This window comes from Peromyscus californicus, unplaced genomic scaffold (assembly GCF_007827085.1).
Source record: "Peromyscus californicus insignis strain IS unplaced genomic scaffold, ASM782708v3 Scaffold_10__1_contigs__length_136768540, whole genome shotgun sequence".
NCBI lineage: Eukaryota > Metazoa > Chordata > Mammalia > Rodentia > Cricetidae > Peromyscus > Peromyscus californicus.
Window position 1 is genome coordinate 83620284 of NW_026294391.1, and position 144179 is coordinate 83764462.

Consider the following 144179-nt stretch of genomic DNA (forward strand, 5'->3'; position numbering starts at 1 on the left):
AGGGGACCAACAGCAAGTCCTGTCAGGGATGGGAAGACTTCAGACATGTTGGTGAGAGTGTAAATCAGTACTGCCAAATGGATTTCAGTGTGGTTCCTCAAAAACCTAGAAACAAAACTACCGTTAGGATCCAGCCAGACCATAGCACCAGGTATATGCCCAAAAAAACCCAAATCAGCGTAACACAGAGATGGCTGTCCATCCACGTTTGTTGTTGTGCTATTCGAAATAGCCAAAATGTGGAGCCAGCCTAGATGGCCATCAGCAGAGGGACAGGCAAAGAGACAGCGGTATATAATACACAATGGAGTTTTATTAAGCTGTAAAGAAGAATGAAATAATGTCATTTGCAAGAAAATGGATGGAATGGGAGATTATCATATTAAGCCAAAGAAGCGAGACTCAGAAAGGCAAATAAAATGTTTTCTCTCATCTATAAAATGTAGATTTTTTTAAATGCATGAAAGCAGAAGGGAGACTATTTCAAGGGATAGGGGAACCTGAGGGAGAAAGATACACATAATCCAAGTGATCCTATTAAAACTAATCTGATGATGACACCCCCCCTGCCCATCACAACTCTCAACAGCTTCCCATTTCACTCACAATAATGGTAAAGAACTACAATGATCTCTCACTACACGATATGGCCTGTTAACTTTCACCTCATTGCCTCCTATTATTAACTTGCACCTTACTACCTAGTAAACACTCACCTGAGTCTGTACGTTACTTTCTACAGAAAGCCAGCCATATCCCAAATGCTCTTAGCTGGCCCTTGTGGGTACCAGGCACACACACACACACACACACACACACACACACACACACACACACACACCTGCTCTTAGCTGTCCCTTGTGGGTACCAGGCACACATACACACACATACACACACACACACACACACACACACACACACACACACACACACACACACACACACCTGCTCTTAGCTGTCCCTTGTGGGTACCAGGCACACATACACACACATACACACACACATACACATACACACACACACACACACACACACACACACACACACACACACAATTGCTCTTAGCTGGCCTTTGTTGGTACCAGGCATACAAACATACACACACACACACACACACACACACACACACACACACACACACAATTGCTCTTAGCTGGCCTTTGTGGGTACCAGGCATACAAACACAAACACACACACACACACACACACACACACACACACACACACACACACACACGTAGACAAAGCACTCATACACACACAAAAAGGAAAAATAAATATTAAAAAAACAAAGCAGACAAAAAGCTGAGCTGGAGGTGGTGACACACGCCTGTAGTCTTGGCACGTAAAGGGCAGAATTGGGGAGATAGAAAGCTCCAGATTAGCCTAGGCTACATACAAGATCTAGTCTCAAAACTCAAAAAAGGGGAACCTGAAGAGATACAAGGTTTATCACCCCACACAGTCCAGGAGAGGCTCATGCTTGAAGGTACAAAGTACCACAAAAAGGATGCAGGCAGTACTGTAATTTCTGTCTAGCCCACTGCTCCCTTACAGTGTACTCACTAAACTATTCTTCCTAAAGATCAAGAACCTGAGAAGACAGTAACATGATAAAGAACTCGGCTAAAATCAGTGTTTGACTAAAAATCGGAACACAAAACTGGGAAATAAGTGGGAAAGGGATACATACCACTAATCCCACCACTTGGGAGACTGAGGCAGGAGAAATATAAGTTTGATGCCAGTTTGGCATACAGGCCAGCCTGAGCTACATGGCAAGACTGTGCATCAAAGCTGGGAAGCAAAGAGATAGCTTCACAGTTAAGAGCACCAGCTGCTCTTGGAGAGGACCCATGTCCAATTCCCATATCCACACGGTGTCTCACAATCAGAACTCCGGTCCCAGGGGATCCAATGCCCTCTTCCGGCCTCCACAGGCACTAAGCACATGCGGTGTACAGCTATAATTGCAGGCAAACACCCATACACATAAAAGAATTATTTTTAAAAAGGGAAACAAATTCACCCCTTCATCCCACCAAGAAATTGCTTTATCTGGTGACCCTTCTTTATCAGGTGACTGGAGGCTCACAGGAAAAATCTGAGCCACAAAAGCACTGACCCTCTTATACCAAGCACAAAATGAAGGGATAAGATCCAGCAAGAGTCTATGTAAACCTGTATTACTAACAATAGGACCCTTTCTTTGCACACAAGCAACTGGGTGGGAGATTTGAAGATGATTCTTTGGAGAAAGTAACAGCCCCACATTATTGCTCTTGACTGACAGAAACATGAGAGACAGCCCTACAGTCACTAGAAGTGAACCCAAGAAACAGCATACCTACTCAAGCCCACTCCCAATTGGTTTTTTTGTTTGTTTTTGGTTTTTTTGGTTTTTTAGAGACAGGGTTTCGATGTGTAGCTTTGCACCTTTCCTGGAACTCACTTTGGAGACCAGGCTGGCCTCAAACTCACAGAGGTCCGCCTGCCTCTGCCTCCCAAGTCCTGGGATTAAAGGCGTGCGCCACCACTGCCCAGCCTGGTTTTTTAAATATAAATAACCAGGCAAGCTGAGTAAAGCCTCCATGATAAAATACAAAATTAAAGAGGAAGAAATCCCAAAGGGGGCAAATGATAGACAAATGGATAGACGAACAGATGGATGGGTGGATGGATGGATTGATGCTACATTACTAAAAACAATAGGGTGTTAAAGGAACAGAGAAAATAATAATAATAATAATAATAATAATAATAATAATAATAATAATAATAATAATAATAGAAGAAGAAGAAAATCAGCAAACATTTTGGCATTTAGGTCAAGAATTTTTCACAAAAAGGCAAAAAAGTTGGAGAATATGAGGTAAGAAAGTGTTAGAGGTTATAAGAGCAGCCAATGAACTCTAAGACTCAAAGAACGGGAGGGAGAAAAAGAGAACAGCCAGGCATGGTAGTGCACACCTTTGATCCCAGCTCTCAGAAAAGCAGAGGCAGGAGGATCTCTGAGTTCAAGGCCAGCCTGATCTACAAAGTGAGTTCCAGGACAGCCAGGGCTACACAGAGAATCCTGTCTCCAAAACCAACAAAAAGAAGAAGAAGAAGAGAACACAGAAAACAGAGCAGATTGAGAAGACTCAAAGCAAAAGAAAATTCCCTACAATGAAGTATTGGTTCCCAGATGGACAAGGCCTAAGAAGTGTTCAGTACAATGAAGTAAAGAAAGGGCCACATGGTCGTTAAATTTGACGATAAAGACAGATTTCCCTACACTAGGCATGCTAGCTTATGCCTGTAATCCCAGCACTTGATAGGTAAAAGCAGCAGGATGGCCAAGGTTACTGAGCGAGACTTTGTCCCTCCCCACCCCAACCCTCAAAGAAAGGAGAAAAGGAAAGATAGGTTCCCTAAAAGTGTCCAAGAAATCAGGTAAGGAAGGAGGCATCACCTACAAAGGATCAGGATCCGTTAAGACCCACACAACACTGCTGACAGGATGACCGTGAAACACAGTCTGCAAACTTCACAAGGTCAAGTGATTTCAAACCCAGGACTTTCAATCTACAGACATTTTCGGTCTTTTCAGGGTAGAAAACAAGTGTTCCATACAGACCTGTAAAAATCTAACAATTATATCCTAGATATCTTTCCACAAGAAGCTACTGGAGATTGTACTCTAGACAAATGAAGGTGCAAACCAAGAAAGCAAGAGAGGATGTAAGAAAGAGGAAAGACAAGACTACTGGGTAGTGCCACACAAATGTAATCGCAGCACTCGAGAGGCCAAGGCAGGGCTGCGCCAAATTCAAAGCCAGCCTGGTCTCCATGTCTCAAAATATGACAGCAGCAGAGACTAGACAGCAGTAAAAATTCCCAGGATGAGGGGACAGGGGAGATGACTCAATCAGTAAAGCGCTTGCCATGCAATCATGAGGACCAGAGTTTGGGGCCCTAGCACCCACAGAAAGCGGGGTGCAGCAGCAGACACCTGTAATACCAGCCCTGGCTTGGGTAATGAGAGGGCACAGACAGGATTTCTGAGGCTGATTGGCCAGCTACCATAGCCAAGTAAATGAGCTCTAGGTTCTGTGAAAGAATCTGTCTCAACAAGTAAAGCAGGGTGTGATTAAGGAAGACACCCAACATATACCTCTGGCCTCAGCATGCACAGTGGCATGTATGCACTCACAGGCACATGTGCTTCTGTGCAGCAATTTCCTGAGATAAAACTCTCCATCTTGGAGAGAAGCTCATTAAAACATGGGGTGTTAAAGGGGAGATAAAACAGCAGGATATTTTAAGAGGAGGTAAAACACTTCGTCCTTTACAGAAGATCCTAAGCTCAGAAAATAAACAACTCAATGACTTCAGGAAGTCCCCAAAACTGATCAGATTCACTAGACAGTTCTTCCCAAAGCCATGTGTAAGCTGTGTAAGTAAGAACTGCTGAGAGACACTCTCAGACAAGCAGGGATACCTAGAAGACTCTCAGACCAGCTAGCTGGGCTACCTATAAGAGACATATCAGCCAAGCTGCCTAGAAGAGACACTCTCCAACCTGTCGAACTGCCTGCAGATTGTACAGTGCACTCTAGGTTTCCAGCTTTGAAGGGCTGTCACCCATGCTGGGGTGGGCTTTTCAGGATGCAGCTGTCTTTGAGTCATTTCTGTTCCTGTAAGTAGATCCTCCCCCATACTCCTGGAAGTAACCACAATAAAACTCACTGGTTTGCCAAGCTCAACTGTGGTGATATCCCCACTTGGGTTTATCATTGGCTCCCTACCTAGAGTAAGCAGACATTTGACTACGTCTCCCCAAGGAAGAGTGTCACACAAAATGTGTACATATCCCCCCCAACACACACACACACACACACACACACACACACACACACACACACACAGGAAGAGTGTCACACAAAATGTGTACATATCCCCCCCCAACACACACACACACACACACACACACACACACACACACACACACACACACACACATACATACACACACACGTTAAGAGAAAGAAGTCCCAGGATGATAGCTATGAAGAAAGGCCTAATGGGGCCAGGAAGACAGATTCCAGAGAAAAGGTCTTTGGGGAAGAACAAACAGAAGCTACTGAGCAGATGGAAAACACTAATGGATGCTTGACAGAGCTTTTAAAGCATCTAGGGAAAATTAGCAAAAGGTTCATAGAAAACTAAGCAAGTATGGAAAGGAGGCAATTGACCATGCCAATAAGAACAAAAACTTAAAAGGTATCTATACTACATAGTGCCATGCAGCTAGAAGAAACTATAAAAGAGAGGACACGGAGTTTGAAAAGAGATGTGAAGACGGGGTCCAGGAGGAATTAAGGAGAGTAAAGGGGTAAATATCATTAAAATACATGGTATAAATACATGAAATTCTCGCCAGGCGGTGGTGGTGCAAGCCTTCAATCCCAGCACTCGGGAGGCAGAGGCAGGTGGATCTCTGTGAGTTTTAGGCCAGCCTGGTCTACAGAGCGAGATCCAGGACAGGCACCAAAACTACACAGAGAAACCTGTCTCAAAAAACCAAAATAAGTGTGTGTGTGTGTGTGTGTGTGTGTGTGTGTGTGTGTGTGTGTGTGTGTGTGTTTGTGTATGTACGTATGTGTGTGTGTGTATGAAATTCTCAAATATATAAATAATATTCTCACTGGAAGTACAAGCCAGCTGTGCCATAGGCCTGTAATCTCAGTACTTAGGACATAGAAACAGGAAGTTCAGAAGAGTTCAAGGTCATCCTCAGTTACACAGTAAGTTCAAGGCTGGGGATATGAGACAGTCTCAATATATATATAATGTTTAAAAACCCAAGTGTAAAACACTGTATAGAGTTAGCCATTTGTTAACTACAAAGGGAGAGATTTAAAATATCTAACATTTTTTTCAACACAAAAAAAGAAAAAAATAGTTGCTGTAAAAGGAGGGAAAAGTCTGGAAGAAGGGTCAGAGATCAGTATTTGGCCTCTCTCGATATTTGTTTGAGACAAGGTCTCTCTAATGTAGTCCTGGCTGTCCTGGAAGCTGCTAATAAGAGCAGGCTGGCCTCAGACTCACAGAGATGGCCCTGCCTCTGCCTCCCGAGTGCTAGGATTAAAGGTGTGCGCCACACCCAGCAAAATTTGACCTCTCTGAATGCAACTTTATTTTCTAGATTTGTCTCTAGAATCATGTAGCTATTTTAAAAAATTATAAAATGAAATTAAATCAAAGAAACAATAAAAACAAATCTACTAAGATAAAGATATAGCTCAGTTGGGACTATGCTTGCCTAGCATGTGCAAGACTCTGGGTTCAATCCCCTGTACCATATAAACCAGGTGTGGTGGCACATGCCTGTAACCACAGTAGGAATTTTCCAGTAGAAACAACAGGATAAGCAGTTCAAGGTCACCCTGGCATGGAGGCACACACCTTTAACCTCAGCATTCTGGAGACAGAGGCACGAAGATCCCTGTGAGTTCCAGGCCAGCCAACAGGGCTATATGTGGAAATACTGTCTTAGAAAAAAAGTTCAAGGTCATACATAGTAAGCTCAAGACCAATGTGGGACATGGATATGGAGAGGGGGGGAGGGAGGGAGGGGGAGAGAGAGAGAGAGAGAGAGAGAGAGAGAGAGAGAGAGAGAGAGAGAGAGAGAGAGAGAGAACCCATTATATAAATAAATAACTTTTTTAAAAAATTGAAATCTTGGTCTGGTAGGGGCATTTGCACAAACATAAAGACCTGAATTTGGGTCCCAGCACCCATGTTAAACAAACAGAAAAAGCTGGGCATAGTGGCATATACCTGTAATCCCAGCAATGGGGGATGGCAGGGAAAACCAGGAGGGTCTCTGGGCTTGCTGGCATCCAGTCTTGCCAAAAACTCAGAAGGTCCAGCTTCAGTAAGAAGCCTGTCTCAAGAGAATAGGGTACATACTGATAGGGGAGAACACGCAACGCCCTCCTGTGGTCTCTACAAGCACGGACATAAGTGCACACACCTCACACCCATGGGTCCATACACACTATAGACACACAAAATTAAAATAAAAGGTTGTTTTTAATCTGAAAAAGTCAAGCTTATTGGCTCCCACCTATAACCCCAGCTCTCAGAAGCTGAGGCAGGAAATTAAGTGCAGGTCTGAGGGCAGCATGAGCTGCATGGGAGTTCCAGGACAGCCTGGCCTTCAGAGTAAGACAAAAAAAAGGCAAAAATGTCAAAAGTGAAAATAAAAATGTGGAGCCATGGGCCGGCAAAATGTCTCAGAGGGTGAAGTTGCTTGCCACATAAGCCTGATGACCTAAGTTTAATCCCCAGAACCCACATGGTGAACGGAGAAAAGCAAATTTTCCAAGTCATCCTCTCTCTCCACTCATGCTATGGCACACAGCCATGCACCCCCATACACAAAAGAAATAAAACTTTTGAAAACTAAGTGTCTGGACTGAACATCTAAACCATTCTCTATTTTGGCCCCAAACAATAGAGTATAACAACTATTTACATAACTGTTGGTTTACTATTTACACAGCATTTACACTGTATTAAGAATTACAAGTAGCCGGGCGGTGGTGGCACATGCCTTTAATTCCAGCACTCGGGAGGCAGAGCCAGGCGGATCTCTGTGAGTTCGAGGCCAGCCTGGACTACCAAGTGAGTTCCAGGAAAGGCGCAAAGCTACACAGGGAAACCCTGTCTCGAAAAAAAAAAAAAAAGAATTACAAGTAGAGGTTGGGGATTTAGCTCAGTGGTAGAGCACTTGTCTAGCAAGCACAAGGCCCTGGGTTCGGTCCTCAGCTCCGGAAAAAAAAAAAGAATTACAAGTAATCCAGAGATCATCTAAATATATGAGAAGACACCATTTCCCATATAAGGGACTGGAGCATCCACAGATGTTGGTATTATGGGGAGCCTGAACCTAGACCCCAAGGACACCAAGAATAAATTTTGTTAAAATCCTGACTTGAGAAAAACAACTATAAGAAAAATCAAAACACAGGCCAGGGATGGTGGCTCACGCCTTTTACCTCAGCACTTAGAAGGCAGAGGCAGGGGGATCTCTGTGAGTTCGAGGCCAGCCTGGTCTACAGAGTGAGTTCTAGGACAGCCAAGGCTTCACATAGAGAAACCCTGTCTCAAAACAAAATCAAAACACTAGGTAAATTAATATCAAACCTAAATACCAGGTATTTTATATTATGGGTAAATGTCTATATTTAGGTGGGGTGGTGGTATAAAATTAAATTTTTAAAAGAAATTATCTTCTCCTAGAACTCATATCAAAATGTTTACATTTTATGTGATATGCCTACAATGTGCTTCAAAATAATCTAAAGAAGATAGATGGAAAGTAGATGAGAATACAGATTAAAACAATAAGTATTAGTTCACCAAACATATGCCACACTCACAAACACTGTACATGAATCAAGGCTGGGTGCTATATGAAGTTAGATAAAACAGAGCCGCTACCTCCACAGGCTAATGTGGGAAGCACCCAGACAGTGAAATATGGTGTACCAGGTGCTGTACAAGAGATGCACTGTAGAGATACCCACGTACAGAGGACAGGGATCCTTAATCAGAGTGAGGAGCTGGATATGGTTTTCTATCGAACTGATGCTTGAAGTGAATCTTGGCAAATAAATATTTATTGCAGTGGCGGTGGCAGGGATGGGCTGCACACTGAAAACGTTCTAGAAAGAGAGGGCAGGCAGGCATGAGATAGCGTGGCAGTGCCACCCGGGTTCAGGACAAATGGGAAGAAGAAAGCAGGGAGGCAGAGGGCAGAAGATAAGGCTGGGAACCTTGTCATGAAGATCCTAAAGTGAAAGGGTCAAGAATTGAAACTTTCATTCCAAAAGACACTGGGCAGGGCTGGCAAGAGGGCTCAGTGGATAAAGGCACTTGCTGCCAACCCTGGCCGCCTGAGCTTGATCCCTGGGACCCGCATGGTGGAAGGAGAGAATTAGCTCTAGTAAGTCGTCCTGTGATCTCCACATGTGTGCCATGGCCTGTGTGTGCATGCATGCACAAACACATACATACACACAATGAACACAAATACAGCATAATTTTGGAGAAAAAAAAACGAGTTAAAAATGAGTGGGCAACCACTGTAGAACTTTCAGCAGGAGAATGGCACTGTGTTATCTTCACTTTACAGGCCGCTGGGACTCTGAGTGGAGAAGGCACGGAGAGAAAGGCTGGAGCCAGGGAGACAAGTGCAGACATTAATGTAGTAGAACTCAAGTGCTGACAGTGCAGAACTGGTGGAGTCAAGGTATTTCTAGACTAGTAAAACCAGCAAGGACTTGGAGATGGCTTAGATGTCGAGGAGGAAGCGGGGACTGAGACATGAGCTAAGATGACACAAGTTTCTAGTCCACTGGAATGCCTGTAAGTAAACTGTGGCGGGAACATTCGGGAAAATAAGAGGGTAAGCTTAGTTTAGGACCGCTGTTAGCAACAGGAGGAAACTGTGTTCACCAGGGGCCGCGTAGGAGCAATTTCAGTTATTACCACCTAATGGTACCTAGTAGACGAGACACTACAGCCACTGCTAATCAATGGACCTAATAGCCCCTCACAAGAGAGACTAATATAACCCACACAGCAACAGCACAGAACTTGAGAAGACCAGATTAGGACAACACTGATTTGAAGATCTCCAGCTGATTGCTTTCTAAGGATGCTCAGCAGCCTCTGGGAACTTCCTCAAGCTTAAGAGGGCAACAGAATGTAAATACAAGGTAACAGCTATCCTTTTATTAAGTAGCTATTCAAGGCACCAGTTAAGGTTGGGTGCTATCTCCCAAGAATATATTCAGGAAGCAGAAGGCCTAGGAGAGAATCCTCAGAGACACCAACAACCATAGTAGGAAAGGAGAAGTTGTGAACAAGATAGGCGGAATGTTGGGGCTGGAGAGATGGCTCAAGGATTAAGAGAGCCTGTTGTTCTTGTTATTCTTCCAGAGGACCCAAGTTCGGTTCCTAGTCCCCACATCAGGTAGCTCACAGCTGCCTATGACTCTAGCTCCAGGGGAACCTTTGCAAGTACCTGCACATAGATGGCGCGCGCGCGCGCGCACACACACACACACACACACACACACACACACTAAATATTTAGAAAAGAGACAGGAGGAAAGCCATCAGAGAAGGTATCAAAAACCAACTGAAGAAGGTAGTGTTTCAGGAGGGAAACAGGAATAAGACAGATACAGTGCTAAAGGAAGAGAAAATAAGTAAGCTAGGGGCAGAAAGCTTCTATGGGCTTTGACAAAACCGAGGTCACTGGTGGCTTGGACAAGATCAACTTCAGTCGAGTGTCTGAGACATAAGTAAGAACTATTAGGATTTCTTTTTTTTTTTTGGGGGGGGGGTTCGAGACAGGGTTTCTCTGTGTAGCTTGGAGCCTATCCTGGAACTCACTTTGTAGCCCAGGCTGGCCTCGAACTCACAGAAATCCACCTGCTTCTGCCTCTCGAGTGCTGGGATTAAAGGCCACCACCACCCAGCCTATTAGGATTTCTTAAAGGTGGGAAATACTAATCAAACTATGAAGAAAAAAGAGCTGTGAGGCGGGGGTGGGCAAAGAAACAGGAGAAGGGTGTGTAAGGAAGGACAGGGAACCTAAGAAGCAGGGATCGAGTCCAAACAAAAAGGAGCCTAAGCTTTGATGGGGCAAAGGGAAACAATGACTTCTCCCACTTAGAAGAATGGTCGGACTTCAGTGACATTTGCAGATGGACAAACAGCCAAAGGAATTTGCTTCTGAGAGCTTTTTACGTTAATCTTCCAAAACCAAAGAGAAAGGTGAATCAGTTTAAAAAAAAAAAAAAGCAAAGAAAGGTAAGAGTTTCAAATAATCACTAACAAGAGGCCAGTGACATGGCTCACTGGAAGAGTGTTTGCCACCAACATTGACCACCTGAGTTTGATGCCTGAGACTCTTGTCCTCTGACCTCCCCAAGTGTACTGCAGTACATATGTACACGTACACACACACACATACACACACACACACACACACACACACACCATGCACATAAATAAACGTAATAAAATAGAAAAATCCCTCACAAAAAATAGGACAAGAAGGTGATTCAGAAGGAAAATGAGTCTACAAAAACAGCTGTGTCCTAGATGGGGCGTTAACATGTGCCCCACGACAAAGCAGCACCCCAATGTCAGAAGCAAGAATCATGAAAACGGTAGGTGCTGGTAAGAATGCAGAGGAGGAAGCGAGTCATTGGGGAGTCTAGTTCAATCCTCAGCGAGGCCTCAGCCTTTTGTTGTTCCTATCCATGAGCACAGGCATCATTTAAACCAGCCACCACTGTAGCCACGCTCCAGGTACACTACCTGAAACACAGTAGGCACCCAGTAGTGGACTCATAAAACAGATGGATTCAACAATGTCTCAGGGGTCAATCCCATGAGAAATTTGTTTTTTGTTTTTGTTTTTGGGTTTTTGGGATTTTTTGCTTTTTTTTGTTTGTTTTGTTTTTTTGTGGTGCCAGGATTCAAAGCCAGGTCTTCATCCATGATAAACAAGCAGTCTACCACTGAGTCACAGCTCAGTCTCACGATACCTGCCTTATTGCCATGCCTACAACTCTCATGGTATTTCTTTGTTCTGCTGAAAGCATTAACCTTTTAAATATTTTGAACACCTGACTCAACACAGTGGTCTCAGCAGTACCTCTTTCCTGCTAATTCCCTGCTACTAACGTCCTTGTACCCCTTGACATTTCCAATAACAACAGCAGTTCTGCCTCCCACTCTCTACTTTCCCCAGAACAAAACCCGGACAATATTCTGCCCACATTAAAAGGTAGGCTTTCAGCACAGAGCCCCTTGTTCCCTCCAGCAACAATCACAGCAGGCACCAATACTCAAATGTCAGGGACAGAGCAGCCAGAGACTACAGTGCCCCAGGTTATCTTCCACTCACCCTTGTTCATTTTTACCTGAGCTACTTGACTGTGTTTTTCCGGGATGTTTTTCAGTTGGCTACACGGTACACAGACGATATTCCCATCTACGTGAAGAAAAATGATTTATTTATATGGTTTTCATCCTAACCCAGCAGCTGGAAGTCCCTCCTTTGGAGGCATATGTTGATACAAAGAAGCAAAAGGCCTAATTCAAGTACTTAGCTTTTTTTTTTTACAGAGAAAACCTAATTGTTCCCTGGTTTAGCCATTCATCAGCTAGTTCTTAACCCTTCCTCTCATACCATGAGTGTGCTATGTGACGATATCTGCTTTCTGTTCAGGTTTTAAGAGGGAAATAAAATGTAATGGGTTTTGTTTTTCTACTAGTGAATAATCAAACACTGACGTCATAAAGTCATTTAATTCAGCACATGAAGGGAAAAGCCAAATGCATTGCTTGCCCTAATGAACTATAGTTCAAGGCTATTAAACAGTGTGACTAATATCAAATGATGGTGTTTCGAGTCAAGTTATTGAAAATCGGCAAATAAAAAGCTCAGGAATGGAATCTGGGAATGGATGCAGGAACTGAGTTTCAGAAAATGCCATTGTGATTTCTGTCACGTGTACCCCACTTTCCCTTCCAATTCTTTTAAGATGGGTTGAGCACAGAAAGCTCTAGTCTTTAGGTCTATGAGGATGGGGATTGACAGTGACTCCCAACCAAGGAGGGCACTGCTCCCAATATGGACAGGAGCAGAAACAAGGATTCCAATGTCGATGATGAGGTGGCAGCAGTGATAACGGGAACATCCGCTCTAAGCCCTCACTGGGTTATCTGGCAAATTGCATTTAGAGGAAGAATAGGCAAGGGCAGTGATCTCTCTTACTGTTGTAATCATCACAAATTAGCCCAGATCAACCTTGCCATCAGGAGCTGTATCCAAGTCAGCGTTCTTTAAAGTCTTTGTGTGTTCCACTCCTGCTGACACTGTTATCTGCGTCCTCCTCACCCTTCGCCATCACTGGTTTGTGTGTTAGTCTGTTTTGTTTGGTTTTCAACTGACCTCTCCAAGTTCCTAGGTAGTACCCCACAGTCTTTGGGTTGCCATCTGGGCCCCGGTTCACAGAGAAGGTGGACTTATTTCGGTAGCCATTGATGATGGGCTGGAGAGGACAGAAGCAAAGGAAGAAGAACAAGAGATCACACAAAATCAAAGAGATAACAAGAAAGAGAATGCAGCCATGTTCTCTGAATGGGGACCAATGACGCTGATGTGGAAGGCATGGTACATGTCAAAGTCTGTGGCTGAAATGATCCAAACACTCTTGACAGCAAATTTCTGATCTGTGCTGTCGATCTGCTTTTGAATAAAGTTTCCTTGCTACTCTGAAAAAGAAAAAGAAATTCCAAGCAGGAGCTAGCAAACCTGACCTGTCACGAGCTGGAATAGTTTAAGCTTTGCAGGACATATGGCACCTGTCATAACTACTCGATGGTGACACTGTAGCCCTGAAAGCAGCCACAGACACAAACAGGAGGGTTGGGCTATAACACAAAAAGACAGATTTGGGCCGGGCGGTGGTGGCGCACGCCTTTAATCCCAGCACTCGGGAGGCAGAGCCAGGCGGATCTCTGTGAGTTCGAGGCCAGCCTGGTCTCCAAAGCGAGTTCCAGGAAAGGCGCAAAGCTACACAGAGAAACCCTGTCTCGAAAAACCAAAAAAAAAAAAAAAAGACAGATTTGGTCTAAGGGACATGGTATGCCAACTTCTGCCATAAATGAAATTCTGCTATTTTGGAAGCACTGTTAGGCAGGTTTTTAAAGTCTGGAGTCTGCCTAAGGAGGCAGTATGGCAGTGGCTGATAAAGTGAGCTCTGTATCAGACAGTCCAGAATATGTAAACATTAGCTCTGACACTTTCTAGATGTGTGCACTAGGTAAATTGCCCAGTCCCTGTATTCTCTGATAGCTTCATTTACAAAATGACAGCGCCTATCCCTCAGGGCCATTGTAAACAGAAGAATGAGAAAATGATGCAGGATAATCACCCGGCCCCAGCAAGTACCCAGTGAACACTGTTGATATCATTAGCCATTCCAGGACCACAGTGGGTAAGAACTAGGGAGGTGGGGACTTACAGAGGGTATAATAGGATGGAGGTGACAGCGCAGCCCCTCAGAATGGGGCGCGGCCACTCTTTCACTGACTCCATGGAGCACTCGTAGGGACGACTCTAGTCTCTGTATAATTTTCTTCTGAGCTTCAAATTTCACCTGCAACAGAAGGAATATAAGCAATGCAGCAAAGAATTTTGTATTTTCACTGCAAAGGATAGAAAAGAAGACAAAAGAGGCTCTCTCCAAGATTCATGGGTTGTGCACTTAGCAGATAAGAGAAGAAGGAAATCCAGCACAGGCAAAGACTTAATAAGATGCTCAGGAAAGGTCAAGAGGGAGTTCTGTGTGAGCTCATCTTTTCATCTGACCTTTAAGATTAAACACTTAAAGTATATGTCAGTGCTGCCCAGTAGAACGTCCTGTAATGGAAATGTTCTCTCTGTGCTATATTCACACACAATAGCCACTAGTCATGTGTGCCTAGAGCACTTGAAATGGGCCTCATGAAACGACAGAAGGACTCACTGGAGAAAGAAGGTTAGGCACACAACGTCCTAAAATGCATCAAGTAATGTGTGGGGCGTTTACCCAACCACCCCCACAGTTCCCCAGAGTTTTCTTGAGTGCGAGCAGCAGGAAATATTAGCTAGAAGGATTTATTGCGGAGAATATCGCGGAGATAAACAGAAAATAAAGGATAGCCTCAAGAGGGCCTGGAACCTATTCCAACGGGCCCTGACTGTCTCTGCCCCAGGGTTTTTATAGAGACGCCTAGGGGTGGAGCAAAAGACCTCCTCCCCCAGCACAGCCAAGTGCAGACCATCCCAGACACCTGCACTTAGGCCTGTGGTCTAATCATCCTCTATGCGGACCTGCTGGGTAAAGCCACGAGGAACCCGAGAACGGGCTCCCACAGTAATGCACGCAGGAAAGCAGCTTTCAGAGAACCAAGCAGAGGGAAGGATATGATTCTAATACAGTGTTCTAATGGCAGCCCTTCACAGAGTATCCCTGTTCAACCTTGTCCTCAAGTTCTGCACCAAACGCTTGGAATTCAATTTTCTTGAAGGTCGCTGTATGTTTTGTTCCTGCTGGGCCTGTTCGCCATACCTGACCTTGCAGCCCTTATGTTCTTATTTCTACTGGTCGAAGCCATCACCTGACTTCTCCAGATTCCCAGGGAGTACCCATGGTGTTTGGATTGTTTGTCGTCTGGGCCTGGGCTCCTTTCTAGTTTCTTCCCTGTCACTCTTTGTTTTTAGTTCTTTCAGATTTTTTAAATTTACTTGTTTTTATTTTATTGTGTCTGGGTTTTTTGCCTACATGTATGTCTATGCACTATGTGCGTGTGTGGTGTCCATGGAGTTCAGAAGGTGTCAGATTCCCTGGAACTGCAGTTATATACAGTTGTGTGCTGCCATGTGAGAGCTAGGGATTAAACCTGGGGGCCTCTGTGCTCTTAAGCACTGAGTCATCTCTCCAGCCACCTGCTCTTTCTTTTCTCAAGATAGACTCTCACCATGTAGCCCTGGCTGGCCTGGAACCCATTATGTAGACTAGGCTTACCTCCAGCTCAAGAGCCACTTATCTCTGCCTGCCAAGTGCTGGGATTAAAGGTGTGTACCACCATGCTAAGCTTTTTAATGTCATTCTTATAGCTGAGTGTATGTAAGAGTGTATGTGTGTGTGTGTGTGCGTGCACACACGCACTCTTATACTTTCCAACACAGGATGTGACAAGAACAGCACCACTTTATGCATGTCAAATGACTAAAACAAAATAAGAATATGGGGCTGGAGAATTGTCTCATCAGTTAGGAGCACTAATGGTTCCTGCAGATGACCCAGGTTCGATTCCCAGAACCTACATGGTGGCTAACAACTGTCCGTAACTCCAGTCCCAGGGGATCTGACCTCTGAAGGCACCAAGCATGAACATGGTGCATGTGCACATACATGTAAGGCAAAATACTCATACATATAAAATAATACATGAATCTAAAAATTTTGTGAAAAGAAAGAAAGAAGACTATGACAATAAGCCTATAATTTTCCCTCTAAGACCTAAGATTTGTTTGTAGAAGCAGGTGCCAAAAGGGTCACCACTTTGGGAATAGTATGAGGAACTGAAAGTACACTGGGCAGAGTATTTGATCACCAATATGGAACAGGTATGGTCCATAACATCCTCAGAGAACTGAGGGAACCAGTGGATGGCTGACACATACACATATACATTTTATCTATTCTTACACAGCCCAGTTCAACTGGGTGCAATTTCCTTCTTTCATCTAGCACTTCTAGTGAACAAAATTGCTCCTGGCAAACAAGAAATCTGCATTATGCTCAAATTGTTCTCTAATACATCAATCCATTGGAACAAATTTGTTTTCAAAGCAAGCATTATGGCAAAATTGACTACACTTAAATTTAAATAGACATATGTGGCTGCTGGCTCCTGTGTTGGGAAATTTGACTCTATTATTACCCATACACACAAGGATGACAAAAAAAAACAACATCAGCAATTGAATATACGGGCCTAGAGTTTAGAAGCTATAACTAGCCTAACGTTCAATCGTCAGAGTCATTAGCAAACCAAATTTAAAGACCTGCAGGGTGGGCTGGGAACATGGTTTCCTTGACACAGTGATTGTGTGGCATTCGTGAAACCCTGGGTTTAAGCCCAGGAACTGTATACAGTAAGTGTGATGGTGTACTCCTGTAATCCAGGAGGCAGGAGGATCTAAAGGCTACAGGTCATCCTTAGTTACATAGTGAGATGATAGTGAGATGGAGACATGCCTGAACTACAGGACACTTTGCTTCAAAAAAAAAAAAAACCAAAACAAAACAAAAAGACCTGTGGGGCAACTGGACTGAACTCTCCAATCAGGTTTTCCATAAGTCTAGTTCTATTCTGCTGCAGGAGTACGGGGAGAAGACTCAAGCTAGACACCTACCTTGAGCTGCTCTTCATAGCTAAGCCTCCAGAGTGGAGTCACAACATCAGCCAGCCTTGAATAAAATAATTCAGACACATCGTTAATGATCGAAATATGTACTGAGCATCTATTATGCATAAGTACTTCCTGCCACCAATCTCTCTGATGTTTTACTTAAATTCAGAAGCTACAACTGACTCTCATTCCCCTAAGGAGATGGGAGTCTGGGAGAAGAGCCCATTTTGGTGATGCCTACTACTTAACAAAGCAGAACAGATGGGCAAATTCAATATAAGAAAAATCCAGATTTATCAGGCGGTAATTAGTCATATTACAAAAAGCTTTACTTCTAGGAGCCTCTAAAAGGTTAACCTCCTTAATGCTTTTAAAATACAATTTGATTTCAAAAATACATTTGTTGCATAAAATGAGGTCTATTTCTGCTTGTTTGGCTGTAACAGGACTATTCATGCCCAATCCATGTAGTAATTTTTCTTCTCTCTCCTTACTCCCCTCCCCCATCTCTGAAACAGGGTCTTACTATGTAGCCCTGGCTGGTCTATAACTATATGTAAACCAGGCTGGCCTTGAACTCACCCACTGCTTCTGCCTCCCAAGCACTGAGATAAAAGGCATGAACCACCGGGCGGTGGTGGCGCACGCCTTTAATCCCAGCACTCAGGAGGCAGAGGCAGGTGGATCTCTGTGAGTTCGAGGCCAGCCTAGGCTACCAAGTGAGTCCCAGGAAAGGCGCAAAGCTACACAGAGAAACCCTGTCTTGAAAAACCAAAAAAAAAAAAAAAAAAAAAAAAAGGCATGAACCACCATGCCCTGAATAGCATTTTGATTTTTATTTGCTTAGTTTTTAAATTGTTTTAATTTATTTTCATTTTTACTTTGGTTTTGGAGACAGGCTTTCATGTATCCCAGGCTAGCCTCAAACTTGCTATGTAGCTGAGGGTGACTCTGGCTCTTCCTGCCTCCACCTCCTGATGGCTGCACTTGCAAGTGTGTCCCACCATGCTCAACTCCATGGACCTTCTTTCGAAGCAAGTTCCTAATTTAAGATCTCCTTTCTGACAAAGATGCACTCTATGACAAGAACACTGCCTACAATCCCAAAGTAGTTCTATTACTATCCTTCACAAGGCCTCAAGATTGCCCTGATCACACTACTTCAAGTACCCTCACGAACTGTCATAATGCTGTATCAGTCAATATATTAGCAATACAGAATTTCAGTGGCCCCGTAGATTCTGACTTGCTGAAAACAAATGGCATCAGCTTCAGTCTTACCTCTCCTGCCAGGAGTCCTCCAGTGATCTAAAGTGCCTTTGTTTCTTCTGATACTTTTGTCGGCTTGGATGCTTCCTGACTGTCACACTGGTGAAATCTCCCTTATGTGCTCTGCCCCAAAAGGACTGTGACAAATCTGGTGGGTTTGTGGTATACCAAGGAAGAAGTCCTGATTTGGAGAAGAAACCCACCCTGGAAAGGACTAATCTTGGGTTGTGCATCAGGACTCCTCTCTTGATACCTGCCAATCAAAGACACACACTGAAATTCACCCACTGGAAGGTGGATGCAGAGGCACAATTCCTAAGGCCCTTTGTTCATTTACAAATACTTATGGAACCCCAACACCAAGCACAGTACTAACACAGTATATGCAGTGAAATATACCTCGTGAACACAACTTAGGGCATGCAAGACAGAGTTTTAAGCCAGACACGATGCTATAGGCCTATAATCCCATCAATTCAGGAGGCGAAGGCAGGAAGATCATAAGTCCAAGGCCCATCCAGACTACGCAGTGAGTTCACGGTTAGCCTGGCTAACTTAATGAGATCCTGTCTCAAAATTTAAAAAATAATAATAAGGAGCTGGGGATGTAGCTCAGTTGGCACAGTGCTAGCCTAGCATGCACAAAGCCCTGGGTTTAATTCTCAGCATTCAGAAAGTAGAAGCAGGAATAACAGAAGTTCAAGATCATCGTTAGCTGTAAATTACATTTGAGACCAGCCTAGGCTACATGAGACTGTCTCAAAAAGGGGGGGGAGGGTTTAAAAAAAAGGTTGGGGGTGGTGGTGTACACCTTGAACTCTAGCACTTGGGAGACAGCGACAGGCAGATCTCTGTGAGTTTGCAGCCAGCCTGGTCTACAGAGCAATTTTCAGGTCATCTGGGTCTATATAATGAGGTCTTGTCTCAAAATAAGGTTAGGGCCATACCTCAGTGGTAGAATGCCTTCCTAGAATGTGCGAGGTCCTTAGTTCAATCTTTAGTACCACAAATATAAATAACTAAAAAAATATATAAATACATAACCAACCAACCAGCTCCCAAAATAAAGAGATGAAGAAAATAAAGATTACGTCCCCTGGGATACATTTCTACAGCCAATCCCTTCCCTATCCTACCTTCCCACCCAACAGCCAATCAAGCAAGCAATATTTAGCAAGCGCTTACTATATACAAGGCAACATGGCCAGCAGAACTGAAAGGGTTACAAGGCTACAATCTAATTGAGAAGATCAAATGAAGACCCAGGAGAAATGTTAGTGAGTCATATGCTAAACTTGGTTCCTGAGGCATGCCCAAGGAAGGCTTCTTAGGTCAGACAGGTCTTTGACAAAGAAGTAAAGGTCTCTCTGAGCAGTTCTTTAAGCACACATCATTGGATACAATAAGAACTTTGAATCCAGAGAAGAACCAAAGGACAGTGACGTCACACAGAAGAGAGCAAGAAGAGACGCTGCTGAGGAAGAGGGACCAGGAAGGCCAGGTGGCGGCACACCTGTAACCAGAGCGCTCAGGAGGCAGGGGCAAGCCAGCTTGGGCTGGAGAGTGAGTGAGTTCTAGATAGCCAGGGCTGCTTGATCAGATCCTGACAAAGAAGGAAAGGAATGGATAAAAGAAAGGAAGAGGAGGGGGGGAGCGGGGAAAAGAAGGAGAGACAGAAAGATAAAACAGGAAAAGAATAAAAAGGAAGGAGAAGCAGCACCCACGGAGCTATAGACGCCAAAGGAAGGGTCTGTGATGCAGGAACTGACAGAGCCAGGCTGTCTGAGGCACCAAAGGGAAGAAGGCAATGAGGAGAGCCAGACAGCAGGGACAAGTGAAAGCTTTGGGAAGGAGTACAGAATGACAGAATGGGCTTGGGCTGTCTGCGGGCTCGAACACTTACTAGCTAGATGGCTTCTAGCAGGTTAGTCATGCCTCTGACATTCCTTTTCTTTTATCTGTAAAACAGAAAATCATAATGATACCTACCTCATATAGTAGCTACAAGAGCTAAGTAAAGATAATTAATACAAATAAAATGTACTGCTGAGGTTGTAGATCAGTGACACAGCACTTGCCGAGCTGGTACAAGGCCCTAAATCCAATCTTCCACACTACATAAAAACAAGTGCTCCACTAAAGATTAAAGAGAGATGACGTCTGTAAGGCTCTAAGCACCGTGCCCAGTAGCTGGCGAAAGCTTTTCGGTGTCATCGCTGTCACAATGCATTTAAGGATCTCATGGAACTGAAATCGGGGAGGCGATGCAGATGGAGAGCACCAGAAAGGCATCATCCGAACAACTCCAGGGACAACTCTGAGACAATGTCTAGAGCTAAGAAACGGGACTCTGAGAACACAGTGGAAGGGCCTGTATCTGTCAGTACCTGTGTCAGAGTGCTCTGAGAGGGCACCCGTCTTCCTCCATTACAGGACTTCCCTTCTGTCTGTTTACTAACTGCTCAGTAGTTTTTCCCATCAACTTGACACAGCTAGGGTCATCTAAGAAGAGGCATCTCAATTGAGAAAATGCCTCCATCGGACTCGCCCGCAGGCAACCCTGTGGGGCATTTGCTTGATGAATGATTGATGAGGGAGGGCCCAGTCCACTGGGGGTGGTGCCACCCCTGGGTGGGTGGTACTGGGTTGTAAAAGAAAGCAGGCTGACAAGCCATGGGCAGGCCCCTGCTTCAGTTCCTGCCTCCAGGTTCCTTCCTTGAGTTCCTGCCCTGAATCCCCTCAGCGATGGACAACAAGCTATAAGCTGAAATAAACGTTTTCTGCCCAAGCTGCTCTTGGTCATGATGTTTACCACAGCAACACAAAACAAACAAGGTATCTAGCTGTTGCTCCATAAGCATCTTTCCTTTTTCTGTCTTTTCTAACAGCACTGCACACTGAGCCTAGTCTCCATGCTAGGCACGACCCTGCCACTAAGCTGTATCACCAGCCTGCAATGGCGGCTCATGAAACTAAAAAGCTTCTGTACCACAAAAGCAAAAAGGAGAGGCAGCCTACAGAATGTCGTGAGAAAATCTTTGCTAGCTACACATATGCCAGAGGATTAATGCCAACAACACACAAAAACTAAAAAAAAAAAAATAATAATAAAAGGAAAAATAAAAAAGAAAACAAATGTAGATTAAAACTACTTTGTGGCCAAGCAGTGGTGGCACATGCCTTTAATCCCAACACTGAGGAGGCAGAGGCAGGTGGATCTCTGTGAGTTCTGGGCCAGCCTGGCCTACAGAGCGAGATCCAGAACAGGCACCAAAACCACACAAATAAACACTGTCTCAAAAAACCAAAACAAAAAAAAAAAAAGAAAGAAAGAAAGAAAACCAATGTTAACAAGGATATGGGGAAATGGGAACCTTTATTCAGTTGATGGGAGTGTAAACTGATGAAGTTATGGAAATCAGTGGGCAGGTTTATCAAAACACTAAAAACAGAACTACCGTTAAGATTCAGCTATTCCACTTCTGGGCATATACCAAAGAAAGGACTCTGCAACCTACCATAAAGATACCTGCGTATCCATGTTGATTGCTGCTCTAGTCCACACAGCTGGGAAATGGAGTCAACCTACATACCCATCAACATGAAAATGTGTTACATATACACAAGGGACTTTTATTAGCCATAAACAATGAAATGTGCAAGAAAATGGGTGGGACTGGAATATATTTAAGAAGTTTGAGAGCCAAGAGTCCTGGTGTACACCTTTAAGCCCAGCATTCAGGAGGCAGAGGCAGGTAGATGGACCTCTGTAAATTCAAGGCCAGCCTGGTATATGTAGTGAGTTCCAGGACGGCCAGGGCTATGTATGTAGACAGACCTTGTCAAAAGGAAGGAAGGAAGGAAGGAAGGAAGGAAGGAAGGAAGGAAGGAAGGAAAGAAAAGAAAGAAGGAAGGGAGGGAGAGAGAGAAAAGAAAGGCGGTTACAGTGACTCAGAAAGACAAGCATCTCATGTTCTCTCACATGCAGGCTCCAGCTTCTAATATTTAATATATGTGTATTTATGTGGGTGTACAGAGGCCAGGAAAGCAGAAAGGGGCCCACAAGAGAAGGACAAGAGCCTTTCAAGAGAGAAGTGGGGAGGCTGACAAAATACACATGCTATGAAAGCAGAAGGGAGAATACTGATGGTGGAAGGGAAATAAAGAAAGAGAGCAACCAAAACTAAGGATGTATGAAAATCCCACGAGGGAACCGCTAGTTTGCACGCGAATTTTAATTTTAAAGTTTTGAGTAGGGGCGGGAGAGACGGCCCAGTGGTTAAAAGCACTTGTTGCTCTTGCAGAGAGCCCGAGTTTGGTTCCCAACACCCACATGCTGGCTTACAACCGTCTGTTACTCCAGTTCCAGAGGCTCCAACACCCGATTCTAGCCTCCACAGGCACCATGAACACATGTGATGCATAGACATACATGCAAGGAAACACTCATATACATAAAAACAAACAAACAAATAAATAGCCTAAATGTTAATAAGCTCTGAACTCATCCTAATCCAGGATCCACTTCTCCCTAACTATGTGGCTTTGGACAGGTTAACTAAGCACAATGACTGTGAGGTCACCACCCATAAAAACAGGACTATTCAAACCTACCTTTCAGGGCTGTAGTAAGAATTAAATGAGCATGGCGGTGGTGGTGCACTCCTTTACTCCCAGCACTCGGGAGATAGAGGCAGATGGATCTCTGAGTTTGAGGCCCGTCTGGTCTACAGAGCTAGTTCCAGGACAGCCTGGGCTACACAGAGAGACTCTGTCTCAAAAAACAAAAACAAAAACAAAAAGACCTTCGATAAGCTTATATATATGAGGTGCTCAGGACTGTGCATCACACAGCATTTGTAGTAAAGAGTCTTTTACTGTATTTAGTAATTTCCGTAGCTAAATATACTTTTCAGGGCAAGCCAGTAATACCAATCAAGGTAAGTTCTATTTTCTTTGTTTTCTAATGTCACAGAAGGCAATGGATCACAGAAAAAATTCTTTCTTGTATCTTTTTTGTTTTAAATATAAATACTGATAATGTGTGTGAGAGAGAGGAAAAACTTCTCTGTTCCAGAGAGAGAGAGAGAGAGAGAGAGAGAGAGAGAGAGAGATAACTTCTCTGTTCTTGCCTCAGGATTAACCACTGACTGGAAAATCCAAGAGTTTATAGCAACCACCTACAGTTATGTTTACTTTCCTGGGCTTCAATGGATAACCTACTTCCAGTGCTCAAAGTTCAAGTCAGAGACATCTGAAAACGTCTAAGCCTCACGAGCAAAAGATCTTTTGGAGCAAAATATTCACTGGTAGGAACTCTGATTACCTGCCCTTCCATTGGCTGGACCCCAGCAGGGTTATTGACTAAAGCAGAGGAGAAAATTAATTTACTAATGAGTTCCACAGAAAACCACATGCAGCCACGTCCATCCATCCAACCAGACCTCTCTGAATAAGTCTGTCCCACAATAGTCTATAAGGTGTGTGTGTGTGTGTGTGTGTGTGTGTGTGTGTGTGTGTGTGTGTGTGTGATGGTTCATTTTAATTGTCAAGGCTACACCTGGGGGGAGAGTATGCAGGGATAGTTATCTAAGGAGGGACAGTCTAGAACAAGGTGGCCTGTGGACACCGTGAGAGGAGTTTGTCTTGATTATGTTAACTGTTGTGGAAAGACCCAGCTTACTGTGGGCACTGTCTCTGAGTTTCAGTCCTGGACGGCAGGACACTGTAGAAAGCAAGCTGAGTAGGAAGCATATATGCATTCATTCTCTCCGCGCCATTCATTGACTGTGGATGTGACCAGCTGCTTCAAGTTCTTGACTTTTTCCTAAAAAACTGCTGGAAGCTGCGATTGTAAGCCTAACAAATAATAAACCCTTTCTCCCTTAAAGCTGCTTTTGTCAGGGTATTTTACCACAGCAATGGGAAATGTAACTTAAGTGGGTTAGAGGACAGACGCTAGGGCACGCCAACACAAACCCGCAAACCGCAGGCAGGTTGCAGGGCTGAGCTAGGGGAGGGATGGGGGGAAGGGGGCTGTGATGGTAGACACTAGGCTGGCTGTGACCTTGCACAGCCACCCTGGGTGGCATCCCCGGCTCCGCCTGCCTCCTTCCTGTCCCAAACCCGACACTTGGGGGCAGGGAACAGTTTTCCCAAAATTGGGTTTTCCAGGATACTTACCCACCATTCCTTCCTTCGGAGCCACTAAAGCCTCCCACGGACGTACAGTGGCAAACCAAAAGGCCAGCAGACAGCGCCGCGGGCCGGAGGTCACGGGGGCGAGTCACTTCCTGGGGCGCGGCTCTCTAGCCCGCCCGCCCCGGCTCCTCCCAGCGCTGCGGGGCTCCTCCTCCGGCTCCACGCCGCCCAATCTCGCTGACTCTACAGGAGCCTTTTCTCGGAAGTGCTCCTGTCTCAGCAGCCTGCTGGACTTTTTTTTTTCCAAGTTCCTCTCTGCGACCCTGCCCACTGCTGCTCTTTTCTCCCCATCAGATAGACATCTGCATAAGCCAAGGAAGAAAATCCTGAAGAAATTCACATTGCCTTGTTAATGGTATTGCCCATCCCAGCGATGCTACACTTGAACCCTTTCAACCCGAAGAATTTTTCTGTTCTTAATTTTTTTTTTAATTATACGTGCTTATTTAGTTCACGGGTGCCATCACCCATGCGTGGAGGTTAGAGGACAACTTGCTAAAGTCATTTCTCTCTTTCTACTCTGTAGATCTCTGGGATCGAACTTAGTCCATCAGATTTGGCAGCAACCCTTTTACCAGCTCAGCCATCTCACTTACCCTGCAAAGAGGAGCTTGTTACCAAACCTGACAACTTAGTTCCATCCCCCCAGACCCACCTAGTGGATGAAAAAAATGGACTGCAGCAAGCTGTCCTCTGACCTCCACACGCACCCACACACGTGAACTCTCGACTCTACATACAGAATTGATTGATTGATTAATTAATCAACTAATTAAGATGTGATAATTCTTTGAGGCAGGGTCGCGCTATGCACCCCTTGCTGACCTATAATTCACTATGTAAACTTTCCAAGTTCTGGGATTACACACCCAGCATAAAACATTTTCAAAAGAATTTCAAGCATCCATGTATACGGGAGTTAGAAGATTTGGACAAAGGGGGCAAGATTGTTTCATCAAGTCCTTTCTCATTGTAAAAGAACTATAGTGAGCCAGAGAATTTTTCAGACAATCATTCCCCCTCTATTTTATGTGGCAATAGAAAAAAAATTGTCTTGTTTGAGTTTTGGTGGTTGAAAGAAAAAATAAAATAGAGGACGTGACAGCTCCTAGGTATGGTGAAGGAGAAGGTTTATTGTAGATAAAAGGGAAATCATAGACAGAGGCAGAGACATCTGGGAGAGTCCAGTGTGAACATGACCCTGAGCTGGACCATGTAAGGAGAAGGGAGAGGGGAGAGCCAGACTAAGGGGCCAGAAGGGTAAAAGGGAGACAAAAAGACCAGGTAACCAGAATGGTTGGCTGGATTATATAGGGAAGAGCAGCTGGGGGAAGGGCCTAAGGAGTTTAGGGTAGGGGGTGGGGTATGCCGACCCTGTAACCATAGGGACTGAGGGATGCTAGGCCAGGCCTACTTTGATATGTTAAATGGGCACCTCAGCTGTTTGTCGCAGGTTTGAGACCTACCCCTGGTTTTGTTTGCTTGTTCTTTGTTGTGGCTAGGGTTTTGTTTAGTTTTGTTTGGGTCTCCTGCAGCATAGGCTGGACTTGAATTCTTGATCCTCCTGCCCCGGCCTCCCAAGTGTTGAGATTACAAACCTTCCCTCTGTGCACTTGGCTAATTTTTATGCTTATGCAATTGACCTTAAATAGGAAGCACATTTCCGTTGGTCTTTTGCTTCATTCAAAGCATAGCATGCTTATTGTGTGCAAAGGCAATGCTAGTATTAATCCTAGGGAGTGAATGAAACAAGGCCCAGTACCTCAAATAATAAGTACTGAGTCAAGCCAAGATTCAGACCACACTGCCAACCTAGGGTGGTGGCTCAGGCCTGTAATACTGGAGGTTGAGGCAGGAGGATAAGACTATCCTAGCCTCTAGAGTAAATCCCATGTCAGCCTAAACTACAGAGTACAACTTTGTCTCAAAAACAAACAGTAACAACAACAACAAAAAAAAAAAAACAGGGCTAGGAGCGAATCTCAGAGTGCTTTCTAGCATGTACAAGGCCCTGGGTTTCATCTCCAGCACCATATAAACCGGATGTGATAGCTCACACTTGTAATTCTAACACTCAGGAGTGGACACAAGAGGATCAGGAGTTCAAGGTTATAGTGAGTTCAAGGCCTGCCTGGACTACATGAGACCCTGTCTCAAGAAAACATTATATGCCAGGCGGTGGTGGCGCATGCCTTTAATCCCAGGACTCGGGAGGCAGAGGCAGGCAGATCTCTGTGAGTTCAAGACCAGCCTGGTCTACAGATTGAGACCCAGGACAGGCACCAAAACTACAGAGAAACCCTGTCTTGAAACACCCCCCCCCCCAAAAAAAAGAAAACATTATACTTCGGGTCAGTGAGAAGGAACATTGAATAAAGACACTTGCATCTGAACATGATGGCTTAAATTCAATCCCAAAGCCCACATGGGGAAGGAGAGCACTAACTCCCAAAAGTTGCCTTCTGACATGTACACAAGCAGTGTAGCAGGAATCCCCAACACACAAAGAGTAAATGAAAATAAGAAACAAATGTTAAGCTATACTTAACATAGTAAACACACATTAAAGATTATTTGGAAAAACAAAAGGGCCATGCAGATACTTGAAATCCATGTGCACTTTATAGCAAATTATTCATTCAGCTGTTGCATGCCTGGTCTGAATCAGAATTGCATCTACCTGGTGTGGTTGCGGTGAGGGTTAAACCAGTTAATGCTGGGAAAGAGAACATGCTTCAAACACAACAATTACACAATAAATCTAGTAAAGCTAGTATCATTCCAAAAAATTAGGGAGCTGGAGAGATGGCTCAACAGTTAAGGGCAGGGCCTGTTCTTGAAGACGACTTGGGTTCAGGTGCCAGCACCCACATAATGGCTCACAATGGTCTGTAAGTCCAGTTACAGGAGATCCAACATCCTTTTCTGAACTTTGAGGGCCCTGGGCACACATATTGTGCACATATAAACATGCAGGCAAAACATTTATACTGATTTTTTTTTGGTTTTTCGAGACAGGGTTTCTCTGTGTAGCTTTGCGCCTTTCCTGGAACTTGCTTTGGAGACCAGGCTGGCCCTGAACTCACAGAGATCCACCTGGCTCTGCCTCTCAAGTGCTGGGATTAAAGGCGTGTGCCACCACTGCCCTGATTTTTTTTTAGTTCAATAAATTCATATGAAATTTCATCTGGTATATGTTGGGATTCCATTTTTTAAAACTCTTTTTTTCCCCTTTAGTGTGTAGATGTATGTTGTGTGGGTAAATGCGGGTATATGTTTTTGTATGTGTATGGGCTCACATGTGTGTGTATGTATATGTGTGGAGGCTATGTTACTCTCACTCTGGAAGGGTTTCTTGCCAATTCAGCTACCATAGCTAGCCAGTTTGCCTTGGGGGATCTCCTGTGTTTGTCTCCCAAGTGCTATTTTTTTTACCTGCGCTCTGAGTATCCAATCTTCAGTCTTCATGCTTGCACGGCAAACCTATTATCAACTGATTCCTCTCCCCTGATCACTGGGATCTTATCGTAAGATGTGCATCCTGTGAGATACTTGTTACAGACCCAGGGATTCCTGACACCTCCCTGCCTTGAGATTTCAGCTGGGCAAGTGTGAGGATGGGGATCAGAAATCCACATTTGTTTCAATCACTCCAGCTAATCATGGTGCATAATAGCCCTGATAATACTTTCAGAAATTATTATGGTATGTAGTATAGTCTGCTTAGTGACTGTGGCAGTCCCCCTCAGCTTCTGGGTCACTACATGATACAATCCATTCTATTGATAACTGCCGGAGTTCTCCTGTGGAAACATCTCAGGAAAATTCTTTGTTAGCTTCCAACAGTTACAGGGATCACCTTAAGCCAGCGTTCCAGACCTTCCACTATATTTTGGGATCAATCTAATCAGCTAGAAGGTCATGACTGTGTCATGCACTTTTCCCATCTAGCCAGGCCTGCATGCTGATGAGCCTTGAATGGTTCATGCCTGTCGTCATGCTGAAGCCTTCAACATTCCCAGAGGCTGTATAGCCTAGACACTCAACCCAGTTCTCACATCCTTTTCTTTCCTGGCTTCTAAAATGATGGCTGCCTTCGTAGAACTACCAATACTCTGACTGTTGTGTATTTATACCCAGTGAGTCTTGTCTTTCCCCCCAATTCAATCTTTGAGGGTATGGTATGTGTATCTTATCCCTCAGAGTCTCTATCATAGTTCTAGGCATTAGAAAGTGCCGTTGTATAGAACTAAGCCAGTCCTGTCAAATCATTTTAATACATGTTCTTTTAAAAATGATTTTTAATTTATGTGTATAAATATGTGTCTTTGTGAATTTATGGGCACCATGTGCATACAGTTGCCTGGGGAGGCCAGAAGGCACCAGATCCTCTGGAACTGGAGTTGTAGGCAGTTGTAAGCTTCCAGATGTGTGTACCGGGATCTGAACCTGGGTCCTCTGCAAGAGCAGTAAGCACTCTTAACCACTGAGCCCTCTCTCCAATCCCCAATACATGTATTTCTAAGAAGGAATTCTGTAGCATCTCACGTATCTTTTCTTGCATCAAACTGAGAAGGTTTGAAAAATTTCTAGATATTTCATTTTGTTGTGATTTTGTTTGCTGATAACAAGGTTAAGCAGAATGTTATCTTGGTTCCAGTGATTATCTAATTCAACAATACTACGTATCACCTATGACATGCCCACTTACAGATTTTCTGCTTGAAGAGTCTAACCTTTACTATAATGTGGGCTATTTCTTATTCCTCCTACAGATGTAATGGTTTCTCTTTTTCTAGAAGAGCATGTTTTATTGGATTAAATAAATATAAGGGGGTTAATGGCTAAGTAATTTCATTTTGGCTTCCTTAATCTCCTTTCTCTCTCTACCCTTCAGGGTTCTGCCTCCCTGAAGGACAGAAGTGCTTTAAATGATTTCGCTTGGATGTGTGGAGTAGGTGGGGACACCAAAGGAAATGCCTTTTCTCTTGCAGTAGGCAAGGGGGTGAGATTCAGTTCATCAAATATTTATCGAGTTCTTCTGGCTCACCTAGCTCTGTTCATAGCACAATGGAAGGCACCAAGATGGAAAGTGATGACTGGGTGGGAGGGCGGGAGAAGGGGAAAGTTTAGGAGGTGAAGTAAGGAGCAGGCTGGCATTCCACATGGGAGGTACTAGAGAGGAGAAAAGGGGAAAAAAGCAAAGGTGAACTCTCTGGCCTTTCTTTTAATTAAACTTTTTCATTTATTTTACATACCGACCACAGTTGCCCCTCCCTCCTCTTCTCCTTCCCTCCCGTTTGCCCCGCCCACCTCCCCATCCACTCCTCCTCTGCTGAGAAGGGGCAGACTTCCCGTGGGAGTCCACAAAACGTGGCATATCAAGTTGAGGCAGGAACGAGCTCCTCCCTCTTCGTCAAGCTTGGGCGAGGTAATTCAGCTTGGGGATTGGGTTCTCAAAAGTCTCTGGCCTGTTTTTATGTGATAAGGGCCCAATAACCACAGCAGCCATGGCTTGAGCTTGGATTTTGAGCAATTTAGAGCAATTAGGATAGCCACAATTTCAGTCAAAAGTAGCTATAATGAATGAGTTTTTGTGTGTGCACACACAATATTATTATTTTTATCATCACGATGAATATCAAACCCAAAAAATCTTCCTCTGAGTTAAATCCTTAGTCCCTAGACTCAATCAATCTTTCTTTCTTTTGTCTTTTTTTTCTCTCTCTCTCTCCCTCCCTCCTCCTCTTTCTTTCTTTCTTTCTTTTTTTGTTTTTGTTTTCTTGACAAAGTCTCACTATGTAGCTCTGACTCCTGGAACTCACTATGTAGACCAGGCTGGCCTCAAACTCACAGAGATCCACCTCCTTCTGCCTCCCGAGTGCTGGGACTAAAGGAGTATGCCACCTTGTCTGGCTATTTTTGGGGGGGGGTGGAGTAGATTTATTTGATGTTGTATAAATGAACACCATGTTCATTTATTGGAAGGTTGTGAGCCACCATATAGGTGTTGACAATTGAACCCAGGTCTTCTGCAAGAGCAATAAGTATTTTTCCCCCTGAGAGAGGGTTTCCCTGTGTTGCTCTGGCTGTCCTGGAGCTAGCTCTGTAGACCAGGCTGGTCTCTAACTCACAGAGATCTGCCTGCCTCTGCCTCCCAAGTGCTGGGACTAAAAGCGTCCGAGCAATAACTGTTCTTAATCAATGAACCATCTCTCCAGCTCCTGTTTGTATTCTTAAAAAATTAGGCCAGGTGGTGGTGGTGGTGGCGGCGGCGGCGGCGGCGGCGGCGGCGGCGGCGGCGGCGCACGCCTTTAATCCCAGCACTCAGGAGGCAGAGCCAGGCCTCAATACTTGGAGGCAGAGAGACAGGACAATTGAAAGTTCAAGGACGTTCTTGGCTATATAGAGAGTTTGAGGCCAGTCTGGGCTACAGGAGACGATTTGTAATTTTATAGGTACCTACCTGTCCCCAGGCACTGGCAAGCGGCTCGGCGGGTGAAGGCATTTGCAGTCAAGACTGACAACCTGAGTTCAAGGCCTAGGACCCACGTAATCAAAGAAGAGGACTCCTCCAAGTTGTCTTCTGCCCCTCAACAGGTGCTGTGGCACCCACAAACACACGAACAGACACAAGTAAATGCAATAAAAATAAATAAATTCAGGGGCTGTTGAGGTGGCGCGGTGATTTTCGAGTTATAGCTGCTCTTACAGAGAACCTGAATTCAATCCCCAGCACCCACATGGCGACTTACAGCCATTCATGACTCCAGTCTTAAGGGTTCTAATGCCCTCCTATGACCTCCTCGGGCACTGCATACACTTGGTACACACACATACATGCAGGCAAAACACTCATACACATAAAATAAAATAGAAATCTAAGAAGAACACACTGTAACAGGACCTAGAGAGATAGCCCCATGGTTAAGAGCACTTGCTGCAAATGACCTGAATTTAGTTCTTAGCACTCAGACTGGGAAGTTCACAACCATCTCTACTCTAGCTTCCAGGGATCTGATGCCCTCTTCTGGCCTCTGTTGGCATCTACACTCACTTGGCACTTACACAGATCATACACATACATATAAATTTACAAACTAATAAATGTTTTTACAATGTACTGGAACAAAGACTAGAAGGAAGTGCATGAAATGTTCACAGTCCTCTGGATAGTGGGCTGGGGGGGTTGTGGTGGTCTGAATAAAAATGGCTTCCATAGCCAGGTGGCAGTGGCTCATGCTTTTAATCCCAGCACTCAGGAGGCAGAGGCAGGAGGATCTCTGAGAGTTCAAAGCCAGCCTGGTCTACAAAGTGAGTTCCAGGAAAGGCCCCAAAGCTACACAAAGAAACCCTGTGTCGAAAAACCAAAAAAAAAAATGGCTTCCATAGACTCATATAATTAAATGCTTAGTCATCAGGGAGTGGCGTTGTTTAAGAAGGATTGGGAGGTGTGGCTTTGTTAGACAAAATGTGTCACGGGGCTGGAGAGGTGGCTTAGTGGATAAGAGAAAGTGTGTCACTGGGGGTGGGCTTTGAGGTTTCAAAAGCCCATGTCAGGCCAGTCTCTCTCTCTCTCTCTCTCTTCCTAAAGATCAGGATGTAACTCTTAGCTACTGCTCCAGTGCATCAGGATGTAACTCTTAGCTACTACTGCTCCAGTGTATGTCTGCATGCTGCCATGCTCCCCACCATGATGATAGTGGACTAAAACACTGAAACTGTAAGCCAGCCCCCAATTAAATGCTTTCTCTTTTAGTAATTGCCTTGGTCATGGTGTCTCTTCGCAGCAATAGAACAGTGACTAAGAAAGGGATTATGTTAGTTACTTTTCTGTTGCTATGATAAGACATCATGAGTAAGGCAATTTATAAAAGAAAGCCTTTATTTGAGCTTATGGTTCTAGAGGGTTAGGGCCCATAAGCATGGCAGCAGGCGGCAGACACAGAGCTGGAACTGAGAGCTCACATCTCGAACCACAAGCAGGAAGCAGAGAGAGCAAACTGGGAATGGCACATGACTTTTGAAACCTTAGAACTTGCCCCAGGGACATAGTTGTACCATCAAACCATACTTCCTAAACCTCCCCAAACAGTGCCACCAACTGGGACCAAGGATTCAAATGCTGAGACTGGGGAGGATAGCTCATTAAAGCCTTCCTCCTATGAATTGCTTTGGTCATGGTGTTTGATCATCGCCATAGAAAAGGAATTAACACGGATATCATTCATTTGTTCACGGAATTTCATTTCCACACACCTCAGTTTGTCTAGAGTGAAGAAAACTGTAATTGTTGAATCTTGCTGAAGTTTCTGGAGTCCAGGCTCTGAAATGGAGAACAAGGTTTGATCACTAAATATAGAAGAGACTTTGGAGAGCTAACTTGTTAAGCAAATTTATAAGACTTGCTTGCAATCCAAATTCCAGTGAGGAATATCACTCCTAGTAACAGAAATAGTCTTACCTGCTAACTAGGGTCATCCCTCCGGGCATTAGTGTAACAGGAGAACCAAGCTGGTCATCAGAAAGTCACCTGTCATTTGAACAGATAGCGCTTAATGGTTTTGAGGGAGCTCTGTCCCTCGTGCTCTTGTTACTCCAAAAGTTCCTCATAAACACTGACTCTCCAATGTTCTTTTCCACCACCTCTAACTAGTTACTAGAATCTTCTGTCATTACAGTATTACCTGCCTCCTATCCTCATTATGCGTCACTGTTTCCAAGGTAACAGCTCATCTTACATGAATTACATTGTAGGCTCCCAGGTGAGATATTGGAAAGCATCTTAATCTCATCTTCAGTCTATCTACAAATTATATTTACCAGAAGTTGCTTCTGGGTAAAGTCACAGATGGCTAGTTTTATCCACTGTAAGCCGCCTTTTAAATTTTTTTTCAGTTGAGGAGTCTATTATTTCCTGATTTTTGTGTCTAATCTTTTTCTGAAGTGTACTTCCTGGGTTTAGAGATACACATTACATTGGAGGCCCTTCAGATTTCTGATAAATGTCAAGGGGTTTTGATGAGCGCACTTGGGAGAATGGCACTACCCCTTAGCAAAATAAAGAATTAAGAAAGGGACTCTTCCAAGAGAAAGAAACTATAATGGAATATGGATAGAGGGTCTAGTGGACATGTACATAATGAGTTAACATAATACAAAAGCTCTTGCATTTTGTGTAGGAGGAATTACCCTGGAAACTGTCGCCAAACTAACTAGCTCCTTCATACTTCTAGTTTCTAGGGTAACACTGATATTTACTATATTACATTTACATGGCTGGTATTAATGTTCATTTTCTCACTGCCTAGGGTCTCAACCCTTGCTTTTTTATAGTGCTCAAATTTGCAATTCAATGTTCCCAGCATTCCAGCACTGACAGCTCATCTTTAACAGCTAGATGAAGAGAATAACATGGGAACATCGATCCCACGTCCTGCTCCACACCGGAACACTATCAGTATGAGTACATCGGCTTTACGCCTAGAACTTAGCACCCAAAGCACAAATCTTCCAGCTACCCAGAGGCTGTAATTTCTGTTCTCTCCAAATCGCCATCTTCAGCAAACCCGTAATAAAGACACTAGCTTCTCTTCTCTGTCCTGATGATAATGTGCTCCTCGATTTTTTTCAAGTGTCATTGTTAGGCTGCAAGGAATGAGAAGATTAGATTGCTTTAGTGCCTTGCTGCTTGTATGTCCCACAATTCTGTGAAGACACTGGTAGATGAAAAATATTTGATCCCATCCCTCCAGCTGAGTTGTTAAAGTGTGCTACATAGCCCCTAAACTTTTAGAGGGGCTGGGGCATAGTAGCTAAGGTCTCCCATAGCCCAATTTCTCATGTAGTTAAAAATGACCATAACCTCCTGATCTTTCCATTTGCATCTTCCCAGTACCAAGGTTATGGGTCTATGCAGCCACACATGGCTGCTTCCTAGTTTTATTTTATTTTATTTTATTTTATTTTATTTTATTTTATTTTATTTTATTTTATTTTATTTTTGAGATGATGTGGTAGTTTGAATGTAATTGGCCCTCATAATCTCATAGGGAGTGGCACTATTAGAGGTGTGGCTTTGTTGGAGTTGGTATGGCCTTGTTGGAGGAAGTGTGTAACTGTGGGTATGGGTTTTGAGGTCTCATATATGCTCAAGCCACGCCTAGTGTCTCAGACCACTTCATGTTGCCTTCAGATCAACATGTAAGGACTCTCTGCTCCTTCTCCAGGGCCATGTCTGCATGCAAAACGCCAAGTCCTGCCGTGATGATAATGGACTAAACCTCTGAAACTGTAATCCAGACCCGATTAAATGTTTTCCTTTATAAGAGTTGCCGTGGTCATGGTGTCTCTTTACAGCAGTAGAAACCCTAACTAAGATAGATGAGGTCTTTGTATGCAGCCATTTTTGACCTGACATTCACAATGTAGACCAGGCCAACCTTTCAATCACAGATATCTGCCTGTCTCTGCGTCCTGGGTGCTGACTTTATGTCCCACCACACCCAGCTTTTAAGATTGTTTGTTTGCTTTCTAATATATAATTTGGACATTTTCCATACTGAAAGAACCCAATCTTGTTGGAAATGCAAATGATCATCCAGAACAGCCCCTGTTGTAATAAAAGATACCCAGTATTGATTAGACACTTGATTTGTGCCACACAGTATCCCAAATGCTCCATGAGGAGCTGCCTAATTTACACAGGAGAATACTGATAGCTGGACCTTATATACAAAATAACTGAGACATACAGAGGAATAAATAACATATCCAAGATCACACAGTAAGTGGTAGATCTAGACTTTAAAGTTGACTGTCAGGTAGCCATTTCCCACTTTAATTTTTGAACATTTAACCAATGATCCTCAAACTTTGGTTTGCATCAGCATTCCCTGGAAGGGCCTTTAAAATTCAGATCACTGGTGCCTGTCTGTGAGGCAGGATGATCACCAAGAGTTTGCAGTTTACTGTCATTGTAGGTCTTATATCAAAAAATGTATGTATAACCAGGATTAGATATATAAATATAACAGAAAAGTGCTTGCCTTGCATTTGACACCCAGAACTCACATTTTTCTAAAAAGCCAGGCATAATGATAGGCTTGATGGCACACATCTTTAATCCTAACAGTCAGGAGGCAGAGGCAGACGGATCTCTGTGAGTTCAAGACCAACCTGATCTACCTAGAAAGTTCCAGGCCAACTGCGGAGTGAGACCCTGTCACAGTAAAAAAAAAAAAAATACATGCATGTGCGCATGCATGCATCAATGCAAACATAAACACGAACATACACACACACACACACACACACACACACACACACACACACACGCGCGCGCGCGCACAAACAACAAACGAGAACTACTACTCAAATGGTCAGGTCCCATCTCCACAATTTGTGATTGAGCAAGCCAAAGAATTTATGTTTCAAGTAAGTTTCCAAGTGATGTTGAGGTAGCTGGACTTGAGGATCACATTTGTGAGGCCTCTGTTTTGTACTCCATCATCTCCCATGAAGGATAAACGGACCTGTCGTGGTAGGATGATAAGACACTTATGTGAAGGAGTGAGCTTGCACTCTCTCCTGTGCTCCATGCTCAGTGCTCAGGGGTCCTGGAGAACTGGTCTGCCTCTCTCCAAAACAACTAGAAATTGACTAGCTAGTCTACTCTACAGGGAAATACAGTGCATAGGCTGTGCTCATAGAACACATTTCAGGGAAGAGCTGGCCATATACTCAGTTTCTGACCTAGTCCTTCCTGCTTTTTGAACTGACTCAAAAAGCTAACACTCAAGAGCAGTATTTGCCAAGCATAGCTACCCGTCAGTTCAGGATTTAATACAACAACTGACACATTCGGCCAGATCCTGTGGAGGGTCTCGATTAGCACCACCTCAGGAAGCTGAGGAGAGAACCATTACTGTGCAAGCGCTCCGTGGAGCTGTTGTTCACACCTACCTTGTAAAGAACATATATTGCCTACAGTAGACAGGCAGAAGCAGAAGTTAAATATTTCACTGAGACCCAGCTGAAGTCCCTGCGTTTTCAGGCAACAATACATTAGCGGAGCTGCACATGAAGATAATTAGTAAGTTCTTGAAAACTGCCAATACTCAATGCCAACTTTATCTCTATGGATGCCATATATTATATATTGCTCTTCTTACTTGATAAAAAAAAAAAAGGCAAACACATCTAGAGGGCAAGATCTGTCTGTCTGTGAGTTATGCTGTTGCTGTCAGACAATGGTTGGAAGTGCAGGAAGAATTGGGGTGGCAGAAGTACCTAGGAAGAAAAAAGACAAATTAACTTGTCAGCTCTTTCCTCTCTTGATAGCAATGGAGTCTTCCATAACAATGACTACTTCCAAATAGCAATAAGCATGGTCTTATTCCTTGTGTCTCTTAGTGCTCCACTTCATGGTTTCTTTGACAAGTGGCTAGTGTTATTCCATTGGTTGCTGCAGGCCAGGCAAATGTTTAAAAATGGGTTTTTAACAAAGAGAGTAAGATATGAGAAAAGAAATGAGGTGTAGCTATTGGAAGAGAGACAAAAATTACCATTATTTGCAGTTGATTTGGTTGTCTATCCAGACAATACCCAGGGGGAGTCAATTGAAAGATGAATAGATTGAGGGAGAGAAGAGAGGTTCAGAAGAGAGTTCAGCTATATGGCTGAAAACAGTCAACAGATTTCCTGTAAGCCAGCCACAGCCAGTTAGAGGATAAAATGGGTGGAATGTTTTCATGATGATGGCATGAGGATAAAGTCCCTAGTAGTATGATCTCTAGTCTCAGCTAGATATGGTGTTGTAAACTTTTAGGTACAGCGAGTTGGGAGGATGAGATAGGAGTATCATTTGAGCCTACACATTCCTGGCTATCCTGGGCAACACAGTGAGAGCTCGTCTTCATGAATGAATGAGCTCAGTGTCATACTTCACATCTACATGTGGCAACGAGCAACTTGCAGGAGTAGGGACTTGCTTCAGTTCGTTTTCAGTCCTGTCCAGCTGGCTCCATTGTTATGAGTCTGATGAGAGGCTAGACATTATGATGGGAGCATATAGTGGAACACGTAGCCCATCCAACCCCAAGGTAGAAAGGAAGCTCGGACAAACTGGAAAGAGCCACAGCAAAATCTAGACCCCCCCCCCTTACCAAGGTTATTTCTTTGGTGACCCATTTCTCTAATTGGGCCCTACTTCTCAAAGCTTCCATCAGCCCCCAAAATAAGGCCACAAGTTACAAACCAAGCTTTTAACACATAAGCTTGTGTGTGGGGGTGCTTTTCATATTTTAAAAAACCTAACAGCACTACATAAAGAAAACAAGGGAGCTCGGCATAAAGCTCAGTTGGTAGAATGCTGACCTAGCATGGACAAAACCCTATATTTGACCAGCAGCACTACATAAACCAGGTGTGGTGGCACACACCTGTAACCCCAACACTCGGGGTGGAAGGTGGGAGGATCAGAAGTTCAAAGTCATCCTCAGCTACACATGGCAAGTTTGAAGCCAGCCTGGGCTACAGGAGACCCTGTCTAGAAAAAAAGAAAGGATGGAAGGGAGGGAGGGAGGGAGGGAGAAAGGAAGGAAGGAAGGAAGGAAGGAAGAAAGAAAGAAAGAAAGAAAGAAAGAAAGAAAGAAAGAAAGAAAGAAGAGAAAGAAAGAAGGGAGGGAAGGAGGGGAGGAGGGAGGGAGGGACAACAGTATTTTGTGTGTGTTAATTAAATAATTTACAGATTCTTCACATAAATAGGGAAAATCCTAAAATTCATATAGGAGCAATTTCTCAGTTGAGGTTCCCTTTTCCCCAGATAATCCTAGCTTGTGTCATTTGGGAAAAAAAAATCTAACCAGTACAAAATGATTGTTATTTTGCATACTAATTGTTATGGAGACACACATCAGTTCTCACTCCCACAGAAGTGGAGCGATGGCTTCATCCTTGGAATTAGAGGAGGGTCCAGTTACTAACCTAGTGAATGCCATGTGAACTTCTTGGGGACTCCATCTTTATTTGCTTTCCATCTTTTTGTGTTCTCCTGAGTCTTTTTCTGCTATAGCTAACTAGAATCCCACCAACTCTAGATGTGATTAATGCCCATCTTGAGACAAAATGCCAAAACTACTCCCTAAGCAAAAGAAAACATTGTACCTAATATAGAACTGTATGACTGATCTTGAGTGACTAACCCAACGTAATGATTAATCAGATCCTGGAAAGGCCAAGATGGTACGGGCTAATGGTGTGGTTTGAACCAGAATGTCTCAACTGGCTCGCATGTGTGAATACTTGTCCCCAGTTGGTGGAACTGTTTAAGAAAAATTAGGAAGTGTGGCCTTCTTAGAGGAGGTGTAAAAAGACTTGTACCTCCCAGGGTACCCCCCTCTTCCTTCTGCCTGCTCAACATATCAGCTCTCAGTTCCTGCTGCCAGGCCTTTGCTTGGTCATCAAAGGCTCTCACCCTCTGAAACTGAAAGTCCAACTAAACACTTTCTTTTATAAATTGCCTTATTAATGGTGTTTTATCACAACAACAGAAAAGTAACTGAGACCCACAGCAACCCCCCAGTTCTCGCCTTTGTTTCTATTTCCTATACAACACTAACACTGTTATAGGCACTTTGAAGCTGTAATCCTAGCATTTGGAGGCAAGAGGTTAACAACTGAAATGCCAGCCTTGGCTACATGGCAAGACTGTCTCAAAAACAAAACCAAACACACAAACAAAACCATGGAAGACAGATTTTAGATCGTCAGCCTTCTATTATTACCAGTGTAATCATAATGATGATAGAACTCCTTGCCGACCTTTGCCACTTACTGCTCAGTTCTTTGATTGGCTTTCTGGGAGTTGCTAGAGGCTGGATCCATTGACATTCCCTGACGTTAGAACTTTTGCCTTAACTCAGGAATATAGTGACAAAAAATGCTAACAAGATAATAAAACCTGGGTATAAAACATACTAAAGTAGTCAAATTCTGAAAAAGCAATAATTTACATATGCCTTTTTCATAAAGAGGCATTAAGGAAAAGGTCAACTCAAATACTAACCCATAGAAACATTAATAATATGTCTTCATAGTGGACTAATGAGTTATTTTCTTTTATATCCGTTAGCATTTTACACATTTTTATGAGTATGTATTATTCCTGTTATCATGTCATTTGAAATGGAAACCCATTATATACAATATATTATATATAATCAGTTATTTAACTTTAACTATGAAACATAGTCTTCCCTGGCTGCTCATTTTACTGACATGTTCAATGTAGGATGTTTGAAAAACAAATTACAAAGATTAACATTTCATACTTTGGTGCACTCCTTCCAGTCATTTATTATGTGTATGAAAATAAACAGATTCTACTGTCTGCTATGTGACAACAAGCTCATTGTTAGCAGAATCTCACTTTCCATGTACTCCTACAATGCCTAAGTCAACAAGGCTTGAAGCAGTCGGGGATGAGTCCATGACTCTTCTCTCCCAGATATATCCAGGGTATGGAACAAAAAAGGATTCATTTCAAGGCCAGCCTGATCTACAAAGAGAGTTGCAGGACAGCCAGAGCTGCTATACAGAGTAATCCTGTCTTGGAAAAAAAAAAAAAAAGGACTCATGTTGGTACCTTGTGCTTGTGATGAGGATTTAGGTTGAGGAGGGGTCCTAAGTGGCCCAGAACCATATCTGCAGGAACATCCCCAGGCCTAGCTACCAAACTCAACATGAGTACTGGCGTCTTCAAAATCCTTTCATAGTCAGCTTCCAAATCAGTGGTGACAATGAGCACCTTACTCATTTTTCTGAGCACAGAACTGCCAAGATAAAAGGAATGCACAGCCCCAAAATGTCAGTGGCAGGGTGAGAACCTGTCCCACATGGACAGCCTGGAGAACACAATGCCCTTGGAGCTCTGACTCCACTCAAGTAACCTCTGGTGTTCAGGGTATTGTGATGGAGTTGGCTTGTGGCAATATCCAGCATTCAGGACCCAGCACAGCACCATGTTGGCTTCAGGAAGATGTGGGAGTGTAGAGAATGCTTATCACTGCCACGTCACACATTTAAAGCTGATGGAGGCCTCCCAGGCCACGACTGTCCAATCCAAGGAAGCTGAACTGAAGGAAGGCCTCTGCTTCTTTGGCCTAGTAATAGGAAGATAAGAGCTGGCTTATGATGGAGAGAATCCTTCAAATTATTTCAGATGATATTCCTTGTTTTTCAGTCACCAAAGGAAGTCACCAAGGGCCTTATCATGAAAGGCAGGGGGCCCAGTTTTCCTCAATGGAATTGATTGTGATGACATATTTATATATAAATGATGGAGATCAGGATGGGGCACAAGGTCCATACTATTTCAGAGAGGCCTTAGACTCAGGGTACCTGTTGTGATAGTTAAACTTCTTTACAAACTTGATGGGATTTAGAATCACCATGGAAACACACCTCTGGGTGTGTCTATAGGGGTGTTTCCAATGTTTCTTTTTTTTCCTGTGGGGTGTGTGTGTGTGTGTGTGTGTGTGTGTGTGTGTGTGTGTGTGTGTGCTGTATATGTGCCTGAGTAGGTACATATGGAGGCTAGAGGATGATGTCAGAATATCTTTCTCAACTGCTTTTCCACCTTATATGTTGAAATAGGGTCTCCATTGAATCTGGAACTCACCATTTTGTCTATGCAGACAGACAGACAGAAAGCCCTCAGGATCTACCTGTCTCCAGTTATCCAGGTTTCTCTTATCCCATCCTCCTCCTGCGCTCTTCACACCATGATGGGCTTATAAGTGTGTGCTGCCACACTTGGCTTTTGTCTGGGCGCCTGGAACTGAACGCAGGCCTTCGTGCATGTAGAGCCATCACTTCATCCACCGCACTCTGTATCTCCCCAGCCCCCAGAAAGGCTTAACTGACGATAGACGACACAACTGAAATATGTGACTGGAGGCTCAGAAAGGGGGGAAATGGAGCGATCAAACTGAGCATCATCACTTTCTGCTTCCTGACTTTAGATGTAACGTGAGCAGCTACTTCGTAGTCCTGCTCAGTACCTTCCCTACCATGATGGACTGTGCCCTGAAACTGTGAGCAAAACTGACTCTTAAGCTGCTTTCCTCGGATATTGGATAACGTTGGCAGGAAGGCAAGCTCCTTGAGGGGAATTTGTACTGATTCTGTAGTATTTACTCCCCCCCCTTTCTTTCTTCTTCCTCCTCCTCCTTCTCCAAATACTTTTTGTTTGTTTATTTTTGAGGCAGAGTCTTATACTATAGCCCAGACAGATCTGAAATTTACTCTGTAGCTTAGGATGGCTTTGAAATCATAGCAATCCTCTTACCTCAGGTTTCTGAGTGAGTGTTGAGGTTAGAGACAGGAGCCACTCAGCCCAGCTTGGACTGGCTAGGTGGGAGGAATATTAAGAATTGGTGACTAAGACAGAGAGAGGCCTCTGAGTCATAGTGAGGATATAGACTTGTGGAGGCTAATCTTGGATGTCAACTTGACACACCTGGGAAGAGGGAACCTCATGAAAAGTATTGCCTCAGTCAGAATGTCCTGTGGGTACGTATGTAGAGCATTTTCTTGATTGCCAATTGATAGAAGAGGACCCAGCCCACTGTGGGCAATGCCATCCCTGAGCAGGTGGTCCTGGGTTGTACAAAGAAGGTTGCCGAGCCAGTAAGGGGACCCAGCTAAGTGAGCAGCATTCCTCCAGGGTCTCTGCTTCAGTTCCTGGATCAAGGCTCCTGCCTTAGCTCCTGCCCTGACTTCCCTCAATGATAGGTCAGAAAGTATAAGCTGAAATAAACCCTGTCCTCCCAAGTTGTTGTTTCATCACAGTGTTTAGCATAGCACCAGAAAGGAAACAACAAGATTCAAGATTTTCACCTCCCTGCTTGAGCAGTGCCACTGGCGTCCGGCTTACCTCTCTGGGGTGAGCTCCAATCAGACCTGGGGTGATCACCACCCAGCATGCCCAATTACCCTCTGCCCTAGCAAAGAGACACACCACCCTCTGACCACTGACCATTCTTGTGCAATCTAGAAGACTTTTCAGATCCTCAAGGGACACCTCCCCATTCGTTCTCTGTGTGAGTTCTACACAGGCTATGTACTCTACATGTCTGAGACCTCTGGACACACTTTAGGGTAGCAGAAAAAACAAATCTTTTTTTTTTTTACCAATTTATTTTTATTTTATATGCATTGATGTTTTGCCTGCATATATGTCTGTGTCAGGGTGTTGGATCCCCTGGCACTGGAGCTACAGACAGTTGTGAGCTGCCATGTGGGTGCTGGGGACTAAACCCAGGTCCTCTGGAAGAGTAACCAGTGCTCTTAACCGCTGAGCTATCTCTTCAGCTCTGAGAAACAAATCTTATCAGAGGCTCTGATGCTCTCTTTACTCCCTCCTGGAGTAAACAAAGACTTCATATGTTTAACAAAACCAAATGAGCCTGGCCTCTAGATATGACTGTCTAGTCATTTGAATCCCACCCATAAATGGGAGTTCATACCTAGCTCACAGTGTTGCTGCATATAAATATTAAGCGAATTAATACAAGAGCAGTTTCTTGACCCTACTAGACAGTCGATAAACATTGGTTTTCGTAGTAGAACATCAAAGGAGGAGAAAAGTCTTATCTAGGTGGGCATATATCAGGAGAGGCTTTATGGAGGAGGCGACATTGATGCAAAGGTTATTCAAAGAATAACCTTTGAAGAGTAAAGGCAATAACCTAATGACTAGTAGGGAGAAGGAAGATGAGTGATCAAAAGCCTGAATGGTAGAGATGCTCTGGTAGGATGGGGCAGTGAGTGAGATAGCACCTGGCAGTGGGGCCCACTGAAAGATAAATCTTTGAGAGATAGGATCAAAATGTAAAAAAAAGGGAGGGTATCATGGAGCATGCACTCTACAAACTGAGCTAGGTCTCCAGCCCCATGGGAAAGTTTTTAAATGCTAACTATAACATGGTTTTTAAGCAAGTAGAAGATAATGCCTTCTTCGGTTGCTGTCAATCCTGAGAACTTAATGGTTTTACAATTTTTCTCTTTTCTTTTTTGGGAGGATGATTTTTCAGAGGGGCTCTTGGTAAGAGTTCAGGGTGGCCTTGAACTATCTATGTAGCCCAGGTTGGTCCAGAACTCACCATCCTCCTGCTCCAAGCCACTAAAATACTGGGATTCCAGGCTTGAGCCACCAGGTGGGGCTTGCAGTTTCGTCCTTGAGTGTTAGCACTTTCAGACACCAATGACTTCATGAAGCCCGATGGTTTGATTGAAGGAAATGATGAGGTTTGAAATGGGGAGTGAATAACAGAAGGGTAGGTATGAGGGGATTAAAAATGCACTTGGTAAAATAGTACAAAGGACATCTCTCTAAACTCCTCATTCCTGGTGCTGAACTCGAAGCATAAACTGCCTCCTTTGCACTTAGGAATTGGAAGTTGCCGTCTCAGTTAAGGGTTTCTTTGAACTTCTTCACGGTCCTTTACGCCAGGGAGGTGCAATCGGAGGGCATTAGGACCCAGCGATTGTTGTAGTGAGAGTGGTTGAATCTCGATCTCTCAATTTTTCTCTCCAGCTCCCTCCTCTCCCTTTGTCATTCTCTCTGCTTGCTGCCTCCGCAGCGTGCCTCTAGCTCTCCCTGTGCTAACTGCCTGCGCCTTGACAGCCCCGGCTGCGCAAAGCAGAAGGATTAGTTGGGACTTGCCTTGGCGACCCCATGGCATCCCCACGAACCGTAACTATCGTGGCCCTCTCAGTGGCCCTGGGACTCTTCTTTGTTTTCATGGGGACCATCAAGTTGACCCCCAGACTCAGCAAGGATGCCTACAGTGAGATGGTAAGTGATGTATAGGAGCAATGAGGAGCGCACCCCTATGGGATTGTGACTACCTCTCCTCCTTTCTTTCTCCGCTCCGGTGCCTTTCTCTTAACCTCTCCTTCAGCCCCGGACCCTCCCTTCTCCCTAACAACTTTACAGCTCGGAAGGAACAGCTGGACAAGAGCGATTTCAGTGTGGGCTGTGCTGGGAGCAACTGTTTTGGTGCCACTGCATGCCAGTTGGGGGAGGGGCTGCCCAGCGAGGACCCCCAATTTTAAGTCAAGCAGGGGGCTGAGACCTGCTTAGCACCTGTCATCAACGAGCCCGTCCCTCTTCCCAGCACACACCCAAAGTCCCAGCCACAGCCAGTCTGCAAGTCTGAGTCTTTCCCTCTAAGCAAAGAGTTTAGCTGGCCAGAGTTTATATATTTTAGGGAGGAACAAAGGGGAAAGAGAAGAAAAGCTGGGGGTGGGGTGAGGAGACGGGTTCCTAAAGCTAGCACACATCCCGTGTGCAGAGCTGACAGTATTCTTTTAGGCGCCTGGGCACGATCTGGATGTCGGAGACAAAGCAGTCTTGCCCCAAATAAAGGTCACTGAGCTGCTTCTGCTTCTGCCCCTTCCCTGGAGGGGAGAGCTGGATGTTTTGTTTTATTTTATTTGGTGTGAAGGCTAATCTACAAAATTGATCAAGTCTGTCCGGACTCTCCTGCAGAACCGTCTGTAATCCCCACCATGCCTCCTCCGGTGGCTGCCCTGAGCCAGGCCCTCCGCAGGTTTCCTCTCTGCAGAGTTGCAATGCCCGAAGGTGACTGGCCAAAATAGCTCTGCAAACTGGGGGCTGGGCCGCCTTTCCCAGTTAGGTGTGAGGAGGACTTATGTAGTGGAGTACTAGGAGACAGCAAGAGATGTTTCCAGCACTTTCCGTCTCTCACCTCCACCCCTGTCACTTTGCCTATTCGATTCCCCGCCCCGGTTGGAGGGAACCTGCTTCTAGAAGCCCTGGCCAGAGTGCCAGTAATGGGAGCACATTACCCGGCTCTCAAGGTCAAGATGGAAATGAGCTTAGGGAAGAAGAGAAGAAAGAGAGAAAAGAGGCAAGAGGGTCTCCCCTTTAGGGCTAAGGTGGGAAGGAATAGCCTCATACACTGAGAGGGATTAATTGCTCTCCTAGAGCCCACTGCAGAGCTTTCCAAGGCCCCTCAACATGAGCTGCAAATGGATGAAGTCTGGCAGACTGTAAATGTTCAGAAAATACTTGCACACAGCTCTGGCTTGAGCTTTTTGTTTCTTCCTTACCACGGGATTACTCTTGGGTGGGGGAAGGTGGCTTAGGTCTAGCCCCGGTGGCAAATCCTAATATGCTTCTCCTCATCTCCCCTCCTCCCAGTATGTTAGACCAGATGGAATTGAAAGCAGGTCAAAATAAGTAGCCAAGGCTGCCTGCATTGGGGAAGGGGGTAGGGTGAGGTGGCAGAAGCCACCAAAGGGCTTGAAGAGGTTGGAAGACAGGGAAGCAGTGGAGGGGAATGCTTTTATGCTTTTGTCTTGGCTGCACTAGTTTAGGGTTTGATTTTAAATGCACGAATGTGCTCTTGCTTTACTTTTCATATGTATGTTTATTTATACATTTGTGTGTGTGCACCAGAGGTATTTTAAGCTTTCCCTTTCTTTAGGGACATAGCTTTCTTCACCATGCTTCCTGTACTCTGAACCTTGCCCAGCTGCCTTAGAGGACCCCCAAGCTGCACCCTAAGAACAGTGTTAAGCTCTGCAGGCAATTCAGCTAAGATGGAGTCACCACCGGGAAGCTTCCTACCAGCTTGGCAGGAGCTCATGAGGAGTACTAGCCACAAATGGGTTTAGAGTGAGCTTCTTCCTAGGGAGTGGAGCTGTCTATTGCAGCCTAATGAAAGCCAGAGAAAACAGCCTGAAGATCTCCTGGCATATACAGAAAAAGATTTAAATTGGTATACTCTGACAGAGCAGTAGGAAACAATTGTGTGTGTGTGTGTGTGTGTGTGTGTGTGTGTGTGTGTGTGTGTGTGTGTGTGTGTGCACTCACTTCTGTGTTTCTGTTCTATGGGGCTTTTGGAGGGGTGGAAATCTATCTCACTGGAAGGTAGATGTCGCAGTGGTCTGAAGCAGATAGAGGATTTTCAGACTGCTCTTTCCCAGGGTCTCCTCCTGCACTGAATGTCAGGCTGTGTGAGTGCTGATGGCTTTCTGACATAGGGCCCACTGCAGAGTGCTCAGGCTTGTCCCAGCATTAATCTTGAGCCCATATGAAAGGGAGGCAGTATTCAGTTCTTGAACAGAATGTGCTCAGTATACATTTGTGGACAGCACTCAGCATGCTAAGGCAAAAAACTTGAAAGTTCCAGGTTAGCCTGGGCTACATAGCAAGACACTGTCTCCAAAAGCATATATATATTTGGAGAATATATATATTATATATTCTCCAAATAATACATATTCTCAAAAAAGAATATATTATATATACATATATATTTGTGGGATGGATGGGTGAATGAATGATTCAAATGAGTCATTGCAGCATTGCCTTATCACTATCCTTCAGTCTTTTCTGGTTTATTCTTGATTATGCAGTTCGGGAACCACTGCTTGTTTCTGAGAGGGGGTCACTAGTCCTTCAGAACACAAAGCTTGGGAAAGATGGAATGATTATTTCCCATTTCGAAGTGACTTCCCTGCACTAGCGGGGTTCATCATATATTGACTGCAGTGGTATTTCTCATAAGATTTCAAGGCGGTGATGGATGGTGCTGGTGTAGTTATTTTTATTTATTTAGAGCATCTCTGTGTAGTAGATTCATTTTCTTAGAGCTTTCTGTTTTACTAATGGATAATTGAAGCACACTGAGTTTAATGATTCATCCAAGATCATAGGGAACGCTGTTGTTAGAGAAGAGATTGGAAACCATGTGTGTAAGGGATCATTGAATTTTTTTGGTTGATAAAACCTACAACTGACTCTTAAAAATACCCAACATTCTTCTTCCTTTTTTTGTATGAGTTCAATTCCCCAATCTATATTTTGGGAGGTTGTTTTATTTCTGAACCAATTTTTCAAAATTTAGACTTATACATTTCTCTTTTGTCTATTCTTATCTCTATTTTAAAGCCTTTATATGCTAGACATGTGGAGCACACTTTTAATCCCAGCATTTGAGAAGCAGAGGCAGGTGAATCTCTATAAATTTGAGGCCAGCCTGGGCTACATAGAGAGACCCTGTCTCAATAAGAAAATAATAAAAGCTATTATGTTATCTTAGATATTATTCCCTCTATGAAGAATAACTGAAGAAAGAGCTTAAAAAAAAAAGACTATGAACTCTTCTCTTGGCTCGACTGGAGAATACAGGGTTTGGATTCATTCAAGCCAGAGTTAGAATTCTGGCACTCTTGGTTTCCTTATTTGTAACATGGGAGTAAGAATTCCTACCTCAAAAGGTTGTAAACCTTAGCTGAGACAATATGTTTGTAATGTCTGGGACAGTGCTTGCTACAGTAGGTGTTCAAGGAAACCTTTGAGTAGGTGATGCTGATAATTGACTCTATTTTATGCAGTGGTTTTCTAACTAATTTGAATGGTCATTTAAAGGGCTAGAATCGAGTGCATAAAAGAACAAAATGTACTTTCCTGTGCTCTTGTGAACAGACCTTTATGCAATCAGATAATATTGAAGAATTCATGTGCTGCAGTGTAATGCACAGTGAGTCTCCTACAGAATTAGCACATGCATCTCTGAATTGGTATGTGTTGTCTCATACCTCCCCCAGATTAAGGAAGTGTTATTATACAGTTTTCTATATCCCAAGTGAATCCTGCACGATCGGAGACGCCCTTGACTGAATGCCTCATTAGTTCACTTGAATTGGGAGACAGTGCTTACAGATGCTGCTAAGCAGTTTCCTGTGCAGGGACTGGGGGTATATGAATGGCTAACTTGCATGCAATTTGTACTCAGCTTTTTTTAGTGGTGGTTCTAGCCTGTGAGCACAGGAGACCACATATGTATTAGTAAGAAAACACCAAAATTCTGTCACAAAGAGGCTAAAGGATTTGGACCCTGGGGACCATGGGGTAAGTCTCTGATTCTTTGCATCCCCTCACAGAAATGATTTGTTGATTCTGTTAATTTGGTTATCTGTAGTTAGTTAAATGTTCCCCTGTTTGTGTAACCCTAATAAGACATTCCCAATATGTTTGTGCAGTTTATTTAATGTCCATAGGCAATCTTTTATGCTTCCAATCAGTGCCATTAATTGCTTTCCAACTAGGTAATAGGGTAGTAATTCACCGATGCTTAGACTTCTTGGAAGTGTTGCAGTATATCTATTCCCTTAGAGAGAAAATAGACCCTGAAATGTGACATGGCTTACTTAGTTCACACAGCTAGTCACACAAGCTGAACTATACACATTACATCAAAGCTATGTCAGGAATCTTGTAGACTCTCAGTTTGGCCAACATCTGACTTTGTTTCAGAGTGGTTTTGACTTAACAGTAGAGGACAGATTCGCCTGCTCTAAGAAGTAATGTAGATAGGATTCCCTTTGCTTAATGGGACCAGGTTTGTTAGAGTCCTCTTTAGGTAAGTATAAATGACAAAGGAAAGTGGAAAGCACTGAAAAGGTCCTTATCATTCATATGAATAGTTGGCAATTTAGCGTGATGAGCTTTTTATTACATTCAAATAATGCTCTATGATTCACAGGTGGCTTTTTTTTCCTACAAAAATTCATGAAAATCATACGTGAGTCAGCAAATTTTGCAGCACTTGTGTAGGTTTTATGTGGTCTAAGATAGTAACTAGGCTGAGACTTTTAGGCAAAATATATTTTTGTAAGCACACTCTTTCACTCTCATATAATTCTCCGCGTAAATTTTATTGGAGTATAACATACAGATGACACATAATTGCACAGTTCCAGAAAATTTCAGAATATCCCCACATAAGTATGTACCCACTAGAAGTAGATGACTGGTGCTCCATCACATCCTATGCCCTTTTCAGTCACTGCCCTTCCAAGGGTGACTTCACTCTCCTGAGTTCTAACAGTGTGTGTGTGTGTGTGTGTGTGTGTGTGTGTGTGTGTGTGCGTGCACGCTCCTCTCACTTGAAGCTATGGTACTGTAAATCTTTGATTTCATTTCCAAAACAATCATCTAATTTATAAAAGGGGAAACCGAGGCAATAAGATACCTGTAATTTTATCCAAGCAACAAAACAAATACAGGTCCGAGGAAACTGCTGCATGATTGCCTTTGAAGAGATTTGAAACATTTGACTCAACACTTTTGTTTCCCACTGCTTGGCCTCTTCAGGAAACTATGGTTTCAGGGTCTGCTTCATTTGAATGGAAAAATAAAAGCAGATATAAAAAAATGAATTGTGGTGGTGGCGCACGCCTTTAATCCCAGCACTCGGGAGGCAGAGCCAGGCGGATCTCTGTGAGTTCGAGGCCAGCCTGGACTACCAAGTGAGTTCCAGGAAAGGCGCAAAGCTACACAGAGAAACCCTGTCTCGAAAAACCAAAAAAAAAAAAAAATGAATTGTGGGCTGGAGAGGTGGCTCAGAGGTTAAGAGCACTGCTTGCTCTTACAAAGGTCCTGAGTTCAATTCCCAGCAAGCACATGGTGGCTCACAACCATCTGTAATGAGTTCTGCCCTCTTCTGGCCTGCAGGGATGCATGCAGGCAGAACACTGTACACATAGTAAATAAATAAATCTTTTTTTTTTTTAAAGTGAATTGTGACAGCTTTTTGGGAAAGTGAGTCAGTCAGCTCTCTTTATTTTTACCATCAATACCACTAATGCCTTTAGGGATCTCATTACTACAGATTCATGACACGGGACACTTCTGTTGTTAGGAGTGAGGTGGCCTGCCCCAAACATTAAGAAAGGGGCTGGCAGTGGTAGGAGTCTTTTGATGTCTCTCTTCTACTCTGCAGCAGAAAGAACTAGGCTCCCTATAACGTCACTATCATCACATTTCTAACGAACTGTACAGTCTCCATTTGGAGTCATGGACAATAGGTCCTGTGTGTGTCTGCTCAGCATAGAACTAAAGATGTGATGAAATGCCTTACCACATTCAGTTTTCTCCCGTGAAAGAAGAGGAAAGAAAGAAGCAACAAGGGTTCAATGGTGGAACATTTATCTAGCTTCGCGTGTGAGGCCCTGGGTTTGATGCCAATGCTGAAAATAAGGTTTCTTCTGGGGGGTGGTTACAGGGACAGGAGGATGACTGCTTCAAGATTCCACAACACCATTGATAAGAATCTATTCTTGAATGTTAAGTGATTCATGCTGGAGGAGTGACATTTGGAGAAGCTACTCAGAGCATGTCTGGAAGTTCTGGAACCTGAAGGGACTGTAGGATCTCTAAGAAACTTATCTTCTCCTCTCTGTGCATCCTCCAGAAGCTCACACTTGAGGATTTAGGAATTCCTCCTTGAAAACCCTAGTGTTAATTAAGAGCGGTCCTTTTGAAAATGAACGTGGTGGGCTTTGTGACTCACTCTAGTAATCTTAGCACTTGGGAGGTACCAGCATGAGGAACAGAAATTCAAAGGCATCCTCCGCTACTTATTGAGGCTAGCCTAGGTTACAGGAGACTCTGGAGAGAGAGAGAGAGAGAGAGAGAGAGAGAGAGAGAGAGAGAGAGAGAGAGAGAGAGAGAGAGAGAGAGAGAGAGAAGGATCAGGAGTACAAGACCACCCTTAGCTACATATTGAGGCCACCCTGGGCTACATGAAACTGTCTTGAAAAGAAATGGAGAGAAAATGGTCCTCATAAACGTTAAAGAAGCCCTTGGATCTATCACCAGGATAAAGAGGTGGAGGTGGGGTGGAGGCAAGTGTTGCGCATGCAGGTTAACCATGGAGGAAAGGGGCAGACTTCTCAGCAACATCTTTAACTCTGAGCTGAGGTCTGCTCCATGTGGCTCTGGCTTCCTTGGACCTAGAATTTACTGTACCTGGCAAATCTCTCTTTCAATTTCACTCCAAAAATTCCTTGCTCTAACCTAAGGTGAGAAGAGGGAGGAAGAACTATGGCTAACATTTTTTCACATGCTCAGGAGCAGGGTAGGGACAAGAGTAGAGTGATACCCAAATCCTTGGATGTTCAAGTCTCACTTAAAATGATCTAGTATTTACATTACTTATGTACATATTCCCATCTATAGATTACTTACAATACCTAGCAAAAGTATGCTATAGTAAGGAATAGTGAAAAACGTCTAATAGAGATGTAAGTTTAACTTTTCTTCAGTCTACAGTTGTACAAATTGAGGCCTGACCTTACTAGTCCTTCATTTGGTGCCTTTGAAAATTCTGTGTGTGTGTGTGTGTGTGTGTGTGTGTGTGTGTGTGTGTGTGTGTGTTGTACGTATTTGGGATTGAACTACTACCAAGCTACTGATCTCATGACTGTAGGTGCCTATGGAGGTCAGAGGCCTTGAATCTTCAACAGGTTGTTGTGAGCCACCCCACATGGATGCTGGGGATTGAACTTGGGTCTTCTGGAAGAGCAGTACATGCCCTTAACTGCTAAGCCTTTTCTCCATCCCCCAGAAGTCTCCTTTTTTAATGCACAAATTTACATGGTTCCTTTTTCTAATTTTTATTTTTTTATTAAGAAATTTTTAATTCATTTTACATACCAATCACAGATCTCCCTCTCCTCCTTCCTCCTGGGCAGAAGTCTCCTCTTACAGTATGGAGGGTTTTTGGTTTTGGTTGCCGAGAAAGGGTTTCTCTGCGTAGTTTTGGTGCTTGTCCTGGATCTTGCTCTGTAGACCAGGCTGGCCTTGAACTCACAGAGATCTGCATGGCTCTGCTTCCCCAGTGCTGGGATTAAAGGCGGGTGCCACCACCGCCTGGCTACAGTATGGAGTTTTATTGAGCAATAAAGGAGAATGGAATTATTTGCTAGAAAATGGATGCAAGTGGAGATCATAGTAAGTAAAATCAGATACATAAATACAAATTCACCTATTTTCTCTCTTATTTGTGGGTTCTAGAATTCTTTTTCCTTTCTCTGTTTTTGTTTGTTTGATTTTGTTTTTTGTTTTGTTTTTTTTTAGACAGGATCTCATGTATCCCAGTCTGGCTTCCAACTCAGTTTGTAGCTGAGGATGACCTTGACCTTGAGATCCTCCTGCCTCTTCCTCCCAAGCTAGGATTAACATTAACAGGTATGTGCCAACATGCCCAGTTCATTCAGCCTCCTGCATACGAGGCTAGCACTCTACCAACTGAGCTGCAGCTTCAGTCTTGGAATTGTTTTTATATTTTTTATTTGTTTGGGGTTTTTGAGTGTGTGTGTGTGTGTGTGTGTGTGTGTGTGTGTGTGTGTGTGTGTGTGTTATATTGCTAGTTTAAGCATCTCACTCAATTTCCTTGTTTGCAAGTATACCTGTTGAAATACATCCTCATGGTTTCTAAAAAGACATCCCTTAAAATCAGATTATGTTGCTTTCACTGTCTTATAGGACAAAGTCCAGAGCTTCATAGCACAATTAAGTTTTCCACCATGCAGTCTATATGTTTTTCCTCTATTTCATTATTTCCCCTCCCTTCCCTGCTCCAGTCCACACCAAAGTAAGGTAGTGTTCACAACACTTTTATCTGTTCTATACTTTAGGGCCTTTTTTAACCCATTCATTTTCCTCCATTTGCCAAGCCCTTACTGTTCTTGTAAACACCAGCTTTTCTTTTAGGATTTCACTCCCACTATCACCAGCGGAGGAGATTTGGTGTGTCTCCACTATAACCATTACATTATTTTATGAGACACTCAACACTTTAACACACTTTCACATTTCAGTGTCTATTCTTTCCCTTTTAAACTTCAAGCTTCAAGAAGGTAAGGCCTCACAGAATCAACTAAGCAGGGCTCACAGGGGCTCATGGAGACTGGAGTAACAGTCAGGGAGCCTGTATAGGTTTGAGCTAGGTCCTCTGCATATTACCTTATGGTCGTGTAGCTTGGTGTTCTTGTGGGACTCCTAACAATGGGAGTCGGGGGAATCTCTCTGACTCTTTTGCCTGCTCTTGGGACCCTTTTCCTCCTACTGGGTTGCCTAGTCCAGTCTTGACATGAGGGTATGTGCCTAGTCTTTTTTTTTTATGTTTTCTTTCTTTCTTTTAATTTTATTTAATTTTATTTTACAATACAATTCAGTTCTACGTATCAGCCATGGATTCCTTTGTTTCCCCCCCCCCCCCCCCCCCCCCCCGCCCACCTCCCCTTCCCCCCAGCCTATCTCCTATTCCCACCTCATCCAGGGCAAAGCCTCCCCGGAGGACTGAGATCAACCTGGTAGACTCAGTCCAGGTAGGTCCAGTCCCCTCCTCCCAGGCTGAGCCAAGCGACCCTGTATAAGCCTCAGGTTTCAAACAGCCAACTCATGCAATAAGCACAGGACCCGGCTCCACTGCCTGGATGCCTCCCAAACAGATCAAGGAGAATAGGAAGAAGCAAAGTGCTAGAGAGGCCCACAGAAATCCACAAAGATATCCCCACAATAGACTGCTGGCAATGGCTGAGAGACAGCCCGAACTGACCTACTCTGGTGATGGGATGGCCAAACACCCTAATTGTCATGCTAGAAACCCCATCCAATGACTAAGGGAACTGGATGCAGAGATCCACGGCTAGGACCCCGGGTGGAGCTCCAGGAGTCCAATTAGCGAGAAAGAGGAGGGTTTATATGAGCAAGAATTGTTGAGATCAAGGTTGGATAAAGCACAGGGACAAATAGACAAACGAATGGAAACACATGAACCAATGGCTGAGGGGCCCCCAACTGGATCAGGCCCTCTGAATGGGTGAGATAGTCGATTGGCTTGATCTGTGCCTAGTCTTATTGTAACTTGATATGCCATGTTTGGTTGATATCCCTAGGAGGGCTGCCCTTTTCTGAAGGGAAAGGAGAAGGAGTGGATCTGGGAGAGAGGGGAGGCCAGGCATGGGGAGGGACTGGGAGGAGAGGAGGGAGGCAAAACTGTGGTTGGGATGCAAAATATGAGAAGAATTAATTAATTAATTAAAACAAAGATAAGGCTTTCTTTGTGAAAGATTCATATTTGCATTCAGAATACTTAGGACAGTGCCTAGCATATGGAAAGAATAAATATTGAGTCAGTGAATGGAACCAGGATTTGTTTGTTCTTTGAGACAGGGGTCTCATGTGTATCAGTCTGACCTCTAACTATGTAGCTGAGGATGACTTTCAACTTCTCATTCTCTTGCCTTTACCACTGGAGTGCTGGTCCTACAGGCAAGTGCCAACATGCCTGATCCATGTAGTCTGGGGATTGAACCCAGGACCTCATGTCTGCTAAGCAACGACTCTGTCAACTGTAGCCCCATTGTATTTTTAATTTGATCAACATTTTTGGTAGAGTCTAAAATGTAGACTTTAACTCTGCTTTTCAAAAAAAAATTTTAAAAACATTTTAAAAATGTATGGTAATACATTCCAATGAAGGAAGTCCAAATTTGTGAGGCTTTCCCATGCATTGTCTTGCATTTGGGTTTGGACAAAGCAAGTACTAGAAAGTGTGGACCAGTTTTATGGGTTTGATGAATTTCTTCTAGTTTCTTAGTGATTTACAGACAGCAACTTTAAAAAGGAGTCGGAGACCAGATTTGCTGCATTATTCCTCTTGATGTCTGTCTGAGTCCATTCAGATTGTCATAACAAAATGTCACAAATTGGCAATTTGTGAACAACAGGCGTTTATTTTTTTTACAGTTCAGGAAGCTAAATCCAACGTCGAGGTGCTAGCAGGTTTGGGTCAGCTGAGGGCCTTTTTTGTGGTTTGATGGATCCATCTACTTTTTTTTATGTGTATGAGTGTTTTTCTTCTGTATGTGTGTCTGTGCACCACATCTGTGCAGTGCTACAGAAGACACAGGTCCCCATGGAACTGGAGTTAGAAAAGGTTATGGGCCACCATGTAGGTGCTGGGAATCCAACCCTGGTCCCCTGCAAGAGTACCCAGTGCTCTTTAGTTGTTGTGGTTGTTTGGAGCCACGGTCTCTAAACTATGCAGTTCTGGTTGTCCTGGAACTCAATATATGGACCAGGCTGGCTTTGAACTCAGAGATCAGCCTGCCATTGCCCCCATCAAGTGCTGAGACTAAAGGTATGTGCCACCATGCCTAACACAGCCAGTGCTCTTAACTGCTGAGCCATCTCTCCAGCCCCACACTTTTTACATTTTTAATCACAGAGATTCCAAACAGATTGTCTCCTCTTTTCTTACCCTACTCACAAGGTTTTATTTAAAGGACAGGGTGAAAAATGGAATACTTTCGGTTGGTGTGAAAAGGTGATGGTAGGGGGAAAAAGACCCTTGCTGGTGTTTTCTTCATTCTGATGTTAAAATTGTGATTAATGCATTGGTTTCCTTATGATATCCCCACTCTAGAAACGTGCTTACAAGAGCTATGTCCGAGCCCTTCCTCTGCTGAAGAAAATGGGCATCAATTCCATTCTCCTTCGAAAAAGCATTGGCGCTCTTGAAGTGGCCTGTGGCATCGTCATGACCCTGGTACCTGGGCGTCCCAAAGATGTGGCCAACTTCTTCCTGCTCCTGCTGGTGTTGGCTGTGCTTTTCTTCCACCAGCTGGTCGGTGATCCTCTCAAACGTTATGCGCATGCTCTGGTGTTTGGTATCCTGCTTACCTGCCGCCTGTTGATTGCCCGCAAGCCTGAAGACCGGTCTTCTGAGAAGAAGGCCTTGCCTGAGAGTGCAGAGGAGCAACCCTCCTTATATGAGAAGGCCCCCCAGGGCAAAGTGAAGGTGTCATAAGAAATTGAAAGTGCAAAATTAGGACCTTCTAGGCAGTTGCCTCTTTGACACCCAAGAAGATATCAGTGTGTGTTTTTCATTTGATTTATTTATCTTGGGGGAAAAGAGAAAAATACAAACTGCAAGTTAGTTGGCTTGTGTACATCTATACCCTAAAATGACCTCCCCACATTGACATTCGTGCACCACCTTTAATCACTCTGGAGCAATGCTCACATCTTGCTGCATGTTCATGTATATGGCTACTATTGAGGTGTATTTGTGAGGTGGACTCCAGCAAGCATGTGACTGTGAGATTATGTGTGGGGGAATGTATTTAACTGCCATGTGTGTGAGTATACACACATGTGTAGGGGAGGCTCTGATCTTGAACTAATCCTGCACAGGTATCCTTCCCTTTATAAATTGATGCCAGCAAAGGTAGAATAAAGGAACCCTCCTGTCAAGAGAATCCTATTCTGGTAGAAAACAAAGAACCTAGTTCCATGTGGGATGGAAATCCCTCTCTGCATTAAGCTGTAAACAGCTCACCATTTTATGAGAAGAGTTTCTTCAATGTAATCAGCCTCTAGTTCAACTTTCAAGTTTGAAACACTCAACATCAAGTTCAATTCAAACAAGGGACATATGCAGCCAATAGTAGGGTTCTTCAAGCGATGCAGTAGGAGGTTTCTCCTGGCCTTTGTCTGAGCCCAACCTACTGAGCTCTGGCTAGCAGTTGGAAATTTAATTAGCAAGCTTTGACTAGCCACAGTCAAAACTGGTTTTAAGACCAACGCTGCCTCACTTTCACGATTCTCAGTAGCCCACCAGGATCTGACAGCTTCCCCACAGTTTCCACTGAGGGACCAGCCACTGGCCCTGTTAAAAGTTCGAATCTCCAGCCCTAGCGGTTTTCTGAAACCTGACACTGAATAGAGAAGCTGTATCCAGTGTTTATCCATCAGATGAGTCCTCTACTCCTATTGATTTGTCACTGAACTTTGCTAATGTTAACAAAGTCCAAACTACACCCAGAAATGTCTGTTGTACACCTCTTCAGCATTCCAGTGGGTCGAGTTTGACTAGGGGAAGGACGTTTGACATGGGTTAGGTGGATTGAGCAGTATGGAAGTTAGCTTTCGTAGTTACATACTGCTGTTTCTCTTTGTTAAATGTGCTTTGATGGTTTTAATATTGTGCCAGGGATGGGAAGGGGGGTGGGGGTTGTGTGGGGGAGAGTACTTACCGTATTTTCTTCAGTGTCATTGTTCTTGGTAATTGATAACTGTCTTCTTTTGCTCGTTCTTTCAAAATAAAGGTTTTTGAAATTTGGAGGACATAGTGTGGATTATGGACTGAAAATCTGGAAAGAGAAGTTCCTATATCAAGGGACTCAGATTCTTCCGTCTGTGTGAATTTCTTGAGTTTGTTGGTGGTGGTATTTGTTTGTTTTAAGGCAAGGTCTCACTGTGTAGCCTGAACTGGCCTCAAAGTAGAGATTCTTTCTTTAGTTCACAAATACTGGGCAGCCAGGCCTGTGTCACTCACTATACCCAGCCCAGGAACCTGCTCTCTCTCTCCCCATCTCTGAAACAAGGTCTTACTACGTAGCCCTGGCTGGCCTGGAACTCAGAAAGATCCATCTGCTTCTTCCTTCAGAGTGCTGGATTAAAGGTATGTGCCACCACACCTAGCTCCAGGCTCTTAACAAACAAACAAACAAACAAACAAACAAACAAACAAAGGTCTAGATGAGGAAGAAGAGAAGGGTATAATAGTCTCAGTATAAAAATGAGGCTGCTAACTTGCTCATCCTTTTAAGTTCCTTCATGCTTTTTTGATGTTACCATGTAAGAGCGAAAGCCTTAGAGTCTTAGGATAAAGCCTTAGCGTGGTGATATTTTATTTGTGCTAAGACCATTTAGAAATACACCTTAGCATCCCAATATCGTATCCAGGGTTAGGAAGGTCTTTATTGAGTGAGTCAAAGGAAAAGATGAAAAATTATTTCAGAAAAAACCACGGGTGGTGGTCACTCGGGAGGCAGAGCCAGGCGGATCTCTGTGAGTTCGAGGCCAGCCTGGTCTACAAAGTGAGTTCCAGGAAAGGCGCAAAGCTACACAGAGAAACCCTGTCTCGAAAAACCAAAAAAAAAAAAAAAAAAAAAAAGAAAAGAAAAGAAAAAAACCAAAGGTTCATTAAATAAATATGAAGCAGTGTCTTTTATTACACTGTGTCCACAAAGTGACAAGTTGCACTGCCACAAATTTGTCATGTTAAGTAAGTTATTTCATCACTTAGGGTACCATTTCATCCAGGAAAAGAGGGCAAAGTCTTCAATCCTGTCCAGTTTACAATTCTTTGAGTGTATTAAATCATTAAAAGGATGACAAATGGCTCAATACAAATTTCAATTTTACTAAAGAGCAGTTATCAGAAAAAATGGACAGTCTCAATTTTTATGCATGTGTAAATGAGTTTGTCAAACTACTCTGAAAACCATGTTAGATGTGGTAGTCGTTTCTACTGTAGTCTATCTCAAATACTTCAACTTAATCCTCAATTATTTATGCTTGCCTAAGATGGCAAATTTTTCCTGTATAATTTTGCATAAAGTTCGTAATAATCTTATGGCCTCAAGTCGCTGACAGGCATTACATTTATACATTTCTTCTTTTATTCCTAGTTTTTTCCCTTTCCTTTTTTTCTTTTTTCTTTTCTTTCTTTCTTTTTCTTTCTCTCTCTCTCTCTCTCTTTTTTTTTTTTTTGGTTTTTCAAGATAGGGTTTCTCTGTGTAGCTTTGCACCTTTCCTGGATCTCGCTCTGTAGCCCAGGCTGGCCTCGAACTCAGAGATCCGCCTGGCTCTGCCTCCCCAGTGCTGGGATTAAAGGCATACGCCACCACCGCCCAGTTTCCTTTTTCTTTTAACATAATTTTTTTATTTATTCTTTGGGAAATTTATATCATGCACTGTGATCCCGCTCATTTCCCAGTCCCTCCATATATGCCCCTCATCCCTGTAGCGTCCCCCAACGAAAATGTAAAAAATATTAATTAAAAACAAAACAAACAAACAAACAAAAACCCACTTTGCTCCTCCATCTTTCGCACCTTTCCAACACCTCTTCATTTCATCTTAGTGGCATTGGGAGCTGCAGTGTATCACGCAGTATATACCCTTTTGTCCAATCAGCATTACTGGCAAATGTTCAATGCAATGAATTTTTGGTCTGGTTCAAGGCCTCTGGCTTCTGGTACGCCATCAATACAGGACCCTCACTGAAACTCCATCATGGCAATCCTGCAGACATGGTTCCACAGAGCCCAGTCCCTCATGAACTCCGGCTGGTCATAGATGGGTTCGATGTCTATCTTAAATACTTCAACTTAATCCTTGATTATTTATGCTTTCCTGAGATAGCAAATTTTTCCTGTATAATTTTGCATAAAGTTTGTAACAATCTTATGGCCTCAAATTGCTGAGGCATTCCATTTACACATTTCCTCTTTTATTCCTAATTTTTTCTCTCTCTTTTCTTTTTTTCTTTTTTTTTTTTTTTCGTTTTTCGAGACAGGGTTTCTCTGTGTAGCTTTGCGCCTTTCCTGGGACTCGCTTGGTAGCCCAGGCTGGCCTCGAACTCACAGAGATCCACCTGGCTCTGCCTCCCAAGTGCTGGGATTAAAGGCGTGCACCACCACCGCCCGGCCTCTTTCTTTTTTTTGTTTGTTTGTTTTTAGTTTTTCGAGACAGGGTTTCTCTGTGTAGTTTTGAGGCCTGTCCTGAATCTCGCTCTGTAGACAAGGCTGGCCTCGAACTCACAGAGATCCTCATGGCTCTGCCCCCTGAGTGCTGGGATTAAAGGCTTGGGCCGCTGCCACCACCAACCGACCGACCGTTCCTAGTAAATTTAAGTTACTTGTATCCATCGTCTGTCAAAAGCAGGCAGATCGTGTGGTTTCCTCTTACCGTTCATTCTCTCCCCCCCAACCCCCGCCCTCCCGCAAACTCCACTGGAAAGCGACAGACCCTTTAAGTCACAGCATGGGGAAAAGCCGCCTTTATTGTCAAGTTTTCAGTTTCACTTTTTTCTGCAGATTCAAAGCCCTGGCATTTGGGAGCAATGTGGGAGCCAAATGAATGCCACACTTGACTGCTTTAAACTCAACACCAAGCCACTTAGCACTGTTTCACTCAGAATGACTGATGCAAACCTTCTCAGAACACGGAGAACGCAGCCAATCATTCAACTGACTTCAAAAGCAACTGCCGGCTGGGGCGCGCCCCAGGCCTCCGTGGGCGGGGCCAGCCGCCCTGCGTCATCGAGCCGCGTCATTTTCCGCTCGCGCGCGCGCGCGCGCCACCTCCCGCCTTAGAGCCGCACTCAAGCCAATTAGTTTTCGGTTGAACTCGCTCCTCCGCAGTCGCGAACTCCTCCGAAGCGCATGCGCGGGGCGGGGCCGGCGCCTTTGAATCTCAGAGGCGGCTTTTGGGCTCTGGAGGCCGAGTGGTCGCAGAGGTTCTCAAGGTGCGGGGTTGCGCGGCTGGACTTGGGGTGGAGGCACAGAGATCTTCTGGAATACCGCAGCCCGAGAGGGTGAGACTTACCATAAAATGGGTAGCTGGGATCAGATTTTCCTTTGTGGTCCCAGGAATCGGCCTAGTCGGTTGAGTTGTTTGCCAATTTTGCTGTTAGGTGCGGCGCGGGGGTGGGGGTGGGGGGGCGGGCGGGCTGTGACTTGAACCACAAGAGGCGCTGCAACAGTTTTCCCAATGGGGTCATAATGTAGGACGCTCTCTGGATCTCCCCTCCCTTAGACTTGAACTTACAGGCTCTCTTGCTCTGGTCTCATCTTTTCTAGGGGAAAGAGATTGAATGTCATTCTATCTGTTCCCATAGATTTTCCCACTTGAAGATAAAAACTTAGAAGCCAGTCTTGGTTCCTTAGTAGTCATTCTTGGTTTCCCTCATACCTGTGTCTAATTCTTGGTTGCTGTTGGTTTTTCTTTTTAACAGTCTACCCAAGTATATATGCTGCTGAATCGAGCATCTCATAGGACACATGAGTCTTTTTTACACAACTTAGGCCTTCTGCAGGCCAGTCATCAGCTTTCTTTGGCAAAGCCTGGTAAGTGTTTTCTCAACACTCATGAACTCTAGTTTCTACCTACAGAAAAAAAATGGTCTTATGTTTTCTTTCTCCTGTAGTTTCCCTTGATACTGAAAAGTCAGAGTCTTTACTCTTTGTCTACAAGACCCAGTATGATCTCCTTTGTTACCATCCTGACTTCTCTCACTTTACCTTTTTCTTTCCACACTGTTCACACTGGTGTTGATGTGTTTTCTTTAATACACAAAGTTCTTTCTTCTTGGGTGCTTTCCTTTTTTCTTCTCATAAAATACTCTTCCACCACACCTTCAAATGGTACATTCCTTTTTGGCACTTAGATCTTACCTTAAAGGTCACTTTAGAGGGATGTCTTAATTACTTTTCTTTCTTGGTGAAGAGACACCATGACCAAGGCAACTTATAAAAGAAAGCATGTAATTTGAGACTTACTATTCCAGAGGGTAGTAGAATCCATGACCATCATTGTGGCAGGCAGACATGGCACTGGAGCAGTAGCTGAGTAGCTGAGAGCTTATATCCTATCCACAGGCACAAAGCAGACAGCTACGTGGTAATGGTGTGGAGTTTTGAAACCTCAAAGTCCACCCCCAGTGATATATCTTCCTCCAAGGCCACACCTCCTAATCCTTCCCAAACAGTTCCATCAACTGGGGATCAAGTATTCAAATATATGGGCCTATGGGGGGCATTCTCATTCATGAGGCTTTCTCTGAATACCTACTCAAAATTAGATTCTTACTCCACCCCGTTTCTGTCACTTCACTGCACTAGTGACTTACTGATTCATTGGCTTATAACCCTCGTCCCCCAGTGTAGGGTTCATGAATTCTGGTACCATGGTGTTTTATTTTTACAGCCCTAGTAACTAGACTTATGTCTGGCATAAAGATGATACACAGTAATTAGTTATTGAATGTGTGAATTAATAGATGAATAATGTTACTACCCTGGGCACTAGTTAGCATTTTTAACTGTGCAGTTTTAACATAGTACCAACAAAAAAGAGAGTGTAAAGATTGAAAGCAAAATCAAGGAGGGGTAGATAAAATAGGAATAGAAAAAGATATCAATTATGAGATGGGATGGTTTTGTACTTACAAAATGTAGCCATTTTAAAAGGGCCAGTTTAGCTGATATATATTACATTGGCAAGTTATTAATCTATTTCTGTTCAGGTCAAGGGCTTTCTAAAAAAGCCTATGAGCTCTATCTCCTAGGTTCTTTGTCATTGAATACTAGTTGCATGTGGGAATTCAGGCAAATATGGTCATTGTCTCTGGCTGATTAATAGTAACTTGGTACTTGTTTCTGTCTAGAACATGTATACAGTGATGGCAACTCAAAGGAATACTAGAAGCTCCCAGCTACGAAACAGAATTTCTCAAGGTAGTAATAGTTTTCAGACCAATCTCTTAGCCTGGAAGGTAAAAGACAAATCAGGCACTTCCAAGAGTGTCTTGAAAGAAAGCAATTCCGTGGAAGATTCTGAACACACTGATGATCAAGCTGAAGATGATCTGCAAATTGCAGTAGGATTCTTTCAGAAAGGTAAAGGCAGATTGGTTTCCTTATGAAAGTGCAGGGTTTTGTTTTTTTTTTTTTTTGTTTAGTTTTTTTATTGAGACTGGTACGCTATGTATCCCAGCCAGGCTGGCCTTGAACTTACTATGTATGTAGCTGAGAGTAACCTTGAACTCCCAGTCTGACTGTCTCTAACTCTTTGGTTTTTTGAGACAGGGTTTCCTCTGTGTAGCTTTGCACCTTTCCTGGAACTCGCTCTGTAGACCAGGCTGGCCTTGAACTCACAGAGATCCGCCTGCCTCTGCCTCCCGAGTGCTGGGATTAAAGGCATGTGCCACCACTGCCCAGCTGTCCCTAACTCTTGATTGCTGAGATTACGGGTATGCATTACTATGCCTGGTTTATGTGGAGCTGGCGATAGAACCCAGCACTCTCAAATCTGAGCTACAACTTCAGCCCAAGCCCCGAAAGTCCTATTTCTCTCTAAAAATATTTTAGTCTTAATTGCTGGATGTAGTGGCAGACACACCTGTAATCCCAACACTGGGGGTAAGGCTGAGGTAAGACGAACTTAAATTTAAGGCTAGATTGGGCTATATAGTGGGAACCTGTCCAAAAATAATTCTTTTCTTTTTTCTTAAGACTTTTTTTGAGATAGGGTCTCACTGTATTATGCTGGCTGTCCTGGAACTCACTTTGTAGACCAGGCTGGCCTTAGACTCACAGAGATCCACCGGCCTCTTCTAAGTGCTGGGATTAAAGGTGTGCACCACCATGTCCAGCCTTAAGATGTTTTTAAAGGGAAGATGTTTTGGTTTATTCAAATTTTTATCTAATAGTCATTTATCATTTATTGAGAATTTACCATATGACTATATATATATATATATATATATATATATATATATATATATATATATATTATATAATATACTGTAGACAAAACATCTTCCCGGCATAGTGATTGGCAGACACTGTGATTGCCTCAGAATCTTTTAAAATATACTAATACTTCTCATCTAATCTTAGACATCGAATTTTGTTGGTATGGGATGTAACCTGGCACTGTGACTTTAATGGCTTCTAGGTAGGCTGAGGAGATGGCCCAGTTGAAGAAGTACTTGCTTTGCAAGTAAAAGGACCTGAGTTCAAATTACCAGTATGCATGTAAAAATCATGGCATGGTGTATGTGCTTGTAATGCCAGCACTGGGATGGCAGAGATAGGAGACTCCTTGTAGCTTACTGGTCAGATAGTCTAGCCAAGTTGGTGAGCTCCAAGTTCAGTGAGCAGCTTTGTCTCAAAAAAAAAGTGGTGAGTGATAGAGGAAGATCCCTAGCATCAACCTCTGTCCTCCAAACACATACTTATACATGGCTCAGGAATAGGTGCACACATACACTCATGTATATACACAAAGGTTTCTAGGTAATTCATTGCACTTTAGAGTTTGGGAATTGTCCTAATATTGAAAGAGGTTTTAATTTAAGTTCAATGTTTTATATATGTGTACATATACTTGTCAGGGCATGATGGAAGTTTTCTTCACTGAAGATTCTATTGTTGCTAAGTATTGAGTAATAAAGGCTCTGAAGGTGTTTTGTTTGTTTTATTTTTTTGTTTTATAAAAGGGAGACATTTATTGCATAAATCTATTCCTTTCATAAGTCCCTGGGTTGTAATTGTTGAGGATGAGCACTGAAAGAATTTCTATGGTCTTATTGTTTAATATTGTTTCTTTTTCCAGGTCCCAAGAAAGCTTCACTGAATAAAGATAAGGTCTTGGAAAAACACTTGAAAACTGTGGAAAATGTGGCTTGGAAAAATGGCTTAGCTCCAGAAGCAATTGATATTTTATTAAATGTGGCACTCAGTGGCAAGTTTGGTATGTTGACCTGATACGTTTGTCATCAGTTTCCTAGTAGTTTTGCCTTTTAGGCAGTTTTTTTTTGTTTTTTATTTGTTTTGTCTTTTTCTTTCCAAAGGAAATGTACTGTGTCTTTTTTTATTGAAAATAATCTTTATACAGTATATTCTGACCATGATTTCCCCTCCTTCATCTTTCATCCCCACCTCCCCACCCATCCCACTCCACGCCTTCTTTCTCACTCTCTTTAGAAAACAAACAGACAAATAAACAAGCCAGAATAGAACAAAACATACAGGCAGAGAAACCCAAAGGAAAAACATAAGAAACACATACACACGCAGAGACACAGTAAGATAGTTGAAGTTGACTTGGAATTTGCTAAGTAGACTAGGCTGGTCTTGAATTGGCTTTGATCCTCCTGGGAATACAGATATGTACCACCACACTCAGACTTTTTTTTTTAAAGATTTATTTATTTATTTTGTTTTATGTGTAGGAGTGTTTTTGCTTGCATGTATGTATCTGACAAGTTCCTATTTATACTGTCTTCATTCCAGTATCTCTGATCCTGGCAGTCAAGAAGCTTTTCTCTTTTACGTTTCCTGTCCTAAGTTCATTGGTTAGGGTTAGAGGTAGGAGAGAGGCTGAGAAATACCACCTGATCAGTGTTCTTTTTGCTTGTACCTTTTTCTCATCCTTGTTTAGACATTCAGGATAGCTTATCTTCATTTTAATGTGTATGGGCTAACAAGCTGACTCCTCAGACCTGCCTGCAAGCCTGAGGACTTGAGTTCAGTCCCTGGAACCCACACAGTAGAAGGAGAGAGCCAGTTCCCACTCTCCCACCAGTTATCCTCTGACCTCCACACTTAGAGATCTACCTGCCTCTGCCTCCCAAGTTCTGGGAATAGTGGCATGAGTCACCATGCCCAGCCCTTTAAGAAAAAATTTTTTTTAAATATTTCTTTATTTTATGTGCATTGGTATATGTCTGTGTGAGGGTGCCAGACTCCCTGGAACTGGAGCCACAGACAGTTGTGAGCTGTCATGTGGGTGCTGGGAATTGAACCCGGGTCCTCTGGAAGAGCAACCAGTGCTCTTACCCTCTGCCATCTCCCCAGTCCGAAAAAAATTTTTTTTGAGGCAGAGTTTCTCTGTGTATCTTTAGCTGTCTGGAAACCAGCTCTATACACCAGACTGGCCTTGAACTCACAGAAATCACCTGCCTCTGCCTCCTCTAAGTGCTGGGATTAATGGCATGTGCCACCAGACCCAGTCCCTTAACTTCCTTTTTATAATAGATGTACTTGGGTCAAATAATTTGATTTAGGAGCTGGGGAGATGGCTCAGTTGGCAAAGTACTTGCCATGCAAGAATGAGAACCTGAGTTTGAATTTCCATTACTCACTTAAAAGCCAAGGGCAAGGGCCTAGACAGATGGCTCAGTGGTTAAGAGCACTAGCTGCATTCCAGAGGACCTGGGTTCAATTCCTAGTACCTACATGGCACCTCACAGCCTTCTGTAACTCTAGTGCTAGGGATCTAGCACGTTCTTCTGCCTCAGATACACATGTTTTATGCAAACAAAATACCCATGCATAGATAGAAAGAAAGAAAGAAAGCAGCAAGCCAGGGACAGAGGCATGTACCTGTAATCCCAGCACTGAGGAGATGGAGACCACAGGATCCATAGGATTAATCTAGCTGAATCTGTGAGCTTCCGGTTCATTGACAGACTGTGTCTCAAAAAGTAAGTGGTGCTGGAGTGATGATGGCTCAGTGGTTAAGAGCCCTGGCCGCTCTTCCAAAGGACCTGGGTTTAATTCCCAGTACCCACATGACAGTTCGCAACTGTCTGTAACTCCAGTTCTAGGGGATCTGGCATCCTCACACAGACATACATGCAGGCAAAACACCAATGCACATAAAATAAATAAAAGTAAGGTAGATGGGGCTAGAGAGATGGGTCAGTGGTTAAGGCTACTCTTCCAGAGGACCCAGGTTTGATTCCTAGCACTCAGTGGCAGCTCACAACTGTTTCTAACTCCAGTTCCAGGGTATCCAGTGCCCTATTCTGACCTCAGTAGAACCTGCATGCACGTGGTACACAGGCATATATGCAGGGAAAATACCCATACATATAAAATAATAACAAAAATAATTTTTAAAAAGTAAGGTGGAGAACAATTCAGGAAGACACTTAACATCCAACTTTGGCCTCTACACAGATACATATTTCATGTACACATATCTACACTCACATGGACATGTACACACACAAAATAATTTGCTTTTTAGTTTGTTTTAGAGAGTTATGACCATAGTAAAGGAACAATTGAGACACTGAAATTCAGTTTAATTTAGAGTTGGTCTGCTTTCCAGGGAATGCTATAAACACACGGATATTAAAGTGCATGATTCCAGAAACTCTCATATCAGAAGATTCTGTGGTTAAGGCGGTATCCTGGCTCTGTGTTGGCAAGTGTTCTAGTAATACCAAGGTAATCTTTTTTTAGATACTTTGATGATAAGTCCTTCAGAACCCACTTAAGGGCTAGCAAAGAAGAGCCACTTCTGGAGTAATGGCAGTGGCCTTTTGTTGCATAACCTGTGGTTTCAGAACAATATAGCTTGATAAAAGGACCCTGTTCAAACAGAAACTTTTACTAAGAAATAAAAATCTATTATCTTACTTGGTGCTAGAAGCTTTTAAAGTAGCACTGAGGAGAGATTAAAGCTCTTCTGCAACAATTAGTTATGTTCTCTAAAGGCAGTATTTTCTCTGTCAACAGGTACTTTTTTATCGTTGGTTGGTTGCGATGTTTGACTTTATTGATCATAAGAAGCAAATTAATTTGCTCTATGGCTTCTTTTTTGCTTCATTGCAAGATGATGCTCTGGTAAGTAAACACTGAACAGCATTGAGCTTTAGTCAAATACTATTTTTCTGTTTATTGCTATGCCCCCTAACGTATGTTCCATACTTATTTTAAGATGTACCAAGAACACAGAAAGTAGAAAGAATTACACAGCAGAGATCTTTGCTGCGCTTTCTCACAGATTAACCAATCTGTGGTATTTGCTATATATCTTCTTTTAACGAAATAATGGTACAGATAGAGTTTTGTTGATGGAGCTCGGTGATTGCCATTTTCCCTTTTAAACCATGTCAGCAGAGTCCTTTGGGTGACTTACTCTGAATTTTCTTGACATTGCAAAAACTACATCAGAACCCACAAGAAGGAGAACATAACATTTCACAAGTTGCAAATGGACTGATTTTTGATTAAATAGCATAATTATTCCTATTAAAAATATCAGTAATGCCAAGAAGTCAATCTACTAGCCATCTAGAGGATTTTCAAGGACAGTTTATAGACCATGTAAGGCACATACCTAACTGAATTCCTCTTGGCTTTAGGAATGGAATTCATGCATTGATTTTTTTTTTTTTTTTTTTTTTTTTTTTTTTTTTTTTTTTTTTTGGTTTTTCGAGACAGAGTTTCTCTGTGTAGCTTTGCGCCTTTCCTGGAACTCGCTTTGGAGACCAGGCTGGCCTCGAACTCACAGAGATCCGCCTGGCTCTGCCTCCCGAGTGCTGGGATTAAAGGCGTGCGCCACCACCGCCCGGCTTCATGCATTGATTTTATTTATTAAAGTTCATGCTGCATCCTGTTTTTTGCCTTGTACTAGGTAGGAATGAATTTATTTTCATTAAATATTTACTTATTTTATGTGTATGAATGTTTTGCTCACATGTATGTCTGTGTTCTGCCTGTAGGCTTGGTGCCCATAGTGTTCAGAAGAGTGTGTTGGATCCCCTGGAACTAGGGTTAATACACAGTTGTGAGCTGCCTTGTGGGTACTGGGAATTGAACCTGTGCCCTCTGCAAGAGCAACAAGTGGTCTTAACCACTGAGCCATCTCTCCAACCCCTAGGCTAAAAATTTAGCTTTCTGTAGTTCAATAATGTAAAAATGTAGCAAGGGAATTAAATCACATGAAGGTAACAACTCAAGAATTGAATTATGAGGATAGAGAGATGGCTCAGTGGCTAAGAGCAGTGGCTGCTCTTTCAGGGGGCGTGGATTCAATTAGACAGCGGATCAAAACCAGTTTCAAGGGCTCATATGCCCTCTTCTGGCCTCTGCAGGGCACTGCACACATGTGCTACATAGACAAACAATGTAGACAGAACATCCTACACATTTTAAAAAAAGAGTTCAGTTATGAAAGACAGCAAAATAATAACAAACATTGTAACTACTCTGCTGTATTTTAGACTGAAACCCTGCAAATCAGAGTGATTAGTAAAATCATTATAAAAGATGTAAGCATTGAGCTGGGCCTTGGGAGGAGGAATTGGATTTGGGATTTTGTTTTGTTTTGGTTTGTTTTTGAGACAGTCTCACTATGAAGCTCTGGCTGGCTTGGAACTTGCTATGTAGATCAGGCTGGTTTTGAGTTTAGAGATCTTCCTGCTTCTACCTGCCTAGTACTGGTGTGCCACCATGCTCTTTGGTTCAGGGATTTGACAGGAGGAAATAATATTTGTTATGAGGCAAAGGTTTGAGATATGTAAATTGTTTTTTTAGGAGACTTTACATACAGACCAGCCTGACTTAATTGAAGTTGGTATTTAGGTGAAAGTAGTTGGTAAGACTGAGAAACATGGGTTGAGAATAGATTGTAGAGGTTATTTATTTGATTAGAAGTTGAAGTTAAAGTTATTTGTTTATTTTGAGACAGGGTCTTACTATGTAGCTTTGGCGGGCCTGGAGCTCTATGTGGAACAGGTTATCCTAGAACTTACAGAGATCTACCTGCTTCTGTGTTGGGAACAGTAGGATTAAGGTGTGCTCCACTACAACCAGCCTGAACTTTATTTATTCAGTAAGATAATCACTGAAACGTTTTAAACACAGTATGTTGAAAGCAGCTCTATAGGGATTGTATCTAGTAGTGCCAAATAGTATGATTTAGGAGAAAGACTAGAGGCAGGATGAACCCCAGTGACACACCTCTTCCAACAAGACCACACCTTCTAATCTTTCCTAAACAGTCCCAACAACTGGGACCAAGCATTCAAATATATGAGCCATGGGGGTCATTCCCATTCAAACTGCCACTCTTCTCTAGCTTTCACATACACAGAAATCAGGTATTATTCTTATCTTGTGTTTTATTTAGAGTTTCTGTTGCTGCAACGAAATATCATGACCAAAAAGCAACTTGTAGAGCAAAGGGTTTATTCCATATTATGGCTCATCATTGGAGGAAGTCAGGATAGGAACTCAAACAGGGCAAGAATCTGGAGGCAGGAGCTGATGAAGAGACCATGGAGGAATCCTCCATATTAGCTTGCTCAGCCTGCTTTCTTTTTTTTTTTTTTTTTTTTTTTTTTTTTTTTTTTTTTTTTTTTTTTTTTTTTTTTTGGTTTTTCGAGACAGGGTTTCTCTGTGTAGCTTTGCGACTTTCCTGGATCTCGCTCTGTAGACCCGGCTGGCCTCGAACTCACAAAGATCCGCCTTCCTCTGCCTCTCAAGTGCTGGTATTAAAGGTGTGCGCCACCACCGCCTGGCGAGGTTAAAATCTTTTGGGGGAAACTCTTTTAAAAGGTCTTTTTCTGGATCTGGTTCTTGAAAATTGATTTTTCTACATGTATTATGAAGTTAAAATCTCATGATACCACAGTATTCTTTTGGCTCCTTGCTTGTGTTATTGAATTGGTCCAATTGTAATTTATTTTCTTTTTCTTCTGGTGTTTTACCCTGAACTTTGTTAGTTTGTTCCTTTTTTTCAGTGCTGGGGTCAAACTCAGAGCCTTACACCCCTTCCATGCTAGGTAAGTGCTCTACTGAGTCATACACCTTACCTCTTCTGGCTGCTTAAAAAAAACCACAGTTTTATTGATATATAATTTAAATACCATGCAGTTCACTTATTTATACAATTCAAGCATGGTATGATGGCATATGCCTGTATTCTCAGTCCTTAGGTGGTTAAGACAGGGGGGTTGTGAATTTGAGGCCAGCATGGTGGTTTGCATGAGAATGGCCCTCATAGGTTCATATATTTAAATACTTGGCTCCCAGTTGGTGGAGTTGTTTGGGAAGGATTAGGAGATATGTCACTGGGGTGGGCTTTGAGACTTCAAAGGCCCATGCCATTCCTAATTAGCTCGCTCTCTCTCTCTCTCTCTCTCTCTCTCTCTCTCTCTCTCTCTCTCTCTCTCTCTCTCTGCCTCATGGTTCTGTCTCTGTCTCTGTGCCATGCCTCTTGCCTTGCTCCCTGCCATCATGGTCATGGCTAACCCTTTGGAACCGTGAGCCATAAATAAACACTTCCTTCTCTAAGTTGCCTTGGTCATGGTGTCTTATCACAACAACAGAAATTAAGACAGCTAACAAAATCATGATTTAAAAATACTCAGAACTTGCAAGATAATGCATATAACTCGTTTTTTGTGTAGTCATAGATAAATGCATTCATCAGCATAGTCAATTTTAGAACATGTTCATTACTTAATTTTCTGTAAAAATTAAAGAAACCATATAATATGTGATCTTTATAACTGGCTTGTTTTAATTTTATTAAGATTTATTTTGTCATATGTATTTATGTGTATGTCTGTGTGAATGAATACTATGTATGTGTGGAAGCCCTCAAAGGGTGTTGGCTCTCCTGGGGCTGCAGTTATAGAAAGTGTGAGTTGCTTGGTATGGATGCTGAGACTTGAACTTGGGTCCTCTGGAAGAGCAAGAAGTGCCTTGAACCACTGAACCATTTCTCCAGCCCCCCCCCCCCCCCCAACAGGGTTTCTTTGTGTAACAGCCCTGGCTATCCTGGAACTCACTCTGTAGACCAGGCTGGCCTTGAACTCACAGAGATCCGCCTGCCTCTGCCTCCCAAGTGCTGAGATTAAAGGCGTGCGCCACCCCCGCCTAACTTCTTCAGCCTCCTTTTTAAATGAAGTGCTTTCTCTTATTACTTTAAAAGCTACATTCTTGTTTAGTGTGTGTATACATGTGGAAATTGGAGGACAACTTGGGGGAGTTGATTCACTACTTCCATCGTGTGGCTCCTGGGGACTGCACTCTTCTTGTCAGGCTTGGCAACAGGTAACTTTACCTGCTGAGCTGTTTTGCTTGACCATGACTGGCTTTTTTTTTTTTTTTGGTTTTTTTCGAGACAGGGTTTCTCTGTGTAGCTTTGCGCCTTTCCTGGAATTCGCTTTGGAGACCAGGCTGGCCTCGAACTCACAGAGATCCGCCTGGCTCTGCCTCCCGAGTGCTGGGATTAAAGGCGTGCGCCACCACCGCCCGGCTATGACTGGCTTTTTAAAATGAGTGCAATGTTTCTATGGTTTTTTAAAACAGATTATTTAATTATTTTATGTGTATGAGTGTTTTGTCTGCACTTATGTATATGCATCATATGTGTGCCTAGTGCCCTTGGAGGTCAGAAGAGGGCCTTAGGTCTCCTGTGCTGGAGTTACAGACAGTTGTGAGCCGCCATGTGGGTGGTAGAAATCAAACCCAGGTCCTCTGCAAGAGCAACAAGCAGTCTTAACTACTGAGGCAACTCCCCAGCCCCTCTAAGTTTTTTTTTCTTTTTTAAAGATTTATTTATTTATTTATTATGCATACAGTGTTCTGCCTGCATGTATTCTTACAGGTCAGAAGAGGGCACCAGATCTCATTACAGATGGTTGTGAGCCATCATGTGGTTGCTGGGAATTGAACTCAGGACCTTTGGAAGAACAGCCACTGCTCTTAACCTCTGAGTCATCTCTCCAGCCCCTAAAGTTTTTTTTTTTCTAAGTAAATACATTTGTGTAAATATCACCCAGCTCAACAAACAGGGGAAAGGCGCTAAGGTTTTTTCTTTTTTAGAAAATTATACTGGGTTTATTATGCATATGTGTGAGTGTGGGTGTGTACCTAACCTGGTGAGCAGCTGAATGTCAGGGAACAACTTTCAGGACTTGGTTTTCTCCTTCCACTGTGGTTCCAGAGATGAAACTCAGGCCATCAGGCTGGAGCAACAAATGCTTTTCACCCACTGAGCCCTCTCACCAGCCCCATTTTCTGTTTTTTTGTTTGTTTGTTTGAGACAGAGTATCCTGTATAGTACAGGATAACCTTGAATTTGCTATCTTTCTGCCTTCTCAGTACTGGGATTATAGGTGTGAGTCACCATCGCTAGCAGCAGGATTTAGCATTTAAAAGTAATATTTTTAAAAAGTCGTTTTCATGGAATTTGATAGGATTCTGACTCTATAGTGACTCAGATGTGGCAGTTAAATATTTGCCTTCAATGCAACTCTAATGTTTGAGCTGCATATGGAGTTTTCCTTTCTAGATGTGATTAAAGGAGAATGTCAGATTCCCCATAATACTGGCTGAAGCCTCAGGCCAGCAATTGTGTGGTGCACATTTTGTATTCAACATGATGAATAGTGTTGCTAATGGTTCATATCCTAGGGGTGTGAGGTAATGAATTTGTACCGAAATCTAAATTCTTTCATCTTAAAATTATACTTAGAGTCCATCTGAATCCATTTCTAAGTGCAGAAAAAGCAGTATAGAATTTGCTATACTTCAGACTATAGCGTAATGACAACTAATATGCCAGTTTGTTTAAAGAGTACCATTGTGTTGCTTTTTAAAGAAATTCATGTATTTATTATTTGTGTGCATGTGTGTGTATATGCATGCATATGGGTGAGTATGATTTATGTGTGTGAGTGTGGATGTGCACTTAGCACAGTGAACATATGAAGATTGGGGGTCTGGGAATTGGTCCGTACCTTCTACTGTTAGGTCCAGGGATCAAACTCAGGCCATCAGGTTTGCACAGCATGAACTTTTATCTGCTAGGCCTTTTTGCCAGCTCTGTTGCTTCTCTATTTCCATTAAATAGTTGACTTCTTTTCTTTTTTGAGACAGGATCTCATTATGTAGCTCTGGCTGTCCTGGATCTCACTCTGTAGACCAGGCTGGCCTTGAACTCACAGAGATCTGCCTGCCTCTGCCTCCCAAGTGCTGAAATTAAAGTTGTAAACCACCATGCCTGGCTATAATTGGCTTTTTCATTTTTGATCATTGAGAGCAAGTTTGGAAAAACTTTTCTTAAAGGCCCATAAGTAACTATTTTACATGTGAGGGCCATACTATCTCAGTCACAACTGGTGTAGTTTCAAAGTAACTGTAGACAATACATAAGTGAATGGGAGTGGCCTGCATGCATCATCCATCCATCCATCCATCCATCCATCCATCCATCCATCCATCCATCCGTCTGTCTGAGACAAGGTCTCATGTATCTCAGACTGGCCTCCTACTCGCTATGTAGCTGAAGAAGATCTTAAACTTCTGATCCTCCTGTTTCTACCACCAGAGTGCTGGGATTACAGATCTAGACCACCAAATCTGTATTTAAAACCAGGGCTTTGTGCATGCTAGGCAAACCCTTTACCAAGTGAACTACATCTTCAGCAAATGGACACTAAAAATGAAGATTGATCTCAATAATTTAATAAAAATGTATTGAGTGGGTTCATTGCCAGACTGTAGACCAAGTTGTTACTTAAATTATGGTATATTTGGCAGGAGTTTGAACTCAGAGACAGAGCATTTACTCAACATGTGTAGAGTCCTGTGCATAAAAAATTATATCTACCCAATGGAAAATGAGATATCACTGAAAATGATATTTTGAATAATAAGCAGTAGAATAAAATGCTTTAAAGTGGGGAAATGTGTATTTGTGTGCACCTGGTTGTGTATATGTGCACTGTGTGCATACAGGAGTCCAAGGAAGTCAGAGTAGGCATTGGATGCCCTGGAACTGAAGGGACAGATGATTGGGAGCCACTCTGTTGTGTGCTGGGAATCCAACTGCTGTCCTTTGGAAGAACAAATGCTCTTAGCCTCTGAGCCATCACTCCAGCCCTGAGGATAAAAGTTTTAATTTTGTATCTTAGTAAATATGAACTCTAGTACTAAAAGGAACATATAATTAAAAAAATTTTTTTTGAAAATTTTCATTGTATCTGTGTATTGTACATGGTGCTGTGTCACATAAATATATATTACATATATATTTATTACATATATTTTACATATATTACACATGTATATTTATTAATATATCATATTAATTATATATAGATATTATATATTACAAATATATATTACATATTGAACATGTTCCCCCATACTTTCCTACCTTGCCTTTTATTCACCCTCCCTCTCATTAATCAATTTGCTTTGGTTCCTCTAGACATTTTTGCTTCTGCTTTCAAGTCATATATATGTATATGATTTTATGTATCTATGTAAAAATCTATGAACCACACATGAGAGAAAACATAGTATCATCTTTCCAAGACTGACTTAATTCTCTCAAATATCTCCTGTCCATCTATTTTCCTGCAAGTAACATGATGCTATTTTCCTTTATGACTGAAAAATTCCATTGTGTATAAATACCACATATTCTTTTTCCAAGGAAAATTTTGTCAAGATTTTGTTCAAAATTGTCCATGTTGTTTTTATATTTTAAAACAAAACTATTGGGCTGGAGGGATGACTCAGCAGTTAAGAGCATTTGTTGCTCTTGTGGAGGACCTAGATTTAGTTCCCAACACCCACAAGATGGCTCACAGCTATCTATAACTCCAGTTCCAGAGGATCCAGTGCCCTCTTCTGGTCTCCATGGACACCAGGTGGGCATGTGGTGCATATACATACATGCATGCAAGCAGTCATACATATTAAACATAGATCTTCAAAAATTAAATAAAGGGCCAACAAAAATTTTTACTCATCTTGTTGCCATTTGAAGCTATTTTCCAAAACATCACTGTCACATACAGGTTTAAGCATGCCTAGTCTGAAAATCTGAAATTGAAAGCATTCAACAATTCAAAATCTGGTCTCACAAGTGTGCACATGCAGGGATGCGGGTACTTGTACACATATGTGAGCATATACCTCACAAAAACAAAAAGTGGAAAATTCCTTGCTTTATGAAACAAGCCATAGTCAGAACACAGACACATTAAAATCATTGTTAAATTTACCTCCAAGCTGTCTGTATCGGGTATATGTAAATCACCAGTGAATTTTGTGTCATGTGTCATCCTATAGCTTTTTCATTAAGTGCATGGAAATAGCTCGGGTCGAATAGTCACTTCTGGTGGCAAGTATTTTTGATAAGGAATACTCAGCCTATCGTGTAATAAGAGAATGCTTTGTAAAACTATTGTTCAGTAAAGCCCTAGTCGTCTTAGGTAGCATATGATTGCCAGTTGAGGAAGATACGGTGTTATTTTGTTCAGATAACATTGAGTGTATTTTGGTTAATAACACTGTCATTTTTCTTATTTATTTTTTATGTTTTAACAGTGCCCGCATGTTTGCCATTTGTTGTATTTACTGACTAAAAAAGAGAATGGTAAGTATTTCGTTCCGGTCATGTTACGTATACTCTATAGACTCAGCAGTGCTTTGGTCCTTTATAAACTTAAATAACTATTAGCACTATTTATATGACCACTCTCACTTTCTAAACATTGTTTTTTTAGTACTTTTATCTAAGAGCATCTGCATAGTGGCTTAAGTAAAGAGGTATTTATATTTTTAATGTGTTATAAGAAATTATAAGAATTACATGGTCACTAAGTATAACTGACTTCTTTTGCTGAAGCAAATGCTTAGAACCTCTTTTTTTCTATTTTCTAGTCAAACCATTTCGCGTGAGAAAATTGCTTGATCTTCAGGCCAAAATGGTGAGTGTAGAAAATACCTTAGCGTATCCAGTTGCACTTTGAGCTAGGTATTGAGCTAGGCTTTGGAGATACAAAGCTAAGTGAGTCTTAGCTTAAAGGAACTTACTTTCTGAGAACTCAGTCACCAAAACAGAAAATCAAAGCTGCTGAAGGTATAGATTAGTGGTAGAGTACTTGCCTAGTATGCATGAGGCCTTGGATCAATCTCCGGTACAATATGTTCATTTTTTTTTTCCGAGACAGGATTTCTTCGTGTAGTTTTGGTACCTGTCCTGGCTCTCGTGCTGTAGACCAGGCTGGCCTCGAACTCTCAGAGATCCACCTGGCTCTGCCTGCTGAGTGCTGGGATTAAAGGCATGCACCACTGCCGCCTGGCCCAATATATTCATTTTTAACCAAAAGATAAGTTGTCAGCCATACAATAAGTCCTAAAGGTGTCTGCAATAATATGTGTTGTTTAAAAAAAAATGGTGTATGTACAATTTACTGTGTGTGCGTGTGCACGTGTGCATGTGAGTGTGTGTGTGTTGCTACAGACTGAACCCATGACTTTACACATGCTAGGCAAGAACTTTACCACTGAGACAATCCCCAGACTCCAAAGTTAGGATTTATGTGTATGCACTTGTTTACAAGGGTGCACATGTACATACGAGTATACAGGGAGGCCAGAGAGCAATCTTGAATGTCATTCCTCAGGAGCTATCCACCACATTATCTATCTATCTATCTATCTGTCTGTCTGTCTGTCTGTCTACCTACCTACCTACTGTGTGTGTATGAATCTTCTCTCTCTCTCTCTCTCTCTCTCTCTCTCTCTCTCTCTCTCTCTCTCTCTCTCTCTCTCTCACACACACACACACACACACACACACACACACACACACACACTGTGTGTGTTTTATAGATGTGTGAGTGAGCATGTGCCATGATGTGCTTATGGGGATCAGGACAACTTGCCAAAGTTGGTTTTCTCCTTCCACCATTCAGATCTAAAGGAGTGAACTCATGTCATTAAGACTGGCTCTAGTTGTCTTTACCTGTTGAGCCATTTTATCAGTCCCTATGCACCTTTTGTTTTGAGACAGGGCATCTCACTAGTCTGAACTTGCCAAGTACACTAGGCAAGTGAATGGCAAGTGAACCCCGGGATCCAGCTGTCTCTGCCTAACATATACACCCACAAACATGTAACACCACACATGACTTTTTAAAACTTGGGTTCTGGGGATGAAACTCAGGTCTCCATGCTGGCCAGGCATGTTCTTTGTTGACAGCTGTTTTCTCAGTTCTGAGTTGGTATTTTTGAAGACTTACTGTGGTTGTGTCCAGCTGCTTGACTGTTGTATACCACTAGAGAGGGCAGCTGTGAAGATGGAACAATCAACGACAGCAAGTATATGAAAACGGGTTAAGTGCATACCGCAAGCTTCATTGGCCTTCTTAATGACTTTTGCAGGATTTATGATGACCAAGTGTTCCTGTTAAATTAGCATTTCCTCTTTTCTGTTTTCTTGACTTCACTCTTGGTCTTAACTCCTTGATATTTAATTCGAAGATGAGTATACTTTATTCATTTACTTTTTTTTGGGACTATGTAGCCCTGGCTGTCTTCGAACTTGCTATGTAGACCATGCTGGCTTCCAACTCACAGAGATCTGCCTTCCCTGCTTCCCCTTCCCGAGTGCTGGGATTAAAGGCGTGTGCCACCACACCCTGGCTGCTATTTTTATTTTTTAAAGATTTATTTGTTTTATATTTATGGGTATTTTGCCTGCATGTGTGTATGTGCATCACATGTGTACATTGCCCGAATGGTCCATAAGAGGGTGTCAGAACTCATAGAAGTGGAGTTATAAATACTGTGATCTGCCATGTGGGTGCTGAGAATGGAGCCTGGGTCCTTTGCAAGAGTATCTGGTGATCTGAAGAGCTAAGCTATCTCTCTAGCCCTAAAGAGTAATAAACACTGAAGCTTGAGTACATTGCCATTCTGAATAAACCCATGCTGTACTAGCAAGTATGAGTTGTAGGACTAAAATACAGGCAGAAGAATCGAGAAAATACATGGAAGAAGTAAATAAGGTTACAGTCATAAAATAGAAGATTATTCATTGGAGAAGTTTGTTTTAAGATTGTTGATATGAATTATCTGGTTGCTCGTTTTCTACTTTCTTTCCTTTTTCTTTTTCTTTTCTTTTTTTTGAGTTAGGGTTTCTATTGCTGTGACTAAAAATACCTTGGGGAGGAAAGAGTTTATTTCATCTTGCTCAGCCTATTTTCTTATGTACCCTAAGACCACCTGCCCAGGGGTGGCCCCACTCACAATGGGTTGGGCCCTCGAATATCAGTCATCAATTGACAGTTCTATAGGACAATCCTATGGAGGTATTTTCTCAGAAAAGATTCTTTGTTCCCAAATGACCCTCCCTTGTGTCACACTGACATAAAAGCTAGCCAGCACAGACAGTTTCTTACTATTTAGCCCTATCTGGCCTGGTACTGTCTATGTAGACCAGGCTAGTCCTAAACTCATATAGAGTTCCATTTGTTTCTACTTGTGCTTCCTGGTTGTTGGGATTGAAGGTGTGTGCCACCACATCCAGATGGTTACTCATTTCTATACTTTCTATAGCTTTTTATTGTTCTGACAAACTGTAAAATTAGAGTCTAAAGGTTTAGACTTAGTTTTTTTTTTTTACCACCTTTTGTTTAGTATTAGCTCTTAGTTTGTATTTGATCGCTGATTTGAAAAATGGAAAATTCTTACTTTATTTCAGGGAATGCAGCATCATCTCCAGGCTTTGTTATCGCTATATAAGTTCTTTGCACCTACTTTGATTTCTGTATCTTTGCCTGCAAGGAGGAAGGTAAGGGATTACTGAGAGAGAACTCCTACTGAGATTGAATACATTTTGTTTCCTTTGTTTTGTTTGAGAGAGAGAGTTGTGGTATGGTGGCTGGGGCTAGCCTCCAAGTCATCTCCTTCCTTGGCTTCCCAAATGCTGGGACTACAGGTGTTCACCACAACCCCTAGCAAAGTGTATTATTTTTCATAAAGTTAATTTACAGATTTGGGCTAAAATCTTTCTCAGTTCTCTTGGGAGAAGGTGTATTAGAGATTGGCCCTTTGTGTTGATCCCTTTGATGCATTATAATAGATTCCTGATTAGGAGAGAAAAAAACATTAAATGGATTTATACGAGTGTAAATATTTCATAATTAATATGCAATCAGTTAATAGTTTGGGACTCTTATTATGTTGCTCTGACTCATAAGTACCTAATCTTCTGTACTTTACACCTAAATTTGTAGATCTATTTTAATAATTCAAAGAATCTGTGGACTTCAGCTCTGCTTGCTGTGAAGCTAAGAAACCAAGGAGCTTTTCCAGAACCTCCAAAGCTAACATTAGGTCCAACTAAAGGCTCTTCTCTAAAAAGAGTAAGTAATGTAAAGCAAAAAGACTTGTGGCTTTAAAAATAGTAACCATTCACATGGTGGTGATTATAGGTATTTAAATAGACTTTGATAATCTAGTATTCTATGCAAACCACATTCAGACTCCCATTAAGTGAAACATCTTAACTTTATTTATTTATTTATTTGTGAGATTGTATTTTTCTAAAATGTAGCCTCAGATGGCCCAAAACTTGATATGTTGACTAGGCTTGGCCTCTGTCTCTGAGTGCCATTAAAAGAGTGTACCACCACATCTGACTTGCTTTTATTTTTTTTTAGATTGTCTTTTTAATGCACTGATAGATTATTGTATTATCTTTCTCCTTTAGAAGTGGAGTTCTCACTCAGTTATTCCAGCACTAAATTCTGCTAACAAAGAATGTGGGCAAAAGAAGATGAGTCTTTCTGATTATCTCAGCAGCGATAGATCACTTCCACTAGAAGAGCTTCGGAGTTTCCCTCAACTTTTACAGAACATTCATTGCTTAGAGGTTTGTGACTGGAGCAGGTACTGACTAGAATTTTCTGTTTGATCTGGATAGCCTCTTTTTTTCAGTACTTGAGATTGAGGCTTACACATGCTAGCGAAATACTCTCCACTGAGTCTTAGCTCAGGCCCCATAGCCTCTGTTTTTGTTGTATGTTTCCTATGCAATGTTTTACTTATTGCTGTGACCTACATTTCATGTACTTACTCTTGATTGATTGTTCCATCTTTACAGCTGCCTTCTCAGATGAGCTCAGTGCTAAACAACTCTCTGCTACTTCACTATATTAACTGTGTCAAAGATGAGTCGATCTTACTGAGGCTCTATTACTGGTTGAATCAAACATTACAAGAAGGTAAGAATTGATGGTGTAAAGCACTGGATAAATGAGAGTGGAAGAAGATAGTTTGTAAATAGATTTCTTATTCTAGATTAGAAATTTTGGACCAGAGGAGACTTCATATACTATAATCACCTGGTAATCATTTATCTTGAACGTGAATAGTTATGGTGCTGTCATTTTAAGACAATCAAAAAGGAGTGGTGTTAGGTGAACACTGCTAAATGGTTATCAAAAGTTTTCAGATAGTAGTCTTAATCTCAGAGTTCTTTGTATTCCTGGGATCATGCAAGAATCATCAATATTAAGCCAACTCGGAGAAAATCAATTTGTAAGACAGAATATCAACTTATTATTTTATAATAGAAGTGATTCTTTCTGGTGACCAAAATGCTCATGTGTGCCAGGTAGTCTACCTCTTCTAAGGACACATTGGTCATTAGAAATTTTCTTAATTATAGAATTAAAGGAAGTGACAGTGGGGAGTCCTCCATGCAGGCCATAGTAAAGCCTGACCATTTCATTCATCCACAGAGACATTTTCCCTAGTAATTTTGTTGACTATCAAGACTACTTATTTCTTGGATTATGTAATACCTGACTGTTCAAATCTTTGAAGTCAGCTTTAGTCATTATAGGCTCTTGCTCCTTTGACTTAGAATCTTTCTTTATGGAATATGTGATCCAATTAATTCGATTTTCACTTTGTAAGTTCTCACCACTTGTAGCTTATACCTATTTTCAGCTGTGCATTTATAGTCACTTGGATTACTGTGACTTGAGCTAATCTCATTCATTGTGAGTGAACTTTTCCAGTGTTTTTACTATAAGCTTTCCCCTATGTTATCATGTTTGCTGACTGTCACTTCCAAGACCCTGTTATAATCTACAGTGTCACTGAGTCGCATATTGGAATCTTTTAACTTCTTTAATCGGTCATTTCTTTGTCGCTTCAGAGTAGTGATATATTTTGTATTGTTTTATTATTGCATAACCAGGTGCTTATTTTAATATTTCTGCTCTAGAATGTATGTGGTATAATATGAATAATTTTGAAGAAGAAAAAGAATTTATAAACTTCCTGGACATTGTCATCAGGGTGCAGTGCTTCTTACAAGTAAGATTCCATTTGTTTCCTATAGATGTCATCATTCTTAAGATGTGTTTGGATGTCTATTGCAATATTTCTTTAGTAGCTGACATCTTCAGTTTGGGAGGTAGGGTTTCATGTGTCACCACACCTGATTGTTTGCAGTATTGGGGAGTCAAACTAAGTCCTAGGCAAGCAGTCGACCAACTGAGTCATAGTACCTGATGTACCCTACTACCTGATGGCATTGATTTTTATTGTTACTTATTTATTTTCCTTCTTGGCTTTTTTCAAAAAATACTATGTGCACAATTTGAAATTCATAGAGCCTAGTGGCACTGATGTTTATTTTTGCACTATTATGTTTGAAGAAAGAATAAGTTTAAAATTTTAAATAGAATGGAAAGTTCTATAATTTAAAGAAAATAAATGATTTAATGCATTTAATTAATTGAATTAGCCAGGAATATAAATCTTATAGGGTTACTACTTGTGTTCTTTTTTTGGGGAGGTTGGAGCAAGGGCTGGCAATCAAATCCAGAGCTTTATACATACTAGGTGAGCACTTATATACCACTGATCCACATCGTCAGCCCATGACTTGTGTTCTTTTTAATTAATTAATTAATTAATTCTTTAACAGGGCCTCGTTAGCCCAGGCTGGCCTTAAATTTAGTATGTAGCTGAAAATGACTCTGAACTCCTGATTAGATCATCCTACCTCTACCCCTTAAATGCTGGGATTAGAGGCGTGTGTGACCACATCCAGTTTAGGTGGTTCTGGAATTAGGCAAGCACTCTGACTGAGCTCCAGCTCCAGCACATGACTTATGTTTTTAATAGCTACAAGTGTTTTGGAGTGTCAGATATATCTTAGCATTTGGATTATTTGTCCTGGGTATCTCAGAGTTGCAATTAAAGCTGAAACTCATGTATTGGCACTGTCTAGATATTCTCATGCAACTGAAACAACTATAGCATGAAATAAAGTGGTTGTTAAAGAGTATTTGCGATTTTTATTTTGAGATAGGGTTTCTCTGTGTAGTCCTTGGCTGTCCTGGAACTCTCTTTGTAGACCAGGCTGGCCTTGAACCCCACCTGCCTCTGCCTCCTGAGTGCTAGGGTTAAAGGCATGTGCCACCACTGCCTGGCTAGCAAATAGTTGTTTTGGGGTTTTGTTTTGTTTTGTTTGTTTGTTTTTGCTTATTCATGACTGTCCTAGAACTTGCTTTGTAGACCAACCTTGTCTCGAACTCAGAAAATATTTTTTTTGTTTGTTTTTGAGACAGGGTTTCTCTGTGTAGCCCTGCTGTCCTGGAACCAGGCTGGCCTCGAACTCAGAGATCTGTCTGCCTCTGCCTCCTGAGTATTGGGATTAAAGACATGTGCTGCCACTACCTGGCTAAGAATATTCATGATTTTATTTGAGATTTTGCAATCACCTTGTGTTTCAGGAGGGGTTTTACTCCTCTGAAGCGTTCCTGTATAAGAGCCTGCCTCTCTGGGATGGCTTCTCCTGTCGGTCACAGTTCCTTCAGCTTATGGCCTGGATTCCATTCAGTAGCTTCTCTGGTATGTACCATGAAAACTTATTAGTTATTTTTCTTTTGCTGTGATTAAACACCATTACCAAGGCAACCAAGAGTTTATTTTGGCTTATGGTTCCAGAAGGTTAGAATCCATGACAGTTTAGCAAAGGCATGGAGGTGGGACCAGAAATCTTAAACCACAAGCATGAAGCAGAGAGTGGACTGGGAATGGTGCTAGGCTCTGAAACCTTAAAGCCCACCTCCAGTGACATACTTCCTTCAGCAACCTACTTTCATAGTGCCACCAACTGGGGTCCAAGTTTTCAGACCACCTGAACTTATGGGGACATTCTCATTTAAACCACATCTTGAACTCCTTTAATTCAATGTAATATAAATTAAAAGAATTTTGAACTCTTGTTTTCTATTTCCTAGAGGTGAAGCCACTTCTTTTTGATCATCTAGCACCTCTCTTCTTTACATCAACCATTTATTTCAAGGTAAAAATCCAAAAGCAAAAACTAAATGCATCTTATACTGAGGAAAAAACATACTTGTATTAACTGGTGTTAAATGATTCCAAACTGGAATTCTGGCAGTGATTTTCTTTCTTCTTCTCTTTTGAAATTTTATAACATTTTTGTGTGTGTGTGTGTGTGTGTGTGTGTGTGTGTGTGTGTGTGTGTGTGTGTGTGTACACGTACACCACAATGCATGTGCCATGACATGGAATTTTGGAGGTCATCTTGTGGTTTTCTCCATCATATGGGTCATGGGGCTAGAACTGAGGTCATCGGGCCGGGCAGCAAGTTCTTTTACCCATTGGGTCATTTTACCTGCCCTCCTTTACTTTTCTCTTTTTCTTTCTTTCCTTTTTCTTCTTTTCTTTTTTTTTTTTTTGAGATAGTCTCATGTAGCTCAGTCTGGGTCCAACGCAATAAGTTTTCTGTGTAGATGTAGATGACCTTGAACTTCTGATCCTCCTGCCCTACCTCCTAAGTGCTGGGATTACAGTCATGTACTTCCATGTCCGGTTTCTGTGATGATGGGGTCAAACCCAGGCTTTCATGCATGCTAGGCAAGCATTCTACCAACTGAAATGCACCTCTAGTCCTCCAGCAGTGACTTCCTTCCTTCCTCCCTTCCTCCCTCCTTCCCCCCTCCCTCCATCTCTCCCTTCCTTCCCCCTTTCCTTTGATATTAGGGTTTGCTAGTTATTGTAGCCTAGGCCTGCCTGGAGTTTGTTATATAGACAAGGCTGGGCAGCATTTCTCCTGGCCCTTGCTTCCCCAGTGTTAACAGTACAGGTATGTCTCACCACACCTAGCCTCTGCATTGATTTTGTAACTGTACTGTATTATGGCATATAAAGTTCAAGAGCATAGAACTTTCTGGTTTGAAAGCTTTGTCACACATTTTTCCTGAACTTTTTACACAAGTAAGCAGCAAATAAGATCATGAAAAACGTGTCAAAGCATATTAACATGAATATAAAAATAAACCAACTGGGAAAATACTCAACCATACTTGGAGGTTTTTTTTGTTTTGTTTTGTTTTGTTTTGTTTTTTGAGACAGGGTTTCTCTGTGTAGCTTTGCGCCTGTCCTGGAACTCACTTGGTAGCCCAGGCTAGCCTTGAACTCACAGAGATTCACCTGGCTCTGCCTCGCAAGTGCTGGGATTAAAGGTGTGCGCCACCACCGCCCGGCCCATACTTGGAGTTTTAAACTTTATACTTTTGTGTGTGGATTGAATGCATTGTTATCAACTCCGAGTCACCAACACTGCATCAGTATCACATTAAAGAAATAAAATCCTTCCCCTTAGAGTCATTTAACCAAGAGCAAGAATATGATACTTTACTGAAATCTTTAACAGAGTTTAACAAGGGATTAAGCCACTGGTTCCAACTGATCCAGAAAACAAACAGAACTACAAATATCATTGTTTAATCTGTAAGTGTTATGTTCAACATTTATGGTGGATATTCATTTTAGAAGGTTGCTTTCAATCTCTATATTTGCTGCTTTCAACAAAAAAACAAAACTAAAAACCACATACATTGCTCTGGGTTGGGGGGCATGGAAAAGTACATAACATAAGGTTACAGTTATGCTCTAGCTTAGGTTATAAAATCTGATGAGGTGGGAAGTCCAAGGCAAGTAAGGTTGATTGTTACATTGTTCTCATACAGGCAGAATAAACAGACAAGCCGGATGGATACACAGTAGGCTGGCAGTCTTTAAGTGACCTCAAGGTGTGTTATTAACTCAGGCTGTGAGGTTCAGCCAAAGTTCCAGTCTCCTAGAATATAAGGCTAGTTTTATCATAATGCATTGCCAGACATTTGAACATAATGCTTATTTATTTCATAAATATACTAATTACCTTTTTTTGAGGGTTTCTGGGATGTGGGGATGTGAAGTTGAGAAGCCCAGGTTTCCCTGGAACTCAGGATGACCTTTCACCTGCATCTGTCTTCTTGCCTGAGCTCTCTAGGCACTAGGATTAGGGACATGAGCCATGACGTCTGCTCTAACTCTTGTTCCCACTGTGAGAGTGCAGTAGTGACACAGCTCCTTGAACCCCCTTCCTACTGAATGTCCATCCCTCTTCGAAAGCAGCGACGATAGAATATTTCTTTTACTGACATTTTACACCTTAAATGACTCACTATTGGACACATTATAGGAAATAAGTTGTTCTGGTTAGTATTTGTTGCATATCACTTTATTGCCTATCACATTAGCTTGAATTTGCTAATTTTATATTGTAACTTACTACTTTATAACTACTGTCATTCAAAAGAAAATCCTAGCTATCCTAGCTAAAAAAGTTTGAGACTATTTAAAAAAATTTTTTTTGCAGTTCTCTCCTAATCTTCTAGTTGAGTTCTTTTTAATTTCTTCACTCATCCCACTAATCTAAAGAGCTGTTTAACTATGAATGTTTGGTTGAACTGTAGGCAATTGTCACATTTGTAGGTAAGGGTGGTTGATAATTAGCAGTTGTTTATGATTTAACCTACTATGCATGTACACATTCATTTGTCCATACATCTGTTTATGTTTGAGAGTGGGGGATGGGGATAAGGAGGGAGGAAAGGAGAAAAGGGAACAGAAAATAAATCAAGAATAGAAAACAGGCTGGGTAGGCCTTTAATCCCAGCACTCGGGAGGCAGATGCCCCTCTGTGAGTTTGAGGCCAGCCTGGGCTACAGAGTGAGTTCCAGGAAAGGCTCCAAAGCTACACAGAGAAACCCTGTCTCAAAAAACAAAAAACAAAAAACAAAAAAAAGAATAGAGAACAGTATTTAACTTTCAGGCCCGAATTGTGAATGAGACCCTGGGAAGGCAGGGTAACATCTGAGAACATAAAGATTAGAAATGTTTGTTTTCCAGAGTTACAGAAGACTCATTTTTAAAACCATCAGAAAGGAAGTAGCTTGTACTCAAAGACCACAAAGTAAAAGGGGTAGAGAAGTCTTACTTGTAGCAACTTCAAATGATTTCTGAGGGGACAATAAGGATGATTTTGTTTCTGAGATAGTCTTATGCAGCCCAGGCTGGCATCAAAATTGATATGTAGATAACACTGGTTTTGAACTCTTTATCTCTCTAACTCTACCTCCTAAAGCTGGCATTATAGATTTGTACCGCCATGCATGACCAAGGGTGATGGTTTATTTGATGATGTAATATGTGTTATAAAGGAATGTGATTTAGAGAAAACTCTGTTCCTGGGCTAAGCTGGAAGTCTTGTTGAGGTATGTTTCTTCTAGAAAAAAAATGATAACATAAATTTGTGCTTGTATTCATCTGTCCTTTGTAGACTGAACTCATTGGAGTAGCAACTATTTGAGTTCTAAGTGGGGTATGGCCATCTCCAAGGTCCCTTCCGTTTCTAGCCTCTGTTAGGTCTAAATCCTGTTTGCTTTTGATGATTTTGTTTTGTTTTGTTTCCCCCCTCAGTGTAGTGTTCTTCAAAGTCTGAAAGAACTACTGCAGAATTGGCTGTTGTGGCTTTCTACGGATGCCCACGTGCAACTGGTGACTAACAGTCCTCTGTGAGTTATCCTGTGGTCTTCCACAGAGATGGTCTATATAAAAATGTTTGCATATGGAATCTAAGATGGCATGAGACTTAGTTATTTCATGTAAATAGTTCATAGAACTTTTCTGGAAATGTTTTAGTTACTCTTCACATTTTATTCCCACAATCCTGAAAGAAAAGTATATTTTCTAAGTTACTATTTGGTAAACCAAAAAGCAAATCCTTTTGAATGATTTGGCACTAGGTAATATGGTAAAAAAAGGCTGGAAAGCCAAAATTACAATGCAGCTTTGACTCCATTTACTTTAATTCACTTTATATAATGCATTTTATATACTGAGCCAGTTTTAATGATGGGTTTTGTTCATGACATGTATTTAGGTTACATGCATTAATTTATCTTGGCTTTGGAGTTAAAAATGAATTTGAATTTCCATTAAATGTATGCTTTACCCCCAAAGTGAAACACCAAATTTCAAGGAACTACATAATCAGGTTGTTCTGATTCTTTCTGCCTGTTTGGATTCTCTTATATCCTGTCGGCCACATGATTCTTTAGTGCTTTAAAAAGTTTGTATTATAGAAAATTGTAAGCATAATCAAAAATAGAGATAGGAGAGACCATCGTGGAAGAGGGGCGGGGAGATTATAAGAGTTAGGTCTGGGTGGACTAGAATGTAGCAGAGGCTTCTGGACATGCCAGGCCCACTGCTTCCATGAACTCACGGCAGCACAAGAGCAAGCCAGTCAGTATGGTAGCATGGAGCCTCCACCCTGAGGAGCTAAGCCAGTCAGTATGCTAGCATGGAGCCTCCACCCTGAGGAGCTAAGCCAGTCAGTATGGTAGCATGGAGCCTCCACCCTGAAGAGCTAAGGACGGTGCAGCTTCAGGGATAAATTGAATTTCTTTAAGAGTGTAGCTCCTGGTAGGCTGACCGTGACCCGGCGAATGACCCTATTATCAGAAGTATATGGGCAGCACAAATTGGAGCTGACGGCTTATTAAATTAAAAAAAGAGGATATGAAGTTGAGGGGGCTAGGGAGGTAGGAGTTAAAGAGAGGGGTTAGGGGATACTATCAAAATACATTGTCTGAAATTCCCAAGGAAGGAGTAAATACTAAAAACATAGATAATAAAAATAAATTCCCAGCATAAATAGGGGGTGGATTGGGGGAGGGCAGGGGAATCCATGGCTGATATGTAAAATTAAATTATCAAATTAAAAATAAATAAATAAATAAATTCCAAAGATAGACACACACACACACACACACACACACACACACACACACACACACACACACACACAGAAAAGAGAGAGAGAGAGAGAGAGAGAGAGAGAGAGAGAGAGAGAGAGAGAGAGAGAGAACGCACAATGTTAGCAACCCCTAGTATATTACTTTCCTTTTTTTTGGTTTTGATTTTGTTTTTTTTGCGACGGGTTCTCTGTGTAGCTTTGGAGCCTGTCCTGGGTGCTCACTTTGGCAGCACATATACTAAAATTGGAGCCTGTCCTGGAACTCACTTTGTAGACCAGATTGGCCTCGAACTCAGAGAGATCCACCTGCCTCTTGCCTCCCGTGTGCTGGGATTAAAGGCATGCACCACCACTGCCCGGCCCTTAGATTATTCTTTAGTGAAACCCAGATGTCATCTCAGCTGTTAAAATGGTTCTGCTATGATACCTAAAGCTAAGAGTTTACAAATTTTTGTCATATTTATTATTAATCTGTGTGTTTATATATGTAGACCCATATGTACACATGCATGCCACGGTGTGTGGAAGGTCAAAGGACAATGTTGTGGAGTTGATTTGCTCTTTCCACTGTACATGGATTCTGAGGATTTAATTTAGGTTGTCAAGTTTATATGTCAAATGCTTTATCCTCTTAGCCATCTCCCCACCCAGCCCAACATACATCATTTTCATTTTATTTTATTTTTTTGAGACAGGGTCTCATGTATCCCAAGTGGCCCTCAAACTTATTGTGTAGATGAGGCTGGCTCTTTTTTTTTTTTTTTTTTTTTTTTGAGCTAAGGATCGAACCCAGGGCCTTGTGCTTGCTAGGCAAGCGCTCTACCACTGAGCTAAATCCCCAACCCTGAGGCTAGCTTTTAGCTATTGATCTCCCTCAAGTGCTTTCCAAGTGCTAGGATTGTAGGTGTACATCACTATATTCAGTGTGTGTGGTGCTAGGAATCAATTCCAGTGTTTATTCACACTGGAGAAGCAGTGTACCAACTGAACTACATACCTAACTCTCACAAATAGCAGTTAATTGCAAATTGAACCAATGTCCAAACATTTAGCTCAGGTTTGTTTTCTGTTTTTTTTTTTTTGGTTTTTCAAGACAGGGTTTCTCTGTGTAGCTTTGCGCCTTTCCTGGGACTCACTTGGTAGCCCAGGCTGGCCTCGAACTCACAGAGATCCGCCTGCCTCTGCCTCCCGAGTGCTGGGATTAAAGGCGTGCGCCACCACCGCCCGGCTTGTTTTCTGTTTTATCCTTAGAGTGAGTTATAGTTTGGGTAGAGGAATGGAGAGTTAGAAGTAGGTTGCTTGGAAATTTATTTTTTAATTCTTCTTATTCATTATTTTTTTTAAAAGATTTATTTATTACATATGCAGTGTTCTGCCTGCATGCATTCCTGCAGGCCAGAAGAGGGCACCAGATCTCATTACAGATGGTAGTGAGCAACCATGTGGTTGTTGGGAATTGAACTCAGGACCTCTGGAAGAGCAGTCAGTGCTCTTAACCTCTGAGCCATCATCTCTCCAGCCTTCCTTCTATTCATTATTATAGTGTTTCTCTATATGCTTATGACCACTTTTAGAAACAAATGGAACATGGAGCATTAGTGGGTAGTGAAGACATTTTTTTTGAAGATAGCATCTTACTGTGTAGCCTTGGCTGGCCTGGTACATGCTTTGTAGATGAGGCTGGCCTCAAACTCACAGAGGTCTGCCTGCCTCTGCCTTCTGAGTGCTGGGATTAAAAATATGTGCCACCATGCTCAGCTAGTGAAGAAATCTTATGAAGCTCTGATTCTTTAAAAAAAGTGTATGATTAGTGTCAATACCACTTGGGAACTTCTCAGATATTAAAATTGTTAGGTCCTGCTGCTCTTGATCTACTGAGTTAAGCCCTACAGGTGACCCAGTAATTTGTTTTACTATTCCCACAATTCTAGTGCAAACTTTAGTTTATGAACCACTATTGTAAAGAAATACTACCAGAACAGTGTTTTTGCTTATGTAACCTTTGGCTACCTTGCAGTAGATACACCCCTGAAATAAATACCTGACAGTTTCTGTAGCATCTTTCTACAAATTCTTCTTCTCCTTTTTCTTTTGTGTGATGCTGGGAATGAAACTCAGGCCTCATACAAGCTAAGCAAATGCTTTGCCACTGAGCTAAATTCTTAGCCCAGATTTTTCATATTCTGTCGTAAATTTAGAGAGGTGATCTAAAAAGGAACAGTGCTTTTTAAGCAGATAAATGGGCATGTGTCTACATAGCCTTGTCATAATATTTGGGATTAAATAATACTGCCCGTGTGCCAGTGAGATGGCTTAGCAGGTGCTTGAGTGCAGCAGGCCTTGCAACCTGAGTTCAAATCCAAGGTCCCACCCACAAGATAGCAGGAGAGAATAGACTTCTAAGAGTAGTCTTCTGACCTCACATGTGCATTGTGACCTGTATGCCTGTGCATGCATACCCATATGATAATTAATAAAACAAACACAAAAGTTCAATATAGCTCATAAGTTTTCATTAATTCATTTTGGAAAAATTAGTATAATGTTTTATTTCTATTATATGACTATTTGCCATGTAAGTGACCAGAAGACAGTAAATTGTAGTGATAGATCCTTAGAAGAGAAGGATAGAAGACCATGTTGCTGTCATTTTCCAGGGACATTTCTGGCTGTAGCAATGACTGGAAAGGGGGTGCTGTTATCATTTGACAGGTGGCATCTGAGAATGCTGAACATACTTCAGGGGGTGGAGGTAGGAATATGAGGCAGTTCTGAACCATGGATTGTTTTATTTAGAATGCCAGTGATTTATAAAGGAGCACTCACCAAGAAGTCTGTTCTGGAGCTGAGGATGTAGGTCAGTGGCAAGGTACTTGCCTAGCATGCAGTAGGCCTTGGATTATATATCTAGTACCACATTAAAAAAGAAAAGGTTGCTGGGAGCAGTCATCATTGTTTGCAATTATTTGTGACACGTTTGAAATCCTGAAAAACTAAAGTATGCTACATCAGTTTTACGAGTAAGGAGGTTATTGTATGCTTTGTTAAATGGTCTCAATATTTCCCTGCTTCTGTCATTGAACCATCATGGTAGTGAGTAGTGGGAGAGTCATCATCTCCTAAACTCTGAGACTATGCACTATCACAGACTGTACATTATCCTTTTTTTCAGTGCAGAACCATTGTCAACTATCTACCTAGATAGGAGGGTAAAACTGCGTTCACGTTTGTAGATCTTTTCTAAATCTTTTTGAGTGTGGACTGAAAGATACATGTGAGAAATGGATAGATTGAACTACTCATTTTATATATTGTATCATTTAAAGAGATTATATTTATTTTGTTCATTTTTAATTTTTCTGAATGTTTTGTGTCACTTTGTCATGAACTCCTTTTCTCTGAGTTGTTATTGAGTACCCATTATTAGTGATTTTTGTTTATTTTTCACTAAGGGATTTCCATAATTGAGGAGTGTTAGAATTCAGTACTAATCATTTACTAGAGACAAATATATTGACTGTAATTGTTTTTCAGTATTGTAACATTATCCAGAATTTGTTTGAAACTTAATCTTTTTCTTTTCTTCTCAAATCTGGTTGCTGAAAATGTTCTATGAGTTATCTTTTTTTTTTTTTTGGTTTTTCGAGACAGGGTTTCTCTGTGTAGCTTTGCGCCTTTCCTGGAGCTCACTCTGTAGCCCAGGCTGGCCTCGAACTCACAGAGATCCGCCTGCCTCTGCCTCCCGAGTGCTGGGATTAAAGGCGTGCGCCACCACCGCCCGGCTTATGAGTTATCTTTTTGTTTTGTTTTGTTTTTATGGTTTTTTTGGAGACAGGGTTTCTCTGTGTAACAGCCCTGGCTGTCCTGGAACTCACTTTGTAGAACATCCTGGCTTCAAACTCACAGAAACCTGCCTGCCTCTGCCTCCCAAGTGTTAGCATTAAAGATGTGCACCACCATGCCTGGCTATCTATGAGTTTATCTTAAAATGGTTCCTTAGAAGACAAGAGTGCTGGGCATTGGTGGCACACGCCTTTAATACCAGGACTTGGGAGGCAGAGGCAGGCGCATCTCTGAGTTTAAGGTTAGCCTGGTCTGTGTCATAGTGAGTTCCAGGACAGCCAGGGCTACATAGTGAAGCCCTGTCTCAAAAATTTTTTTAAAAAGACCAAGAGTAATAACTGTATTTTAAATTTATTTTTAGCTTTTATTCTCTCATCCATTACATCTCGACTGCAGTCTTCCCTCCCTTTGCTCCTACCAGTCCCTCCCACCACGTCCTCTTTCCCCCAGACCAACTCCTTCTCTGTTTCCCTTAAAAAAAAAAAAGAGCAGGCCTCCTTGGGACAGTGACTGAACATGACCTAACAAGATACAATAAGACTGGGCACAAACTCTCATAGCACGGCTGGATGTGGCAACCCAGTAGGAGGAAGTAAGAGTCCCAAGCACAGGCAAAAGAGTCAGAGACACCTCCTACTCCCATTGTTAGGAGTCCCACAAGAACACCCAACTCTACAACCATAAGGTATATGCAGAGGACCTAGCTCAGACCCATACAGGATCTGTTTGTTGTTTCAGTCTCTATGACCCCCTATGAGCTCTGCTTAGTTGATCTTGTGGGCCGTGTTCTCATGATGTCCTAGTCCCCTCTGGCTCCTGTAATCTTCTTCTGTGGGGTTCCCCTGTCTCCACCTAGTGTTTGGCTGTGGGTCTCTGTATCTGCTCCCATCGGTTGCTGGATAAAACCCCTCTAATAACAACTGGGCTAGGCACCGATCCATAAGTATAGCAGAATACCATTAGGAATAATTTCATTAATTTTTTTTTTTGCAATCGTGTTTGGTTCTCTCCTGGGTCTCTGGGCTGTCCGGCCTCTGGTTCCTGGCCATCCAGGCAGTGTCAGGCATGGGATCCCTCTTGTGGCATGGGCCTCAAGTTGGACCAGTCATGGGCTGGCCACTCCCACAAGCTCTGTGCCACCACTGCCCTAGCACATCTTGGAGGCAGGACAGATTGTAGGTTGAAGGTTTTGTGGCGGGGTTGGTGTCCCAGTCCCACTGTGAGGTGTCTTGCTTGGTTATAGCAGATGGCCAGTTCGGGCTCCACATCCCCAGTTACTAGACTTCACAATCTAGGGTCACTGTTCTAGATTCCAGGGTGTTTACACTGCACTAGGTTTCTACATCTCCCGCGAATGCCCCCAGTTCCAGTTGTCTCTTCCAGTACTTTCTCCCTCCTTCCCCCAGATCCTCCTGTTCCCATCCCCACCCACCCCCAGTCCAAAATCTATTCTATTTCCCCTTCTCCGGGAGATCGATGTGTGCCCCCTTGAGCCCTCCTTGTTACTTAGCCTCTCTGGGTCTGTGGATTGTAGCATGATTGTCCTTTACTTAACATCTAGTATCCACTTATGAGTGAGTATATACCATGTTTGTCCTTCTGAGTCTGGGTTACCTCACTCAGGATGATCTTTCTAGTTCCATCCATTTGCCTTTGAATTCATGATGTCATTGTTTTTAACAACTGAGTGATACTCCATTGTGTAAATGCACCACATTTTCTTTATCCATTCTTCAGTTGAGGGACATCTAGGTTGGTGGATTAACCACAATACAATGGTTAATCACTGTGCTTTTATTTTTTAAAAGAAAGTAAATTGTACATTGGAGAACTGATAGTTTTTTAATTCCCTATCCATTTGTTGCTTTATATCGCCTACCTTTAGCTTGGAAACAGCGATTTGCTGGTGTATATCTGAGTATTATAATTTCTTATTACAGAGAGACAACTTTGGGCGGAGCCATGGACTCTGTGTCTCAGTTGATTGACTACGTAGGCTGGCTGGCCACGGTTGCAGTGCGCTTGGAGAGCAACAGTACATTGTTGTTGCACTTTATTTTAGACTTCTATGAGAAGGTAGTATACAAATCACAAATTTATGATAGGTAGTCACTTTATTGGCCTATGATGTAAATTTCAGGTATAATCATGAAGGTAAGTTATGATCTTACTATGTAGTTAGAATAACCATGTTTTGAAATTAATGGTTTATTTTCACGTGAGTAACTGACTTTAATCAAACAAATGTAGTTTCATCCGAGTAACTGACTTTCATAGAACAATTGTAAAATAAAATCTGGTTGGTTTTTAGTTCAGATACTGTTTTATAATATATTGACCTATTAAAAGGCTGGTCCTAGGCAGAAGTCTCTATCTAGCATCATTTTGTTGTTGTTCATCTATTGTTTATCCCCATCCTCTGGCAGAACAAAAGAAAATGCTATATTGCTTTTTCAGATTTCTACTCCTGGCTTTTCAAGTGCTTAATTTTTTCCTGGTCCCTAGTTAGTACCTTTATAATTCTAGTTCTTTTACTGTTTTATAGGATTTAACATGGCTAATACTGTCACCACCACAAAGGACCCATTATCATCTTCCTTTCCCGTTTTCTCTCTTCATTCACCAATACCTAGTTTGTTGTTTGTTTATTTGTTGGTTGGTTTTGAGGTAGGTCTCTTGTAGTCCAGGGTGGCCACAAATTTGATGTGTAGCTGGGTGTCTTAGTTAGGGTTTCTGTTGCTTTGATAAAATACCATGACCAAACCAACTTGGGGAGCAATTGGTTTATTTCAGTTTACATTTCCCAGTCACAGTCCATCACGAAGGGAATTGAAGGCAGGAACCTGGAGGCAGGAGCTAATATGCAGAGGCCATGGAGGATCACTGCTTACTGCCTTGCTCCTCATGACTTGCTCAGCCTGCTTTGAAAAAATGCCATAAACATGGCATTCAGGAGCACCAGCCTGGAGGTGGCACCATCCACAGTGAGCTGGGCCCTTCCACATTAATCATCAATCAAGAACATGCACCACAGGGTTGTCTGTAGTCTGGTCTGGTGGGACGTTTTCTCAATTGCGGTTCCTTCCCTATTCCCAAATGACTCTAGTTTATATCAGGTTGACCTAAAACTAGCCGGTACACTGAATATCCTCTCATCCTCTCCTGGAGTTCTGGGAGTAAAGGCTTGGATCACTACTCCTAGTTGATGTGGTGCTGGGGATTGAAACTAGGGCCTTGTTTGTGCTAGACAAACATTCTGCCTACTGGCACTTCTCTTCAGCCAATGTTACATATTTGTTTAAAAGAATGTGCTCCTTTGTTTTCCATGTTGCCAGTTAACTGATAAATATTTGGGAGACTTAGAGAGAAAGAAATGTTCCTTTACTATAACATGTTTTTCCAGTTCTAAGATGAAGTGAAAAAAATTTAAAGATTTATTTACTTTTATTTTTATTTGTATGGGTGCTTTACCTGCATGTATGTCTGTGCACCACATGCATACTTGGTGCCACAGAGGCCAGAAGAGGACATTGGAGCCCTTGGAACTGAAGTTACAGATGGTTATAAGCCACCATGTGGTTGCTGGGTCCTCTGGAAGAGCAGACAATGCTCTTAACTCCTGAGCCATTTCCCCAGCCCCCTAATAATACTATGCTATATTATTAATTAATAATATTTATTAATAATTAATTATTATGAGACAGGATCTCACTGTGTATCCTTGGCTGGCCATGAACTCAGAATTACCTGCCTCTGCCTCCTGAGTGCTGAGATTAAAGGCACACACCACCTGGCCTATCTAAATGAAATATTTTAATAATGGTCTTATAGAAATAGTTTTCTGAGTTAAGGTTGATGTTTGATGAGTTGTATTTTAAACAGACTTATAGCTGTCCTTTTTATTTAGAAATTATTCAGGTTCAGATGTAATGATATATTATTGCTTATCTTACATTGATGATTCTTTGAGTAAACTTCATTGATTTATGGAAGATAATCTCTATATTGATATTAACATTCTTTCCAAAAGGTGTGTGACATATATATAAATTATGACCTTCCATTAGTGATGCTGTTTCCTCCTGTGATCTTCCATTCTGCACTCCTAAGCCTGGATGCCAGTATCTTGAACCAACTTTGTTACATTATATACAGGTACCAGCCCTCCTCTCCCTTTAATCATCTTATGAATTACTACATCATAACTCTGTCTTCATCATTTAACTATAAGAAAATTAAAATTCCTATCAATTTTCTGCCAGGGTCTATGGAAATAGGAAACATGGCTTTGGGGTATATGACCTTCTAATATGAAGCTCTCTCTAATAGCTATGTTATTATTTTTATTATTTAATTTTTTTTCTTTTTTGAGACAGGGTTTCTCTGTGTAGCCTTGGATGTCCTGGAACTCTCTCTATAGACCAGGCTGGCCTGAGACTCACAGAGATCCGCCTGCCTGTGCCTCCCAAGGGCTGGGATTAAAGGTGTGCGCCACCACTGCCCAGGTTATGATATCAAAATTTTATTATAGTATCCTCATTGTACATAGTGCTGGGTTTTTAAAGACATGTTCATTGCAGTGTATCATGTCCTTTGGCTTTATTTGCTCCTTTCCCTGTCCTGCTAGTCCACTTCCTTTCTCCAGTCTTGCTTCTGCTTTCATATCGTGTGTATATATAAATGATGTTTGCTGTCTATATAAAATATTGGATCCACAAATGAGAGAAAACATGGGATTTATCTGAGTCTGGCATATTTTGCTTTCAAAGTGATTTCAGGCTGCATTATGGAGGTACCTTAGAACACTAAAACTGGAGCTGTGCTATTTTTAAATCCCCCCTGTAGGGCATATGGAATGAAAAGTCTTTGCTGCGGATTGGTTTGTTACGTAATGGCACTGTTGCACTCAGCTTTGTTAATTAAAATTTCTGTGTGTTAAAGAAAAATTAATCATTTGTTGATATCTGTTGAAGTGTATGTAGTTTCTCTGGTAAAAGAGACATTTTCTGGGAGGCAATAGGAACTATTTATTGCCAGTTATGTGACCCTCTAAGCGTTATTTCTAGCTCTGTTCTTTTACTTGTGGACTGAGATTATTTTTAATTCATAAGTATAGACCTTTTCAGCATGATTTGTAGAGCTTTGTCAATGTAAAAATATGTAAAAATGAGTTAGATGATAGTTCTCATATAAGAAACAAATTACATTTCTGGATTTCATTGTTCTTTTGTACCTTTTAGCATTTTTACATTTATTTTTTGTTGTTGTTGTTAGTGGTTGTGGTGTGTGTGCGTGTGTGTGCGTGTGTGTGTGTGTGTGTGTGTGTGTGTGTGTGTGTGTGTAAAACAATACATGTGGAGTCACAGGACAACTCCCAAGTCAGTTCTCTCCTCCCACCATGTGGGATCCAGGCATCAAGGTCAGGTCATCAGGCTTGATGTCAAGAGTCTTTGCCTGCTCAGTTAGTTGTCTCACTGGCCTACTGTCCCTTGTTTTACATAAAGAAAATGTGTTCTGTATCAGTGATTGACTGCTTTCTTTAATAATGTAACACTAAAGGAATGGCTTTCATTGTTTTCTTTCTGTTGGGTTATGTGTACAGTAAGAGCACATTTGAAATGTCTGATTCAGTCTTTAAAAATTGATCAATATTGTGTGTGTGTGTGTGTGTGTGTGTGTGTGTGTGTGTGTATGTGCATGTACACAGTGTGTATGTGGAGGTCAGAGAACTACTTTATATAGTCAGTTCTTTCCTTATACTCGTATGTGGGTCTGGGGATCAAACTCAGGTGGTCAGACTTCGTGGCAAGCACTTTGCCCACTGCGCTATCTTGTCATCCTCCAACTATTGATTTTATTTTTATCTGTTTATTTTTTTGTAGCACTCAGTATTGAATTCAAGGCCTCATGCATGCTACACAAGTAGTCTAATACTGAACTCTACCTGTATACCCTAACTTTAAAAACTCTTTGTGGAAAATGTACCATAAAAGTATAAAATCCTTAACTAGATAACTAGATATTTGTATTTGCACACATTTGCATTTATTTACTTTAAATTGTACTTGTGTATGTATGCATGATTGTGTGTGTGTATACTTTCATGAATATTGATGTGGAGGTCAGAGGTCAATGTCAGGTGTCTTCCACTATTGCTTTGCTCTTTATTTTTTGAGACAGGTTTTCTGACCGAACCAAGCGCTCACTTACTGCCTACAGTGGCTAGCTGGAGAGCTCTAGAGACCTGCCTGCATCTGTTTATTCTTCCCAAGCCCCATAGCCTAGGGTCAGGGACACGTGCAACCAAACCTGGTTTTTACATGTGTTAGATCCAATGTCAGGGACTTGTGCTTCTGTGCCAAGTATTTTACCAGTAGAACCATCTCTCTAGCCCTAAAACGTGTATTTTAAAATTTTTATTTTACATTCAGAAGCATTATATCCAGTGACATTTTAAATACTTTGTTATATTTGCTTTTATTATTAGGTATCGCAATAATTTGACAGCTGCAAAGAAAAACAACTTTTTAAAGAAGGTATGAAGGCTAAGTCTGTGTTAAATCACCATTTTTATAAATAACCGAGTATAGATATATGGGACCTGTTAAGAATAAAAAGGAAAGGAATAATAGATGTTAATGACTATTTTATTTCTTTCCCATTAGGCAAAATCAGAGTTCAATCTCAGCAGCAAGATCTGTCAAGAATTTAATTACTATTTGACAGTTATGGTTCATTGCTTATGGATGTCCAAACCATTTGAAAAAGGAGTGTACATTGATCCCCAAATCTTAGAAAATACTGGAGAAACTGAGTATAAAAACAGCCTAAATTTAGTCCACCATCCCGCCCTGTTGAGCTATGCAGCTTCCTTTTTGCTACAGGTAAGTAAGTATGTTTAAAGCATCTTTAGATTTCATGTGGTAACACTGACTGTGAAAATAGGAACTGCTACATCTGAATTGCAAGGCATGTTTGGATTTTTTAGTGCTAACAGAATTTCAATGATTGTTCTAGGCTTTAAGGAACTTAAAGAATCTCTATTCTCTAAGAGAGCTTGGCCTTGTTACAGAGACAGAATTGTTAACAAATTCCTATGATATGGTGCAGTCAAGTGAGGGAAGGTACAGTTGTAAGAAAGATAGATGAATAATTCAGTTCTGCTTGAGGTGAGGTGGTGCCACGTAAGGAAAGGCTTCATAGAGGTAGAAGTTTCTGGATATCCCTCCTAAGATTGAAAGTGAAAGCTAGGCAATGTTAGCTTTTGACTCTTCAATGAAGCCTGCTGGTTCAATGTACTGATATGTGGGCGTGGCAGAGGTGTGTGTGTCTTCTTAGGTCATTGGCAAGATTACCATTTTTAACCTTATTAGTGACTTGGGGGCCATTCATAAAGTATGTATATCAAATGCATTGATGATACAGTGTTAGAATTACAGAAATTAGAAAGAATTTGGATTCACAAGTCTCTTAAGATAGAACATTGAAAACTCAAACAGTGAAAACAGCACAGTTAGAGAAATAGTCATTGACTAGATATCTCAAATACACATGTAATGATCAAGACTCATCTGGATGTTGCTCTTAGAGTTCAGTGTGTATTTGGGAGGCTGTTAGTAAACAGCTTAGCATAAACAAGGATGTTCATGGCTGAGGCAGGAAGATCAAGAGTTCCAAGCTGGTTTTACTCAAAACCAAAACTCCAAACAAAAGCAAACACCCAAACAGGCTTGGTTTAGTGCACATGGGAGGTCAAGGTTAGGGGTTAGGAAAATTATAAATTTGAGACTAGCCTGGGACACAGATGCTGTTGACGGAAGGAAAGAAGGAAGAAAGGAAGGAAGGAAGGAAGGAAGGAAGGAAGGAAGGAAGGAAGGAAGGAAGGAAGGAAGGAGGGAGAAAAGCAAAAGAGAATATGAGGATTCCATCTTCTTCACCTATTTCCCGATGTGTATTATCTGTATTTTTATTTTTGGCTATACTAAAGGGTATGAGATAATATTGAATTGTGATACTGATTTGCATTGCCATGAGACCTGGATGTTTGCCATTTTTCACACTTACTGGCTACCTCTATATTTTTTGGTAAAAAATATTCAGACCTTTTGTTCTTTTTTCTGTGTGAGTGTGAGAAGTGAATCTTAGGTATCTCTGGCTAACCTCAGACCTGTCATGTAGCTGAAGGTGATCTTGAACTTCTGATCTTCCTGCCTCTACCTCCCAAGTGCTGGGATTACATGCATGTGCCACCATGTTTGGATTATACGGTCAAGGGAATCAAACCCAGGGCTTCATGCATGCTAGGCAAGTACTGTACCAACTGAGCTACACCCCCAGGCCTTTTTCCATTGTTTGTCTTGAGACAGAGTCTCACTATACTGCTCTAGTTTGGTTAGAACTCACGAGGTAGCTCAGGCCGACGTCTCATGTTGCCATGACTCTCCTGCTTTAGCCTCCTGAGTCTGGGATTACAGCTATGGGTCACCACACTGGTACCTTTGCTCATTTTTTTTCCATTTCTTGTTTATTTGTTTGCTTTCTTTTGCTCATTTTAAAGTGGAATATTTGCTTTTTTTGTTTTTTGGTTTTGTTTTTTCGAGACAGGGTTTTTCTGTGTAGTTTTGCGCCTTTCCTGGAACTCACTTTGTAGTCCAGGCTGGCCTCAAACTCACAGAGATCCACCTGCCTCTGCCTCCCGAGTGCTGGGATTAAAGGCATGCACCACCACTGCCTGGCTGAATATTTGCTTTTTTATTATTGAGTTGTAGAAGTTCTTTCTATATTCTAGATATATGTCCTTTAACTATATGATTGCCAAAAGTTTTCTCCTAGTCTTTAGATTGCCTTTTACTTTTCATATTCATTTATTCACTGTATGTTTTGTCAGAGCAGGGAGGCACATGTGCCAGGGCATGTGCATGGAGGTCAGAGGACAATTTACAGGAAACAATTATTTCTATCATGTGAGTTCTAAGGATTGAACTCAGGTCATCAAGATTTGGGACATATGTTTTTACTTCTGAGTCATTTTTCTGGTCCTGTCCTGTTTTGTTAGTGTCTTTTAAAGTACACCACTTTTTAATTTTGAAGCCAGTTTGTGTGTATATATATATGTGTGTGTATATATATATATATATATATATATATATATATATATAAAACATTATTTTTTAATATTCCTTTAGGATATTTATTTATTTACTTATTTGAAAATTAATATTGCACATGTTTATATATTTGTTTTGTTTTGTTTTTGTTTTTTTCTCTATTAAGAAAATTTCTACTCATTCCACATACTATCCACAGATCCTCCCTCCTCCCTCCTCCCTCCCCCCAGCCCTCTTTCCCAAGCCACCCCACATCCCCACATCCCCCAAATCGAGGTCTCCCATGGGGAGTCAGCAGAGCCCAGCTCACTGAGCCTAGGCAGGTCCAAGCCCCTTCCTACTGCACCAAGGCTGTGCAAGGTGTCACACCCCAGGCACCAGGTTCCAGAAGCCTGTCCATGCATCAGGGACGGATCCCGATCCCCCTGCCTGGGTGCCCCCCAATCAGTTCGAGCCAAACAACCATCTTCCGTATCCAGAGGGTCTAGTCCAGTCCCATGGGGGCTCCACAGCCACCAGTCCACAGTTCACGGGTTTCCACTAGTGCGGTCCATCATCTCTGCACGTCCTCCCATCATGATCTCCACGTCCCTCGCCTGCGGTATCTCTCCTCTCTCTCATCAATTGGATTCCCGGAACTCAGCCTAGTGCCTGGCCATGGATCTCTGTATCTGCCTCCATCTGTCACTGGAAAAATGCTCTATGATCACAGTTAAGTTATTTGCTAGACCGGTCACTAGAGTAGACCGGTCCAGGCACCCTCTGGACCACTGCCAGCAGACCAAGGTGGGGTCAACCTTGTGGATTCCTGAGAGCCTCCCCAGCACCCTGCCTCTTCCTATTCCCATGATGTCCTCATCTATCATGTTATCCCCCTCCCTGCCCTCCCACTTTGTCCCTGTTCGAGGTCGATCCTGCTATTTCCCTATGTTCTCATCCCCCACTCCTCTCCCTCTGCCACACCCCCTCACCCAGTCCACTCATGTAGATTTCATCCACTTCTCCTTTACAGGGTCATATATGTGTCCCTCCTAGGGTCTTTCCCTGTTAGCTAGCCTCTCTGGAGTTGTGGGTTGCAGTCTGGCCATCCCTTCCCTCCCATTTAGTATACACTTATGAGTGAGTACATACTATGTTTGTCCTTCTGAGTCTGGGTTACCTCACTCAAGATGATATTTTCTAGTTCCATCCATTTGCCTGCAAATTTCATGATATCATTGTTTTTTTACTGCTGAGTAGTACTCCATTGTGTATATGTACCATATTTTCTTTATCCATTCTTCAGTTGAGGGGCATCTAGGTTATTTCCAGGTTCTAGCTATTACAAATAATGCTGCTATGAACATAGTTGAGCATGTGTCCTTGTGGTAAGATTGAGCATTCCTTGGGTATATGCCCAAGAGTGGTATAACTGGGTCTTGAGGAAGACTTACTCCCAATTTTCTGAGAAACTGCCATACTGATTTCCAGAGTGGTTGTACAAGCTTGCATTCCCACCTACAGTGGAGGAGAGTTCCTCTTGCTCCACGTCCTCTCCAACATAAGCTGTCTTCAGTGTTTTTGGTCTTAGCCATTCTGACAGGTGTAAGATGGTATCTCAGAGTTGTTTTGATTTGCATTTCCCTGATGACTAAGGATGTTGAGCAATTCCTTAAATGCCTTTCAGCCATTTGAGATTCTTCTGTTGAGAATTCTCTGTTAAACTCTGTAGCCCATTTTTTAATTGGATTGTTCAGTATTTTGATGTCTAGCTTTTTGAGTTTTTTATATATTTTGGAGATCAGCCCTCTGTCAGATGTGGGGTTGGTGAAGATCTTTTCCCATTCTATAGGCTGTCGATTGGTCTTATTGACCGTGTCCTTTGCTCTACAAAAGCTTCTCAGTTTCAGGAGGTCTCATTTATTAATTGTTGCTCCCAGTGTCTGTGCTACTGGTAATATACTTAGGAAGTGGTCTCCTGTGCCAATGCGTTCAAGACTACTTCCTACTTTCTCTTCAATCAAGTTCAGTGTAAATGGATTTATGTTCAGGTCTTTGATCCACTTGGACTTGAGTTTTGCGCATGGCAACAGATATGGATCTATTTGCAATCTTCTGCATGTTGACATCCAGTTATGCCAGCACCGTTTGTTGAAGATGCTTTCTTTTTTCCATGGTACAGTTTTGGCTTCTTTGTCAAATATCATATGTTCATAGGTGTGTGGATTAATGTCAGGGTCTTCAATTCGATTCCATTGGTCCACATGTCAGTTTTTATGCCAGTACCAAGCTGTTTTTATTAATATAGCTCTATAGTGGAGCTTGAGTCAGGGATCATGATGCCTCCAGAGGTTGCTTTATTATACAGGATTCTTTTAGCTATCCTAGGTTTTTTGTTTTTCCATATAAAGTTAAGTATTGTTCTTTCCAAGTCTGTGAAGAATTGTGTTGGTATTTTGATGGGGATTGCATTGAATCTGTATATTGCTTTTGGTAAGATTGCCATTTTTACTATGTGGATTCTACCTATCCATGAGCATGGGAGATCTTTCCATTTTCTGATATCTTCTTCGATTTCTTTCTTCAGAGACTTAAAGGTCTTATCGTACAGGTCTTGCACTTGCTTAGAGTTACCCCAAGGTATTTTATATTATTTTTGGCTATTATAAAGGGTGTTGTTTCTCTGATTTCTTTCTCAGCCCCTTTTTCATTTGTATATAGGAGGGCTACTGATTTTTTTGAGTTAATCTTGTATCCTGCCACCTTACTGAAGGAGTTTATCAGCTGTAGGAGTTCCCTGGTAGAATTTTTGGGGTCACTTATGTATACTAACATTTCATCTGCAAATAATGGAAGTTTGACTTCTTCCTTTCCAATTTGTATCCCCTTAATCTCCTTATGTTGTCTTATTGCTCTAGCTAGAACTTCAAGTACTATATTGAATAAGTATGGGGAGAGTGGAAAGCCTTGTCAAGTTCCTGATTTTAGTGGAATTGCTTTGAGTTTCTCTCCATTTGATTTGATGTTGGCTGTCGGCTTGCTGTAAATTGACTTTATTATGTTTAGGTATGTTCCCCATATTCCTGATCTCTCCAAGACCTTTATCATGAAGGGGTGTTGGATTTTGTCAAAGGCTTTTTCAGCATCCAATGAGATGATCATGTGGTTTTTTCTTTCAGTTTGTTTATATGGTGTATTACATTGTTGGACTTTCATATGTTGAACCACCCTTGCATCCCTGGGATGAAGCCTACTTGGTCATGGTGGATAATTTTTTTGATGTGTTCCTGGATTCGGTTAGCCAGTATTTTATTGAGTATTTTTGTATCAATGTTCATGAGGGAGATTGGTCTGTAATTCTCTTTCTTTGTTGCATCTTTGTGTGGTTTGGGTATCAGGGTAACTGTAGCCTCATAAAAAGAATTTGGTAATGTTCCTTCTGTTTCTATGGTGTGGAACAATTTGAAGAGTATTAGTATTAGCTCTTCTTTGAAATTCTGGTAGAATTCTGTACTGAAACCATCTGGTCCTGGGCTTTTTTTGGTTGGGAGACTTTTAATGACCATTTCTATTTCCTTAGGGGTTATTGGTCTATTTAAATAGTTTATCTGGTCTTGATTTAACTTTGGTATGGGGTACCTATCCAGAAAATTGTCCATTTCTTTCAGATTTTCCAATTTTGTGGAGTACAGGTTTTTGAAGTATGACCTGATGATTCTCTGGATTTCCTCATTGTCTGTTGTTATGAGTTTCTTGAAATTCTGTATGAATTTCAGTTTGTTGGTTTCTTTTTTTTCCTTCTTTTCTTTGTAAACAGTCTTGCCATATAGTTCTGGCTAGCCTGGAACTCACCATGTAGGCCAGGCTGGCTCAAAATCACTTGCCTCTGCCTCCCAGGTGCTAGGCTTAAAGGCATGTACCACCTGCCATGCTATTTTCAGTGTCTATAAATAATCCTACTCGGATTTTGGTAGGTAATACTTTGATTCTGGAGATCAATTTGAGTGGTATTGTGACCATAACGTATGTATTAAGGCTATCATATGCCATTCCATTTCTTCAGGTCTCCTTTAGTTTATTCTGCGAAGTTTTGTAGGCTTTGTTTTGTTTTGTTGAGACAGTCTTGCTGTATATGTGGCTCAGAGCTCACTGTGTACACTGCCTGACTTTTGTCAAACTTGAGCCAATCATCCAGCCTCTGCACCCTGAATGCTGGGATTACAGGAATGTGCCATTATGCCTGCTTTAAACTTTTCAAAGTAAAAGTTTTCTACATCTTTTGCTAAGTTTATTTATGAGTTATTTTTCTGATGTTATGGTAACTGGCATTTATCTTCAGATTATTCATTACTACTAAATAGAAATGCAATTGAAATGAAGTTGATTTATGTATATTGATTTTATGTATTCTACAGCCTTGTTGAGATGGTTTATTAGACATGCCTTTTAATGGATTCCATAGGATATTCTCTATATAAATTTGTGTCATCTGAATCAAAAGTAGGTTTCTTCTTTCATTCCTTCTTCCCTCCCTCCGTCCCTTTTCTCTTTCTTATCTGGATGCCTTTGTCTTCCCCAGTTTGATTGCCACAGAGCTTTAGAAACAGTGTGGGAGAAAAACAGTGGCTTCTTGTTGAGAGCCGGAACATTTCATTTGTTACCAGGATAGGATGGTTAGGTTTGTATGTGGGTCCCTTTCAGGCTGAGGGACCTCCCTTCTATTTCTAGTTTGTTGATGTGGAATGCTTGTTGAATGAATGAGTGTTGGGTTTTGTGTAATTTTTTTCTCCTATGTCTATAAGTGTGATCATATGACTTTCTTTTGTTTTCTGTCGTATTTTTGAAGTTTAGCTATTTTTGTGTGTATTGGTGTTTTGCTTGCATGTATATCTATGAACCACATTTGTGTAGTATGTATAGAGGTCAGAAGAGGGTGTCAGACCCCCCAAGAGAGGGGAGACTGGAGTTACAGACAGTTGTGAGCCACCATGTGAGTATTGGGGATCATGCCTGGGTCCTCTAAAAGAGCAAGCAGCCTGGGCTCTAAACAACAGAGTAAACAGTCTAGCCACTCCTCTGTTGTATTATTATGGGATATTACATTAATTGATGTTTAAGTGTGCATGCCCAGAAAAAATTCCTCTGTCATGGAGAACAAGCCCTACATGTTGCCAGACTTTGCTAGTAATATATGTAATTTTGTGTGTATATTCATAAGGTATGTTGGTTTTTCCTTGTGGTATCATTGTCTGGTTTCGATTTCAGGGAAATACTGAGCTCAGAGAGTAAGTTTGCAAATGTTCTTTCCTTTCATATTTTTTAACAACTTGATGAAGAGTTGGTAGTCTTTACATAGTTGGTAGTGAAGTCATCTTGTTATGGGCGTTTGTAAATTCATTTGTTCTTTTAAAAAGTTATGTTGCCCAAAAGAGAAGAGGTTAATTATTAAGTTAAAAACAGAATGATTTACATAAATAATTTATATAATAGAGTTATAGCAGTAAATGTATAGTTTAGAAATTATAACTCATTAAACAAACAAACAAATTAACATTTCCTTTAACTCTGGGCTGTACCTAGTATGTTCTATATGAATTTATTTCCTGACTTTGTGATTGGGGTCTCTCCTCATTGAAAAAAATTTTCTGATATTAAGTCATACTTTTTTTTTCTTGTTTTTTGAGACAGAGTTTCTCTGTGTAACAGCCCTTGCTGTCCTGGGACTCGCCACCAGGCTGGCCTCGAACTCACAGAAATCTGCCTGCCTCTGCCTCCCGAGTGCTGGGATTAAAGGTGCATGCCACCACCGCTTGGCTCTAAGTCATACTTCTTTAATGGAAAAGTCTATCAACATAATGTCCCATTGCCTAAAATTTGGTGCATTTTAAATATATTTTTAAAATTTAATTTATGTTTATGTGTATGAGTGTTTTGTCTGAATGTATATCTGCATGCATGACTGATGCCCTAAGAGGCTAGAAGAGGGAGTTGAATCCCTTGGGACTGGGGTTACAGACAGTTGTGAACTGCTATGTGAGCAGTGCTAGGAATTGAACCGGGGTGTTTTGGAAGAGCAGCCAGTGAGCCATCTCTCCAGCCCCAAATTTGCTGAATTTTTACTTCATTTTAATTATTAATGGAGATATTTAATAAATCTGAAGTTTAAAAGTTCTTTTGAGATGGATTTCATCAAATTAGACACTGAAATTCTTTCCTTAGGTCTATACATGATGTTTTAAAAATTGTGTATTTGCCAGGCATGCTGAACCAGCACTTAGCAGGCAGAAGCAGATGGTGTGTCACTGAGTTCAAGGCTAGCCTAGTCTACATAGTGGGTTCCTGGACAACCAGGGTTACATAGAAAAACCATGTTCCAAAACAACAGCAATAAAAATTGTGCATTTGCTAATAGTAAGATATGCGAAAATTCACTTCTTAGTTGATTACAGACATATACAAGATACGTGCATATATGTTATGAAATTCTTTTTCATTGCAAACTCATTTCTTATAATTCTGTTCTTTGGATATTATTTACTACATTATTAATGTTTATGTATGAGTTTAATTAATATACAAGTAAGAATTTAGTTTTAAGTTGCTGCTTTTTAAAAATGAAAATATAGCTGGGAGGTGGTGGTGCACACCTTTAATCCCAGCATTAGGGAGGCAGAGGCAGGCCTAGTTCGAGAGTTTGAGGCCAGCCTGGTCTACAGGACGAGTTCCAGGACATCCAGGGCTACACAGAGAAATCCTGTCTTGAAAACTAAAAAGAAACAAAACGAAAAAAAAAAGAAAAAAATATAATTATCATTTGGAAATGCATATATTCTTTTTTATTATTTGGGAATTTCATACATATATATAATGTATTGTTTCGAACAAACCTATCTCCTATTTCCTCCGTCATCCTTCTTACTCCTTTTCTGTCCTAACATCATGAGCTCTGTTTTCTTAAATCACTGAATCTACTTAGTGCCATCTATAAGTCCATGGGTTGAAGAGCATCTACTGAAGCATGAGTTGGTAGCCTCTCATGTCCCGCATCCCTGAAGAAAATCCACTCTTCCTTCACCCAACAACTATCACTGCTAATAGCTCTTCAGTGAGTGGTAGGACTGCATAACCACCTCCCTGCTCTATACTAGGATTTTGTGTAGCTTGATCTTGGACAAGTCTGTGAACTGTATTAACTGCTGTGAGTTCATATATGTGATTACCTGTTGTGTCCAGAAAACACTATTTCATCATAGTTATCCACTGCCCCTGGCCCTTATAGTCTTTGTACCCCCTCTTCTTCAGTGATCCCTAAGCCTTGGGAGGAGGGTTGTATACAGATATCCTACTCTGTAGTCTTTTATCCTTTGCATATTGACTAGTTGTCAGTCTCTCTATTAACCACTGCCATCTACTGCAAAAAGGAGCCTCTTTGATGAAGGTTGAGAGATGCACTTATCAATGGGTATAGTGATAAACCATTAGGAATCAGTTTAATACTGTGTCCACTTATAATAATAGTGGTAAGTTCTTTCCTAGGGCATATGACCTCTCTAGCTCTTATGGGTCTGGGATCACTTAGAGATTCACCATGACCATGAATAATTTTTAATAAGAAGAGGCTTTATTAAATACTGGCGTTAGATCATGGCATCAGGACAGCAACAGAGAGCACTCTCAAGATGCAGCTCCTAGCCATATTAGCCCAGGCCTTATAAAGGCAAAACACACAAGATTACATGTATTCTATGTGTAGTCAGGGTCTTATTTTAACATATGTCTTGCAGTTGACCTAGTCATCTTTTTGAGCAGAGTAATCAAGTTTGATTATACAAGCAGAAATAGCAGGTAGTCTGATTACCTATCTTGCAAGAACAGCTAATTTTACAAGCCCAATAATTTTTAACTTGCCATGCCATGTTCGGTTGATATCTCTGGGAGGCCTGCTCTTTTCTGATGGGAAACAGAGGAGGAGGGGATCTGGGGGAGAGGGGAGGTGTTGGGGAGGAAAGGGAAACTGTGGTTCAGATGTAATGTATGAGAGGAGAATAAAAGAAGGACTCCCACCCTACTCCCCCCAAAAAAAAACCCAACCAAACCAAACATACACACACACACACACACACACACACAACACACACACACACACACACACACACACACACACACACACACACACAACACACACCACACACACAGAGCCTTCAGCGTCTGGGAATAAAGGGAAGTGGGCTGACAGGGTTTAGCCTGTACAAGCTAGGGACCACTTGTTAGAGGGATTTTTGCTTTTTGATCTCTCAAGCATAGTAAGTTAAGTCTAAACTTCCAATATGATGGTAACCATCACATAGCCACTAGTTCTTGAGCAGTTAATGGTACCAGGCAGGGGTTCTGTCCTATGGAGCATGTCTTAAATCTAAGCCAGAAAGAGTTGGCTGCTCCTGTAACACTTGTGCCACTGTTGTACCAGTTGGCAGGCTGGTCATCATTGTAGCTCCCAGGCTAGATGGTTTTTAGGGCAGTCTTGGAGAGTTGTTTTTGCCCTAGGAGCGCTCTTAGCTAAGAGAAGCTTCTATTTTGCAGAACACCATTATGCTTAACGTTCTCACACTGTTCCAAGTAAACTTAGTTCCTTTGAGGTGAACTTTGCAGGTCATTTAATTAGTTAATTAATTAATTATCTTTTAGACAAGGTCTCACTGTGTAGCTCTGGCTGTCATGCAATTCACTATGTAGACTAGGCTAGCCTTGAACTCAGAGAGATCCTCTTGTCTACCTTCTCAGTATTGGGATTAAAGGTATGTGCCACCATGCCTGGCTTATTTGTATTTTATTTTAGGTCATTTTTATTTTATTTTATGTGTATAGGTGTTTTGCTTGCATATGTATCCATGTACTATATGAATGCCCTGGTGCCATGGAGGCCAAAAGATGGCATTGGCTCCCTTGGGGCTGGAGTTATAGATGGTTGTGAGCCACCATGTAGGTGCTAGAAATTGAACTCAGGCCAGGCGGTGGTGGTGCACGCCTTTAATCCTAGCACTCGGGAGGCAGAGCCAGGTAGATCTCTGTGAGTTTGAGGCCAGCCTGGTCTACAGAATGAGATCCAAAACTATGCAGAGAAACCCTATCTCGAAAAAAAAAAAAAATTGAACTCAGATTCTCTGGAAGAGCAGCTAGTGCTCTTAAGTACTGAGCCAACTGTTCAGTCCTATTCTAGTTCAGTTTTAGAATGTATATCCAGTGTACAAACTTACGAATTTCATGATGACATTTTCCGATATGTATACCATGAACTTTGTTCATATTAGCTTCCCATTACCATTTTGTTTCTCCCTCTCCTGTTCCTCTTCCCAAACAGTCCCCTTCTACTTTCATGCGTGTATATAATCCATTCTCATTCTCCTCTCCACCCTGCTCCAACTCTCATTTAGCTCATGCTGGCCTCAAACTTGCTATCTGACTGAGGATGATCTTGGAATCCTCATCCTCGTGTCTCCAACTTCCAGATACTGGAATTATAAGTCTACACTGTCACATTGGCTATGTAAAAGTTTTAAAATATATATTCTCCATATGAGAGAAAATGTATATTAGTCTTTCTGAATCTGGCTTGTTTTGTTTAACATGATGATCTCTAATTCCATCCATTTTCTTGCAAATAATATAATTTCATTCTGTATGGATAAATAAAACTCTAGTGTATATTAGCTCTCTATAACTGCTTACTTCCATAGAAAACTCTCTGAGCCACTTTATTAGGCATGGGGCAAGGTAGAACCTTCTAGTTTTTGGTATACCCCAGCAGGCATGGAATGTCTGCCTAATGAACATGCTGGGACAAAGGTGAGCATTCTGGTATTCTTAGATGGTTACAGCTGGAATGTAGCCTTTCTGCTTTGCATGAGATCTTGGTGGAGAATGGAAGCCTCGAACCCTTAACTGTGCTATCCGGGAAGGAGCAGGTCATGGGGTCCAGTATCTCAGATCCTTGCTGTTCTAATTGAGGTTTAATAAAAATTTTTTCGTTATTCGTTTTTTAAGGTTTTAGGTTTTTTTATTTATTTATCCGTTTATTTATTTATTTGTTTATTTATTTATTTATTTATTTTAGAGACTTCCTATGTAGTCCAAATGGGCCTAAACAGAATTCTCCTGCCTCAGCCTCCCAGGTACTGAGATTACAGGTGTGCACCATTGTGTCCACATAATAGATATTTCTGAATAAATGTTGAGACCCTGCCTCAAAACAAACAAACCAAAACATTGAAAATCATTACATGGCTCAAATTCTGTGCCTTTGTTTAATAACTTCAATCTTGGACAGTTTTTTTTAAGTTTATGGGCTTCAGTTACCTTGTCTAGGTTTTGTTTTGTTTTGTTTTGTTTTGTTTTGAGACAGGTTTTCCTTGAATAGCCTGGTCTAGCCTCAAACTCTTAGCCCTCATACATCAGTCTCCTGAGTTCTGGAATTAAGGATAAGTACTGCCATACCCAGCTCCCCTTACCTGTTAAATAGGAATGATAATATCTACCTAATTATGTTGTAAACAGTACATTTCATGACGTATGTGAATCTCAGTATGTTTGGCATATAATTGCTCAGATAGTAGTGATTATTATTGTGTATTGATTAATCTGCATCATACTTCAGGGATATTTCGAGAACTTTTCATTGGAGTTATTGCTTCTCAGTACTTGAAAGCAATAGTTCAGGGCCAAAGACCCTCCTCAACTGGGTTTATAGAGTCTAGGAAGCAATTTTGGTTTCCACCAACTGGATAGTAGGCATACTGACATCTAGTGGCTGGGACTAGAGATGCAGTTAAACATATTGGTGCATAGGATATACCCTCAAGACAATTTTTGGTCCCTAATAGTCTATTTTAAAGTGTTTTGATATTCTGTCTATCTCCAACATGGCTTTTGTTCCACATTAGTACATAAAAGTCTGTTTTATTCTTTTTGGTGTTTGCCATTGTATAAATCATTGGTATGATTTAATTCTAAAATTTTCTTATTGATATATTCAGTTGTAAGAGCCTTAAATCAATGAGATTCTCAGCATTGAAAGTCTTAACCCTTGTAAATATTTTTATTAAAAATTTTACATTTATTTATGTGTGTGGCGGGGGGTTCACATATGCCATGACATTCATGTGGAGGTCAGAGGACAAATTGTAGCAGTCAGTTCTCTCCTTTCATTCTGTGGGTTCCAGGAATTGAACTGAAGTCATGAGGCTTAGTAGGAAGCACTTTCACCTGTTAAGCCATCTTGCTGGACTGTCTTGGGTATATTTTGAATATGTATAGAAAATAAAAAAAAATTGTTGTTTTGAGACAGGGCCTTAAAAAGTATGAAAAGACACAGGTGACATTTGTCATACAGGTCTGCTCAAGAGTGCAATAGGAGTGGGAAGGATTTCCAGCATGGTTGTAATACAGTCTGAGTCAGTGTTTAATGGTGATGCCTGGTTTCTTTGTGGAGGGCTGTTTAGAAGAGGAGGGCTGAATAGAAGTAGAGACAGCAACCAGGGCATTGCTGAAGTCTAGATGCCATCCTGATAGTGATTTTTGTACAGGCGGTTCCGACAGAGACTAATAGACGTGGACTGCTTTGACGTGTTTAGAGACGGCAGGACTGCTGATAATAGTTTGATGGTAGGAGTGAGGAAAGGACTTTTGTTTGAGTTGATGCGACTCCATTATTAGTAAGAGGGATTCTTATGAAAGACCTGAAGGTGTTGTCTTGCTTATGGGGGAGGACAAGTTGAGACTGCGTTCTGACCTTACTTAATTTTCAGGTGACTATAGACACTTAGGACCAAAATGTTAGGAAGACAGTTTGAAATGGGGCTTGGAGCATAGGAAGAAAGGTTGGTAATTAGAGAAATAAATATAATATGGAGTTAATCAGCATGTTCTATATTTCATCATTTCCCAAACCACATTTGACCACTTCCATGTATATCAGAAATCAGGATGCACCTTGTGATCATTTACAGCCAGGTAACTATGAAGTAATTGTTCTTTGCTGTTAGAGCATGCACAAGGAGGTATAGTTGGTTTTATTTACTCTTACTGTTTGAGGGGCCCGCCACCCAGCTCCCAAGTAAATCACACATGAAGGCTTATTCTTTCTTACAAATGCCTGGCCTTAGCTTGGCTTGTTTCTAGTCAGCTTTTCTGAAATTATAGCATCTACCTTTTGCCTCTGGGCTTTCACCTTTTTCTATTTCTGTATACCTTTCTTTACTTCTTACTCCATGGCTTGCTATGTAGCTGGGTGGCTGGCCCCTGATGTCCTCCTCTCCTTTTCTAGTTCCTTTATCTTCTCTTCCCAGATTTCTCCTCTTATTTATTCTTTCTGTCTGCCAGCCCCACCTGTCCTTTATCCTGCCTTGCTATTGGCCATTCAGCTCTTTATTAGACCAATCAGGTGTTTTAGACAAAGTAACACAGCTTCACAGAGTTAAACAAATGTAACATAAAAGAATACAACACATCTTTGCATCATTAAACAAATGTTCCATAGCATAAACAGATGTAACACATCTTCAACTAATATTCCACAACAGGCAGGCTACCATCACACTTGATGATCACAGTAGCTTGACAAAAATTTTCTGGAGACGCTGTTTTAATCCTCAAAAACAAAATGGAGAAGATGAGAAACAGCAAAACATACACATTCTGAACTTGCCTGAAGTAGGAGCCAAAAATCTGTTTGACCCTTGATATTGTCAGAGGAATGGCTCTAGGAAACCCTTCCAGGTGACAAGATCCGTAGATGCTGAAGTCTCATCAAGAGATGTAGCATTTGCGTATGACTTATGCACCTCCTCTTCTATACAGATGCTCCTTGACTTAGGGCGAGATTTTGTCCCATTGGGTTCATGATAAAGTTGAAATACCTTAAGTTGAACCATCATTAAGTTAGAAACTGTCTGTAGTTTAAGTCATCTCTAAATTGCTTATGCAGTAGAGTATACTTATGTTATACTTTTATTGTAATTACTTAACTAACTGTTCCTTAATTACTTATTAAATATCCAGTAGAGAGTAAATTCTGTGTAAAGAGTCGTTACACTAGATGGTTTAGGGGAAAATGATAAGAAAAACAGTCTGTGTGTTTAGAATACACAGTGCCATTGTGCTTTTTAACAGTACATAAGTGCTAGATGAACAACTAAACAAACAGTCCTGTGGGGAGCCGCAGCAGGGCATACCAGCATGTCATTCCATCCAAACCGACTCAGCAGACTGCTCAACACACAGCACATTCAGGTTGTGACTTTTGAAATTTTCTGTTTTCCCCAAATAGTTTTGATTCTAGGTTGATTATCCATAGGTGTGGAGTATGTAGCTATGACAGGTTGGTAATCATTACCTTTACATAATTGGGATGCTGTCATCAATAGCTTTTAGATCTTTTAAATGCTTTGTTACCAGCACTATCACACACACACACACACACACACACACACACACACACACACACACACACACACACACGCTTTTGCCAGTTTGCAAATACTTACTAACATGTGTTTATAAAAATGTTATATGGTAAGAATATGCCTACATCTGAAAGAACTGATTCAGGATTACAAAATAAAAATGCTAAGTATGAAAAAACATCATTGAGGTGAAGATGTAACTGTGGCAGAGCACCTGCCTAGCATGTACAGGGCCCTGGATTTGATCCCCAGCACTTCAAAAACAAAACAAAAACTGTATAGCAAAGGTATTGTATTGTACAAGTTTAATATGCAGAGTTTCCTGTTAGGGATAGTGAAAAGTATTCTGTCTGGGAATATGGTGATAGCCAAAGCCAAGTGAAGATTTAGAGTTTCATAGAATCTACTGTACATACGGCTTACTTCACCAGATTCCTTTATTTTTTACTTTTTTTAAACTTAGCATTCAAAGTATTAGGCTTCATCATTGCATTTTCCTACTTTTTTTGTTGATTTCCATCCCCAGCCTGCTTTCCAACTCCCCTGCTCCTTCACTTCTCTTCCCCCAATCCACTTCATGTCACATGTGTTCTGTTACTCTCTTTTCCTTCCCTCCCTCCTTCCTTAACACTCCCATTTCCTCACACTCCCCTCTCTAGTTTTATACCCTCCAGCATACATATACATATAGACACAAATGAAAATCGAGGATTTGGGGCTTAGGCAGATGGCTCAGTCTGTAAAGTGCTTAGAAGGCAACAGAAGAACCTGAGTTTCATCCTCAGAGCTCACATCTTAAAAATGCCACATATGTATTGTAATGCCAGTGCTGGGGAGGCAGGGGCATCACTGGCACTGGATGACCAGCCAGCCTACTCTAATCGACAAGCCCTAGGCCACTGAAGAGATGCTGTCTCAAAAACAGGGTGCTGAAGGAACCACACCAGAGGTTCTCTGCTGGTCTTCACATATGTGCACATGAACATATGCACACAAATGTACACAAAATCTAGGATCCACATAGGAGAGAAGACATACAGTATGAGTCTGGATTATTTTGCTCAATGTGCTAATTTAGATTTCCATCTGTTTTCCTGCACATGTCATGATTTCATTTTTCTTTTATGGCTGAATAAGTTCAGTTGTGTGAATGTGCCACATTTTTTTAGCCATTAATCAGTGGACAGATATAAAGGGTGTTTCTGTTTCCTGACTGTTATGAATAGTGCAGTAATAGACACAGATGTTCAAGTGTTCTCATACTTATTCCCATAGTGGCTACAGCAATTTACTCTCCAATAAGCAGTTAATGAGGGTCCACTTCTCCCATATCCTCTCCAGCATTTGCTGTCATTGCTTTTTTTCTTGATTTATGATTTATTTCTATTTTATGTGTATGGATGTTTTGCCTGCATTTATGTATATGCACCACATGAGAGGTACCCCAGAGGTCATAAAAGGAGGTCAGATTCCCTGCAACTGGAATTTCAAAGGGTTGTAAGCCACCAGGTGTGTGCTGAATCCTGTGCAAGAGCAGCATGTGCTCTTAAGTGCTGAGCCATCTCTAGCCCCATGTTTTTGTAATGATAGCCATTCTGACTTGAGTGAGATGAAATATCAAAGCAGTTTTAATTTTCATTTTCTGATGGCTAAGGATGTCAAACACTGTAAAATGGTTATTAGCCATTTGTATTTCTTCTTTTGAGAACTTTCTGTTCAGCTTGTTACCTTATTGGTTGATTGGATAATTTGTTTTTGTGATGTTTAATTTTTGCAGTCCTTTAGATATTAACTCCCTACCTGAAATTTAGCTGGCAGAGATTTTCTCTGATTCTGTGGATTGTCTGCAGGTAGTTTCTATTTCTGTGCAAGTGCTTTTGAAATTCATGTAATCCCATTGGTCAGTTCTTGGGATTATTGCCTGTACTATTGGAAGCCTTTTCAGAAAGATTTTGCCTATGCTTATATCTTGAAGTGTTTTCTCTCTAGCAATTGCAGAATTTCATTTCTAACATTGAGGTCTGTGGTTCATTTTGGATTTATTTTTGAGGTGGGTGAGAGATACAGATCTGATTTTATTCTTTTGCATGTGTAAATGCAGTTTTCAAAGCAGCCGTTAATGAATACCAAAAATTCAAGTAATCCTTTACAGTATATTAAAATAAGACTAGAAACCAACAGGAAGAGAAACTATACAGATACCTGGAGACTGAAAAATACGTTTTTGAATGTATTGAGGAAATCAGGAAGGAATTTTTTTCAATTCTTAGAATCAGATGAAATAGCACAATCTAAAAGAACCTCTGGAATACAGCTAAGCATTTCTAGAGGGCAAGCTTACTTCAAAAATTCCTAGTAGATTCTAGAGAGATGATTTAGTGCTTAAGAGTACCTGCTGATTTTACAGAGAACCCAGCTTCTGTTCCCAGCAGCTACATGGTGTCTCACAGCCATCTGTAACTCCAGTTCCTGGGGACTCAATGCCCTCTTCTAGCCTCTGTGAGCAGAGACATGCATGTGGTGTATTTGTATACATGCAGGCAAAACACCCATATACATAAAAAACCAACAAAACGAAAATACAACTTTTTAAAAACAGTGGTCTCAAATAAACTAATGATGCACCATAAGTTTCTAGAAACACAGTAAATGGCAAGAAATAATAAAGATTCAGGTAGAAATAAATGGAATAGAAACTAAAAGAACAACATATAGAATCAATGAAACAAAAAAAAAACCTGGTTCTCTAAACTAATAAACAAGATTGACAAAGCCCTAGCCAAACTAACTAAAAAAAAAGAGGCTGAAATTAATAAAATCAGAGATGAGCCACGGTGAAATCCAGGAAGGGTCAAGGGGACCGATCAATGTAGAAAATGTGTATCTTTGTCCTTTAAGGTACAATTCAAACAGCACATTTCTTAGGAAAAAGTCTTTAACACCCTCCATCACAACTTTTAACAGTTAAGTACAAAATAAAAAGAGAAGGTCATAGGTTAGCTAAACTTAGGTGCTCACTTGTGCACTATGCTTTTATTGTTCCCCTATTTGTGCTTTTAGGGAGAAAGAAATACAGGCTGTTATTGTGAATGCTTATTCAAAAGGAATCCCAGAGTAGGAATAGAACTTAGCAAGATGAATCAGAGTGGGAAGAACCATAGTTACTCTCTGATGATTTTGCTAACCTAATGTGTTCATTTTAAAGGAAAGCCCTGAAGAAAGGACAGTAGAACTGAGCTCTATTCAGGTAAATACATTTACTTTCATCACGGATATGGATTTCATGTAGCTTAATCAAGAGATTTTGTATGCCTTTACTTCTTTTTTAGTCTTAGTTCTACTGACTGCAAAAAGTAAAAATGAAAAGTTTGCCTTCATAATGCTGTCAAATAACTTCCATCCAGATTTATTGGCATAGACTTTCATTGTCTTAGGATATAACTCTTCATAGTTTGACTGTTGCTGTTCTGATAATCCGTTGTCTCATGTAATAGTACAGTTGTGTGTATCTAAAGTGAACCTGATGTAAGAACACTGTGTACAGTGTTCTCATTATCCTAGAAAATCCTCCTGTGTACACAGCATAGACTGTGCCATAATATCTTTTGTGTCATCTATTTTAGATACTAAGTTTCCAGAGTATGAGAATGGTGGCACTTACCCATTTCACAGTACTTGCTCTGATGAATGTTTTGCCAATATAATTAAAGCAATATTTAGATCCCTTGGATTAACTTAGTGACTTAGCTCTAATAATGAACCTAGCCCTTCTAAGCTGTTGTTTGCAATATGCATTCAGGATGTTGTAAACTTTTCTGGGGAAAGAAAAGGAGGCAGGGAACAAGTATTCATGTTCAATAAGTAATTTTTTTCTTTTTTGTACCTGCAGGGGAAGAAATGGAACTGGTATTTGGACTATTTATTTTCAGAAGGTTTTCAAGGCTTGAAACTTTTCATAAAAAGTAGTATTCACCGTTCTTCTCTATCCCAGTCAGAGATCAAAACCTCAATGGTAAACATTAGAAGAATGTTGACATAAACAAACTGGGCATGCTAAACTAAACTCCTCATTGCTAGAGAGGCCATGTAGCTCAATGTGAGTTTCCATACCCATTTCACAAGCCAACTGCTGTCTTCAAGGAGTACTTAGACTGGCTTTCTGTCCATAGCTCAGGAGAACCTTGGTGTGACTAACTTATTTTTTAGTATTCAGATTTTTAATTTACTAATGAAAAAAAAAATCTCTTCATCTGCTTTCTAGTGGGAATTTTTATCTGCTATGTTAGTAGAAGATAACGAGTAATATAAAGTTACTCTGCAGACATTGTTATGCAGAATACTCTGCAGTGTCTGGAATCCTGGGGACATTTCTGTTTTTCTTATGTGAACACCAGCAGCAGCACCAAGTTACTTATAATAGGCTGCTACATGGGTGTAACACATTCCTGAGAAGCTGATAACTGTTTGGGCCTGCACTGACAGTAATGTATGTAGGAAGGAAGGATAGAGGATGAAGAAATTTCTGATTTTATTGGTTTTATTTCCTGAAACCATCATATTATTTGAGTGTATATGTGTATGTATGTATTTATGTATATATTCAGATTTAAATTTCCAGGCCTAAATAAACTAACTTAAGCTTTACCTTCAGGAGTAATTCTGAAGATTAAAAAAAATCCATAACAGAGATTATTTTTGCTGAGAATTCATTGTAAATTTTGTTTCACTACTACTGAACAACTTCCATTTAGTACATTCACATTGAGAATAACATCTGACTTTTTAATGGAGACTCTGAAAGCCAGAAGGGACTGGACAGATGTTCTACAAGCTCCAAGAGACCACAGATGCCAGCACAGACTACTATACCCAGCAAAACTATCAATTCCAATCTCCAGAGAAAGAAAAACATTCCACAATAAAAACAAATTTAAATAATTTCTGTTTACCAATCCAGCTTTATAGAAGGCACTAGAAGCAAAACTTCGTCTGAAGAAAAGAGTACACCCAAGAGACACAAGGAATCCTAGAACAGTTAGTCACAATGGGGGGGGGATTCCCACACCACCACGACAAAAATAAAGGGAATTAATCAGCACTTCTCATTAATAATTCAATATTAATGGTCTCAGTTCCCCAATAAAATGACATAGACCAACAGACTGGATTAAAAAACCAAAAAATGCACCTCACCACCTATGACAGACATCACCTTAGGGTAAAAGAATGGAAAAAAAGTATTTCAAGCAAATGGATCCAAGAAGCAAACATACTTTAAACAAAACTAATCAGAAGAGATAAAGAAGGACACTAGCTACTCATTAAAGGAAAAATCCACCAAGAGGATATTACAATTTTAAACATTTATGCACTGTATTAGTTAGGGTTCTGTAGAGAAACAGAATGTGTGTGTGTATACATAGCATATATGTGTGTGTGTATATATATAATATGAAAGTCCCTTAGATAGAGAGGTAGACAGACAGACAAATAGGGGATTTATTAGAGTGGCTTACAGATTATGGTCTGACTAGTCCAACAAAGGCTGTCTCTCAACAGAACGGCCAAGAACCCAGCAGTTGTTCAGTCCACAATGCTGGATATCTCAGCTGATCTTCAGTATATACCAGGATCCTGAAGAAGTAGCCTCTAATACTGGTGAAGTAAACTTGCAAAACTTCATTTCTCCCTTGTCCTTTATATAGGCTTCCCCAAGAAGGTGTGGCCCACATTTATGGTGAGTCTTCCTACCTTAAATGACCCAATTAACTAAAAATCCCTCATAGGTGTACCCAATGGCTTGGGTTTTTAGTTAATTGCAGAAATAGTCAAGTTGACAACCAAGAATAGCCACCACATGCATCAAGTTCTGTTCTCAGCACTTACACAGAGGATCACAATTATCTGTAACTTCAGTTATAGGGGATCCAATGTCCTCTTCTGTCCTCCTTGGTCACCAGGCATGCATGTTGTGTACATAGATACATACATACATGCAGGCAAGACACTCATCCACATATAAATAAGTATATTTTTTAAAGAGGACAGAAAAGAAGAAAATATTTTAAATTATGGCTAGTGGTGCCCTAAGCTTGATACATATCTACATCCAAGAAGCTCAGAAAGATTCGCAAATCAAATCTGGTAATATACTGTATAAAAAAGGATTAATTATATTCCATGACAAACTGGGATTCACCCCAGGGATGCCAGGTTCATTTAACATTGCAAAATCAGTTAATATGTCATGTCAAAATGTTCTTTTAAAAAGTAAAGACAATCTAATAAGTGCAGAGATATTCCATATTCATCTAAAAGACTGAATATAGTTAAGGCAGTATTCACCATGCTCTTCTACAGTTTAATACAATCCTTGTTAAAATCCCAGCTGGCATTTACAGAAACCAACAAGTTGATTTTAAAATTCAAATATGAAGGGTTGAGGGAGGGGGACAAGAGGTCACATGTAAAGTGAGTGTGTAAAGAAGTCAGAGCAGGTAGTAGGAGGACATAAGGGGACCATGGGAAGAAGACAAGGAGAGAAGTAAATATTTGAAAAAATGCCATAATGAAATCTACTTATTTGTAAGATAATAAAGCTTTCTTCAGATAGACATCCAAGGGACTCTGAATTACTAGAATAGTGTTGACATACAAAACAACTAGAAACCATGAGAGGACTCACACACTTCTTAACTTCAAAACTTACTACAAAGGTACACTAATCATGTGGGATGTCCACTGGAGAAGACAACTGGAACACTGGTTTAAGCTAATATTAGTCCACTGGCAACTACACTGGGTGTTTTGGGATTTCAGTGTAGCCCTGGGCCTTCCTCAGGGTGAGATTTTAAGCACAAAAACAATATCCTGGGTTGACATAGAACAGTTAGTCAGAAGCAGAACTACAGAAGCCAAAAAGCAAGGTTAGTACATTTAGAGACTTTACCAGAATTACGCACTTTGATGGATTAAGTCTTTGTTTTCATGTGCTGAATGGAGTTTTATGGCCTGAATGGTACTTCCATTATGGAGCCATTTGTGCTAAGATCTGGGGGCCTACTACAGTCTGGGCGCCTGTTAAAATCACAGTGTGGTGTGAGTGTTGTGAGAATAGATTATAGATTAGGGATGGAGAGGTGGCTCAGCAGTTAAGAGCACTTGATGCTCTTACAGAGGACCTGGCTTGGTTCCCAACACCATCAACCTCACAGCTGCCTGTACCTCCAGTTCCATAGTATCTGACACCCTCTTCTGACCTCTGAAGGCATTCAAATGTACATGTGCGCACACACACGCACACACACACACACACACGTGCACACACACGCACACACACACACACACACACACGTGCACACGCGCACACACACACACGTGCACACACACACAAAGAATAGACGTAGATCAATGAAGTAGAACTGAGAATTCAGAAATACATACATTTGGGGTCATTTGACTTGAAGCATGGTGGCCAAGAAAATTCATAGGGTTGAATCATGGTCTTTTCAACAAGTGGTGCTGCAATAACTGACATCCCAATGCACAAGATTCTGCTTTGATTTCTGTAACACTCTATATGCAAAAATTAGCACAAAATAAATAAACCTGAATGGAAGGTCTTACACTGTTGGATTTCTAGACAAAACACAGGGGTAAATCTTTATGGTCTTACATTAGGTGGTGATTTTTTTTTTTTTAGCTATGGAACCAGGCACACAATAAATGAAAAATGAATATCAAAATTTCCATGCTTTGGGATGGATGTAGTGGCACACACCTTTAATAGCAGCACTTGAGAGGTATTGATCTCTGAGTTAGTTTGAGGCCAGCCTGGTCTACAGAATGGATTCCAGGCCCGCTAGGGCTACACAGAGAAACTCTGTCTCAAAAAAAAAAAACAAAAAAGAAGCCGGGCGGTGGTGGCGCACACCTTTAATCCCAGCACTTGGGAGGCAGAGCCAGGCGGATCTCTGTGAGTTCGAGGCTAGCCTGGTCTACAAAGCCAGTTCCAGGAAAGGCGCAAAGCTACACAGAGCAACCCTGTCTTGAAAAACCAAAAAAAAAAAAAAAAAAAAAAAAAAAAAAAAGTTTTCATGCTTCTAATGACACCATTATGGAAGTGAAATTAAGCTAGGCCTAGAATTAATAGCAAGACCCCATTTAAAAAAAAACTGAAGTGAAAACGCAAAATGGGAAATACTTGGAAATTACTTGGTAATCTTTTATTCAAGATATATGTAAGAACTATCACAGCTCTGTGGTTTAAAAAAAATCCAGAGTGGAGCAAGGTTCTGAAAAGCCATTTCCAAGAGGGGTGTAAGTATATAGTAACAGTTTGTAGAAGTTGGTCTTGTCTCAGGGTTCCAGCCCATAGTCCTGGGCTCCTTTGATTTTGGGCACATGGTGAGGCAGAACTTGCAGGGCATAAAACATAAAACAACGGCTATGCACCTCTTGTGTGGGAAGCAGAGAAGGAGTGCTGTGATCTCGGTTATCTGCGTCCTCCCCCACCTCCTGAAGTGTCCACTATCTCAAGGGAGAGTACCCACTGAGCACCAGCTACTCAACACATGAGCTGGAGGGGGCCAGAAGTTTCATACTCAGTTTCTAGCATTGCCTGACTCTTAACCTAAGCTACAGACCACACATCCTTAAGCCCTGTCATCTCAATTCATTTCCAAACCCAAGGAAATTAGTCTGGATTCAGGAAGAGCGAGAAATTAGAATTGTACTCAAGCTCTCCATTTAGGAGCTTTCCTAAGGTATTTTGTCACAGTGATGACAAAGCTACCCCAGGCAGTAGCTGAGCCTAAGACCTACTACTCTTGCAGAACACCGTGACTCTGTAAGCCACTTTATATAAGAAAAGCCTTATTGGATAATAACTATGGTATTTCATTCTTTTAGACAGGATCACCTGTATCCCAGGGTGGCCTCGAACTCACTATGTAGCCGGGGATGACCTTAAAATTCTGATCCTCCTGCCCCACCTACAGTGCTAGGATTACAGGTGTGCACCACCATGCACACACAGTATCTGAGGTGCTGGGGATGGAAAGCCTGGCCTTGCATTCTAGCTAGGTAAGCTGTTGATCAAGTGAGCTCCACGCCCAGCCCCTGGCCTAGATACGGAAGCATTTTCCTTGCCCTCCATGGACTTTGAAGTCTTTAAACTCCTCTGTCTGCCTTCTCCTCCTCTCCCTCTTCTAACTTTCTGGGGTAACATTAGTGGAATCCTTTTTGTATCCACACTCTTGCTTAGACTGACAGTGAGGAGGACTCTCCTTGTACTTCAGCATTTTAACGATGGGTGTCTGATTTTCATAGTCAGCCTCTGACGGTTCTTAAGCACTTCTGCCAAGTCTCCCACAAACACTCCAGGGGTTGTGGATTTGGCCTTGAGAAGTAGTTCTGAGCACACTGAGGGGAATCAATTTAGTCTTTAAGGGGGCATTAGAGTCCTCTCTACCTCCTTAGCATCTACATAGTAGGTATAAATTTAAGAGTCAGTGGGCATGAAATGGTATTTCATTGTGGTCTTCCTTCTTGTTTACTTAATGACAGATGATGTGAGCATTTCCTCATGTCTTTCTGGCTATTTGTGATGCAAATAGGGAAAAAGAAGTGAGAGTGTGAGAGTCTGCCTAGGTTAGGGTAGTTGAAGAAAAGAAAGAGCCCAGAGAGGTAAGTTTTACTTAGGGGTAAGGAAAGTCACTATTTTTTGCATTTAAGCTTATGTATGATTCCTGAAATTTAGAAATAAAGTATTTGTGCAAATAAATTGGAATAATTATATTTTATAAATATATGGTGATAAATTGAAAAACTTTTAGTACTGCTTGGATTTAATTTCAGATATTTCATTTGCATTGAATAAAAATGCCAATCTTAAGTGGGCATTTATTTATTACTATATGCCATTATTTTACAGAGTAATTTTTTCAGGATTAAAATGGATTGATGTTTACTGAATCACTTTCATTCTTTGAAAGTTAATCTTGTGTTAATAAAGACTGGAAGTCTATATTTAATTTATTTTTCAATTGCTTTTAAAATTGATTTCATGTTCTAATATGAAAATAATAGCTTTATTGCAAGTAGGATCTTATATGAATTTCACTTGCCTTTTTATTGAAAATAGATTTTTTTCATAAATATATTCTGATAATGGTTTCCCCTCTTCCAACTCTCTCTCTCTCTCTATCTGACTGTGGGACTCTATATTTGTTCCCATCTTCTGCAGGAGGAAGCTCCTCTGGTGATGGCTGAGCAAGACACTGGTCTGTGAGTGTAGCAGAATGTCATTAGCAGTCATTTTATTGCTATGTTCCCTTAGTATACCAATAGTATTTGGTTTTACCCTAGGTCCATGGTCTGTCTAGTCTCAGGTTCTTGGCCAGTGTCAGGGATGGGTTCCATCTCATGGAGTGGGCCTTAAATGCAGTTAAATATTGGTTGAGGTTCTCAAGTCCAATTAGAGAGCTGCTGGTTACCACTAAGGTATGTGTTATGGTTATTGTACCATGCTGCTAGTTGATGTGGTTCATAGGCATCATAGCTGGGTAGGACTGTTGGTTTGCTTCCCTCCTTTGGAAGCCTACATAGTTGCCTTCTGGCACCTCAAGAGCTATTCCTCGAGGAAGAGGCTTTTGAGTTAGTTTTGAAGACAGTTTTTATTCTTTTTGTCCCATGTATAGATGATACTTTCTTGTTTATTTCCCTCACTCATCATTGTTTTGGTTAAAAAGTGGACTTTGTTTTTGTTTTTGAGATAAGGTCTTACTTTGTAGCTCAGGATGGTTTTGCAACTTGCCCAGTAACTCAGGCTGTCTTGGAAACTCTTAACCCTCCTAAGACTGTGATTGTAGGCATATTACACCCAGCATTTTGTTGTGTTTTGTTTTTTAGTGCTGGGGATGGAACCCAGGGCATTGCACATGTTAGGCAAGGACTCCATCGCTGAGCTACAGCAGAGGGTAGACATTTTGAATAATCTGATTTGGCAGCTCTAGAAGTCATATCCTTACCCAGTATGTTGTTTCTGCTGATTCTGACTGTAGTTTGTTTAGTGATGTTTCTGAATTCTATTTTAACGTTTGTATTTTTTGTCATGTGTGGCCACTGGGTGGTCTAGTTGGTTAGTTTTGGGTGTCATCTCATGATTGGACAATGTTTCTTAAATGCCTGGGATCAGTAAATCTACTGTGGTTGAAGAAGTGTTGAAGTACATTTTCAGTACCTAGCCCTACCACTGACAACGCTGCCCTAGCCTACACTTCTTGTGTAGAAGCTCAGTATCAGACAGATACAAGGAGAGGGGCCTTAGCCTACACTTCTTGTGTAGAAGCTCAGTATCAGACAGATACAAGGAGAGGGGCCTTAGCCTACACTTCTTGTGTAGAAGCTCAATATCAGACAGATACAAGGAGAGGGGCCTTCTGGGGTAGTTCTTGGGTAGACCCAAAGTCATCTTCATGCATTTGCCCTTCTGGATTCCCTGGAATATGTGGGGCTCTTTTGTTTTTGTTGTTTTTAAGACAGGGTGTCACCCCAGACCATGCAGGCTTTGAACACCTAGAGATCTGCCTGCCTCTTCTCCCAAGTGTTGAAATTAAAGGTGTGCACCACCATTCTGGGCTTCAAAACCTTTTTTAAAAAGCTTGCGGATCTCTTCAACCCTGCCCCACCCCACACCTTGTAAGTTTGTTGTGTGTCTTAACTTCCTTTGCCTCAGCTAAAAAGCTGAACAGTTGCCTGTATTTGGTTTTGACAAAGGCTCCCCCTAGAGGATGCATTTTGCACTGCATTAGGCCTGTGTCAGGTCAGGTTCATCTATCTCAGCCTTTTAAGTAGTGTCATCCAGGGAACCATCTAGATAGACATAAGCAACAGTGACAGTTGTCTGGGTTTGAGGCTTGAAAGAGTGCCAGCCCCATTCTTCCTTTTCATGTGTCTACCACACTGATGCTTTCCTTCACAAATGTGGCCTGTAAATTTTTTAAGACTTGCCCATAGCCAAAGAGAGGAAAACAGAAGTAGAATACACTAAAATGACATTAAAATTTCATTATTCTTGTTTTGACATCTTCATGCATATACACACTGTATTGTAATTATGGAGCTAGAGATGACCTTGAACTTTTGGTCATCCCACCTCTACCTCCCAGATGCTGGGCTTACAGTCACACAACAGCATACCAGTTTGTGTGGTATTGCAGATGGAACTCAGGGCTCCGTGCATTTTAGGCAAGCCCCTACCTACTGAGTTACATCCACAGCCCCCATTTGCTCCTTTTCTTAGTCTGCAATTCATTTGTTGAAGAAACCAGTTGTTTCTCCTCTTGAGTTTCCCACAGTCTAGATTTTCTGATTCAGTTTCTATGGTATTATTTAACATGTTCTGCTGCCCCCTTTCAGTCTTAATTAAAGGCAATTGAATCTTTTGGTAAGAGTATTTCAGCTATGATGTTGTTTACTTCTCATATTCTTTATAATGTAAGAATAGCTTTTGGTTCCTGTCTTAGGCTTTTATAAACGCCTTCAGCATAAAGGTATAATGATAATCCCTTATTTCTATGAATTCCTTTCTTCCAAAACTGATCCATACCCATCTTCCCAGTAATGAAATATTTTATTCCACGGAACTTGAAAGTACCTTTTTCCCATTAAAATACACATTTCTATTACCATCATTATGGAAATTTTTAAAATGAGCTTTTGACTGCAGTATTCTTTGAAACCAGAATCTAAATCTTTGTAATCTCTAATTTTACTGTAATTTAAAGAATAGTGCCATATCCATTCATAGTTTAAGATATTATATGGCTGATTTCATTTCTTCAGCATGGCAGCCATTATGCTAATAGTCTCATTTCACAGGTGAAGAAATGGTAAGCTTTGAAAGATTAAGTAATTCTCACAGTCATTCATAATGGAGTCAAGTCTAGCTTTTTCGCATCTGCTGACACAGATTCTCTACTTTTTATTATACCTTGTTCAGAATAAAACCATATGGCACTGCAAACTACTCTGTGCATTTTCTTCTGAAAAATACCTCCTTTCAAAGACTAGTAGTATCATAAAAGCTAATCCTGTAATAGGAGAAATACATATTGTAAGTATGAGCCATGCCATAATAAATCATAGAAGTGTAAAGAAAATTGAATTTCTTCTCTATTTAACACTTTTAATATTACTAAGTTAATGTCATCTCCAGTTACCACTTGCTCACATGGAAAATTAAAACCGAGCACTATACATAATTCAAACATTTTGAATTGTAGCCCTGTGTTAAGCCCTGGTGGAAAACAATTAAAAACACACCAAAACTTCCTTCAAAGGAAAATACATTTGAAAACTGGGCAAAGAGTGTAAAGGGCAGCTGTAAAGCCTGCAGGGACCTCCCGCAACAGAAAACTGATTCCTAGGCTGAGGGGCATGACTTAGTAGATAAAACACAAGGACCCATTATGGAAAAGTGCCAGGTGTGAAGACTGACAGTTGTAATCTCAGGCCTGGGGAGGTGGGGACAAGAAGATCCCTGGCTTGCTGGCCAGCCAATGGGTGAGCTCTATGCCTATGAGGGACTCTATCTCAAAAGAGATGGATGGTGTTCCTGAGGGTGACACCTGAGGTTGCCCCCTGCCCTCCACAGTCACACACATGTCTGTGCACGCCGGAGTATGCACGCACAAACACAGCCCGATTCTGTTAGCGATAAAGGATATAAAACACTCTTATTGGAGCAGAAAATAATGACTACTTTGTTACTGATGCTTCTTCCCTCACCTGTGAGTTACGTGCTCCAGGAAAAACATCACGGCCAAATACTATTCATGAATAAGGGATGTTAGGATTCTAATTTCTTTTGGGGGTTTTGAGACAGATTTGCTATGTAGCCTTGGCTGGCCCAGAACTCACTGTATAGACCAGCCTGGCCTGGAACTCACAGAGATCTGGCTGCACTAGGACAAACGGTGTGTGCCACCATGCCAAGTCAGAGTTACAATTTTATTACCTCTGAAGATATCTTTGCTCATCACTAAGAAAAAGGGACATTAGTTCCTTTGAGCACCTCAGGACTTTTCTTGCCTAATCACTTTTATTGTGGTCATATTGGCTACTCAAAGGCCCACTGGGTCTGAGTACCCCTAGGTGAATGTAAAACCAGACAATGGAGAGAGTGAAACATTTTCACACTGATAATTTGCCAAAACTGCAGAATACTGAATTCTGCCCCAGAAAGTACTCTGAATAAAAAGGTCATGAGTTTATGACCTAATAATAAAATTCAGAAATAGGAACAAAATTCTCACTGTATTGTACTTAGATACCACATTCAAAGCCGAAACTTTTAATAATAAGCTAAAGAAAAATAGAATGATCTGCTTAGAAAAAATAATAGATATTTGCTCTTTTTGCAACTGTCAATTAGAGGGAGAAGCAATAATTATTAAATCCTGGTATGATAATATATCCTCTTTAAATTGATAACATCTTTTCTCTTTCTAAAATATTTTTCTTTTACACATTAAAGTTCACAGATTGTAAGTATAGGACACAATTTACATCCACGCTAATGTATGTGCACAGGCAGACATACATGTGCACAATCATTTACTGCACAGATCAAGATACAGGGCATTCCTAGAACATCAGAAGAGTTAGTTACCCTTCCCAATCAGTAATCTAAAGGGGGCACCATTTTAAGATCTATCAACACAGATATTTTATTTTATTAATATTTTTAATTTTATGTCATATGTGCGTGCCTGGTGTATATAAGTGCATCATGTACATGCAGCACCTGCAGTGGTCAGAATCAGGTCAGATCCTCTGGAACTGGATTTACCGACAGTTGTGAGGTGTTGTGTTGGTTCTGGGAAGAGCAGCCAGTGCTCTTACATAATGAGTCATCTCCAGCCCCCAACACGGATATTTTAATGTGCCTGTCTTTAGTGAAATCAAACTGTAAACTTGTGTATTTAAGATTTGCTCAACATTATGCTTATGTGATCTAACTATGTCCTGTGCACGTTTCTAGTTAGTTCTGGTTGTTTTGTTTTGGCTTTCTGTTTTCTGAGCCATGAACAAAAAAAAAATGCTATGAGCAACCTTGTATCTTTCAGGGGACATATTAAGTCAACACAAAGGGTGGGGTTTCCTATTGTAGAATAGATGTATGTCTAGCATTAGTAAAAGCTCCTGAACTATAGAAATTTATATGCCTAAAAGTATACCACCTTAGTAACTCTGTGTTCTTCAGCAAAGTTCCTGGAAGAGCCAAATAGATCTTAAAATGATACCAAAACAGGAGGGCTTGCACTACCAGAGGCTTTTCTTAACACGACAGCAATTAAGCTCGTATGGTCTTTGTGCCAGCATCATTCAAAAGACTAATCAAACAGGATAGACTCTTATAAGTGTCTATGTGTGCACATGCATGTGTGTGTAAGGGGTGCATGCACATGTATGTATGCATGCAAGTGGAAGAAAACGTCCATGTCTTGTGTCTTCTTCAGTCTCCACCTTGCTTTTCTTTTTTGAGACAGGGTCTTTGTAGACCTGACTGACCTGGAACTCACTGAGAACCACCCGCCTCTGCCTCCCCACCCCCCACCTCCGCCCCAAGTGCTCGGATTAAAGACATGAGTGACCGTGTTGTTTTCATCTTTTAATAGGAGCTTTAGAAGTTTTAAATTATTATTTTTACTTTATTTTTTTTATGTTACTCTATAGCCCAGGCTGGCCTCACACGTATGGCAGTCTTCCTGTTTCAGTCTCCTGAGTATTGGGACTAGAAGCGTGAACTACCAAACCTGGAAAGAAATTCTTTTTTGGGGGGGTTCAAGACAGGGTTTCTCTTGTGTAGTTTTGGTACCTGTCCTGGATCTCGCTCTATAGACCAGGCTGGCCTCGAACTCACAGAGATCCACCTGGCTCTGCCTCCCGAGTGCTGGGATTAAAGGCATGCACCACCGCCGCCCGGCTAAGAAATTCTTAATTTTAATGATGTCTAATTCATCCATTTTATGAGGTTAATGCTCTTGGTTTCCTACATGAAGAAATATTTGCCTATTCCTATGAACAAGAAGGTGTGCTCCTCTGTGGGTCTGTAAAACAACTATAGTAGAGTCATACATTACAATCCAAAAGACACATCTGGCCCACATGATGTTTTGTTGGAATGCAGCTATGACTCTTCATTTCCGTATTATCAAGGGCTGCTTTCACACTATAGCAGTGTAGTATCACACAGACAGTATTGCCCACAAAGCCCAAAATATTTACTATCTGGCCCTTGACACAAAATTCTTGCAGACAGCTGTACTACATTATTTAAGGATCTGCGATCTATTTCAAATTAATTTTGTGTGTGTTGAGATAATTCGGTTTTTTTTCTATATAACTGTCCAGTGGGCGCTCCATTATTTATTGCAAGGCTGACCTTTTGCACTGAGTTTTATGGCACCTTCTTTGCCACCTGATGAGCAGATAGAGGTCATTCTGTTTCTGTGCTCTCTATCCTGCTTCACTGGTCCTTTGGATGATGCTGGCACAAACACTGTACTACTACAATTGCTGTAGCATTAGGGAAAGTCTCTGATACTGCAAACCCTCCTGCTCTGTGTCGTTTTAAAATTGCATTTCTGTGTGTATTTAAAAATAATGTTTTTTCATCGGAAAAATCATGATTTTGTGTTTATAGGATATATATGTGACATTTGATAATGTGTATGAAATGTAGAATGATTAAAGTAAACAAATCATCTTGTTGATCTCCATAACAAACCTGCCATTTTCTATTGAGATTGTGGTGAATCTATAGATCAGTTTGGATAAAATTAACATCTTACATGGATTTTCTAGCCAATGAACATATTCATGTGTTGTTTAGATTTTTAAAAGCTGCATCAATATTTTTCTTCTACAGCTTTAAAAGAACATTACAAAATTCTATACAATCTTCACTCCCTCTAGTCTCAAAAAAAATCTAACCGCAGCTATTTTTTGTTAAACGGAATTTTTTTCTTAAATATTGTGTTATTTCTGTCTCTATCTCTCACAGAAGTACTATGTCATTGTTCTACGTCTAATAGTAGATTGAGGAAGGTAGAATTGAAATCCTTACACATTACAAACTCATCACCAAAATGTTAAGATGGAATTTGGTGGCTCTAGTAGACCTTCTTAATCCCACCATTTACTGGTAATATGAGATTTCATACCTCTTTCCTGGCTATGCTTAGAAATTTTAGTAAAGCCAATTTTGATTATCAATCATCTCTGTAGTTACCACTCATGTAAGCTCTTTAGTGTGTTGGCAAGCTTGGGAAAGGCAAACCTCTGGCAACACACTCAAAGAGGTTTAAAACTAGAAAAGGCATTTTCATAGCAAAAATTTGACCTGAGGATCTAAAATCTACCAGTATACTTTTTCTTAGGTTTGTTCATTATTCATAAAATTAACTTCAGATTCGAGGGGTGGTGGTGATACATGCCTTTAATCCCAGCACTTGGGAGGCAGAGCCAGGCAGATCTCTGTATGAGTTCGAGGCCAGCCTGGTCTACAGAGCAAGATCCAGGACAGGCACCAAAAACTATACAGAGAAACCCTGTCTCAAAAAAAAAACAAAAAAAAACCAAAAACTCCAGATTCATCAGATGTAAGTTCTTCTTTTGTCTTTAATTCTGCTCAAGAATTTCATCAGTAAATTTTTCAGAACTTTATTTCTTAAAAATTGTTCTGCCTGGTGGCTAGGGAGATTGATTCAGCAGTTAAGAGCACTTGCTTTTGCAGAGGACCTGAGTTCAATTCCCAGCATGGAGGCTCACAACTGTCTGGAACTCCAGTTCCAGAGGACTAGACGCCCTCTTCTGGTCTCTGCAGGCACTACACACATGTGGTGCACAGGCATATGAAGGCAAAACACCGATACACATAAAATAAAATAAAATAAAAATCATGCCACCTAAGGAAGCACTGGTTTGAAATTTGAGGTAAGTCTTCTCGGGGTTCTTTGAGAGCCTGTACTTGCCCCATTCACCTTCTAGTGTAATGGGCCTTGGGGGTTCTGAAGTGTCCACATTGTCCTTACCTTTTTTGAACTTTATAATCACCAGACAACAGCATGTGTGCACAAACTCCTTGCACCCACTCACCCACAGGCTCTCAGAAGTTTTGGCTGTCTTATCTGTTAACTTCATATACTCAGGGTCACATTTTTCTTAGAAAGATTCACAGCATGATCTAGCACAAGAACTTACTTTTTTAAATTAGTATAAAACTTAAATGGCATCCTATTTTTCTAATTCAGAGGCCTCAATCTTACACAGTCCTCATTATTCATGTATTCATACATAGTGGGCCAGTATCTGCTAGGTACCCAGCCTATTCTGTTGATTTACCCATGTTGCCCCAACACACTCTCTCTCCTTTCCTCCTTTCCTCCTTCTCTCCCTCCTCTTCCCACCCCCCTACCCTGTGTACACATGTATGTAAGCTTTAAGAGAATCCTACCGATTATTTCTAGAATTATTTATTGAATTTGGGAACTTTGGGTTCAGGCAAATAGCCATGAAGTTGATTTTAGTTTATATGTATGTAGTGCTACTGTAGCCTGGCTACCTGTTCAAATTATCTCAAAGAAACTTATGGAATGATACAGACAATAGTATAGTAACAAGACGTACCACGAATCTTAAAAGGTCTTAATAAAAACAAACCCGAAGCCAGGTATTGGGGTGAATGCTGAAAGATCAGAGAAACAGACAAGCCACATCCAACCTCACCTTGCCAATTCCTCAGCTGATCTTGTTTCCTCAGACTGAAAGCCTCTGAATCCTCATCAGAATGGATCTCAGCTGAACTGCTGCTAAAAGCTAAAAGCTTAAAAAGGCCGTAGTTCCTTGTCCTCATGCCTTATATACCTTTCTGCTTCCTGCCATCACTTCCTGGGATTAAAGGCGTGAGTCACCATGCCTGGCTGTTTCCAGTGTGGCTTTGAACTCACAGAGATCCGGATGGATCTCTGCTTCTTGAATGCTAGGATTAAAGGCATGTGCTACCACTGCCTAAACCTATGTTTAATATTGTGGCTGTTCTGTTCTCTGACCCCCAGTTAAGTTTATTGGGGTACACAATATATCAACCACAAAGAGTTATTTATGCCATCTAACCATAGGCCAGATTTTTTGCTTTTGGAAGTTCAGAGAACAAGTTTAATTTTTTTTATTTATTTTTATTTTATGTGTGTGTTTTGCTTGCATGTATGTCTGTGTACCATGTGTGTTCCCAGTGCCCACAGAGGCTGGTAGAGTGCTTTGGATCTTCTGAGACTGGAGTTAACAGCCAGTCATGAACTGCCATAAAGGTGCTGGCAATTGAACCTGGGTCTTCTAGAAGAACAGCAAGTGCTCTTAATCAGTTTTTTTTTTAAAGATTTATTTATTTATTATGTCTACAGAGTTCTGTCTGCACATATCCCTGCAAGCCAGAAGAGGGTACCAGATCTCATTACAGATGGTTGTGAGCCACCATGTGGTTGCTGGGAATTGAACTCAGGACCTTTGGAAGAACAAGCAGTGCTCTTAACCTCTGAGCCATCTCTCCAGCCCCCAGTTTTGTTTTTTAATTAAAGCAGCTATGTTTTTCTTTGCCTCAAGCTTTTATATTTGCAGTGTGTGTAACTACACTTTTACTGTCCTGGTCATTTTCAACATGCCATATAGTTCACCAGTATTTTTACCTAATCTTACCTACTTTATTAATACAGCCCTGACTGACCAACCATGTTTGTCTATATACTGTATGTTGATTACACAGCAATAAAATTGTGAATCACACTGAATCAATTTCAGAACTAGAATTTTTAGTAAAAGAAGCCACATACAAAAGAATAGACCTTGTTTGCTTACATGTGTATGCAAAGTTCAAAGCCCATCAGAACCAAGCCAGTATCATTTAGGGATATATGCTTAGGTGGTAAGTGTGTGCCTTTGTGCTCAGTTTATTAGGTGCTATGCAAGTACTCTACTAACTGAGGTACATCCCCAGCCTCAAGGGTTTGTGTTTATTTGTTGGTGTTTTGAGACAGGGTCTCACTATGTATTTTTGAGTGGCTGGAAACTTTCAGACACTCAGATTCTCCTGCCTCTGCCTCTGGAGTGCTGGGATTAAAAGTATGCACCACCACCCTGGCTCTAGGTTTTTGTTTTGTTTTGTTTTTTAAGTGCAATGTTTTCATATCTCTGATGCTATCCCTTCATCATTTCTTCTGAAAGATCATCCATGGGGATTGAGTAATCTTATCCTAAATTCTTTGGAATTAGTGAGGTGTAGCCAAGTGTCTTAATTAGGGTTACTATTGCTGTGACGAAACATCATGACCAAAAGCAAACTTGCGGAGAAAAGGGTTTATTTGGCTTATATATCCTGCATCACAGTCCTCTGAAGGAAGCCAAGGCAGGAACTTACCCTAGATGGGAACCTGAAGGCAGGAGCTGATGCAGAGGCCACAGAGGGGTGCTGTTTACTGGCTTGCTCCTCATGGCTTGCTCAGCCTGCTTTCTCATAGAGCCCAGGACCACCAGCCCAGGGGTGACCCCACCAACCATGGACGGGCACACCCATGTCAATCACTAATTAAGAAAATACCTGCCTCGACTGAATCTACCAGGCTGAGCTGAATCCCCAGGGGAGCCCTTGCCCTGGAGGAGGTGGGAAAGGGGGGTGGGCTTGGGGGGAGGATGGGGGGGGCTGGAGGAGGGAGGATGGGAATCCGTGGCTGATATGTGAAGTTAAATTATAAAATAAATTAAAAAAAAAAAAGAAAATGCCCTACAGGCTTGCCTATAGTCCGATCATATGTAGGCATTTTCTCACTTGAGCTTCTCTCCTCTCAAATGACTGTAGCTTGTATTAAGTTGACAGAAAAACTACCCAGGACACCAAGAGAAATTACTCTTTGTGTTTCAAATAGGGAATTGAGTAGAAATAGTTACAAAGAATTTGGAAGGAACAGTAGAGCAGCAGGGAGAGGGAAGGAGGCAGAAGGAAGAAGAGATGATACTTACAGCCTGGGGATTAATATTCCTGGGGTACAGCGGACAAGCTTGTGCCTGCTGGTGCTCAGTTGGAGACATCACTACAGCCAGACATGGACTTGCAGTAGTAAGCACTCCACTGCCAGCGGCAGGAAACGACTCTTGCTGCCACTACAGCTCTTCCTGGGACCCAACATGCTGTCAGCCAGACACAGCCCGTCTTTCTCCTGCCTTCTCAGCTCCTGCCAGTGCTGCTTCTTGGCAGACCTTAACGCGAAGTGCGGTGGGCAAGGTAGCCTAGGACATGGACACATCAAAGGACAGAAGGTGGGAGGCAGAGCTGAGGGGTGATGGGTAAATTACTAGCTTGCCCTCTTAGAGTATAATGATCAGGTTTGGTGTGGTGGTGTACAACTGTAATCCTAGCACTCGAGAGACTGAGACAGGAGAATGGCAAGTTCAAGGCCTGCATGGAGTGCATAGCAAATTCAAGGTTAAAAGCCAAAAGAGATAGTGAAAATACAGTACATTTCTACAGTGGATTCTACTTAGCACTGAAGAAAAATGAAATGAAATTATGGAGGGAAATAGAAGGAACTGGAAAAAGTTATACTGAATGAGATAACTCATAACAAAGAAAAATGACTCATGTTATTTCTTACATGTGGATCATAGTTTCAAAATTATTTTTGTATTTAACTTAAAATGTCTATAGAGACCAGGAAGCTACAAAGAAGCCAGGGTGAAGAGAGGGTGTCTGAAGGGGAAGTAGATAATAGAACTCATGTAAAATGTGAGTAGATGGGGAAAATACTGAGTGATAAAGTTTAAACAAGGAGGTGGGTAGGGATAGGGGAGAAGAGTGGAGGCTAACCAAAACTAAATATGTAAGAAGATGGATGGAACTGGGTGGTGGTGGTGCATGCCTTTAATCCCAGCACTCAGGAGACAGAGTCAGGTGGATCTCTGAGTTCGAGGCCAGCTCAGTCTATAGAGTTCCAGGATTACCAGGGCTACACAGTGAAACCCTATCTCAAAAAACCAAAACCAAAACCAAAAAAAAAAAAAAGATATGGAAACCTATTCTAAAAGCTACTTAAATTTTTTTTTAAAGAAGAGTTTGAGGGATGGAGAGATGGCTCAGCAGTAAAGAGCTGTTGGTACTCTCCCAAGAGGGCCCTAATTTGGTTCCCTGCATCCATGTTAGGTTGCTCACAACCACCTGTAACTTCAGCTCTAGGAAACTGAAACCCTCTTCTGGCTTCTGCAGCCACCCACCCCCACACCCCACCCATCTCTACACAAACGAAAATAAAAATATCTTTTAAAAAATATTTTGAACTGTGTGTGGTGGCACACGCCTTTAATCCCAACCCTTGGGAGGCAGAGGCAGGCAGATCTCTGAGTTCGAGGCTGGCTTGGTCTACAAAGCAAGTTCCTGGACAGCCAGAGCTGTTACACTGAGGAACACTATCTCAAAAAACCAAAAAGAAAAATGTTTTGAATGGAAGTCCTCTACACGGGCTGGATAATGGCAATCCTAAAAGCCATGGATGATAAAAAGAAAATCTCAGAGCCAGGTGTGATAGTCCTTCTGAGTGGTGGGTCATGAAGGCCCCCAGAGGTCCCCCAAACAACACAAACTCCTGTTGCCCTTGGCTGCCCACCAGAATTTGATAGTAACACATTTAGAACGGATAGCTTTACAGGCATAGGCCTTCATACTGGGATTTTATTTTGTACTTATGTCAAAGAATGGCAAATGGAGATTTCATTATAAATTTCCTTTTGTGCTAGCTAGATCGAAGGATTCAATCCCATCTTAATTGGTAGCTGGAGCCACTGAAGGGTATTACATGTGGAATCACATGGTCAGATTTGGTTTTCAGGAAGGATGGAGTGTAGATTCAGCAAGGTGTATGTTGGAAGGGATTACGCTAGGGATAATAAGATTGATTAGAGGGATTGCTATAATTAAGGTGAGATGAGGACCTGAGTCAAGACAGCAACAGTAAGAATAGGGAGACAGTGTAGAAAGATTTAGGAAGGTGAACCCATGTTGAACTTTCTGACTGAATACATAGAAGCATATAGGGTTCAGTGTTTATCCTAAGCTACTGGTAAAGAAAATGTAGCATCACTGAGTTTGATTTAATTAGTTAGACTCCATTGTCTGCAAGCAGTTAAAAAGACTCTAAATGAGTCTGACCTAAATGAAATTCATTGAAAGGACATGAAATATATCATACCTGAAATGAGAGTGAGATCCCAGAATTTACAAAGAGTAGGAATAGAGTAGGGGGTTTTCTGCAGCAGGAAGAAATGGAGATGTCTCTGTAGGATGGTGTAATTAGATAACCACATCCTAATCAAACTTTATCTTCATATGCCCTTGAGATTCAGATTCCTTGGGAAAGAGAATCCTACTTGCTTGGAGCACATACCCACTATTGTGGCAGAGAGCTGGAGGTACTGAGATGGATCATTTCACTAGAAACAATAAGTCATTTCCGTCAGCCTTCCAGTTGTGTTTTCTTGAGCCTCACTCAGGTGTTTATTCCCCTGAAGCTCTTTCATTGAGCTGTTCCTTCATGTCTTCTTTTAACTGGTTGAATTTTTAAATGAATTTATTATTGTTCTTTTTAAATTCTGTGTCCTGGGGTTCATCTAAGGAATTCTCATTGGCAAACACTTCTACAGGATTGGTGGGATTTGGAGAGAAGAGACTGCCTTGATCTTTCATATTTATATTTTTTGCAATGAGATATCTGAGAAAGTCATAAAGAATTATTAACTACCTAAGACACCTGTAATACACATAAGTCTGTGTATATAAGTGTAAATATACAGTTTAAATGGAAATGTTCCGTCTGGGCTGACAATGCTCCCCCAAGAGCCATAGGCCATGTAACCAAACCAACACCAAGCAATGAGATCTGGGCATATGGACTTCTTTTGTCAACTTTATGGCTAATATGAACAGAGCACGTTGGGGCAGAAGAGAGAGTGTGTGGGTCAAGTTGGACCTAGAGGTTGGATATGGCTTAGGTGGAATGAAGTCTGGTGGACCCAGGACTGGACTAGTATGCAGGATGTGTGCCCTGGTCCAGGCCTAGAGTTTGGGGGTAGATATATGGAGGGGAGGATAAGACAGGCTCACCTTGCTAGGCTCTGGAGAAGGATGTGCAGACTGGGTGAAGAGGTTGAATGTGGTTTGGGGGGACCTGTGGCTCAAGGGCAGGTAGCACAGGTCCTGGTGGCAGCCTAGAGGTCTATTGTATTGCAAGCAAGGTGGCCAGACTAGGTTGGGGCACTGGATGTGGGACCCATGCTAGATCTAGGTTGTTGAGAAGGGGGTGTGGAGGGGAGGATCAGAAGGGTTCACCTGACTAGATCCTGGAGAAGGATGTGCAGGATTTCAGGAACCCAACTTGAATCACGTTCAGTTTGAGATGCCTGTGAAACACTCCCAGACTTAACCTTAGGAAGAATCTTTACCTGCATAATACTTACACAAGATGAAGCCAGTCAAAATCCCAGCATAGATGGGGTAGATGATTTCCAGGCCCCACCTCATACTGAGGACCTCTTGACAGTAGATAGTTGCTAGAATGGGGGAAATCATTCTTTATTGAGGATCTGGCCATTGGTAGGTTTCCCACAATCCAGTGGGTGACCCTATATCCATACACATACAGATATAAGGGCAACACTAACTGGACTTAGTGAGTTATAAAAAGAGATATGGAGTGAGGGTGGGTGTCCTGGAGGCATATGTGGAGAATTAGAGGGGGAAATGAGGAGTAGATATGATCATATATCATTGTATATATATATATATATATATATATATATATATATAATATACATGTATGAAATTTTACAAATTCAAATATATTTCAAAGATAAGGTATGATAAAAATATTTTTAAGAGTCACTCTCATTGCATTGTACAAATTAAATGAGTTAATGCATTTAATGAGTTTATAATGGGTGTTAACCCATTGACTACTAAATGATAGTTACTAAATGATAGTCATTTTTTTAAAGATTTATTTATTTATTATGTATACAAGCATGTATGACTGCAGACCAGAAGAGGGCTCCAGATCTCATTACAGATGGTTGTGAGCCACCATGTGGGTGCTAGGAATTGAACTCGGGACCTCTGGAAGAGCAGTTGGTGCTCTTAACCTCTGAGCCATCTCTCCAGCCCCAATTTTTTCAAACATGGTTAGTGAATACTATGTGCTAGACAATACATTAGCTTCCTAGCTGTGATGAGAATAAAAAAAGAAAATCTGTATAAACTATTCAGCCTGATACTGTCATGTGGAAATAAGCCAATGCCAGACAGAAATGATCTGCTGAGCAAAGGGTGCACCCTGCTGGTTGGTGGGAGTGAAAGGGGGATGTTTATTTGATTTTATTTTTACATGGATTATTTAAAAGACAGACATCCAATTTGTAATATCACCTACAGGATAAATAGCCTCTTGGAGCTAGGGATGTAGCTCAGTTGATAGACTGCTTGCTTGCCTAGTAAGCACAAAGCCCTGAGTGCAATCCTCAGCACCACATACCATGGGCTTGTTGGCACATACCTCTAATCCCAGCTCTCAGGATAAAGACTTCAAAGTTACCCTGTTTACCTACAGAGTCTGAGGCCAGCCTGGGATATAGGACACCTTCTCTCGCACAAATTGAAAGATGAATATGCTCAACTTCATGTGAAACATGGAAATAACATAAACAAAAACACTGGGATTGTGGTAAAATTTTTAAAAGTTGGGGCTGGGGAGATGGCTCTTCCAGAGGAGTGCTTGCCCTGCAAAGATGTGGGCCTGAGTTCACATCACTGTGGTGATATTGTGTTCCCCAAAATATTGTGTTCCCCAAAATATTGTGTACCCTAATAAACTTATCTGGGGTCAGAGAACAGAAAAGCCACTAGATACTTAGGATAGGCAGTGGTAGCACATGCCTTTAATCCTAGCATTCCAGAGGCAGAAATCCATGTGTTCAAGGATACAGCCAAGCATGGTGACTCACGCCTTTAATCCCAGAAAGTGAGCCTTTAATCCCAGGGAGTGGTGGTAGAAAGCAGAAAGGTATATAAGGCGTGAAGACCAGGAACTAGAAGCATTTGGCTGGTTAAGCTTTCAGGCTTCTAGCAGCACAGTTCAGCTGAGATTCATTCTGGATGAGGACACAGAGGCTTCCAGTCTGAGGAAACAGGATCAGCTGAGAAGTTGGCCAGGTGAGGTTAGCTGTGGCTTGTTCTGTCTCTCTGACCATCTAGTGTTCACCCTAGTACCTGGCTCAGGTTTGATTTTATTAATAAGACCTTCTAAGATTCATGCTACACATTACCAAGATGGAGACATAAGAATCCCTGCGAATTTCTGGCCGGTCAGTCTAGCAGACTGGTAAGCTCCAGGTTCACTGAGTGATCCCTCAGAAAATTCGGTGGAGAGCATTAGAGAAAGAGGCCTCTGGCCTAGTACACACATTCATGTACACACACATTTGCACACATACATACACTACCCGTACAATAAGCTAATGGCTATGTAGCAGATCAGCTAGTACATATTTATTGCATTAGTAAATAGTTTTCTAACTCCCTTATTACACTCCTAATTTTATAGGTAAATCAATAATGGGAGAAGCAGAATGTTAGCCACAAGCAAAGTATTTAGGAAGGTTGCCTACTGATATTACTATAACCCCTAGCTGGAAACAGCCTCACAGAGAAAAGACTTGCACCAAAGAAAAGTCTTCTAACAGAGGGTCTCCCTTTTATTCCTGTTTATCCTTTTGGTCTTACTAGGTCTTACCCTTGAAAAATAGTAATTCCAGTATAAACATTAGGACTTATCCTCATTTGTCCAACAAATGTTTTATGATACTATACTACATATATTAATGTGTTTGGGGTGCTATAACAAAATACCATAGACTAAGTGGTTTTAAGGAACAAATAAAATTTACTTCAGAGTTCTGGAGGCTGAGAAGACCTTCCAAGATGAAGATGCCTACCCCTGGTTCCTGGTGAGGTCTCTTTTCCTGTCTTACTCACAGCAGCTTTACTGACTTCGTGGGTACTTGCTTTTCTTTCTAAGTGGAGGTAGAGTCCTCTGATTGCTTCTCCTCACAAAGATATTAATCCCAATAGATTAGGGCACTTCCCCTTATGACCTCATCTAGCTCTAATCACTCCATAAAGGCCCTCTCTTCAAATATGGTCACATTGGATGTTAGACCTTCAGCACAGCACTGTATGTAGGTACTCTGATCCAGCAGAGCTAGGCTGGCAGAGGAAGAACAATCCCCTGCCATGTTTTGTCTCCACAGCACACATTTATAGTACAGTGTGGTGGTTTGGGAATCACACAAGCTTCAGTTAGAACCACAGTCCTGTGACTTTGTCCAGTTTTTGCCCCATTTCCCTTATTTATAAAACAAAGAAAACAGCAGTGTTACTATTTATATTATGTCCATTAAACTCATTCATTAATTTAATAGATATTTATTGAACACCCTATTTATGCATTTATTTGCTTAACCCACGGGATTGAAAAGCTACAAGATCTAAATATATAAAATGGACTCAGCCCAACATAAACATTCCATTAATGTTACTAATTTTCACAAGGCACAGCCTCACTGAATGTTCATTTCTATGGCTAGCGCTAATGACTTGGCATGTCTAAAATCAAGGTCATGTGCTAGGCTTCTTACCTCTTACTCCTCTCTCACCCCATCTGTTCTTCCACCTGAGTTCCCTCTTACTACTAACTTAATATCTCAGCAGTCTTCCAAATTAGATGCATGTCTCCACATCTAATTGGCCATTTCATGGTGCTGTGCTGCGGTTTGCTCAGACTGCCTTGAAAAAGTTGAGCATGTCTTCTCAACTCTACCTCAAGCAATATCCAATTGGTAGCTTGAAATCACCCATGAGTGTAAGTATTGATACCATAGAAATTAGTCTTCTTTTTCTCTCTCTAGAGATCCAGTTGCTCACCAACATCCCACTGTTTCTTCTTGTTCAGATCTGCTGTATTTCTAGTTCCTGCTACTATGGCCATAAGTGTGCCCCCACACCCTCCCTCCCTCTCTCCTTCCTTCCTTCTTCCCTTCCTTCCTTCCTTCCTTCCTTCCTTCCTTCCTTCCTTCCTTCCTTCCTTCCTTCCTTCCTTCCAACAATGTTTCCTGCATCCTGGGCTGGTCTCTAACTCACTGTGTGGCCAAGGTTGGCCTTGAAATCCTGATCCTCCTGCCTCAACTTTCCAGCTGTTGGGATTAGAGGCGTGTGCCACCATGGCTGGTTATGCGGTGCTGGGCATCAAATCCAGGGCTGCATGTGTGCTATACAAACAGTTCCATACTGAGCTACATCCCAACCCTTCAGGTTATGTGTATATATACACATATAGTGTGTGTGTGTGTGTGTGTGTGTGTGTGTGTGTGTGTGTGTGTGTGTGTGTGTGTGTGTAGGTCAGAGAACAACTTTCTGGAGTCAGTTCTCTCATTCCACCATGTAGCTCCTGGGAATCAGACTCGGGTCACGAGCTGGTACTAAGTACATTTACCTGCTAAGCTGTCTTACTGACCAGCTCTTCATTTTGTTGTTGCTTCTTATCTAAGCATTTTCTAGAACCTCCTAAATGGTTTCCTTACTTCTGCGAATCGAGCCTTCATACTCCTGCTACAGTTCTCTTTGTAAATGTCCATTGGATTGGGTTTCATCTGCTTAGAAGGCCCCGAGCCTTAGAGACGCACTTTCACCACCTCAGCATGGCATTCAATGCCCTTCAGAGTCTGCCACACCTTATTTTATTCCTTGCTCTGGCAGCCTCAACTATACTCCCTGAGCTTGTCACACCTCTGAATGTGTGAACAATACCTTTGAATACCTATGTATCTTTGCTACTTGCTCTGCAGAAATGCCCTTCTCTACCAGGTGCCCAATTTAAATATCAGCCCCTCTAAGAAGTGCCACA

At 41.5% G+C, this 144179-nt stretch overlaps 3 protein-coding genes across 3 annotated transcripts in view; 2 read left to right on the top strand and 1 right to left on the bottom strand.

Moving 5' to 3' along the window:
• Window positions 1–24621, bottom strand: part of Trmt2b (tRNA methyltransferase 2 homolog B) — a 122460-nt gene extending 97839 nt beyond the window's left edge. The window contains 6 exon segments of the mRNA XM_052748949.1: window positions 11981–12067; window positions 13031–13130; window positions 14106–14240; window positions 17048–17102; window positions 18326–18566; window positions 24497–24621. Of these exon segments, the coding sequence (XP_052604909.1) occupies window positions 11981–12067; window positions 13031–13130; window positions 14106–14240; window positions 17048–17102; window positions 18326–18566; window positions 24497–24503 (625 nt within the window). The 5' untranslated portion in view covers window positions 24504–24621.
• Window positions 24622–44123: 19502 nt separating this feature from the next.
• On the top strand, window positions 44124–57530 carry Tmem35a (transmembrane protein 35A). Its single transcript, XM_052735557.1, has 2 exons — window positions 44124–44375; window positions 55831–57530. Exons 1-2 carry the CDS (start codon window positions 44256–44258, stop codon window positions 56212–56214), a joined length of 504 nt encoding a protein of 167 aa, XP_052591517.1. The 5' UTR covers window positions 44124–44255; the 3' UTR covers window positions 56215–57530.
• Window positions 57531–59755: 2225 nt separating this feature from the next.
• On the top strand, window positions 59756–119811 carry Cenpi (centromere protein I). The gene is made up of 22 exons (XM_052735569.1): window positions 59756–60792; window positions 61213–61324; window positions 62644–62875; window positions 64596–64733; window positions 67101–67219; window positions 67511–67618; window positions 76133–76181; window positions 76469–76515; window positions 79296–79385; window positions 79831–79959; window positions 80307–80468; window positions 80700–80820; window positions 81831–81922; window positions 83350–83467; window positions 83860–83924; window positions 87395–87489; window positions 94520–94655; window positions 96610–96734; window positions 99067–99115; window positions 99245–99463; window positions 118328–118369; window positions 119012–119811. Exons 3-22 carry the CDS (start codon window positions 62647–62649, stop codon window positions 119159–119161), a joined length of 2283 nt encoding a protein of 760 aa, XP_052591529.1. The 5' UTR covers window positions 59756–60792; window positions 61213–61324; window positions 62644–62646; the 3' UTR covers window positions 119162–119811.
• Window positions 119812–144179: the final 24368 nt, after the last annotated feature.

Excerpts from the sequence above, each read along its gene's own strand:
- Cenpi (XM_052735569.1), top strand. The coding sequence starts at position 62,647 with ATGTATACAGTGATGGCAACTCAAAGGAATACTAGAAGCTCCCAGCTA. Across the intron at positions 94,656-96,609 it reads TTTTAGACTTCTATGAGAAG|GTGTGTGACATATATATAAA; the intron begins GTAGTATACAAA and ends TCTTTCCAAAAG. Across the intron at positions 118,370-119,011 it reads TAGAACTGAGCTCTATTCAG|GGGAAGAAATGGAACTGGTA; the intron begins GTAAATACATTT and ends TTGTACCTGCAG.
- Tmem35a (XM_052735557.1), top strand. The coding sequence starts at position 44,256 with ATGGCATCCCCACGAACCGTAACTATCGTGGCCCTCTCAGTGGCCCTG. Across the intron at positions 44,376-55,830 it reads AGGATGCCTACAGTGAGATG|AAACGTGCTTACAAGAGCTA; the intron begins GTAAGTGATGTA and ends TCCCCACTCTAG.